Below are 144,179 nucleotides of genomic sequence, written 5' to 3'. Positions count from 1 at the left end.
CAGTCCGACCTAATATGGATTGTGAGTATGAGAAACCATACAATGTGTTTGTGAAATGTAATGATCAGAAAATATGTATGGAGGTGGATACAGGTGCCGCGTTGTCAGTCATATCAGAGAATATGTACCATGCCAAGTTCAAAAATGTAACATTACTTCCATGTATGACTAAGTTGAAAACGTACACAGATGAGCCATTGGAGCTAATGGGGAAGATAATGGTCACAGTTGAGAGTGGGGAACAGAAGTTGCAGTTACCCTTAGTGGTAGCCAGGGGGCGGGGTCCTGCACTCATGGGTCGTAATTGGATAAGACCATTAAACCTAGACTGGTCTAAGGTCAACAGGATAGGGGATCCGGTGGAGTCCCTGTGTCAGACATATATGCAGGTATTTGGCAATGGTTTGGGTAAAGTGACAGGGGTTAAGGCTAAAATGTATGTGTCCCCACATGCAAAACCTAGGTTTTGCAAAGCCAGGTCTGTTCCTTATGCTTTGAGGGAAGCTGTAAACAAACAGCTAGATGACTTGGAGAAGCAAGGGGTTATTTCTCCAGTGCCACACAGTGAGTGGGCAGCACCCATAGTGAATATTCCAAAGAGAGACAACACAGTTCGCATATGTGGGGACTACAAAGAAACAGTAAATCCATTTCTGGATGTAGATCAGTATCCTCTTCCCAGAACACAAGACCTATTTGCCAAGTTAGCAGGAGGGAAACATTTTACAAAGCTAGATTTGACACAGGCATATCAGCAGATGGAATTAGAAGAGGAGAGCAAGAAATACTTAACAATCAACACACCAAAAGGGTTGTACAGATACAATCGCTTGCCTTATGGGGTAGCCAGCGCTCCAGCCATATTTCAACGAACAATGGATCAAGTGCTGCAAGGGTTAGATGGGGTAGTCTGTTTTCTAGACGACATATTGGTGACAGGCAATGACACAGACAGTCATATGAAAAATCTAGAAAGGGTACTGCAGAGGTTGGATCAATATGGGCTGAGAGTAAACAAGGGAAAGTGTGCTTTCTTTCAGGACAGTGTGTGCTATTTGGGCCATCGCATAGATGCGCAGGGGTTACACCCCCTTCAGGAGAAAACGGAGGCCATTGAAAAGGCCCCGGTGCCCAAAAACACCACAGAGTTGAGGGCGTTTCTGTCTTTGTTAACCTACTATGGGAAATTCATGCCTTCTTTATCTACACAGATAAAACCTATGACAGAACTACTACAGAAAGGACAGGAATGGGTCTGGTCAAAGCAGCGTCAAGAGGCTTTTGAGAGAACCAAGAAGATGCTGACAGCAGCACCAGTGCTAGCGCATTTTGACCCCCAGTTACCAGTGATAATGGCCTGTGATGCTTCCCCATACGGGATAGGGGCGGTGATATCACACAAGCTACCAGATGGCAGTGAGCAGCCAATAGCATATGCCTCACGGACCCTGTCCAAGGCAGAGGTAAATTATGCGCAAATAGAGAAGGAGGCCCTCAGTATAATTTTTGGAGTAAAAAAGTTCCATGAATATTTGTATGGTCGAAAATGTACCCTCTGTACAGACCATCAGCCACTGGTCAAGATCTTAGGACCAAAGACAGGTGTTCCCACATTAGCAGCAGCAAGACTGCAGAGATGGGCCCTAATTCTAGCAGCCTACCAGTACGATATTCAGTATAAGGCCGCCCTGACACATGGGAATGCGGATGCATTATCTAGGTTACCGATGCAGGCAGAGGCACAAGAGTGTAGCCCGGACTTCAGAGTCTCGTTCTTAGATGAGATCCCTATCTCTGCTAGAGAGATTGCAGAGCACACCAAGAGTGATGCAGTAATGAGAACAGTGAAAGATTTCACACAGAAAGGGTGGCCTAAGCATGTCACGGAGGAGGAACTAAAACCATACTGGGTGAGATGTACAGAACTGTCTGTAGAGAGTGATTGTGTGATGTGGGGTTTTAGAGTGGTCATTCCTCCCGTACTGAGGTCACAAATGTTAAACGCGTTACATGACGATCACCTGGGTATAGTGAGAATGAAGACCAGAGCACGTAGCCATTTTTGGTGGCCAAACCTGGACAGAGACATTGAAAACCTGGTGGCCACATGTAACCCTTGTCAACTGACTAGGAACACACCACCGACGGCTCCGGTGCATGCATGGACTGGGGCAGTGAGACCGTGGCAGAGGGTCCACGTGGATTTTGCAGACAAAGGCAAACATAAGTTCATGGTGTTAACAGACAGTTAAGTGGCCGGAAGTGTCATTGATGATGACAACGACAGCGGAGAAAACAGTGGAGGTTCTGAGGGGGTTCTTCGCAAACTATGGACTGCCAGAGGAACTGGTGTCAGACAATGGCCCCCCATTTCAGTCACGGACATTTCAGGACTTTCTCAGGAACAATGGGGTGAAACACACACGGTCGCCGCCGTACCACCCTGCCTCTAATGGGGCTGCAGAGCGCCTGGTGCAGAATCTGAAAAAGGCGCTGGAAAAAGCAAAGAGTCAGAGTATCACAACGCAGCACTCTATTCAAGACCTTTTGTTTTGTTACAGGAGCACCCCCCATTGTGTGACGGGTAAAACACCGGCAGAACTGTTCTTGGGACGGAAACTGAGAACGAGACTGTCGCTGATACAGCCCAGCGGTGCAGAGACGGGACAACAGAGCACACAGCGGAGCCCGGAGGGACCGCAGAAGAGGGTCCGATCATTTCAACCTCACCAGCGGGTGTTGGTGAAAAACTATGGGGGAGGGGAAGGAGAAAAGTGGGTTCATGGGAGGATTGTGAGGCCATTAGGCCCGGTTACATACATGGTTGAGGTTCAGAACAAAGTATGTAAAAGACATGTGAATCAAATGGTGTCAACTAAGTTACCACAGCCTGAAACGGAAGAGCGAGTAATACTAGGGCCTGATGGTCCTCAGGTCAGGGGAAGTAGTAGACCAAAACGAAATGCAAAACCCCCAGACAGATTAGATCTGTAATCTCAGGAATCAGGGTAGGGGAGGAGTGTAGTGTAGTGTAGGACTACAACTCCCCTGATGTTAAGGTGTCACATGTCTTGCTTATCATTGGTTACTGTTACGTGAACCAGAGGCGCCTCGGAGCGCTCTGTGTCAGAATAAGGCAGCAGCCAGAGGGACTGGCTGCGGGTTTCACACTTTACCTGTATGAATACCAACTGTGAATAAAGCACAACTGAGCACTACCACGGTCTCTTCTATTAAGATACTACATCTACTACTATCACGCTTCTTGCGGCTGTTTGTGTTTTCGCGGATTTCACTTCCTGAAGGGGAGGGATTTCCACTCTCCATTGTGTCCAATAGACGAGCGTCCTTTTCGACCGCGTGACATTGTTCAGAAAGTTTGGTGCGCTTGACAAATTGCAATGTGAATGCAGACGAACCAAATGACGAATGCAACAATGTTTCAACTTCACCACCGCACAGAGTCCACCAAAACTATATGTGAAAGCGCCCTCAGATTCGGCTCAAACAAGGGACTAAACACGTTTCGCAATTATGCCACAACAATGTGGAACGTCCGTAAAATAATGTGAATCCCTACCCTCCTTCAAAACTGGTCTCAAAGAGCACCTACGGGTGGCTGCAATTAGAAACTGGCCGCAGTAAATGTCCAAACCTCCACCCACCCACCCACCCACCTACAATGTACAGTTTCTTCCCCGTCGAATGTATATATCTTTTTTTATGATCTCTTTCTCTTAAAACAGTACTGTATATTTGTATGTCTTGTATGTCATAAATGTCTTGATGAAACAGTACTGTATACAGATGCAGCACTGAAAATTCAAACCACTTTTGCTGCAGTTCTGCTGCTCCTCTGCCACTGTAGAACTAGCACTCAGGTGTTATATTTCGGGGGCTGGTGGCTGGCTCTCAAAGTGAACAAAGGGAGGGTACTTTACTTAAGTGCTACCCCAGGGGCTACCCCCAAGATCATTTTTATATGGGCAGTCTGACTTGGGGTACTGCCCATATATTAGTGTTACAATGCATGATAAGTAAACAGTGAAAAAAGCTAAGGAATCAGATGGAGCTGGAGCGTTTGGGACGAATAAACATTTAAGATGAAAAAGTCTCCCCAGTGGGAGGCAGTGGAGGTGTGAAATCTGGCCCGGTCCAGAACAATAGGAGTCACAAAATCAGTTTTGCCCGTGGAGTGGTGGAACAGCAGCAGAGGAGCAGCAGAGGTTCGATTTTTCAGTGCTGCATCTGTATCTGTATGTCATCGTCATGTATGTCATAAATGTCTTGATTAATTGAAAATGGGGGACTCTGATGTAAACAAGACGAAATACTTTTTCTGGTCTGCATCCTCTTAACATGAATGCCGACGACGTGTATTCTCGTCTTATCAGACCCCCCGTTGAGTGCCGACGACGTGTATTGTCGTTTGATTTTTTTATTAGCGATCTGAATTCATATTTCATCAACCGAGTCTCCCGTCGGTACAGCCAGGGGTGTAGCTCCAGATTCTGGGCCCCATGAAAGAATGTATTTGTAGGCCCCCAGTGAATGCGAGCGCGCGTAAGCGGAAATTTTTTTGGCCATTTTTTTATTGATGAAAACGCATAATATGGTTTTCACCTATACATTCGGATCAGCAGTTCAGCACCTGCACTGTTGGTGGGTGAGCCTAGTAAAGGATGTCGCATTGCGTTCATCTTCAATGAATGGACCAATGCAATAGTCTACCAAAGCCCCCCCTCTCTCTCTATATATCTCACACACACACACACACACACACACACACACACACTTCAGAAAGAAACATAGTATCAATGAGAGCATCAATAATACACCTGAGTGATGTCTAGTAGTCTAGTTTTTTTTTTTGGGCCCCCCCCCCCCCAGTGCTGGGCCCTTGGAATCATCCTAAGCTACCCCCCCCCCCCCCCCCAGCTACGCCCCTGGGTACAGCAGACCCTCTAGGAGCCCCCTATCGTCTATCCCTGTGTAACTGCAGGTCAGTCGATTACACTGCTGGATCTGTAGAGGTGGAGTACTACTGGCTCCATTGTGCTGGCGAGCCGTCTGATGAACAGGGATCTGATCGCGAGTTGGAAAGCAGCCTGGAATATATATTTACAGCAGCCAATAATCAATCAATAAACGCATATTTGGAATGGCGATCAGGAATTGGAATAATATTTTTGGAGAACATCTGATCTAAGGTAAGGAGTCTATGTTACCAGTCTTGGGATAATCTGAGCTGTATTCACTGAGATATCAGTATGTGCCGTGTGTGTGTATGTGTGTGTGTGTGTGATCTTGAGGAAATGGATAATAGATTTTTCAGCCCGCCTCTATAGCGTGCATAAGTACACATATACTATCGATAATCTAGCGTTTATTTGAAAACGATTCATAAATAGGCCGACAAATGATAATGTGTCTAGTGTATTCGAGAATATTCCAATAAATGCTGTTTATGGGGGAATCTTTACATTTTCAGAAAATTTCCGAGAGAACGATATCTTTTCGAAATGCTATAAAAAGGATATGAACCGATTAAAAAACAATCAGTTTCGACAATGTTGACTGCAAACAAGTCATTGATAAGCGACGGGCAGATTAGACACATAGCCATAACTTAAAACATAGATTATGCGTTTTTAACGCTAACATTGAAGTGGATGATGGCATTCAACGGGGTAAAAAGGTAAACAAGGCCGGCACTGATAGTGTTAACAGCCGTAGCCTACTGTATTGTACCCATACATTGGTTGCCATTTTGTCACAGGAAAGATTTGCCTCTAGGATGGAACCCAGGTAGGTAATTTCATCTTTCCTTGTGACAATATTGTCACCCACTGTAACAGAGACGCCGTTGGTCTTGAGTTGAGTTTGTTATTTGATCCAAAGAGAATGGACTCTGTTTTACCCAGGTGTAATGATAGTTTGTTATCAGCTTCACCTCAGCTAGCTCCTTCAGCCAAACTCACTGCTGCCCTCTGCTGGTCTCTGATCAGCTGCTTCACCTCGAGCTCCTCCTCTCAATGGAGCAGATCAACTCAGTAAAGATGTTCTCACTGGCCTCCACTGCTGCCTGGGCAGAGAGCTGGGAGGACACGCTAACACACTACAGGTACTGATGCTTGTACCTCACTAAGTCTGTTTACATACTAATATAGTGAGGGGGGGGGGGGGGGTGTATACATGCCTCAGTATTCTGGCTAATATTACCATCAGCTATTATAAGATAAGAGATAAGATATTCCTTTATTGATCCCCATGGGGAAATTAATTCATAGCAGCATGGAGGAGGGGAGAGGGGAGGTACAGGTGGTAAAAAAGCAGTGTAAACAATATAACAAATCAATATAATTAACTCTGGACATGTGCATATGGGCAACAAGGTGTGAGAATTATGTGTTATTCTTACCATGTCCCAGCTATAATATTCATGTTTTAACTCTATATACATGTATTAGTTTCCATGTTCAGGTCAGTGCTCACATTGAGAGTCTCTGGCCTGTTTGAGCTCCTTAAGTTCCTTCTCTCTCTCCTGGACTCCCTGTTGGACTTTCTCCTGTCACTCGCCCAGCTCCCTCTGTGGACACAGATCATGGTCAACTTGTTAAAATTGACAATATAAAAAAGTTATAATGAACATGTGGTAAGACACATATCCCTGGTACAGTATATGTATAGATGTATGTGTCTCTAAAGCAACTCCAGACATTGGGTGTGCGGTGTGCTTTGGCCTCCTAGGGGGAGCCATAGCACCTCATGCTTCCCTTTGGAGCAGGCACTGTTTCTCCTTATTAACACATTAACTGCCACGCTTCTATCCATCAATGTATGATCACTGCCACCAGTCTAAGCCTATGGAGATGTTCACCTTCTTTGTAGGGCTATAACTTTTTAAATTGTATTGCTAAATTGACATTACTATGGCCCATTCAACATTGATTATCTATCGTTCAGGATGTAGGAACGTTATACTTTTTCATTCATAGATTCATACGAAAATACCGTCTAGAATATAAATATGTTTTTATCGTTTTCTGCAGTAATTCCTAGAACGTGAGTTATAGGCATAAACGCATATATAGATTATCAACTGCCGTTTGTTGCCGATACACGTTATATTAAAAATTATTTGACGTGATCGCCTAGATCCATTTCCGGTTTGTATAATCATAATAAACGCCCAAATCATATCGATTGAGTTATGGCAGCGATCCATATACACGATGTGTGTCTAGAGTCCCGCAACAATATGTGAGTGCCGGACGCATTTGCCCGGTGCACCGAGATCACAAGAGATCCATTTCCGGTTGTAACTCGCCGATCATCCACCAGGCGGCAGTATTGAAGCATTGCAGAGTTGTGCAGGCTCCCACTGCATCAGACCAGGTTCCATGAGGGCATTCTGAATACCATGGCGAAAAAATTAAATATGATCTCAATAATGTTGTACGCCGTGGAATGGCAGAATTAGCATGACCTTGAAACACGTTGTACGACAGTTTTGGCGCAGGATGTGTTAACAGGTAGAACAAAGTGTGTCACCTTGTCTGCTGTTTATCTGCTGATATAATAATAATAATAATAATAATAATAATAATAATAATAATAATAATAATAATAATAATAATAATAATAATAATAATAATAATAATAATAATAATAATAATAATAATAATAATAATAATAATAATAATAATAATAATAATAATAATAATAATAATAATACATCTATTTTATATAGCGCTTTTCCAGATGCTCAAAGACGCTTTACATGGGTAGAAGAAACAAAACTATGGCAAAACAAAAACAGAACAAAAAAATATATATAATAATGACAAAATAAAATAAAACAGACAGAATTAGAGGTCAAAAGCAAGATTGAAAAGATGGGTTTTGAGGGCTGATTTAAAAGATGTCAGAGTGTTTGCATTACGGATATGGCTGAGGAGGGCATTCCAGAGGGAGGGGGCAGCAGCAGCGAAGGCCCTGTCGCCCCAGGTCCGGAGCCTGGTCGTGGGAGGTGTCAGGAGGTTGGCATCAACAGACCTAAGGCGACGGGTGGGCATGTGACGGTGGAGGAGGTCGGACAGGTATGGAGGGGCAAGGTTGTTGAGGGCTTTAAATGTGATGAGAAGTATTTTAAATTGTATCCTGTATTTGATCGGAAGCCAATGGAGGTCGTGGAGGACAGGGGTGGTGTCCCCAATGACAGTGATGACACCGGGGACGTTGAATATTTGTGCTGTGTTAATTACTAAAGCATTACATCACTCGCAGGAGTGGGTTGTGAGAATTAGACCATGCCTAGGGGTGGTCGTTAGACCCCCCTAGGCATGGTCTAATTCTCACAACCCACGACTGCACGTGGTGTAATGGCTTTTATACAACTGGCGCATTCATCCAACCTTATTGCTATACAATAAACACACATTAATTGAAGATTTATTGAAAAAACCATCCGCCAGAAAAAGTTGAGAAGTTGCCTCCATGTGGAAGCAGCTCGGAAGTGCATCCAACTGTTCTCAGTAAGACATCCAACAAACTAAGACATCCAACTGTCTCTCAACTAAGACATCCAACAAACTAAGACATCCAACTGTCTTTCAACTAGGCATCCAACAAACTAAGACATCCAACTGTCTTTCAACTAGACATCCAACAAACTAAGACATCCAACTGTCTTTCAACTAGACATCCAACAAACTAACACATCCAACTTTTCTTTTCTTTTTTAACCTACTTTCTATAGAACTTCATTCTTAGATGCTTCTATAGAAAGTAGGTAAAACAACAAAAAAAAGATTTTATTTGCCCTATAGGAAAAAAAAATCTCTTTTCCCTATAATTTATATAGGGAATTTATAATTTTATAATTTAACCAGTTGGAAACAAGGCGGACAGTAATAAAATTAGCTGTTTCCAACTGGTTAAGTTTAGGCACTCTTTCGAAGTCGCGTTGGTTAAGGTTAGAGTTTGGAATCAGGGCTGGTGGTCTATCGCCCTGCTCTAAAGACAAACCCTAACCTTAACCAAGTTTGAAAGAGAGCAACTTCGAAAGAGTGCCTAAACTTAACCAGTTGGAAACAAGGCGGACAGTAATAAAATTAGAAATCAATAAATCAATCAATTCAATAGTCCACGCCCACTTAAAACAGCGCACCTCCCAGCTGCTTCTATAGAAAGTAGGTTAAATTTTTTTTTAAATAATTTGCAATTAATCAATCAATCAATTCGCGCGTTTTTATTTTGTTCCACAATGACTCATGACCCATCAATTACATCATCCAACATTGTTTAAGAATTCGCCGTGACAGAATAGTTTTTCATTTAGTCTTTATGACCCTATCACCATATCCTTTCGTAATGTTACTGTCCGGCTTGTCCGCCATCTTGCTTTCACTTCTTAAAAACTCGCATGGCGGAGTGATAGTAATGCGGTTGTGGGAGGGTCCTGGGACCAAGAGCGTTGGGTTATGACAAATACCCACGTGTAAGTTGACTGTTTCAGCCAATCAGAATCGAGAAATTTGCATGCCGTTGTATAAAGCAAATCAAATGATAAGGTGGCAGTCCCTATAAGACAAGACATTGCTAATTTTCAGCTACATCATTTTATGGAGCTGTAATAAAAACAACACAACAATTGTTCTTACATTGTTATGTAATACTTCCTAGGCATGACGCCTCCTTATTTTCACAAAATCCACCCTAATATCCTTGAGAAATAGGCCGCAGGTTGTTATGATGTAAGCAGAGTTCACAACTGTGCACAACAGAGACACAGCTGATCGTATATATAAATGATGTATATGTATATGGAAAACAAAATGTACTAAATAAATACTTGGAGAGACAATATGACACTGTGTGCTATAGGTTATACAGTAGTTAAATGTAAATACAGAATAGTAAATATAGAATGTGACTTGCCGGTCAGTCACATGTTGCTACAGTAGGTCACTGTGCCATGGCCTTGCATGACCCACGCTACCCCATGTAACTCATTTACTTGTGTTGGGACTTGCGATGGAGTTTGAACTCAAATATGCAAGTAATTACTCCAGTGGACTAGACCTGCAGAGTAGTGATACTACCAGGACTGACATTACAGGTAAGGGAATTCTAAATGTGTTGTTATATATTCTCTAAGCAGTTACATATTGATGCAGGGAGGTTTATGATCATGGTTTTAAATTGTCCATATTAATAGAGAATTGTTTTTTAGTGTGTTGAAAATCATTCCAAGAAGCTGGGGCATCAAAACAAAAGGCTGACTTTCCAAGTTCAGACTGTGCTCAGGGAACCTTAAGCATAACCCAGTCATGTCCGTGAGTTATTCATCATTGCAATATAAGGTGGTAACTTCCCAGCCATAAAGATAAATAGATACCAATGTTTATTGCGCCTCACTTTATAATATAAGATGCAATGGTGAGTACCATATCTATCACCAGTAATAAATCTGAGGGCAGAATGATAAACTATGTTTAGAGGTTTAAGTGTAGAGGAAGCACAATTTCTATAACCCATATCCATAATCCAACAGATAGGAAAACTGCTTCAACAATCATTTTCCTACTAATCATAGAGAAAGGGATTTGACACATAAGAGTGTAATTGATAAGATATGAATCTATTTTACTCGACTATATCACATTTCTACACAGTTTGGCACACCCTTTAGTTGCCAACCAAAATGATATACATTAGCCTACATTCCTTTTATTCAATCTAAATGTACTGTGTATTCAATCTAAATGTACAGTGTACTGTATGTGTTTGCGTGAGTTTCCTCTGGGTACTTCCGTTTCCTCCCACACCAAAAGACTGTGTGTTAGGTTTCCTGCCATTGCCCTTGACCAAGGTACCGGCATTACCCCGGGCAGTGCAGTTTAGGAGCCCACTGCTCCTAAACAGTTAGGATGGGTAAAATGTAGGGATGTCCGATATTATCGGCCTACCGATATTATCGGCCGATATCGGCATTAAAATGTGATATCGGAAAATATCGGTATCGGTCTTCAAAAAAGAAAAAAATTATTTTCTTTTTTTACATTTCTATAACCTTTATTTACCCAGGCAAGCAAGTAAGAACAAATTCTGGTTTTATTTATTGTCAAAAGTATGCATAATGTTGTGTTAATTCCACAACAAGAGATATGTAATATTAATTACCTGAAATTATTACATTTTTGGGGGGGGGGGGGGGGGGAACCCTGCATATATCAGTATCGGAAATTAAGAGTTGGACAATATCGGTATAGGTAAAAAAGCCAATATCGAGCATCCCTAGTAAAATGCAGATTTCCCATTTTTAATAAAGGAAATTAACTTTCTTTTATATGAAGTTACTTATTGTTAGATTTGTATTGAAGGAAGATAATAGATACAAAAAGAATTCTCTCCCTCATTTTAGCAACCATGCCAACACGTAGCGCCTGGGGAACATGCTCATTCCTCAGTGTGAGTCTCATGTCCGTGCTGCTCGTACCGCCCTGTGACGGAGGGAAGGTCCTGCTGCTCCCTGTGGACGGCAGCCACTGGCTCAACATGAAGGTCCTGGTCGAAGAGCTCCACGCCAGGGGGCACAGTGTCACTGTGATAAGGGCCTCCACCAGCTCGTACATTAAAGAGGAGTCTCCGCTCTACACCTCCATCACCATCCAACAGGAAACTGGTTTTGACAGCTTTTTCGACGCCTACATACAGAAACACATAAAGGTATGACATGTCGTTAGAACTTGATTCACTGGAGAAGATACATCAATACATTTTTGGGTCAAATAATAAATGATTAGAGATTATTTATTCATCTCATGTCTATCGGTCCATGATATATTGCCTTTACTGTCCTGTTCTAAATGGTCATTCACTCACTACTCACTCGTTTATAAACAAATTAATGTATTAATTTATCCTCAGGCACAGAGAGAAGGGGCTTCGGCACTTACGTTCTTCAAACTCACCAGGGAGTTCCTTTCTATGATCTCCGAAGCCCATTTCCTGACCTGCGAGATGCTTGCTCAAATGCTCGATGATGAACATTTGATGAAGAGTCTCGCGGACTCCCAGTACGACCTGATGCTTACCGACCCGGCTGTGGGAGGTGGGGTCGTACTTGCCAAGTATCTAAACCTACCCATTGTGCTCAACGTCCGCTGGGTCACCAGTGGAGAGGGTCACTTTGTCATCGCCCCCTCGCCCCTCTCCTACATCCCTGTGCCAGGATCTGGGTTCACAGACGAGATGACCTTCATCCAAAGGGTCCAGAACGTGCTTTTCTACAGCATCATACTCTTCCAGCAGAGGTTCATGGTCGGTCCGAGTTACGATGCCATATGTGACAAGTATTTTGAGGGAGGATGTGACATCGTCTCCCTTCTCCAGGAAACAGACATTTGGCTGTTTAGGTCTGACTTTGTGTTCGACTTCCCCCGGCCCACCATGCCAAACGTGGTCTATATGGGAGGGTTCCAGTGCAAGCCGGCCCAGCCACTTCCACCTGAGCTGGAAGAGTTTGTCCGGAGTGCTGGGGAGCATGGAGTGGTCATCATGAGTCTGGGTACCTTGGTCACTGCTTTACCCAATGACATCACAGAGGATATCGCCAGTGTCTTTTCCAAGATGCCCCAGAAGGTAAGGATATTGAATGTTTTCATCAAATAAATGGTTTGATAACATGTCGATAAGGTTGACGTATGCAACTCTAGAAAATGGTAGCAAACTCTACATACAATTCAATATATTTCAATCTGTCATACTACCAAAGGAATGAACAAAGTAATTGATACTAGAATTTTCAATTGAACAATACTAAAATCGTATCTTGTTACTATACCTTCGTGATCAGGTGATCTGGAGGCACATCGGCCAACGTCCTGCTACGTTAGGCAACAACACCATGATCGTGGACTGGATGCCCCAGAAGGATCTCCTGGGTCACCCCCAGGTCAAAGCATTTGTAGCTCATGGAGGAACCAACGGTGTCCAGGAGGCCATTTACCACGGTGTCCCAGTGCTCGGTATACCCGTGTTCTTTGACCAGTTTGACAACCTTCTACGTCTGCAGGTGAGAGGTGCCGCGAAGATCATAGAGCTAGCCAATGTTAACAGGCACAGTTTTGAGCAGGGTCTACAAGAGGTGCTCCACCAAGACAGCTACCTGCAGAACATACAAAGACTTTCCCGTCTGTACAAGGACCAGCCAATGACGCCCATGGACAATGCCATATTCTGGTTGGAGTATGTGATGCGCCACCAAGGTGCAGCTCACCTGCGTACAGAAGCCTATAAGATGCCCTGGTTCTCCTACTACTGTCTGGATGTGTTGCTGGTTCTATTGGCTTCTGTGGCTCTCTTCCTTTTCTCTACTTTGGCCATATGCTGGCTCTTGTGCTGCAGAGGAAGGAGAAGAACAAAGACCAAAACACACTGATCTGTATGTATGTTATGGTTTAATGTGGGATTATTTCTGCCATTGTGTTTTTTAGCCACACATTAGTTTGTTTGGATTAACATTATATGCATGTGACAATGACACAGCACAGGTTTGTGGGCTAACATTGTTTCAGTATGTACAGAAATTGTAATTATGTACAATTGTGAAAGGGTAATGTTACAATTGTAACAGAAATTTTAATTTGTATCTACATTTCATTGAAGTCTAATTAACAAAACAGTTAAAGTAGTCAGTGTCCTCCAATGACATAACTGGAGAACGTACTCAAATGCAATAACTCGCAATAACTGTCAAATAACAAATTTAACGTGTGCAAAACAGTTTGAGAAGACCATGTGGGAGATTAGGTGCAAAATAAATCATTGTTTTTCGGTTAGATTCTTGAAGCTCAAATATTCAGAAGAAATGATTATAATAGGTATCTAAATGTATTATTTTGCCAACGTTCTCCAAATTCCTAAAACACAAGATTGGCTGAATAAAATACTGTACGTTTACAGATTTGCATAAAACTGGTCATATTTTGTAAGATTAACCCATATAATGAGCCACAATATCGATTTTGGTTTACAAGATACAATATTTGTCTAACATCCGTTAGAACTGAGTTCAAGAAAATTCATATTAGTCATTAAAAAGACCCAATAGTGATCCAAACATAAACACATAGGTGGCCCCACTGCCAACCATTTTAAATAGAAATGGAAACATTGACTGACTAACATTAAACCTTTGATACAAGGACGTTTTGCTGCATTAATGTTTATAAACACACAACAGATTTATATTTCAGGTTAAAATGGGTTCAGAAAGTTCCAAATATCTTATTTTCCAGTGACAGGTCAAACTAGTTATGAATGTGTGTGAATAAACCCCATATTGATACAAACGTGGATGGGGCTTTAAGTATTTAACAGGAACAATGAATTATTGTTCTACTGTAGTCTCTATTCTGGTTGAGGATTTGCTGACAGCATCAGTGATGTAGAGCAGGGGTTCCCAAACTTTTCAGGCCGCGACCCCCAAATAACTGTGTCAGAGAGCCGCGACCCCCACTATTATAGGAGGTAAAAAAAAATTATAAATGGAAATGTATGGTTGAAACATGCAAACGTTCAAACGCACACACACTAATAAGCATTGGAGGCTTTTAACCACGGCTGGACTGGGGAAATCATTCAGGCCAGGAAATATAGTGCAAAATATAGCCCCAGTCAGGCCACTTTTTAAGCAGGTGGTCTGGGGGTCCCCCACCAGGAAATGTTTTGTTACTAAGACTTCATTTCCTGCATTCTAGTGCAGGCATTTTTTTTATTTGTACCCTTTAAATGCCAGTGTTTGTGATGGCATCACAAATTATTGTTAAAAAACAGGCTAGCATATATGTATGATTAGCAACAACACAGATTTTTATGGATTTTCAGTTTTTTTGTAATTGATAAAAAATACAATCTTTTATTCAACTTCAGCCCTGATCATAACACCACATATTAATTTTATAATTCTAACCCTTTAAATGCCAGTGTGTGTGATGGCATATATTTGCAATATATCAAATGCAAAATAGATTTTTCTGGGGGGGATTATTACAGGCTAGCATGTGTCAATGATTAGCAGTTTTTTGTAAGGGTCCCGCCTCCACCAACCACATGCAGCTCCCTTTGTGTGTGTGTGAGAGCAAGAGAGAGAGAGAGAGAGAGAGATAGTTCTCCAACTTGTGTGAGTTGCAGTGATCTCCTGGTTGTTCCCCACATAGGTTATCTAACTATTGAGCTGGTGCAACTAGAAACACTGGCCTGGCCTGCTTCTAAATTCAGTGGCCTGACTGCATACAATTATTATTTTTTTTTATCATCTGGCGACCCCCCCCCCCCCCCCCCTGATGTAGATAGAGTAAGAGGTGGAACATATTCAACAGTTGGTGGTGAAGATAAAGCAAACAGCACCCATATACTGTATACTCACAGGGTAATGTTTATTTAGTTGAAAAGGCCCACTTTCCATGTAAATATAATAGAGTTCATTCTACTGACCTATTCAGTATTAATTTATTTTAACTTTGTTAAACTTTGAATAAAAGGAACGTTTTGGAGAATGTGCTTATTTGCCGTCTCATCTTTGTGTGTGCAGTAGAGAGAGAGAGAGAGACCCACAGCATGCTAGCTGGTTTACACAATGACTGGAAGTGGATATGGACCATTAGCCTACTGTCAAAAGTAACAAAATACACGTTCCAACAACTCTAAAACGTACATGTTGTGACTTGTGTATTTACTTGTATATTTATGTGTAGAGTGTAAAATGACAGACATCATTTTCAAAGCAGATATACATAGTCTGAACTTTTTTCTTGACAAACAACTACCGGCTGGGCACAGTGATTGCGAGCAGCACCTCTAAAGACCTGTTGTATCTTCTGTCAACAAAACCAATGTGACCTGCTAACCTACAGAAGAACGACCGCTAATCATGGATGACTTTGTAAGAGAGGATGGTGATGAATTCTGGACAAACCAAGATCCAGAACCTTATATGTTTGAACCAGAATTGACAGAGGAGGAACTACAGGTTCTGGACGCAGAGAGGGAAAGAAGGGAGGCTGAGGTGGTCGAATAGGCTGAGGTTGTTATTTCTACACGTTATAAATACACAACATGTAAATATGTTTTGGAGTTGTTGGAAAGTGTATTTTATTACTTTTGATGGTAGGCTAATGGTCTGTATCGACTTCCAGTCATTATGTAAACTAGCTAGCACGCTGCGGGTCTCTCTCTCTGCACTGCACACACAGAGATGAGAAGGGTACCTATCTTCTTGTCTGACTCATGGGGAAGATGGCAAATAATTTCCCAAAAAGTTGGCATGTTCCTTTAAAAGTGGGCAAACTATATTTTGTGGCTCTCTGGGTCCAATTCACAGAATACTCTACCTTTCATGCCTAGATTCCTCTGGAGACCTTGTACCCTCACTTAAAAAAAAAGAAAATAGCTCTTTGACAGTGGCTATGATATTGCCTACAAACTATAAACACCCCAGAATTCACCAGGCCAACTGAAAGGAACACGCCAACCTTTTGGGGAAATTAGCTTATTTGCTTATATAAAAACATTATAAAATTTGTTTTCCAAGCAGATATATACTCAGAATCTCTTTTTGCCAACCCACTGCTGCCTGGGTGCAGTGATTTCATCACCTCAAAAAAGCTCTGTTGCTTTTTGAAAAACATGGCTTTTGAGGTGATGAAATCACTACGCCCAGGCAGCAGTAGTTCGGCAAAAAAAATTCAGAGTATACCGGTATATCTGCTTAGAAAACGAAAATGTCAGAAAAAAAAAATTATTCTCCACGTGGTAAATACACAGGTCACAACATGTTTACAGGAACGTTTTGGAGTTGTATTTGGAGTGTATTTCGTGACTGTTGGGAACTACTGTAGGCTACACTGGCACACCTACTTCCAGTGAATGATGGGCTAGGCGAACGGTACGGCTGTTCCCTAAGCCTAATGCAATTTGCATGCACAGAGAAGAAAAGGGTATGTATCTGCTTGTCTAACTCCATGGGTAGATGGCAAATAAGCAAATTTCCCCAAAAGTTGGCATGTTCCTTTAACAGCATAATTGTTTTGAAAATCATATCCACATTTTCTAATGAGGCAATGAGATAAAAAAGGAAATCACAACAACAACAATTTTCCATCACTCACCCAGTAGATTTTGTAGATCCACTTCATGTCATTTGAAAAACCGAATTGTTTGTGGTGAAAAAATGAAGTAAAAAAAAAAGTCATGGAAAAATAATGTATGCTCTTTACATGCAAACAATGTTATTGTTTTTTGTCTACAAATACAGGATAATATTTTCGGCATGGGATTGTGTGTCTTAATGGAAAAAACAGAACATCCATAAATGGGGTTTATTTTCACTTATGTTCCCATCCTTGTGTATTTGATGCGCCGATGATCCACATGAATAGTATTATCCTGGATTCCAAGTAAAATAAGTAAAAAACTTGTGTCCAGACTCCCCTGGTCAACTCATTTAAAGTCTGGATCTCCTGTGCAGCATGATATCCCGAGGGAAGCCTCGGCTAATCCAGACACAAAAAACAGGTCTCTCTTAATTTGACACAACCAACAACTGTGACCCTAAGGCCCCGTTTAGACGGAAACGCTAGCAGGTGAATCCGCAAAAATATTTTTGCTGATGTGCCTTTCGTTTATACGGAAACTGCGTTTTTACGGGGTGAAACCGCAAAAAAGTGAGACTACCTTCCAGGGTGGAATTCCTAGAAACGCAAAAGCTTTGCGATCTCGTCTAAACTATCAAAACGTATAAATCTGTTAAAACGATGACGAAAGGGTTGTCACGGCTCTGGTCGCGCGTACTGCTTACGTCACAGGTAGCAGGTATGCGCCAGTAGCCGAGACGTAAACAAAGCAAGTATGTCTGACTTATATCAACGGAGATCACCTGAAGGCTACATTGGCAGTACTAGTTACCTTTCACTGCCACACGACAGAAGGTTACTCCTTTACTATCACACAACCGGCTGTCGTGTGGCAGTGAAAGGGTTAAATACACAATAATCTGTCCCGCGGCGTGAGACCCGTGAGTGGACCCACTGTCTGTGAGTGACTCTGCTTTGGTGCAATCACATTCCCCATCCACAGTCTGCGAATCAGAGGCAGAGTAGGGCGGGTCTTCACAGCACGTCATGTGGCATATGCGCCAATCGTGTGACAGCGGGTCTCCGTCGTTACAGCGTCGTCTGCACGGAGAATTCCACTCCAAAACGCTCGTCTAAACGTAAAATTAAAAGTGAAACCGCAAGATGACTTTTGCGGTTTCTGTTCACAAAACGCTCGTCTAAACGGGGCCTAAGTTTCCCTGTTTTCCCTCCCTTTGCATTCTCATAGCTGTCAGTTTTTTCTTAAAACGAAAAATGGGTAGATACAAAATAAGAATGCAGACACACTGTATTTTAATTATCTAGTTGATGCTTGTTAGAATATAATAAAAATACTTTAATACAAGGATTAACACTAAACAATAGTTGGTTGAAACTGTATTTGGTGTAGCCTCTTTTGTTTCAAATATTTGTATTGGAAGGATTTGTGCAAAACTCTTAACATTTTACACAGAACTGCTTACATTTTTACATTATTTCACAAAAATAGCATACATTAAAATAGAGAAAGGAAAAAGAAAAAGGGGATATACCCATCAAAATAAATAAATAAATGGTGACCATATTAAAATTATTTTGAAAATTTACATTTTTTAAAGGTTTCAGATTATCTTTCAAGATAAACCTAATTGTCTCTAAATGTCATGTGTTGGTTAGTTCTGTAGATAAACATAATTATCTCTAGATGTCATGTGTCGGTTAGTTCTGTAGATAAACATAATTCTCTCTAGATGTCATGTGTCGGTTAGTTCTGTAGATAAACATAATTCTCTCTAGATGTCATGTGTCGGTTTGTTCTGTAGATAAACATAATTCTCTCTAGATGTCATGTGTTGGTTAGTTCTGTAGATAAACATAATTCTCTCTAGATGTCATGTGTCGGTTTGTTCTGTAGATAAACATAATTCTCTCTAGATGTCATGTGTCGGTTTGTTCTGTAGATAAACATAATTCTCTCTAGATGTCATGTGTCGGTTTGTTCTGTGATCCAAAGCTTCACTGGAGGAACCAGTTTTTCCCCAAATTTGAATAATGTATTTTTTTGCTGCTATTAGCCCATATGAGACATGGTGTTGTTGATAAAGTGCTTCCCAATATATAATCAGTTTTGAATCCGACTCCAGTGGGATCTTCAGTATATTGGATAAGATGCTGAATATTTCTGTCTTTCTATTTTGGGGGAAAGTACAAGCTGTGGGTTAAAGTGGCTTCTTGGAACTGATGTTACAGAGAGGGGAAACATTGAGGGATATTTTATACAGTTTAGATTTTGAATATGGTTCCCAAACCTTTTCAGTCAGGCCCCCCTTGGGTAATTGGAAATATTTAGGTACCATTTCATGAGGGGTTAATTATTATTATATTATAAAAGTATTATATGATTCACCGATAGGCCAGGATTAAGATAAATAGGGATTTATCAGAATGATTTATCTTAAGGGGTACAAGACAGGCGTGCCTGGTTTCCCCCTTTTTATTTGCACTATTTATCAAACCATTGGGTCAGCTCATAAGGCAAAATTAAGAGATTAAAGGTATTAAGGTAGCAGGGGAGGAATATTTGCAGATGATGTCCTGGTATATCTGGAAGATCCAGTGGAATCCTTTATTGGTCTTATATTGTTGGCTGACTTCAGGAGACTCGGATCACAACTTTACATTTTCTAGGCACCAAGGAGTTTAACTCATTGACTCATCTTTACTCCCTGGCGCCAGTGTTATTGACCATTTTCACAATGTTTGCGGACCCATCGTATATTCTATATTATAGCTATGGAGACAATAGTATGGCTCATTTGACAGGCACTATTTATAGTCCAACATGGACAAACCAGTTAATTTCTACATACTTTCGTTTGTGTGCTATTCCACGCTAAACATCGCCCGTTTCAAAATAATCCAGTCTCGTTTTCTAGATAGTGAGATATGACGTGTTATATGCATATGCGCAAATTGTTGGGGTTGCTCGCCTGAAACCTATATTATTTCCAAATCAAAGGTATATACTGTATTAGATGTTTCTTCACAAAATCATCATGGGGGGGGGGGGGGGGGGGGTCGTTTTACAAAGCTGCGATCAATACCAAAAGCATGTTTTAGGTTCGGTAAAATACGACGCTATGATCAATACAAAAGCGTGTTTTAGGTTCGGTAAAATAGACCTAAAATAAACCATACCTTAGTCAGAAGGTACTCCAAAATGAATAATCCCGGTAGTTCCATCGCCATTACTGGTGTGCATTGGGCCTGGCCTATAATACGGGAAACAATAGGTTTCAGGCGAGAAAATCGATGACAGATAGCTGTGTGCTGATTCACTTTGAGGGGGAGGGGATTCCTGCAGCCGGAGGTACCGAGGCACTGAAAGACCCAGTTCAAAAGGTAGGCGATACTGCCACCTGTCGGGATTCGATCGTCATTGCAATTATAACGTAGGCAGCGGTGTCAGGGAGACACAGGCAGGTCCGCGCAAGTGTTTAGAATGGGATCATCGAGAAAAAGAAAAAGAAAAAGGATCTAAAAACGAGTTCTCTCGTTTTTGGCGCTCAGCGGTTGGATTTGAAACACGAGAATTCTTGTGTTTGGCGCAGAAAGAGTTAAGGGAACATTTATATTTACAATGGGAAGCTAAGACATAAAAAAATTATGGTATAACATTAACAAAAGATTCATCAAATTGATCAAAGTCAAATTATGATCCAGTCCTTAACACTTTGAGTGCCAACGACGAGAAATCTCGTTGTTTGTCGCCATGCGTTGAGTGCCAATGACGAGAAATCTTGTTATTTAATCGTTATTGCTTTTATTAGCGATATCCATAAATGTTTCATCAATCCAGCCTCACGTTATCATTGGGACTGTCTATGAGCTCGAACAGGGAAAATACCGCCCCCTATCGTCTCCCGGATGGTAATGCACCCATTGGATTGGACTCAATGGAAATGAAAAAAAAAAAAAAAATCCACATTTCACTTCTCAGGCATGTAACCCGAGACGATTGTGGACCCTCAGAGCAGCGTGGAATATGTGTTTCGAGTACATAACGTTGGATTAGGGCTGGGCGATATAACGATAAGGATAATTATCGCGATATATTTTAATAATCGATATAAAAAAGAATATCGGAAAAAAATATAGATTTTTTTGTATTTTTTTTTGTGACCTGCAACAGGGCAGTTTTAAAACCAGAGACAGTGGACAGACTTGTCTTTCTTGCCTGCAACTTAAAGTAATGGCTTTGCTTGTCCAAATGACAATACTGACCAAATTGAGATTTATTTTTCTCTTGTCCATTTATTTTGTTTGCTTTCTAATTTAAAATACAGTTTGAAACCGTCTGTACACAGTACCAAACAGCGCCAAAAGATAGAAAAGAAACTAGCAGAGCTAGAACTGTTCAACTCCCCTGGAGCCACAGCCAGCAGAGAAGCCGGTTTACTTTCGCTTTCAAAACAGCTGCAGCCTGAGAACTGGAGTGTGAGGGGATGTAACACTAAATATGGTGGCAACAACAAAGAATTGCTGCAAAATAAACATACATCTGTTGTTTAAAAAAAATAAAAATTGTTTTATACTTATATACTTATACTTATAACAATATCGATAATATCGAATATCGAGTGATGTGATAGTTATCGATATAGTTATCGCAATATAATTTTTGGCCATATCGCCCAGCCCTGCGTTGGATCAATAAACGGGATCGATATTTGGAATGGCGTTCAGGAATTGGAATCATCTTTTTGCAGATCTGATGTGAGGTAAGGAATCTATTTTACCAGTATTGGGGTAATCAGATGTATTTTTCACATATATCTCAACGTGTCCCCTATGTGTGTATGTGTGTGTAAGACGTTAGCGCTGACCAGGTCATAATCGATTTTTCAGCCCGCTTCTCTAGCGTGCATAAGTACACATATACTATCGATAATCTAGCGTTTTTTTTTTAAACGATTCATAAATCAGCCGGAAAACGACAATGTGTTGTGTGTATTCCAGTAAAGAGCTATTATCACGGAATCTTTTTTTCCCCTAGAAATTTCCAAAAACTTCAGTTTCAAAACGGTATAAAACGGAAATGTACTGATGAAAAAACAATCCGTTTCGTACATGTTGACTGCAAGCAAGTCATTGATAAGCGACAGGCGTATTAGACACATAGCCATAATATAGAAATAGCTCTGTGAAAATCATGAAATATCGGAAAATCTGTCTCAAAAGGCTGGCATTCAAGCGATAAATCGTGCGCCCCCTGCTGGCACTCAATGTGTTAAAACTAAAAGAAGACATGCACAGGTGGAATTTGGTAAATTATTTGGCCTTAACTCTTTGATGGACACAAGGCTTCCCCATCTGCACTGACTACTAGCACCAGCTTTTCTTTACCATTTTCACGATATTTCACGATCTTTGTGGAGCTATTGTATATTCTATATATGGCTCATTTGACAGACACTATTTCTAGTCCAACATGTAAAAAAGAGTTTGTTTCTACATACCCTCGTTCGTTCACAATCCCAAAATAAACATTGCCCCGTTTCAAAATAATCCAGGCTGGTTTTCTAGATTGTGAGATAAAGTGTGCAGCGTATGCGCAAATCTCACGGCTGCTCACTTGAAACCTATATTATTTCCAGGTCAAAGGTAAACAGATGACCTTGTTATATAGCATACTTGGCTATCGCGTCTCGCTCTGCCAATGAGATAACCTCTTATCTCCTTGCACATAATGTGCACACGAAACAAACAATGCACTCACTTGCACGTGACCAAGCCATGGTGACGCCGGAAATGGTCACGCTCCACCTTCCTCTTTTCGTTTCCAACACGGAACTAGTTGTTATGAAAACGTAGGGAGAAATTACACAATGTTGGGCGGTCAGGTGGCGTAGCGGAGATTGCGCTCGTCACCAACGCAGGAGACGCTGGGTTTGAGCCTAGCTCTCGGCGTTGCTACCAGCTTGGCTGGCCGTTCATACTAATACAATTGGCAGTATTAGGGGGTGGGAAAGCTGGCGGGTGGGAATCTGGCGTTGTGGACAGCGACGCCTACAGGTCAGGTCTCGGCGCTTGCTAAGCGGGGCAGGACTTGGTGGAGATAGCGTGCCCTCCCACGCGTTACACTCCACCAATGAGAGTCCTCGCTGCCAAGTGAAAAAAGCGTTTGAGGTTATTCAGCTTTTGACCTAGCCACAAGCTATAACCGCAGGGAGGGCTAGGATGCTGTCAACGGTTGTTCACAGGCATTTTTGGTTGGAGCAATCTCCCCTTGAGGGGTGGACCTGGGTCTGTCCACGGAGGCGCGGACGGTATTTGACCTGGGCTCCACGCTGCCCCACACCGCGCAGCCAGAGGTGAGAGCATGGCGAGGCCCGCGGCCAGCAGCCATGTTTCCCCCACCTGAGATACCCTGGACACAAAGAAGACAGGTGATCACAAGGCCGACAGCCTTGGCGGCCGAGGGATCGGCTACATTAGATGAGCACGCCCTAAAAAACGCCGCCGTCTAGCACGCTCTCCGGTCACTCCCCCCCCCCCCCCCCAACGCCAGCGGGACACGGCCTCTGATTTGTTCCCTTTGGCTGCAGGCCGCGTGTTTTCAGTGAAGCAGCCCCACGTTTCGCTTCTCATGGGGACAGGGGCTGACACCCAGTTGTTAGCTAGGCCTGGGTCTGCCTGTAAGAATGCTGTGCTGTCAAGCGGCTCCCACGCCACACGTTCTGCGTCTGTGTTTGGTGAGCCTGGTGTTGTGTCTGTCGACGGAAAAGGTTGTCAGCAGGGGAACTCGAGGCCCAGGAGGTCGCAGCGTGAGTTCCCCCAGCCCCGCCCTCGCCAGGCCGGGTATCACGTTAGTGATAGGGGGGGGGGGGGGGGTCAGACCCATACTGGACCTGTCCCATGGAAGGTTCAGAATGTTAACCGTCTCCCACCTGTTAGGCGCTGTCAGGTGGGGGCCTGGTTCTCCTCCATAGACCTGTAGGATGCGTATTCGCATCCCGATCTTCCATCCTAGGACATACCTACGCTTCCTTTGCAGGGCTTAGCGTACGGGTACCAGAGGCTGCCGTTCGGCTACTCTCTGGCTCCCCGCATCTTCACCAAGTGCGTGGAGACCGTGCTGGGGCCTCTGCGTCGTCGGGGGATACGAATTTTATTCTACCCTGGACGACGTTCTGGTCCTCGGCTGGTCAGGGAAGATCGCCAGGTCTCATACCAGGCAGGTGGTGGAATTCCTCACCAGCCTGGGTTTTGCTGTGGACTGGAAGTAGAGTACTCCTCTTCCCAGTCAACGGGTGGAGTACTTGAGCTTATTTCTAAGCTCAAGGTCTATATGGGCATCCCTCTCAGAGCGGCGGCGAGTGGGTGGTTCTCGGCGCGCTCGGGAGGTTCCGTCCTAGGACGGTTACGGCGCTGTCTGTGATGCGCCTGCTCGGCATGATGGCATCTGCTCACTCTGTGGTCCCTCTTGGCCTCCTCTTCATGAGGAGGATACAGAGGTGGTTTTTTCCAGTATGGAAATGGACCCGGTGAGAGACAAGTGGAAGCGGCTGAAGGTTCCCATGTCAGTACTGGGGGACCTCGTCCTCTGGGGAGGGCCTGGTATCTTCAAACCAGCTTTGAAGATATCAAATTGATAAAAGCTCTTTTGGCAGCAAGTAAAAAGTAAATGACTAAGAAGTGGTTAAAGCTGATACCACCCACATTAGAAGCAAGTGGAGTATATAACACCCATTACCCCCGATTTTAGTTTGATTTACCGTCTGTTGTATGTAGTTGTTGTGTATTTTATTTGTTTATTGTGTAGTTGTTGTGTATTTAAATGTTTAAAATAAACATTTTAAACAAAAAGAAAAATCAACTACTAGGCATTCCGGTTCTGCCCTGGTATGCAGTAGACATAGTGAGGGGCGGCTCACTCTTTTTATTTTCCCTTTAGATGGCACATTTAAACAAACATAACTAATTCATTTGGAGATGAAATATAACTCAATGTCTACTTAACACTTTCTGTGCCGCGCTGTTTGGTTAATTTACCTTTAGAATGCCGGCCTTTCTAGTCGTTTCCTTGGTCGTTGCACTATGTTTGCGAAGCTGTGTTTATGTTCTGTATTATAGCTATAGAGACACGGTGTGGCCCATTTCGACAAACATTACTTGTAGTCCAGCATGGGAATAATAGTTTGTTTCCACACTCTGTAGTTTGTAGTTCATTACACGCTAAACATCGCGCATTTCCAAGATAATACAGTCTTTTTTCATAGATTCCTAGATAAAACACGTTATGTGCAATAAGCCCAAACCGTTCTGGCTGATCCCCTGAATACTCCAATATCAAAGGTATATGACTTGTATATATGTATCATCACAAAACTAGGATCGCGTTTGCCAAGCATGTTTTTCGTCCGTTGAAACACATAACTGTGATCGTTAGAAAAACACGTTTCAGATTAGGTGACATAGAATGTAGTTCTGTATCGTTAGTGGCTTAGCTTGGCATCGCTACTGCACTATCTCGCGTACGTGCACGCGTACTGAATAAACCACAAATGTACCTCTAATACCAGTATTAGTCTGACCACACCCCTCATCAGCTTACCTTCATAAGCAGGTGTGTGGTCACCTGCTCTCCTCCTTCTCGCTTTCACCACAAGGAAGAGGTGCCTCGGTAGATCCCCACACTTGACACCATGATGGAAGAAATTGGATTAGGAACAGCTTGGGAAACAAGGATACGTTGACATCATATCTTTATTTTCTCTCTCACTATTTTCGAGAAAATACGGCGATATTGTCTTCGTACTGGAGTGTCTAGAAGATGATGATCATTCTAAAAACCCTCCACCGGTTTTCGTATTGGGAGCACGCCGCTGCATGCTTCTCAACTGCAGTTCCTTGCTGTGTTTGTTGGGGTGAAACCTGTCAGGCCACAGCTGAACTGTCGGACATGCCGCTGTTGTGAGGAGCGGTGCGTTCCAGGTTGGGTGAGTAGTGTTTGCTGGCGGGCTCCACTTGTCTGTTAGTGCTATGGGGGCTACTTGACAAAGTTTATGGAAACCGGCCCCAGGCTAGGGTCCTTTGTTTAGCCGCCTAGGCGACAGAAGGCCTTGGTCTGGCGACCATTATAGTTTTAACTAGTGGGCCGCGACCATTGACACTGGTGATCCCTGTGTGTTCTGGACGAGTGGATTCTCTCTGTCACCGTGTTAAGACCCCATCTTTCATATCCAAATGAGAGTATTCCTTCACGAGGGGATATGTGCATGTAATGTGCGATAGCGGCAGATTCATGTTCAAAGTCAGCTATACAGGCCAGTTGGTACTGTGCTGATTCCGCCGGACGTGGTAATGTCACCGTTGTGAAGCGGTGTTGACGTCTTGTTTTCTCTTTTCTCTTAAAAAGTGAGGAGGGTTCAGAACGGCGGCCTGTCTGGGTGAGTGTTATGTCATTGTTTACATGTTCATAGCTTACGGTTAGCCAGTCAGTGGCCTGGCGCGGGGTAGCTTAGCTTCTCGCGCGCCGCCGGGAGCTCGCTTCTGATCGCGTGCGTCGTTAGATCGGCGTCTCGCGAGCGGAAGCAATAGCACCCGAACGGTTGGAGCAGCCGTTAGCTTGATGCTATTCTGTTGAACGTGCTTTGATTTTAACATGTTTTACACTCTTGACCGCGACGTCATCCTTGACAGGGGATGTTCGTCGACCCTGCCTGAGCCTAGACGGGGATTGCGTCAACAAAGAGGACTGTAGCGACTGGTGGAGCGGCGACGCTGCCCGGATCGAACAACACAGGACGGCTGTGTTCTACGGTGTCTTGTGACTGCACTTCGCTGATCTGCGTTCCGGGTAGGTACGGGGTTGGCCAGACCTCATAACACGTCTTCTGGTTTTACTTTGCCAAATGTATTGTGAATAACGGTGTTTTTTCCCAAACCGTGTGTTGTTGCAATGCATTTGGGATACGTTGCGGGTTGTGTGTGAGCTGTTTTTGTCACTGGCAGTTAGCTTCTCCGTGCAGATCGTGATGTATTGATCTGGTTGTTGTGTGAGAAACATCATGGTGTTTATGTGTACCGTGTACTCACTACTAAGGCAACTAACCTATGAAGCTATGCTTGGTGACAAGTGAGTAAAAGAGTGTTCTTTCTCAGACTGTAATGACAATGAACAGTGAGTTCACACATTAACAGGTTTTCCTGTTTTAACTGGCCGTATTGAGGGTAAAATAGGAGGATTGTGTTTTTTCCCCCCCGGTTCCCTGGGGACTTTATCACCTCCTATCAGACATGTTGTGCATTAATTGTGTCTTTTGTGTGGTAGGGATACGATGTGACTCTTAGCTTGATTGCTGAGGTTGTGCTAAATCTGCTGGAGAAACTTATTTCCTAAAGGGAAATTGGTTTGGTTGCTGTCATGTGTGCTTAGCAAGGCCTGTGGTCGATACTAATCAAGAATGATGTATTCTCTCATTGTGAAAAAAACGGCGTTCCTCTGTTGAGTGTTTTTGCCATTTTTTGTAGGTGATGATGGGTTGTGTGTGTCGTGTGACCTACAACTGGGTTGTACTGGCCACAGAAGCACATGTGTATGTTGGACCGGGGTTCTTAGAGCCCTCTCTATTCTGTGTTTTTCCTTAGTAAAAATCAGATAGCAGGTTAGCTCATGCGCTGTGTGGAGCTGTGAAACGCTTCATAGAGCTGACTATGACTGTCATATTCTCTTTTTGTCGTTACGTCGTATCATGGGTGTGGGGTCGTAAAGGGGTGAACTGGTAACCTTTCCTCTCCCCATTGTTCTGTCGGTCAGGGGTACACCCCCTGTCCTTCAAGGTTCCCGTCACGTGGCGGTTCGGCACGTTACGGGGGGGGGGGGGGGGGGGGGAGGGAGTTCCTGGTCCCACGGCCTGGTATATTGGGCGTGTGCACCGCAGGAATTCCCCCGCCATAGAGTACGTCACCGTGCGCGTCTCTGTTGGTAGGACTTCCGTGTGCTGTTCAGGTCCATGTGATGGATCTGTTTTCAGGGGGGGTGGTCAGGGCTCCTCCTCACCAAGCGCCTACTCAGGCCTTCTGTGAGTTCGGACTCCTTCTTCCATGTGAGGAAGCCTCCATCAGAGTACAGAGCCTTCCTCCTCAGATTGTCAAAGTGAGTGGACCCTCTAGAAGGGTCCTTTTCTATTGTATGTATATTCGATTCAATTCGTTTATTGAGTGTGTATGGGTTCGGTGCCCTAAAACCAGTTTTTTACATGGCTCAAGGTGCAATATATTCTTTTCAATCTGTACAGCTCGCGTGGGAAGTCTCTCTGGGGATCCCCGTCTCTTTCCTATGGGAGGGTGGTGGGATGTAAAAATGTGAACATTTTTTACCCCGGCTGTGTAGACTGGGATACATACTGTTGATGCTTCCTTCTTTCTATTCCAGAAGTGTTGGAGTTAGGGAGTGTCACACCCCTCTTGTCGTTCCCCTGGGCGCCTTGGGGATTCAATGACAGGTCTAAATAGCCTGTTCATTGATGGGGGTGTGTCCCGACGCACGTATAGTGCTAGCTCGCTGTAAACAGGCGATTGACTGGCACGCCTTGGTTGCTTGTGGTTGAAACAGCGTTTTTATAAAGCAACTGAGATGGGGGTTTTTCCTCTTCCGGCGACCACATCCCATGACCTGGGTGGGTTGTCGACGGATTCTCGTTCATGTCTGGGGGATGATGACGGGATGGATCTGAACATATGTAGTGGGGTCTCACGCCCTTGGGGTGGGCCACCAGGCGCGGTTCGTCCGAACGTCTGGGTGGCGCCTTCTTTTCATGTTAAGATCAACACGCATATCTGCCCTTCTCCTGGAGTAGGCATGTCGGCGTGGTTAGGGCACGGGACTGGTTCTGGTCACGCTGGTCCAGATCAGTTGAACCCGTTGGGGATGCAGATCTGCTGTTCTGGTACCCTGAGGGACTTGGGCTTTTTTCAGGGGGAAAAATGCCAGGTCGGTCTGGGTGTCACAGGGTTAAGCGCTATGGAGACCCTGGTTGGGTATGTTTTTACTCAGCACTGTCGTCATGGCTTACAGCCATGCCATTCTGTACGCGCTCGATCTCGTCGGATCTCGGCCGCTACACAGGTTGGTCCTGGTTAGTACTTGGTTGGGAGACCGCCGGGGAATACCAGGTACGGTGTGCTTAGGGGCTGGTTCTCCATTATTTTTCGCTCCTCTCTCACGCATGGCGAAGAGGGGCCTGTGGGGGTGGGTTTTTTGACCTCCTCTGGTGACCCTGTGCTTCCCGTACCGCCAGGCCCGGTCCGAAGTGATGTTTGCGACCCGTAGGCCTGGGTTAACCCTTTTTGGAAACTGAAACACTTGTACTGCGGTATAGCCGGTGTATACCCGCAGGTGTGTTTTGGAGTTTTTTCTTGAGGGGTTATAGGAACAACCACCGCATTGGGTAACACCGAGGTGGTTGATTCCCTGGTGTGTTGGAGCAGTGTCAACTCCCGGGTTCACCGTTTGAGGGTGCCCCTGCACGTTCATGACGTCTGCCAATCGTGTCAGCCTTCTCTGCCTCGACCCCTCTGGGTGGGGGTTGTTAAATGGAGGCTTGGTCATGCAACACCGCCAGCTTAAGCTCCTTCCGCCGGGGCGGCTGTGTTCAGCTGTCCCCTCTGGCGCCTGTCTCGTCCGCAGTCTCCAGGCTAGGGTTAACAGCCTGTTGCCTGGTTTTTCCCCGGTGCGCTGCCTGCTTCCGTTGGTTAACCTTTTTTGTGTGCTTACGGCCATGCTGACTGCCTGTTCTGCAGGGTCAGTGTGCCAGGCGGTGTACTATTGGGGGGACGGGGCCCGCTCGGCTTACGGCCATACCGACCTGAACACGCCCGATCTCGTCCGATCTCGGAGGCTGGGCAGGTTCTGGCCTGGTTGGTTCCGCCTGGGAATACCAGGTGCAGTAACTGAGGGGCCTTTGTCCGAATACGCTGGCGATGTGGGGGGCGGGGCACTACGTGCCCACCTGGTGGGGTCTTGATGCTGGCATCATGGACTTCTCCGGGCCCCCATTCTAGGGAGTCCAGTCCTTTTGGTGGGTCTGGGTCTTCCTTCGTGCTCCGCTGCTACGGCCTTGCCACGGGGTTGGGTTTGCCCTTGACCCCGTGATTCTGGGGGCAGTAACGAGGTTGTTCCTCCGTTCGTTCCCGGGTGGCATGCGGGTTGTGCGTGTGTGTAGTCGTGGGGTCAAGCCACGGTCTGCTCACCCTGTGCGTTGAGTTGCTTGAGTGCCTCTTCGCACGGTCGGGTCCGTCGCCCTCCCGTGACGTCCCTAATAGGGGGGCTGCCCTCCATTAGGGGGGGTCGGGGGGGCTCGGCCCTCCCTGTTCTGATGGTTTTGGGGGGCTGTCAGCGGGGTGTATTTGTCAGCCAAGTGGCTCCGCTTGGCCTCCCTTGTGCAGTAGCGATGCCAAGCTAAGCCACTAACGATACAGAACGTTGGGTTATGACTATAACCAAGTTCTGTTAGTTAGGGGCGATGCTTGGCATCGGACGGCCGCTGCAGCCCTTGTCCTCACCTTGTGGTGAAAGCTTGGGAAGGAGGAGAGCAGGTGACCACACACCTGCTTATGAAGGTAAGCTGATGAGGGGTGTGGTCAGACTAATACTGGTATTAGAGGTACATTTGTGGTTTATTCAGTACGCGTGCACGTACGCGAGATAGTGCAGTAGCGATGCCAAGCATCGCCCCTAACTAACAGAACTTGGTTATAGTCATAACCCAACGTTTACATTACATTTACATTTAGTCATTTAGCTGACGCTTTTATCCAAAGCGACTTACAAGTTCTGTACGACAAGCCATCAGGAAGGGCACAACTCTATCAGCTGAGCAACAATGTTCATCAAAGTGTTGAGTGCTACAGTGTAGGTTAGTTTATTAGGACAAGTGCATGACAGTACGGTTAGTTAGGGTTAGATTTTTTTTTTTTTTTTTTTTTTTTGTTTTTTATTCAGATAATGGTTGAAGAAGTGCGTCTTTAGTCGACGGCGAAAGATTGGACGTGATTCGGCTGTCCTAACTGGGGTGGGTAGTTCATTCCACCATTGTGGGGCAAGGACTGAGAATAGGCGACTTCTCTTTGATGACCCTCCCGGAGCTTGGATAGGAGTAGGTCTGAGGCGGCCAGAAGATGCAGAGCGTAGGGGTCTTGAGGGTGTGTAGTTAGAGACCATTGACCGGAGGTAGGCGGGAGCGGTTCCCTTTGCCGCACGGTATGCTAGGTCGAGGGCCTTGAAGCGGATTCGTGCAGCAATGGGGAGCCAGTGCAGGTCCCTAAGAAGTGGGGTGACATGGGCCGACTTCGGTAGGTTTGAGATCAGGCGGGCCGCTGCGTTCTGAATGAGTTGAAGAGGCTTAGTGGCAGTGGCCGGGAGGCCAGCGAGCAGTGCATTGCAGTAGTCGAGGCGGGAGATGACTGTTGATTGGACGAGGAGTTGGGTGGCTTCTTTTGTCAGGAAGGGGCGTATCCTTCTGACGTTGCTCAGGAGGAATCGGCAGGTTCTGGTCGTCGCTGCGATGTGAGCAGAGAAGTTCAACTGGTCGTCGAGGACAACACCAAGGTTCTTGGCGGTCGGGGACGCAGTCACAGCTGTATTCTCGACTGTGATTGAAAGGTCGGTTAGGGGGGAGGATTTGGCCGGCAGGTGGAGCAATTCTGTTTTGCTTGGGTTCAGTTTGAGGTTTACCCTTCCCCTTCCCTCTTTCTCTCCTTCCCCCCTCTTTCCTCCACAACTTCTGCTCACTCTTATGTTACCTGATGTGTACCAAAAAATGTATCTAGTGGCCATTGCCCACTGGTAAAATAAAAAATTTCAAAAAAAGAATGTAGCTTACGTTAGCTTAGCCAGAAGGTATTCCAAAAGAATAATTCCAAGTGATCGCATCGCCATCGCGATTACCAGTGTATATGTCTATACGCGTTTCGATGGTCAAATACGCTCATGCAACGGAATCCAGAGGCGAGTGTTTGGCACTCAATGTGTTAACCTATAGCCCAGATACGGAGCTCTGGTGGTCAAAATGTAAAGATCCAGGGCAAAATGATGACCAAGCTAGCAAACCGTAAATCCTGTTTGTAGCTACGAACCAATATCTGAAAAGAAACCGTTCGATCATGCCAAAATTGTCCCGAGTTCGTAAGTGGAGTTAAGAAGACATTTTTTCATAACTTTCTCGTAAGTCCGTTGGACCAATGTATTTAAAAATCCACGGAAACAGAAGTTACAGCACCGGTTATGCTTCCATGATTTGACGTATCTTTTTTTGGGGGTTCGCCCTTGCTGAAATTTTTTACTAATGGAGTAGGTACATTTTAGCAAATAAAAAAAAATTCCCATAATTGCAGGTATTGTGATGCAGATATTTCCTCCTTTCATATTGCTATATCAAAACCAAGTCAAGAATTGGGCAATAATTCTATATTATAGTTTGTCATCTTCTGATCATATCGTGATGAAATAATGATATTGCGATACACAATTATGTTGTCTAAGTTAATGATAACAAGCACAAATTTCCCACAAAATGAGATCTGAAATATTTGATGAAATATCATTTGAACAGGTAAACTCTGCTCTCCACTCTTCCCTGTGTTGTCCTCTTAGTCCCGGACTATTTGCTCTATCCCTTGAACCCTTAGCACAGTACATAAGACAATCCAAGACCATAGCACCAATCTCAATTAAGGGCACACAGCATCACATCAGCTTATATGCAGATGATGTATTCTTGTTCATGCAGAACCCCGCCACCTCCCTACTTCATCTTCTCAAAGTAATAGATGATTTTGGCAATCTATAGGGATTTAAGATCAACTGGCCAAAATCGGCCTTCCTTCCACTCAATGTGACTGCGAAGGCTACCATCCTCCCAGCAAATATACCCATGGTAGAACACTTTAAATGTCTTGGAGTTGAAATATTCCCCACTATAAGCCAGACGGTGAAGTATAATTATTCCGGCTTGCGAGACAGGATCACAGATGACTTCAGCAGGTGGTCAAAATTAAAACTCATTACAGGCCCGAGCGTCAATAGTTAAGATGAATGTTTTGCCCAGAATTAACTTCATCAGCTCCATGTTGCCGTTACCCCCCCCCCCTGCTGGTTACTGGCAAAAACTGCACTCTGCTGCATATAAATTCATTTGGAACAACAAACGCCCACGATTAAAAAGATCCACTGCACAGAGAAATAAAACCGACGGGGTTTAGCCTTTCCAGACTTGCGAGCAAGAGCAAATGGTATTGTATTTATAATTTTTATGTCTTTGTCTATTTTCATTCTGATTTAATTACTGGACTGTTATTGTTATTATTATTTCTGTTATTGTCCTGTGATTTATTGTTGATTATTACTGTTACTGTATTGTTTGTCTTGTTTCATGTAAAAAAAGTAAAAATTCAAAAAAAAGTAAAAAAAAAAAAAAATATCATTTGAAAATTACAGATTGGTTTTATATCACACTTTTCATTACCAAGTGGTTCGATGTTATTAACATCAACTCCCGACCACTGTAAGATAATGCTTATGCATCGACCACACTACTGGCAAGTATTTCATACCACTTAACCATTTGGTTGCCGAAAACATAGAACTACGTTTCAGTCGCCCGATCGTTGAGTGCCGGAAACGTAGATCTACATTTTTCTCACGGTATTTCTTTTATTCGCTATTGCCATTCATAATTCAGCGGGGCACCTTGTGCATACTCTTCGGAGTGTGTCTGAGCTGGCAGACAGTCTTATACCGCCCTCTAATGCCTTCGGCCATTATTGCACCCCGTTAGAAACGGGTTAGTTTATTTTCTCTACTGAGCTGCGGCGTGGGGGCGAGTCCTAAACACTCTGGCAAAACACACGCTTGTAGGGATGGTTTGGACTACTGACCCGTTGAAGTGCAATGCCCAACAACGTCGGAGACAGGATCGCTGTGGATAACTGGAATGGTGATGAGATAATTGGATGTTTTTTTTTGCATTACATCAGAGAACAGGTAAGGACACTATATATGAAAGCTTGCGTTGATCTGATATTTATTTCTACCGTTTTATGTGTATGGCTGTTTGCCGTTGGGTTGCAGGAGGGGGGGTAGGGGGCGCGCCGGTCTAAACCACATTGCATGCATGCACAAGGAAGGATAATAATGATGGTCTAGCGTTGATTTCAGGAAGATCCGATAATCAGGCGAAAAATGACAACGTGTTTATTGAATTACACAAAAATGCTGTTTTAGCGTCTTTTCCCTGGAATTACTCAGAAGCAACCAAACTATATTCATATTCAAAACGGTATAAACGGAAATGTACGGATGAAAAAAGAATCGGTTTTTTGCACGTTGACCAGGAGCAACTCACTGAGACTCGACGGCGTTATTAGACCTATAGCTATAATATAAAATATAGGTTTAGCTCGACAAACTACAACTACGTTTACATGGGGTTAATGGACGGCAAGGAAGGGGTCACTTCCCGGACGGGGTGTGGCACTCAATGTGTTAATGTAAAGAAAATCTGAACTATTCCTTTAAAAGCCTAGGTTGTTTAGCTCTCTCTGGGCCTAAAGTTGAGCTGCTCTGCTGTTCTGTAAAGTAACCAAGAACCATATCCTAACTCAGGAGCCCGTTTCAACCAGATTATTGTATTGTAAATTAAGGCAATTTTTATTTGTATTTTACTGAACAATTTTATTGCACTGTAGTACTGCATCATTGTACCATCTACTCTATTTTATTAAAGGGGACATGTCTTGCTATTCCTTTCACTATTTGGGCAACTTTAGATAATTCCTGGGAGTCTATGGAACACATCTGTAATTTTTTATTTTTTTTTATTCATTGTTTTGTATTTCTAATCAAGTACTCTAAAGCAGCATTTTTCCACTTCAAGATTTCAAGCTGTTTTGGGCTGGGCTCCGCCCATAAGCGCTTTGAGTGACAGTCACCCAGTCTGCACTGGCAGACAGAGAGAGATATAGAGAGATTGAGGGGGATACTAATTAATTTCGCCACGGGGGGGGGGGCATAATCCCACGGGACAATGCATTGGTAACTTGTTTCAAATGACAATATATACCTCTGTGAATATTATTGCACGGATCGGAATACGGGCACGCGTGGGAGCGTGCGCATTGATATTTTGACAGTGATATGTGAGTGCTCCCAACTGCGAGGGAGAGGGAGATAGAGATGGAGAGAGAGAGAGATAGAGGGAGAGAGAGAGGGAGAGAGAGAGAGAGAGATAGATACGGACGGTTCCCTCTCCTTTGCACCACACATCAAATACACCACCCGGTCTGCCTTCTTATCTCCAGACTCCGCCCATCCCTGGTCCACTCATTTGTCACATCCCGGATCGATTACTGTAACGCTCTCCTCACCGGCCTTCCCACCAAACTCATCAACAGACTCCAAATCATCCAGAACTCTGCTGCTAGGATTATCACCCGCACAAACTCATCCCACCACATCACCCCCGTCCTCATTCAACTACACTGGCTCCCTGTGCACTACCGGATTGATTTCAAAAACCTCTTACTCACCTTCAAAGCGCTCCACAATCTAGCCCCCACCTACATCACTGACCTCCTCCAAGATTACACCCCTGCCCGCACCCTCCGCTCATCCTCTACTGGACTCTTATCCAGTGTGCGAACCATAGCATGGTCTTTGGGTGAGCCAAATAATATTTTTTTGCGCGCGCGCGGGGGGGGGGGGGGGGGGGGCGGGGGGGGGGGGGGGGGCGTGCGGCGCGGAGCAGTCGGACTGTTGGAGGATACTGTGATCGCACTCGCAGACGTTACTGTAGCCTGTAGCCTGTAGGCCTTATGTATGTATGTATGTGACAAATAAACCTCTTGAATCCTGTCATATATTCAATCAGTTTCAGTAACTACAGAACACATAATACTAGACAACTCACTTGTTGAGGTCCGGCCGTCTGGACGGTCTGGGCTTCCACAGCACATTCCATGATAAAAAAAAAGTATCCATTTAGTTAGATGATAGATCATCATCCAACACTGTCTACAGTATCCTATCCTGTGTTCTGATACGACCGCAGGGCAGGCGCCGGCACGGTCACCGGCGTTGTCAATAATAGTCCCCACCGGAGCAAAGTGGGTCAAGTTTGATTTGTGCCGTGCGTGCGTGCAGGCTGCAGCGCCGGCGCGCTCCGAATGGTAATTGCAAGAATAGCATGCATGTTGCCATATTACGTGTGAATTAGTGCGCAAATCATTAATCATACATCCAAAATAGCATACGTTTATTATTATACACGATGATGATACAGAAAATTACAGAAAAATGAGAAATGCATGGCAAAAGTAGCATTTATTTTCAGTAATTTAGAGACCCCCAGGGGAGCTTTAGAGACCCCCAGGGGAGCTGATGTCTGATCTAGGGGAGCTATAGCGGACCGAGCTCCCCCCGTGGATCGCACCCTGCTCTTATCCATCCCCAGCTCACGCCTCAGTACCATGGGTGCCCGAGCGTTCAGCTGCTCGGCTCCCAGACTCTGGAACTCCCTGCCCCCACACATCCGACAGTCAGACTCATTCTCATCATTCAGATCACAATTGAAAACCCATCTGTTCAAACTCGCATATTCACTATAACCTCCATCACTGCCCAATATCCCCTGCTGTTTGTTTGTCTGTTATTTTAACTTCACTGTTTTTTATACTTCTTGTCGTTTATCTTATTATTTTCTTAACCTTGTCTTTTAACTGCCTTGCTTACTGGGCATACTCACTATAACTGCACCCTGTGTGCCACTGTTTTATATTTCATACGTTTACATTATTTGTCTTGTTTTTAACTCCACTGACACTTTTGCCAAGATCATTGTTTTAATCTTGACTGTTCTGTTTTTATGCCCTGTAAGGTGACCTTGGGTGTTTTGAAAGGCGCCTCCAAATAAAATGTATTATTATTATTATTAGATAGAGGGACACGCATTTACACACACAACCTCCCGACCGCACGTGCGGGGCAGGAGCTTCTCTGTGTGTGTGAGAGAAGCTCCTGCCCCGCACGCGCGGTCGGGAGGTTGTGTGTAAATGCGTGTCCCTCCCTCCCTCCCTCCCTCCCTCCCTCTCTCTCTCTCTCTCTCTCTCCCTCCATCTCTCTCGCTCTCTCTCCCTCTCTGCTGTCTCTGACGGCACCCGCGCAACCCGTTTGAGGAAGTGTCAGTATTTCAGCTTGCTCTGTTGTTGAGCGAATGGTTGCACTACAACCATAGATAGTATAGTTATGCATAGTTAACCATAGTTAACCATAGTTATGCAGATCAGTGCCTTATTCACGTCACTTGTTCACTGGGGGAGGATATTGTCTCAACTGAATTGGAGCAATCCGTCAAAATGAGAATTAGAGACACAGACCCCATTGATACAAACCCCCATTGCTAGAAAATAATGCTAAACACTGGAAAAGGCCATTTATAAGACACGGGACCTTTAACAATTTTTACTGCACTTTTTTACTCTGTCTATTCTATTTTTATATTACTGCCTATTTTGAAACAGGATCAAACTGTAAACAGAGAGGCCCATTGGGATGTTAGATCCTAATATGAAAAACTGTGATTTGCCTTACCTTGCTGCTATCTTTTTATGCTTGTTTTATGTTTTTTATGTCATTTTAAAACCGTGATTTGCCTTACCTTGCTGCTATGTTTTTTATGCTTGTTTTATATGTAATTTTATGTCATAGAATCAAACCATAAACAAAGTGGCCTATTGGGATGCTAGATCTTAATGTGAGAAATTGTGATTTTATATGTCTATCTTGACATTTGATTCATAGCTACCCGGGTAGCTTTTGAGACCTGCAGCTCCAAAAAAAATTACATACCTAGTTCCCTCGAGGACAACAGCAGCTCACGCTGTTAAAAATGGAGAGTAAAGGCTATGCTTATTCCAAGGTGGATAGCAACAGAATCTGTCGTATATTTCCTGTGCCAGAGAATTCGGCACCTCCACCCAAAGGAAGAGAGGCACTGGCCTTGTCTCTTTCTAGACTACGGCAGAGACACGTACCCTTCTCCATGGTACGACCCTTACCAAATACTGGCAGGACGACATCATTCCGAGGGGCCTGCGCATCACCAAGGAACCCACGCTAGGAAGAGAATCACCAGAGTTTTGTGATAAATGGTGTTCGATCCTAGACAAGTGCTCCATGGATCTAATGCTTTTAATTATTGACAACGAAGGCTCCAAATTAGCCAAGGTCAGAGCTGAACTTTCCTCGTTAGAGGATGAAATCAAAACTATTTTATCGCCTGACCAACTGACCGAATTGCTCGAGTAAGTGCACCAGAAACTACAAACTGGACATCGAGCTGCACAAGAGAGCTAAAAGGAGAAGAGACGAGCAAGACTACGCAGAGCAAATGGTGTACCCATGGCTCCATCATCCCCACTCCAGGAACCGTAGGCAGAATTGGCAGCCTAGAGATAAACAACGGCATTCTGATTCTTCCTCCACAGCGGCGAGCTCAGACGAGGCGCCCTCCCAGGGCAGATACCCCCCCCGAAGCCAGTCTAATTTTCGCGGAGAGCAGGACGCTCCTCTCCCTCCCAGACCGGCGAGGGAACCCGCAGGAAGACGAGGAGGAGCCAGAGGAAGAAACCCACGGTTCCGGTGATAAACATTGATTCTAATATAGTAAACATTTCTGACGCACGATTGAGCGACCCACATCACAATATCCTTTCCAAAGGTTTATCGTTTGTCCCGGCTAGGAAGGTGGACTCCTTTACTACTAAGGTAGAGCTATGTAAGTTTTTTAGAAACATTAAGTTAAAAGCATTTTATGCCAGAGGGTTTGATAAGAGAACTCAGTATGTTGCTAATGAAAATGTGATGATGTTGACGAAAGGCCTGAAACAGAGCCAGATACCCTTTTTTCTAAAAGAAAAGTTTAAACTACGCAGCGTGTTTACCCCTCATCTCAACCCACCCTCAGTGGAGACATTTTGCAGATTGGTACAAAATTATGTCCTTAAATTATGTGAAACCAGTCACAAAGCCCATCTTTACCCTAATTTACTTGAATCAGAGTCTGTAGCACTTAAGGAACTCATGAAGAATAATGATTTAATTTTTTGAAAAGCCGATAAAGGTTCTGGAATCGTGCTCCAAAATAAGAGTTTGTATGTATCCGAGATCAATAGACAATTGAACGATATTGAGGTATATACCCTTTTAAATTCAGACCCAGTGTTTAAATTTTCTGCGGAAATTACAACAATCCTCAAAAGCCTTAGATTGGCAGAGGTAATTACAGAAAATGAATTTAAGTTTATGTTTGTAGAGTACCCGGTTACGCCTATTATTTACACTTTACCTAAGATCCATAAGGATCTGGTTAACCCTCCTGGTCGACCGATCGTCTCTGGTATAGGTTCTGCTACAGAAAAAATCTCGCAATTTGTTGACGCGCATATTAAGGATTTGGCCTCTTCTCAACGTGGTTATTTAAAAGACACTACTACTTTTTTGAGCAAACTATCGACCTGCAGCATTAGTCCTTCGGACTTATTAGTTACCATAGATGTAGTCAGTCTTTACCCAAGCATTCCACATGCTGACGCGCTTGACGCACTGAGTTTTTATTTAAACTCGAGAGAGGAATTACTCCCCTCCACAGAAGCGCTAGTTAATCTAGCCAACCTAGTTCTAACTCGGAATTATTTTAAATTCCAAGATAAATACTACTTGCAAAACAGAGGCCTCAGCATGGGCTCCCCAGCCGCTGTGAACCTAGCCAACCTGTACATGTCCAAGTATGAGTCTGATCACATTTTTAATAATAACCCGTTTGAGAAATTTGTCAAATCCTATATGCGATATATTGATGATATGTTTTTTATTTGGTCTGGTTCATCGTCTGATCTTGATGCCTTCCTTGAGTACCTGAACACTTGTAGAGAAACGATAAAGTTTACATTAAAGTTTGATATGCATATTCTACCTTTCCTAGATGTTTTGATCAAGAAAGCCCCTGATGGTATCTCATTACATACAGAGGTCTTCAAAAAGTAACTCGTTCTTACATTATTCCAGTTACCACACACCCCAGCCTTGAAGAATAGTCTACCTTTCAGCCAAATCCTCCGTTACAGGAGAATTTGTGACACGGAAGATAGATTTATTGCACAAGCAGAAGTTCTACGTGGCAGTTTCCATGATAGAGGCTATAGTGTCGATTTGACACGTAAAGCCCTGAACAAAACCAATCTGATCGATAGGGCCACGTTGTTTACCCCCAAAAAAAAAGAAAACACAGACAAAGTATCTTTCGTGTCCACTTTTAGCCCCATTACGAGAGGCATACGGAGCATCGTCAATAAATATTGGCATATTCTACAGTCTGATCCAATAATAGGGACAGCGTTTCAACATTCGCCTAATTACTTTTATAAGAGACAAGCGAATTTATCAAACCTTTTAGTCAAAACCGACTTGCCCGTAAGGAAACCTACACATTTTTTGTCGAATATCCCTGATGGAAATTTTCCTCGTCAAGCCTGTGTACAGTGTCAAGGCATGATCAAAGAGAAATTTTACACGCACCTGAAAACGGGCAAAAGTATACCTGTTAAAGGGCGTATCACGTGTAATTCATCAAATCTGGTGTATCTGCTAAAATGCCCCTATAATTTTTCTTATGTGGGGAAAACAACCAGAGCCTTTAAAACAAGAATCAGTGAACACAAGTGTTCTGTGAGAAATTCAGATAAAAAGTCGTCAGTAGCTAGACATTTTTCCAGGTGTAAACATACCGTTAACGAACTCAGATACATGGAACTTGAGTTAGTCCACAGGCCCGCGAGAGGGGGAGACAGACATAAGTTACTATTGCAACGCGAATGTTATTATATCCACCTGTTTAATTGCATAGAACCTAGAGGAATGAATGAAGAGAACGTGTTAACCTGTTTCCTTTAAGTACCTTTTACCCATTATATTATTATTTTGGTTTAATTCATGTGGTTGTTTTCACGCATGAGGTATGTTTATCCTATGATTCTCAATAGAGAATTTATTTAAATAAGTAAAGGGGCTCAATTAGCCCTATAAACTACGGGCATGTTACATATCAAGTTTCTGGTAATGTAATGTATTTTTGCTTTTGCTTTTGTTTTTTATGTTTTTTATGTTGTATATTTGTACAATCTGTATTTTCTAACAGACTCTATTCTGATAGGTCTTTCCTTTGGTCATTGAGGACCAATAGACTCAGGCACACCTGCGCCGTGATGCCATTTCCTGCCAAGTCATTAACCACCTGTGTATATAACCACCATCTTGACTGCAATTGCATTGCTAGCTATAACACTGACGAAGGAATACGAATTCCGAAACATGTTTGTTTCAGGCTGCCATTAAATACTTGAACCTGAGAGTGCTGGTCCAGCTTCCCTGCTTCTTTTTTATATGTCTGCACTTTACCTGCCTTTTTTCTATTGGAAAGCACTTTGAGCTGCAATTCTCGGATGAAAGGTGCTATACAAATAAAGTTATTATTATAGATCCTGGTGTCCCTGTGGTTGTGTGCTGGTGGTGACCCGGGGTAGAGGAGGGTGTCTGTCCAGCCAGGCCTGGAGTCGAGGGAGGTGGCTATCCATCCAGCGGATGTTCTCCTCGATGCTCTGGTAGGTCTGCTGAATGCAGCGCAGCTCTGAGCCTGTCTCCTCGGTCAGAGAGTCGAAGAAGCCTCGCACCTGGCCACACACACATATGGTGGACTTGAACATGTGTCCTGCACACTTTACATGAGACGGAACGATGTCTGTTCATCTACTAGACCGGCTTGAAACAGCCTTTTTATTTTTTGTATCCAATTTTAAAAAGAATTCTCCCATCCCAATTTCGTATTTCCAATTCTTCCCTCCCCTCTGTCTTGAACGTTGCTAGACTATGCCTCCCACTGGTCGGCTGTAGTGAGGATAGAAGCCTTGCATCACGTGTCCCCTCCGGTACACGAGGAGGCAGCCTGTCGCATCTTTTCACCGCAGCAGCTCGAACTCTCAGTGGCGAGGAGTAACGCGTGGGAGGCTCACGCTGCCCCCGATACTTCCTGTTTCCACCGCACCGGCGTCACCCAACCGACCTGTAGGAGTCGCTGTCCACAACGTCCAATCCCAACCCACCGGCTTTCCCACCCTCTAACAATGCCAATTGTGTTAGTATGACGGCCGGCCAAGCCGGTAGCAACGCAGAGAGCTGGGCTCGATACCAGCATATCCTGCGTTAGTGGCGAGCGCCTTGCCATCTGTGCCACTCAGCCGCCCTTGAAACAGCCTTTTTAATGTATTCTATTCACTGCACACATTTACATGGGATATTAATATTCATAATTGATTCATATAAATAATTGGTACAAGCCTACAAAGGTGTTATATTTTTTTGTTAGAGCACTCAAACACTTTATCCCGTTTACAATAGCTGGAATAAGGTCTTATCATAACTGAATTTATTTTACATAATACTGTAGCAGTGTTTTTCCACTGACTATCATTTGTAAATTCATTCGATAATGTTGCATAGTCACACCCGTGAGCCGGAGGTATGGCTAAGCTAGATAAGACTAAACATAACTTCACATCTTAGTTCTGTTAAAGGACCATGCCAGCCTGATTTTGACTGATTGTCCATCTTTAACAAATTTTGTGTTTGTAGGTGTATATGTTATATTATCATACTGGCCAATCGCGTCTCGCTCTTCGCCATAATGAGATATCTCTTATCTCCAGCACCTACTGTGCTCATGAACAAAACAATTGCACTCTCATGCACGTGACCAGGCCACGCCCCCACGTCCTACTATATGACGCCGGACATGGTCACACTCCCCCTTCCTCTTTTTTTGTTTCCAACATGGAAGCTGCAGTGCACTCCATGAACTAGTTGTTATGAAATGCAGAGAGAAATTACACAATGTTGGGTTTTCGCCGGAGATTCGCCAGCCCCTGGAATCTTCTCGGCACATCCTAACAGCGCATCGGGCCTGGCCTGGGGTTTCCTCGTCTCGTGACAGCGGATCGAGGGATGTCGCACGGCGGCTAGCAGTCGGGCTAGGTCGCACACAGGTAGGGCCTGCGCTACCAGGCATCAATGCTAGCATTTGTGATACTGCTCGTTGTCCCATGAGACAACCGAGTTGTGTATTGGCGCAAGGGGCAGGATGTCTGGGTAAACGTTGTCGTCATGACTCTGAGTTGGATGTTTTCCCAGCTATCCTGGAGCGTGCGGCTAATGCTAAGATGCTGGGTCACTGTTCCTTTGTTCCCCGCCGTGGGCTGTCACCACTTTTCCCTCCACTTTTAACCGGTTCATTGATGAAGGTCAGTCGGTAGCTAATGTGGGGGGTTTTGCTGAGGCTTATTTACCCTTTTTATGGGTGAATGGGCTGACAACAGGGCGCAAGGCAGGTGTGCCCTGGCTTGAGAACCAGGTAGCATCGATCCTTTGCCCTGGCATGGTTGAACGGTGTCCCACCCGGAAGCCGACGCCTGAGGGCAGGTGGCAGTATGGGCTGATGAAGTTTATACCGCCACAGGATGGAATTTAGCAGCGACCAGTGTCATTGCTCAGTTGACTGTTTTTCAACTGTAGTGGGGCTGTAGGGCCAGCCGACGCCGAAAACATCGCGCATGTTTTTGGGGTTATAGAACTTTAGAACTCAGTCGCAGGCTATAACCGCAGGGAGGATCAGGATGCTATCAACTCTTATTCACAGGCATCTCTGGTTGGAGCAGTCTTCCCTTGAGGAGGAGAAAAGGTTTCTCCTCCTTAGGGCTCCCCTTTCCGCAGAGGGATTCTTTGGCGGTATTTGACCTGGGCCCCACACCGCCTCGCACCACGCAGCCAGAGGTGAGAGTGCAGCCTCGTCAACGACTGTGGCGAGGCCCTCAACCAGCGGCCATGTTTCCCCCGCCTGAGGTACCCTGGACACAACGAAAACAGGTGATGGCAAGGCCGACAGCCTTGGCGGCCGAGGGATCGGCTACATTAGATGAGCACGCCCTAAAAAACCGTCGCCATCTAGCTGTGTCTAGCTCGCTCTCCGGTCACTCCCCCCCCCGCCAACACCAGCGGGATAAGGGCTCTGATTTGTTTCCTTTGGTTGCGGGCTGCATGCTTTCAATGAAGCGCAAACGGCCCCACGTTTCGCTTCCCATGGGGACAGGGGCTGACACCCAGTTGATGGCTAGGCCTGGGTCTGTCCGTGAGAATGTTGTGCTGTCAAGCGGCTCCCACGCCACGCATTCTGCGTCTGTGGTTGGTGAGCTTGGTGTTACGTCTGTCAACAACAAAGGTTGTCAGTGGGGGGGCTCGAGGCCTCTTGGGGCACAGCGCGGGTTCCCCCAACCTCGCCTTTGCCAGGCCGGGTATCACGTTAGTGCCTCCCACAGCCGGATGACCGGCAGTGGTCAGGCAGGCGCGCGTGATTTGGGTGGTAGTAATATCACTGCAGGGCTACAGTGTGTAGGAACCCACCCTATCGGGCAGTGTGGGGACCTCACACCTTGCATGTCCAGCTGTAGAACAGTTCCTCAGCAATCCATGCTGGCGAGGTGTTCAGTGGGGGAGCTTTTGTCACCCAGTGTGATGTCAGTTTCCCCTGTATCAAACCGGCCCTTTCTGTCAGGGTCCCCCCCCCTTGGGTGCGATTGCATCATTGGTAGTGTCAGGGTCCGATATCCTGACTCCACGAGACACCCTGCTCGCGCGGTTGGCGGGTCCAGGGTTGGCAACGCACAGCGGGTGGGACCGGGCCGCCTATCTACAGTTCCTAGCGGACCAGCGCCAAGTGGCGGCGGGTGCGCTTTGGGATTATCATCACATATGGCTACAGCAGTGCCGTATGACGAGGTGGATGGAGAGAACGCTGAGGCGGGGGCTTGTGTTGCAGTTTGCGCTACCCCACCCTCCGTTTTCAGGTTTGGTGCAGACCTTGTTGTCAGGGTCAGCAGCAGTGACAGCTCTGGCCGACGAGATCCAATCTCTGTTAGCGAAGCAAGCCATAGTCGTGGTCCCAAGGGAGGACGCGATGTGTGGCGTTTACTCCCGGTATTTTCTGGTGCCCAAGAAATCGGGAGGTGTCAGACCTATTCTGGATCCGTCTGCGTTCAATCGGCTGATTGTGACATGGCGGTTCAGGATGTTGATTGTCAAACACCTGATAAGCTCCGTCAGAGTGGGAGACTGGTTCACCTCCATAGACCTGAAGGATGCGTATTTTCACATCCCGATCTTCCCTCCTCACAGGAAATTCCTTCGCTTCCTCTTTCAGGGTGTGGCGTACGAATACCAGAGGCTGCCGTTCGGCTACTCTCTGGCCCCCCGCACATTCACCAAGTGCGTAGAGACCGCGCTGGAGCCTCTATGTCGTCAGGGGATACGAGTTATTTTCTATCTCTACGACATTCTGCTCCTCAGCTGGTCGGAGGAGGTCGCCAGGTCTCATACCAGGCTGGTGGTGGAATTCCTCACCAGTCTGGGTTTTGCTGTGAACTGGGAGAAGAGTACTCCTCTTCCCAGTCAACAGGTGGAGTACTTGGGCTTGGCTCTAAGCTCAAGGCCCATGAGGGCAACCCTCTCGGAGCGGCGGCGAGTGGCTATTCTCGACGCGCTCAGGAGGCTCCGTCCTGGCAGGACGGTTACGGCGCTGTCCGTGATGCGCCTACTCGGTATGATGGCATCTGCTCACTCTGTGGTCCCTCTTGGCCTCCTCTTCATGAGGAGGATACAGAGGTGGTTTTCCAGTATGGGAATAGACCTGGTGAGAGGCAAGTGGAAATGACTGAAGGTTCCCATGTCAATACTGGGGGATCTCGACCACTGGGGGAGGACTGGTACCCTCACCAGCCGGATCTCCATGGGCAGCAGGCTATCACACGTCACGGTCTTCACCGATGCCTCCCTCACGGGATGGGGGGGGAAATGTCGGACCAACGCAGTAGGGGGCAGCTGGACGTGCCATGCTACCCGGTCTGCACTGCATATCAATGTGTTGGAATTGAAGGCGGTCCTTCTGGTCCTCAAGCGGCTCGGCCACTTGGTGGTGGGCGAGCACGTGTTGGTCAGGACGACACGACGACAGCGTGTATATCAACAGACAGGGTGGAGTACGCTCCATCCGTCTGCACCGGGCGGCGGTCAAGCTCTGGCTATGGGCGTCTCTCAATCTGCGCAGCCTGAGGGCGCTCCACATCCCTGGCAAGCAGAATGTGGGCGCGGATGCGATGCGGGGCGGTTTACGTTCCGACGAATGGGGACTACGTCCAGACATAGTCAGACAAGTCTGGGACCGGTTCAGGGAAGCCACGGTGGATCTGTTTGCGAGCAGACAGTCTCACCAGTGCCCCTTATGGTTCTCCCTTGGGGGTGGATGCCTTCTCGATGTATCCATGGCCGCCCGGGATTCTGTACGCGTTCCCCCCCATACATCTGATAGCTCAGCTGTTGGAGCGGATACGTCGGGAGCACAGGACCTTGATCGCGCCGGACCGGGGCACAGCTGTGTGGTTCCTGGTCCTGATCCAGCTCTTGGTAGCCCCGCCGTGGCCTGTTCCTTGGTCATCACGGGCCCTCTCTCAGGCGCACGGGTCTCTGTGGCTGTTCCCTGTTCTGGGACAGCCACTGATGGTTTGGCTGTTGAGGGGGTGAGTCTGGAGGGGATGGGTCTTGACCCTTCTGTGGTCGACACGATCCGAAACGCGCGTGCTCCCTCCACTATTGCGGTTTACGTGGGTAAGTGGCATACTTTTCAAGAGTGGTGTAAGGTGGGGGGCTGGGACCCGGTGTCCTGCCCCCTGGACGCTGTCCTTTCCTTCCTTCAGTCTATTTTGGGTAGACTGTCGGCCTCGACGGTGAGGGTATATGCCGCAGCTATATCCTCTTGTCATGTGGGTTTTGAGGGCATTACGTTGTTCAGCCACCCTCTTGTGAAATGTTTCCTGCTTGGCGCTCGGCGTCTCAAGCCGGTGTAACGTTCTCTGTCTCCGAGTTGGGACCTCCAACTGGTCCTCGGCCGGTTGTCTGAGGCCCCGTTTGAGCCTCTTGAGCAGGCGTCGTTGGAGTAGCTGTCTTTCAAGACTGCGTTCCTACTGGCCATCACCTCCGCTAAGCGCGTGGGTGAACGGTGTGCTCTCTCGGTGCGGCCTGAGTGCTTGTCTATTCGTGCCAATATCGGTGCGACTCTGAGGCCTAATCCAGTCTTCGTGCCAAAGAATATCCGGAGCTCTTTTCACTCCAGGGATATTGTGATTCAGGCGTTTCATCCACCTCCTCACGCTAGTGGGTTAGAGGCGAGCCTTCATCTGTTGTGTCCTGTCCGTGCTTTGGGGGTTTACCTCAGTCGGACTCAGGATCTCAGGGCTACCGATCAGCTTTTTGTTTGTTAGGGGGGGCCTCGTGGAGGACATCTGTGCTGCGGCCTCCTGGTCCTCCCCGGGTCCCTTCGTTAAGTTTTACCTCATGGACATGACTGGGGGTTCTGTCTCCCAGGCGGTTCTGAGGTCTGGGACCTCCCCTGCGTCCCGCCTCTCGGTGGGTTAGCAGGGGTGTGTGCCACGGGGTGATGTGTCACACGTGGTCCCGCCTGTACTGTGCATTTTTAGGGGTATCTGGTTCCTTCTTTTTCGCACTTTGGTGGAGTTGACTGCCTCCCCCCCTTCGTTAGGACGGGCGGGTGGACGGGACTCCCCTCCCCCCTGGTAGTAGGGCTTGCAGGTCCTCAGGGGGTACACTTGTCGGGCCACGCGTCTGCTCTGCCCCATATCTCATTATGGCGAAGAGCGAGACGCAATTGGCCAGTATGATAATATAACGAAAGGTTATCCTATAACCTAGTTATATGAATACTGGCTGAGCGTCTCACTCTTAGCGCCCTGAGGTCCATTGGTTGGGTTTTCAGTGTTGGAAACTTTTCTGAGGAAGGGGGAGTGTGACCATGTCCGGCGTCATATAGTAGGACGCGGGGGCGTGGCCTGGTCACGTGCATGAGAGTGCAATTGTTTTGTTCATGAGCACAGTAGGTGCTGGAGATAAGAGATATCTCATTATGGCGAAGAGCGAGACGCTCAGCCAGTATTCATATAACTAGGTTATAGGATAACCTTTCGGTATGTGTTCTTCGATCTCAGCTTACCATACTAAACAAAAGGGGTGGAAAATACTCCATGAGACTTGAAAGTTGGTCATTTACCCTTGTAAAAATCACAGCATCGTTTTACTTTTCCTAAACACTCTACTACAAGCGAGGTGAGTGAGCTTGTTATGAACCCCCAGTAGATGCGCGGATGTGAATAGCATGTTGAAGTAATACAGTAACGTTAACTAGGTAAAGGCGTAGATGTTTTTGCAATCGTGAATTGCTTATGTCTAGCGACTTTCAAGTTTCAGCATGGAGTATATTACCACCCATTCTCAACATAAATGGCAGTGTGAACAGTAGATTTACCAAAACATACACTATGCACACAAAATCTGCACTAAAGAACAATACCAATTTATTTTGCACATAATCTCACACATAAAAAAACTGTAAACGGTTTTGCACAATTTAGGTTAACAGTTATTGAAAGTAGATTAATATGGCCACCAGCAATGTCATCGGGACAGTGAATCCTTGTGTTAATTACAGCTCAATGAAAGCTAAGGTAGCAGTCCCTATAAGACAAGATATTGCTATTTTTTCATCATTCATTCATTTTAATTGCATGGTGCTGTAATTAACACATGTCCCTGATGACATAACTGGTGGCCATATTCAAACTCATTTAATGTGTGAAATTTGTATTGTACATATTTTTTGCAAAATAAAGCAAGTTTAACATGTCAGGATAAACCTACCGGTAATTGTACTAAAACATTTGGTCCAGATTACTTTTCCAAATTTGCTAATAATTTAATGCAACTCCTCATATATTGTAACCTATTATTGTTCAGTGAAATCACTTAATCTGTAGGTGTTGTTACACCCTTATAAGTACATTACATATTGTAGAGATTTTCATCTAGAATAAGAGTAGGAAGAATATTGAGATGAGAAGAAATGCATTTAGGTTTTGGTCTTTTCGTATGCTAGCTTGATAAGAGAAAAAAACTGGCTTTATCCTTTAATGAAATTTCGTGGGAACTTGAAGCTCTCACCTCATCCAGCATCTCCCTGGTGGAATATTGGTCGGTCACCCCGGTCACCATGCGTGATATGGAATGGGAGCCCAGGTCAAACCTACAGGAAAAGGTCAGAGGCTCAAAATCACAAAACACTGTATCCAGAGATGATACACTGGTTAATAGGGGTGTGGAAAGATATCGATATAGCAATAGCAATATATCGCAATATTTTGTGTGCCGATATGGAATGGCCAGTAATGTAGACTAATGTTAGTTGGATATGTGTATAAGGACCAGTGTTGTAGACTATGGCTAGCTGGATATGTGTATAAAGACCAGTGGTGTAGACTATGGCTAGCTGGATATGTGTATAAAGACCAGTGGTGTAGACTATGGATAGCTGGATATGTGTATAAAGACCAGTGGTGTAGACTATGGATAGCTGGATATGTGTATAAAGACCAGTGTTGTAGACTATGGATAGCTGGATATGTGTATAAAGACCAGTGGTGTAGACTATGGATAGCTGGATATGTGTATAAAGACCAGTGTTGTAGACTATGGATAGCTGGATATGTGTATAAAGACCAGTGGTGTAGACTATGGATAGTTGGATATGTGTATAAAGACCAGTGGTGTAGACTATGTATAGCTGGATATGTGTATAAAGACCAGTGTTGTAGACTATGGATAGCTGGATATGTGTATAAAGACCAGTGTTGTAGACTATGGATAGCTGGATATGTGTATAAAGACCAGTGGTGTAGACTATGGCTAGCTGGATATGTGTATAACATGTTGTGTCAGACACAGATACAGCGTACAAGTAATGGCTTTTCAAAGTTGTACATTTTACATTGTACATTGTAAGCGCTACCATTTGGCCAATCTGTGTGAGGCAGTGGCACACCAATAGCTCTTCTGGGGGCAAATTGCATGTCTCTAGCATACAATTTCTGCAAATAGCACCACCATGTGGCCGAATGACACAACACGTTGCACCTCTTCCCCATCATAGAGGAAAGTCAAAGCGTTCATGAGCAACCAAATATGGTTTGTCGAAGCAACTTTCAGAGTCTTACAGTGAAAGACATTTGTCTGTAGATGCCACATAGCAGGTTTCATGGGAAAATTTTTATTTAATTTATTTCTTAAATAAATGGTGGGAAATCTAATATGGAGGACATGGGTGGTCCTTTTGGCACTTGTGTAGACCATGGGTAGCTGTATATGTGTATAGAATATTGTGTGAATCAGACTTACAGTGGACAAGATATGGCTTATAGAATATTGTGTGAATCAGACTTATCATTGTGACAGATTATATCAAATAATACCTTTGGGACGGACCGACAGACTAACTTATACTAGCTGCTTAGTCACAGCTAAAAAAAAAAAAAATTATAAACTAATGAGGGAAGTCTGCACAAAATGTGAAAGCCAAATGTGAGAAGAGCCCAGAGTGGAAACTGACTTCTTGATCAGAATGAGCCAGTTGGCACGGAGGAAGTCCCAGGCCAGCTTGTAGCCATGAGGGTTCTTGCTGATGGAGATCACTACGTAAGGAAGGTCTTGAGTCTTCATCACCTCACCATGCAGACTCTGTTCCATCAGCCTGAGAGAGAGACAGAGAGAGACCGAGAGAGACAGTGAGAGACAGAGAGAGACAGAGAGAGACCGAGAGAGACAGAAAGCAACATTGAGAGACAGTGAGAGACAGAGAGAGACAGAGAGAGACAGAGAGAGACAGTGAGAGACAGTGAGAGACAGAGAGAGACAGAGAGAGACAGTGAGAGACCGAGAGAGACAGTGAGAGACAGAGAGCGACAGTGAGAGACCGAGAGAGACAGTGAGAGACAGTGAGAGACAGAGAGAGACAGAGAGAGACCGAGAGAGACAGTGAGAGACAGTGAGAGACAGTGAGAGACAGTGAGAGACAGAGAGAGACAGTGAGAGACAGAGAGAGACAGTGAGAGACAGTGAGAGACAGAGAGAGACAGAGAGAGACAGAGAGAGACCGAGAGAGACAGAAAGCAACATTGAGAGACAGTGAGAGACAGTGAGAGACAGAGAGAGACAGAGAGAGACAGTGAGAGACCGAGAGAGACAGTGAGAGACAGTGAGAGACAGAGAGAGACAGAGAGAGACAGAGAGAGACAGAGAGAGACAGAGAGAGACAGTGAGAGACAGTGAGAGACAGAGAGAGACAGTGAGAGACCGAGAGAGACAGTGAGAGACAGTGAGAGACATTGAGAGACAGTGAGAGACAGTGAGAGACAGAGAGAGACAGAGAGAGACCGAGAGAGACAGTGAGAGACAGAGAGAGACAGAGAGAGACAGTGAGAGACAGTGAGAGACAGAGAGAGACAGAGAGAGACCGAGAGAGACAGAAAGCAACATTGAGAGACAGTGAGAGACAGTGAGAGACAGAGAGAGACAGTGAGAGACAGAGAGAGACAGTGAGAGACAGTGAGAGACAGTGAGAGACAGAGAGAGACAGTGAGAGACAGAGAGAGACAGTGAGAGACAGAGAGAGACAGTGAGAGACAGAGAGAGACAGTGAGAGACAGTGAGAGACAGAGAGAGACAGTGAGAGACAGAGAGAGACAGTGAGAGACAGAGAGAGACAGAGAGAGACAGAGAGAGACAGTGAGAGACAGTGAGAGACAGTGAGAGACAGAGAGAGACAGAGAGAGACAGTGAGAGACAGAGAGAGACAGTGAGAGACAGTGAGAGACAGAGAGAGACAGTGAGAGACAGAGAGAGACAGTGAGAGACAGAGAGAGACAGTGAGAGACAGAGAGAGACAGTGAGAGACAGTGAGAGACAGTGAGAGACAGAGAGAGACAGAGAGAGACAGTGAGAGACAGTGAGAGACAGAGAGAGACAGTGAGAGACAGTGAGAGACAGTGAGAGACAGAGAGAGACAGTGAGAGACAGTGAGAGACAGAGAGAGACAGTGAGAGACAGTGAGAGACAGAGAGAGACAGAGAGAGACAGTGAGAGACAGAGAGAGACAGTGAGAGACAGTGAGAGACAGAGAGAGACAGTGAGAGACAGTGAGAGACAGAGAGAGACAGAGAGAGACAGAGAGAGACAGTGAGAGACAGAGAGAGACAGAGAGAGACAGAGAGAGACAGAGAGAGACAGTGAGAGACAGAGAGAGACAGTGAGAGACAGAGAGAGACAGAGAGAGACAGTGAGAGACAGTGAGAGACAGTGAGAGACAGAGAGAGACAGAGAGAGACAGTGAGAGACAGAGAGAGACAGAGAGAGACAGTGAGAGACAGTGAGAGACAGTGAGAGACAGAGAGAGACAGTGAGAGACAGTGAGAGACAGAGAGAGACAGTGAGAGACAGTGAGAGACAGAAAGCAACATTGAGAGACAGTGAGAGACAGTGAGAGACAGTGAGAGACAGTGAGAGACAGTGAGAGACAGAGAGAGACCGAGAGAGACAGAAAGCAACATTGAGAGACAGTGAGAGACAGAGACTGCGACAGAGAGAGACAGAGAGAGACAGAGAGAGACAGTGAGAGACAGTGAGAGACAGTGAGAGACAGAGAGAGACAGAGAGAGACAGAGAGAGACAGAGAGAGACAGAGAGAGACAGTGAGAGACAGAGAGAGACAGTGAGAGACAGTGAGAGACAGTGAGAGACAGAGAGCAATAGAGCGACAGTGAGACAGAGAGCGAACAAGAGAGCGAGGCAGAGCGAGACAGGGAGCGATAGTGAGACAGAAAGCGACAGTGAGAGACAGACAGCGAGAGTGAGAAAAATAGACAGAGCGAGCAAGAGAGAGAGACAGAGAGCGATAGAGCGACAGTGAGAGACAGAGAGCGAGCAAGAGAGAGAGGCAGAGAGAGACGGAGAGGGAGGGGACAGAAGGAGAGATGGTAAGAGGCAGAAAGAAACAGCAAGAGACAAATAGACAGAGGGTGAGAGAGAGAAGGGAGAAAGAAAGGAAAGGAAAAACAAAGCTACATTCACTAAAATAACATTTTGAATCATATACTTCTACTTTTACTAGTATTCAGTATAATGTTCTGCTGTATCTACAACACAGTGTACCAACCACTTGAGCTTATGCTGCAGTGGGCTGACGGACAGGGCAACCTTGATACGGCTCTTGACGGAGTTGTGCAGTGAATGGCGGTACTTCTCAAATAGGAAGGCCCACCCCTCAGGTGTGCGGGCCCCGATGGTAAACACAGCCAGGGTGACATCACTGGGGAGACTGAGAAAGAAGGAAGGGCTTGAGTTCAGTGGCTATGATCCAATATTTTTTAGTGATGCACGATATATCAGCTTTTATATAGATATATCAGATGTTTTAATCAATGCGCAAAACTGGGCACATATACATCAGATGATAATGACTTTTTATTTATTTACTGGCATCGGCCTGATGGTCCTACCTGGGCAGTTTACAACCAGTGATTATTTATCTGTCTAGCTGCAGGTTTTTGTGTTTTTTTTTGCCTACTTACACGTGCACAACAGTATTGAAATAGACTGAAGAAACCATAATAAAGCAAAGGACATAATGCTTTCCTTCGGTCATGACATGCTTTATTAGGGTGTGTGTCTTGGATGGGAATGTGGTGGGGATTGATGTGTGGGGTGTTTGGGGGGGTTCACATGCTTTCGAGCAACACTGTACTTATTGTACTTAATGTATGCCGATTCTTATGTCTGCACCTTCTACATTGCACTACTTTTATTGTCTTGTATACCTATTCTTATGTCTACACTTTATGCATTGCACTACTTTTATTGTCTTGTATACCTATTCTTATGTCTACACTTTATGCATTGCTTTTATTCTGTCAACTGTATGCAAATTGTATGCCTATGTTCATTTTATGCTATTTGCTGTGAAGCACTTTGAGCTGCAATCCATGTATGAAAGGTGCTATATAAATAAAGTTATTATTATTATTCATTTTAGTTGGTCAAATGTACAAAGTGATCAGCCTGATGGTGGTGCTAGAGGAAAGGTCATGGGGTCACCAAAATCAATAGAGTTCATTGTATAGGTGTACTGAATGTGCAGTGCAAATTTTAAAAGATTTGATTGAAAGCTAATCGAGTTATGGTGGTGCTACACCAGGGGTGGCCAACCAGTCAGAGACTAAGAGCCACAAAAATGACTTTGGTACCACAAAGAGCCACATATATACCAGCGTTTCTCAACCTTTTTTTTCAGTCACGGCACCCTTCATGTGTTTATTGGTCTCACCCTCTGGCCTCTGAAGTTGCTAATGTCTTTTATTTGGGCCTCACAGGGTTAAAAGTACCCTGTGAGACCCACGGTTGCAAAATTACAAAATCACTTTTGGCCATTAAAAAAAAAAAAAATCTGTAAATGTTTATTTAAAAAATGTTAAGCACATGTATAGTCAATTGGTCCTGTTGTTCAGCCTCACAATGCTATTTGATAGTAAATGTGTTTATATGTCCCACCCTCTGGCCTCTGAAATTGCTAATGTCTTTTTAATTTGGGCCTCACAGGGTTAGCCAGAGATATACAGTAAGTGTATATTTTCAGCATTATGTTTGTTTGCCAATGATTTTAACTGTTATTAGTGAAATATAAGATTATAGAAATCTCAGGGCATTGAGTCGGAAACCGGCGCATATTGACAGGAGGAAGTGGAGTGTAGTCTTTTGAAGGAAGAGATTCAGGGCTTTCGAAATTTCGAAAAACTACCCTACCCAGCTCACGCCAGCCCCTGTCAATCATCTGACTTCTGGATTAACTTTTTAATTTCTCTTATTTTTTGGGATGATCTCCCACAAACAAACCTGAATGTTATTGCCATAAAACAGAACACAATTAGTTTCTCTACCTTTCTGTGAACGTCTAGTAAAAAACGGTGTTGCAATATGATGAAAAATGGTGGAGAAATTTACATTATAAAAAAGATGGCAGAATTCAGTACTGTATCTACAAAACCTTCTGTTTAATCATCTTCCCTTTATTCATTTGCTTAGATTTTTCAGGTCTGGTAAATTTGAGCATGGTGTTATTCACAGTCAAATATCCTTTTTTTTTTTTTTAATAGAATTGATATTCTTCTTTGGTTCATTACAATTCACTCAAGCCTAGTAACAGACACACTATTTCTGACACTGGGAATACATTCCCTGAGATCCATAGATGTCCCTAGATTCAGATACCAAGAACATGCCATTTAAAAAAAAATCTGTAATTTTTTATTCTACGTCCTTATGGAATGAGTGACATACAAAAACATTTTTAATTTAAAAAAAAATTATCTTAAAAAGATATTATTATTATAATTTTTTTTATGGATGGAAGAGCCACACATTGACGGGCAAAGAGCCACATGCGGCTCATGAGCCGCGGGTTGGCCACCCCTGTGCTAGAGGAAAGGTTGTGGGGTCACCATGAATAGGCTTCTTCCTCTAGTCTAGGGGTCCTGAATTTACATTTAAATTCCATGCGGACAACCTTGCCTCCAAGTTGCAATAGTAAACAGCTGCCCTGAATGAATGAATGAATGAAATCTTTATTTAACAGATTGCAGAATGGGTACAATACAGTACGGCTCAATACACACAATTGTTAAGGGGATGCAGACCTGAGAAAGACGTTTGTCTTGTTTACATCAGGGTCCCCCTCAGATTAATCACTAATGATAGATACGACATTCATCACTGTGTCCTTTATGAGATGGTTGGTTGGTCCTCTCTGACGGAGAGGCGCAAGAAGTGTGTTTCACCTACCATTGCCTTGGCGGGGCGGCCCGCTCCGCCGACGGGACGCCCAGCCCCTCCAGAAAAAATTATAATAATAAAAAAAATTATTATATAAAAAAAAAAAAAATGTGTAACTTTTTTTTATTAAAGTTTGCTTTAATCACAGTAACGTTGGCGAGCTAGCTAAATTATACATAAATCGGTTTTCAGAGAAAAAAGCTACCAAATCCATTCCGAGACAACTCCGAGACTGACTAGTGTCGCGCGTAACAAGTCTCAGTCTCTCTCTCTCTCTCCTTCAAGTAGCCAAACATTACACTATAAAAACGAACTGGATAGTTGATATAAGTTGATATATGAACTGGATAGTTCATATAAGCCATTCTCCCTTTCTGTGTGTGTGTGTGTGTGCAGGGCCGCCTGGGAGAAATGCGAGGCCCTGTGCGAGATTTAAACGCGAGCCCCCCCCCCCCCCCCCCCCCCAAAGGTAAAAAAAAAGAAAAAAAATTTATATATATAATTATTTTTTATTTTTTTTTTTATTTTTTTTTCATACAGTCAACATATTCGTAAATAATAGCGCTGCCCGAGGCTGGGCATGATACAGTCAACATATAGCAAGAGAGAGAGCGAGAGAGAGCTCCCGTTCTACAGTCAATATACAGTGTACAGAGAGAGACACATTGGAAAGAAATTGAAATGCTATTTGGCCCTAAACAGAGAGTACACAGTGGCAGAATACCTGAGCACTGTGACTGAAGATCCTTGACTAGGTACAGACTCAGCGAGCACAGCCTAGCCGTCGAGAAAGGCCGCCATAGGCAGACTGTGTGTGTTAGAAAGAGAGAGAGAGAGAGCATGTGTGTTAGAGAGAGAGCATGTATGAGAGAGATAAGCAAAGATGACCCCCTAAAGGATATTCAACTTTAATGAAAGAACAAAACAGAAGGAAAAGATAACTTCACAAAGGCAACATGAATATACATAGATCCAAAAGGACAAAGATCAACACTTAAATCCAAAGAGAAGAGGGTCTATACCAAGAGAAAACAAAGCAGCAAGGAGCCAATGGCCGACAGCTAAAGGCTAGCCAGGTAGGCTACTGACACCAGGCCACACACAGCTTTGGCCAACGGCCCAACGCTACCCAAGCTACACAAACGAACAAATGAATTCACACACAGCACATGTCGTATCTCCAAATGTTGTGAAGTAACATATGTTTTGCCTGGAAAAAAACATCGTTATTAACAAAACATTCGGGAGGGGAAGGAAGGAAGAGTGGGGTAATGTCATGACATTTTCATTAATCTTACCTGCACCAAGGAACGCAGGGCGAAAGGCCGCAACACAGGTCTCCACGTTGACGAAAAGCCTCTCGCTGTCGGGACAAAAATAAGCTATGGCCAGAGCCTTGTCATGGTGCAGGCCCGACTACATCTTCTGTCAAAGATGATGTCGTAGTCAGAGTGCCAGAACCCCCTGCTATTCTCACGGCTAATGTCAATGGTCGTAGCACAAGCTAACAGCTAACTCAAGGCTAACTGATAGCATCAAACGAACGTTCCCAGCCGAGCGCAACGTCGAAGCTAAACAGCTAACTGGCTAACAGTTAGCTCAACCAGGCTATCGCTAACCATTAGCTAACGCAGAAGCAAGCTATGCGGCTACATGACACCAGGCCATACACCGTTAGCTACTAAGCTACTAGTAGTACTACAACAGCTAGTCGGCCAGTTTAGCTCCAGAGAGAGAGAGAGAGAGAGAGAGAGCGATGTCCACGGCGGGAATAGAATAGAGTTAATAGAATAGGTTAAAAACTCACCAAACGTCCAAGAGGATGGAGACAACCGCGTGGAGTTGACGAAGTTCATCTGCCAAACGACCATCCTCTTCATCTTGGCTGCATGTCTCTAGGTTAGCTAACGCTAGTTAGCCTTTAGCTGAGCTAGCTACTAGCCAACATCATCATGGCTATATCCCGACTGCATCATGACAAGGCTCCGGCCATTTGTCCCGCCTTTCGTCAACGTTCCTTGGTGACCGACCGACTGATAAGGACCGACCTCTTCGAGTTGGCTGGCATAACTAAGCATAATAGTCAAAAGCTGCACGCATGAAATAGTCAAACGCAGCTGACTCACGCTGGCGTACTACACATGATGGAAGTAACCACTCCGCTCCCTTCGTTGAAACCAATAGTATGTCTGCTGCAGAGCCCCATAGCTCCCTTCGTTGAAACCAATAGTATGTCTGCTGCAGAGCCCCATAGCTCCCTTCGTTGAAACCAATAGTATGTCACTGCAGACCCAGGAACAAGTCAGACACATTCTACAAACGTGTCTAATGTGAAATATATAAGCATATAAGCAAAACTAGATTTTAGGTCTGTGATGAAAAAGGGCCTCGCGGGAAGGGGGGCCTCGCAAAAAAAAAAAAAAATAATAATAATAAATAATAAATATTTTTTTTTATTTTTTTATTTTGCGAGGCCCCCCTTCCCGCGAGGCCCTGTGCGACCGCACTGCTCGCACACCCCCTGAGGCGGCCCTGTGTGTGTGTGTGTGTGTGTGTGTGTGTGTGTGTGTGTGTGTGTGTGTGTGTGTGTGTGTGTGTGTGCGTGCGTGCGTGCGTGCGTGCGTGCGTGCGTGCGTGCGTGCGTGCGTGCGTGCGTGCGTGCGTGCGTGCGTGCGTGCGTGCGTGCGTGCGTGCGTGCGTGTGTGTGTGTGTGTGTGTGTGCGTGCGTGCGTGCGTGCGTGCGTGCGTGTGTGCCCATCCCAACTCTGGTCTTTGGCAAGTTTGATAGTATTTACTATTTACTGAGGATGGCCAGATAATGTTGATATTTAAACTTAAAAAATAATTATACAGAGAGAAGCTTCAGCAAGTAGAAAACGCTGCTGACCGACAAAAGAGAATCCCTCACTGAGGAAAACACAAAGGCCTGAACCATCATGTATCACAACGGTGATGTCAGCCAGAGATGGGGAGAAGCATGAACCTTTAAAGGACATCTCTTTGAAATAAATTACATTTTACAGTTTTTTTCAGATTTCTTTTAAACAAATTATTATTTTGTATTATTTAACTATTTAATTATTATTTAGTTATTGCACTGCACTGGCAGTTGAACTGCATTGAACTGAACTGAATTGGAAAAAAGAAACCTCATAACCTAACTGGCACTGAACATTGAACTACACTGGCACTGTTTGCAGATGTACTGTTATTAAAGTTAGTTAAAAACATAATTTTGTATAGTTTTTTTTGGTTAAATCCAAAGGAATAAAATATAAAATCAGAGAAAGCCGAAAACGGGCACAATTCAAAACCGAGAAATCCGAAAACAGGAAAATTCATATCCGAAAACAGGAAAAGATAAAAACGGATTTCATAGGGCCCTAGTTAAGGTGAGTTAATAAATTCACTCTGAAAATCTGCTCCGCTCTGATAAACTGACTCTTGGTCAGAGCGTCCAGTGTGCACTCTGAGCCCTCAGAATTTCTGAACAACTTGAGTGCGCTCGCTCTGACACTGGTTGTAAATAGTTATGAGTGTTGTATGTGCCTCCCTGTATTGTAAATAGTTCATATGTGTGTTGTCACTACTGTATGTATAATTGTAAATAAATTAATTTATGTGTACCTAATTTATGTGTACCTAATTTATGTGCAATCGTTTCATTTCAGCTCAGTGTAGAGAAATGCACCGATACTAACAACCGCCTTACTGCACACGTCTATAACGACACTGTTGACACCATGTATCCGTGACATGCGCGCCCCGCGACAACACTAGTAGTTTTGGGGGCCTACCACCCCCCCTGAAAAAAATCCTAGGGGAAACACTGAAGTCCGTTTCCTTTTTTTAGATTTTAATATTCTATTCAGTGTCACAGACCTCTATTTTACCGTTAAACTTTTTCATTCACATATTCATACTAAAATATGATCTAAAGTATAAGTATGTTTTCATCTCTTTCTGTAGCTTTCTCCAGAACGTGATTTATAGCCCCAAATGCATTATATTGATGATCAAATACAGTTTGATAGCAATCGGCGCGATATAAAAAAATCCAACTGGACGGACTTCTGGAAGTTACTACACGTCATCTGATGTTGACCGGATGGGCGAGGGGGCGTTTATAATTCCGTGGGCAGCGTTATACCATTCATCTAATGTGGGTCAAATGTTCATCATAGCAGTTAGTGTCGAACACGGTAATATTACACGCTAAAACTCACCCCAGTCTCCGCGGGCCGTTGGGCGATCAGCGTGGGGTAGACAGTTTTCCATTATGGGATGTCGAAATACCCGGTCCATTTCCAGGTTGTATAATACTATATACGTCCAAATCATGTTGTTTATCGAGTTATTTGCAACCGATCGATGTCCAGTGTATCAAGATGGAGTCCCGGGACCTATAGCGAGTGCCCGGAAGTAATATGGGTGATCAGCACTTCATCCACATAACTTCCTGTTTGGCGCTTCTGCCGATCGGCCACCAGATGGCGCTCTTGAACCGCTAGAGGATAGAGAGGAGCTCAGAACTGTATGTGAAGGCTGCGGATGGAAAATATGACTCCGATCACAGATTTTTGAAATATTGATATTAAAGACGAGTTACGGCGTCCTCGGCAACTTGAGCATGGCGGGGAAGGACGCCTAAACACGTTTTCGGCACTTAAAGTGTTAAAAGGCATACTGGGACCCCAAGAGTGCAGTACCGGCCAGATCCTGCTAGGTGGCAGTATCTCCCACCCTTTGAAACCTTGTTCCAGACTGTGTCACATCTAAACCCCTCCGGGCGGAGAATTTTGGTCCAGGCAAGTCTAGCGGTTCACCCGATCACATTGGAACGCGTCCATGGCCCCTCGATGCATGTGTTGTGCCGGATTATGTCGAGGACCCGATGGACACCAATACTGGAAATCGCCATCAGACAATTGGAATATTCTTTTTGGAATACCCCCGATCAAAGGTAAGGACTATCTGACGTCAATTCTCATATTAGCAAAGTGACGAAAACATCGTTCTTCCATCTCAGAAATATAGCAAAAGTACGACCATTTATTAATCAGAACGATGCTGAGAAGCTAATTCATGCATTCATATCTAGCCGGTTACTGTAATGCACTTTTCACAGGTCTCCCTAAGAAAACCACAGAGAGGCTTCAGCTAATCCAAAACTCTGCAGCCCGACTGCTAACTAGAACCAAAAGGAGAGAGCACATTAGTCCAGTCTTAGCTGCTTTACACTGGCTTCCTGTAACATTTAGAATTGACTTTAAGGTCCTTCTCCTTACATACAAAGCTCTAAATGGACAGGGACCTAGCTACATCGCCAACACTCTAATAAATTACACACCAGCAAGAACACTGCAATCATCAGCTGCTGGACTACTAGAGGCTCCCAGAAACAGTCAAAAGAGGATCGGTAATGCAGCCTTTATCAACTATGCCCCAAAACTGTGGAACAAACTACCCCAAAACATCAGAGAAGCCAACTCGCTAGACATCTTTAAAAGACAGCTTAAAACCTTGCTATGCTCGCTCATGCCTGTATTTTTTACTGTTGTGAAGCACTTTGAACTGCAACCTCTGTATGAAAAGTGCTATACAAATAAAGTTATTATTATTATTATTAATTCCACCTTGATCCTACAATGATTTCATATCGATCCAGTCGATCAGCGTATGTAGTATTCAAAACGAATGCCATTGATGACGATCAGAGCATCAAAAAACTACCCCCCCCCCCTTGCATTCATGATGAAACATAATACCTACTTTGGAAACAGTAGCATGTCCACTCTGAAACTATACAATATTCACGACGGGATAACACGTGAACATATACATGAAAAAATTTATTCTTTTTCACATGTTGAAGTGTCTGTTGTTACTGTAAAATGAGCCATAGTATTGTCTCCATAGCTATAATATAGAATATAGAATAATGAAAATGCCTATATAAAGCGTGGCACATTTACTACAGGATGAGAATAATAGCTGGCAGAGAAAGCCTCGACTTTGCTCGAAACAGGGTAAATCAGCATTTTGCTATGATGGCCCTCTAGCTCATGGAATAAACTCCAACAGTCCTTAAAGCTTGAGATTCTCCCCTCTGTTGCAGAGTTTAAAACCTTGTTCTCTCCAACCTTTGTTGATCAAGTTGTTTTAATTGATTTGTTATCCTTACTTTTGTCTCTCTTATTGTTATGATTTTATAACAATAATTGTTTTGCTTATTTCTGTATGTACATTCGACGTGACTGTAAATGAGGGAAACCTCAGTTGCCTTTCAAGTTTAAATAAAGGTTTGAAATTAAATGTATTAAAAGTTTGGCCTGATGGTGGCGCTAGAGAAAAGGGCATGGGGTCATCCAAATCAATAGGCTTCTTCCTCTAGGGGTCATGAATATGCACAGCATATTAGAAAAGATCCTAACAAAAGGTATTGACGATAGACTCATTTGAAAATGTAAGGTTTGGCCCGATTGTGGCACTAGACAAAACACCATGGAATCACCTAAATTAATAGTTCATTAATCATAATTCATCCTCTAGAGGTAATAAATGCACACAGCAAATTTGAAAAGATTGGAATTAATGAGTTATCACGTTATAATTATAGGTCCGAAGAGCCCTGACCTCATGTTGCCATCGGAGTCCGTCCACTTGCTGAAGAGCTGGGTGGCCCTGGCCACGCATGGAGGGTCGTTCCTGACGCAGGCGAACAGCAGCAGGTAGCTCCTCAGGACCCTCTGAGACACAGAGCCGGACTCACTCCACTCCTGGCGGTCGATTAACCCACGGAACAGCTCCACAATGTATCCCTGGGACGGGGAGCAGATTTATAGAGCAATGCCTTGTCTCCATTAGCTATATTCAGTCTGGCTGGGGCTGTAAACTCTGCGGTTGCTAAAATTGACAGGGTCAATTTTCAGAAAATCATAACCCTGAAGGCATTTCGTGTTTATTTTTGTTACACAACATTTCTAGAGGTATTAAGGGGTGCTGAATCCAAATCTGCTGTATACCAAGCTCAAAAATGTCAAACAAGGCCTCAAAATTGAGAAATCCAACATGGCCGCCAGCACCAGGCCCTCTCTCCACAAAAACAGGTGCTAAACCCACATTTCTTATTCTACTGACATGAAACTTTGCACAGAACATCTATGGAGGAAGAAAGTAGGAATATAGCTGTGGTGCAACGATGAGAGTAACAGGGTGTTTTTGACTGTCTAACTGTAATCTTTGTATAGGCGAGGATACAAAAATGACATTTCTTCAGTGTTTGCAGGAATACTGCAGCAATTTGGTAATAACTATACAGTGTGGGACACCAACATTGGAATCCCCCAAGTCTTGGCTTTCTCCAGGTACCAAGTTTATGCAAGTTGCTCTTATAAATCTGGATATATAAGCATTTTAATGTAAGCATGCTGTTTTAGGCGAATTTTCAAAAAATAAATGGTGGGGCTTAATGCGTTAAGTGTGACTACACAAGGTACAAACCTGAATTAAATGTGCTTTTGTAAGTTTTCTTACATGGGGGATCCGATGCCATATTCAGATTTATATCTCTGCTGTATACCAGGCTCAAGAATTTCAAATAAGGCCTCAAAATTGAGAAATCCAACATGGCCGCCAGCGCCAGTCTGAACTCTATTTAAGTGCATATCTTTTTGACTAAACAAGGTAAGAACATGAATGAAATGTGTTTTTATATGTTTGCATACATGAGGAATTTTAAATCATATCCTGATTTTAGATCAGTTGTGATTTTTTTTTGCTTGAAACTAATTTATAGCAGAAACGGTGGTCGTTATTGATGCATAACTCATCAACCAAATAAGAAAGAAAAGCAGGATGATCCCAGGCCATGGATTTATTCATCAAACTCTTTTCTCTTGAATTATTTTAATCAACATGCCATTTATGCAAATGATATAGTCCTTAATATGCGTACAGTAGCTTATGTACAGTAATTTATTGTCAGTCATCAATCGTATTCAGGCAGGTGTCGCAGGTGTCTTGCAGTTGCATGATTCATCCAATGCCACTTTTCCTGAATAGAATAGAATAAAATAAAAAGATTATTTTACCATATCAATATAAGTGAATGTACGTTTGAATACTTGTTACAGTAATCCTTACAGTGACAGCTTATTCGCACTCTTCCTCAGTGTTCCGGCAGGTGTTGACTTTTTTACAGTTGCATGCTTCGATACATGCCATGTGACTCTTCCTGAATAGAATAGAGTAGAAGAGAATTGAAAGATTATAGCCAGCTCTCGTACAAGTATATTCGAACACATGATACAATTGTCCTTACAGTGATTTATTCTGTTCCTTCATTCCTTTTTTCTCTCTGTTATAGGCATATGTTCACAATTCTGTTAACAACAAACAGTCTAGAGTATACAGTCTTGCAGGTGGATATGCTCTACCACATCATAGTTTTACAATCTAATAACATTGATCACTATCAGCTAATCCTTCATACATACCTGCAGCTGCAGCGTTGGCTGAGGCACTCCTTGGTACACCCACATGAAGTGAACTCCCTGCAGGCTTTAGGCATGAGAGAGTAGCTGTGGCACTAGCTGTCCTTCCTTGTGTATCCACCCCATTTCATCAACAGGAGGAAGATCAGGGTGTGGCAGGTGAGCTTGGTTCCAGATGCTTGCTTGATAGTGTGAGCGCATGATGTGGAACTTCACTGCATCCGAGGTTGGTGGCAGAGTCTCTTGTGGACGGCCTTTGCAGAATAACTTGACTCTTGCTTTGTTGCACGTATCCACCTCAGGCACACCATAGATCTTGCAGATGAATCTCTCTGTTGATGTCACAAGATATTCTGTGAAAGGGCCCTTCCCAAGGCCAGCAAGATCAGTGTGATGGTGCGCGAACACCTGCCAGGCTGTTTTCTTTCCATGACCACTGAACTGGGACACACTGTCACATCCGGTGAGGGCATGGAAGGCAAGGATTGTGTCCAGTTGATCATCAGATAGTAGCTTTCTAATGTCATGTACTGGAAAATATTTTGGATCCTTTGATGTCCCAGCTTTCATGTAGAGATGCGTACATCGGATCCTGTCATAGTGAGCCAAGAGTAGAAGCAGCACATCTGTGTCACGCGCTGACACGACGATTGTTTCTATTGGAGCCTGGATGCAGTGTAAAATCAGTCGTGTATCAGCTTCCTCATGGTCAGCACTCGGAGAGGAGACTTCAAGATCTGGATCTGTTGACTTGACAGTTGTCGCTTCAGCAAACCCCCCTGATACTACAACTACAGGTTCATCATCCGGGCTGTGTTCTATCAGGTGGTTTGAGAGTAGTTGAGCGAGATCTGATTTGTTGTCTTCAAGGGCCATGAAGCTTGACCAATCGGCAGGAAGTGGAACAGACTTGTTTTTGATTTCACGACGTACTGGTCTGTGGCGCTGTTTGCGTTTCACCCTTGTGCCTGTTTTGATGGATTGGTCATGGTATCTGTCAAAGACGACATCTACCCTCTGGAAGTTCATGGAAATGTGAAGGCCTCCGAGGCAAGGGATAAGCACATCCTTGTATTCTTCTACTGACCACTTCAGTTCCAATAACTTCGGATTAAGTGCCTCGTCCACTGTGAGAATGACATGTTGTTGTTCCATTGATTTGGCGACATGGAGCACTCGCTTGACAACTGTGTTCAGTGTATCGAGTTCCGATGCAGAAGCCTGGATGATAGGTAGGTACCCTACTGTAGTTTTCTCTGGGTTGACTGTGCTTGCCTTTTCATTGAACAATGTCCAGGAAGGCATTGGTTTCTGAGATGTCCTGGACATGTGGAAAGCCATATCAGTAGCTTGTGCTTTCTGTGCTGCGGGACATTGCTCAGATGACTGTGTTGCTATTACACCACTGAATGGGCGCTCTGTGATTCCTCTCTTTGGTGCAGGTATGATATCAGTCATTGCCTGGGGGATGTTGAGGGTTTCTGACTTGGAATGAAGATAAATCCCTTCCAGGAGATCACCTACAGGAGGACCACGTTGCCAGGCAGCCACTTGAGTGGCATGGAATGTCCCTTTTCCATCCAGAGTGTACTCGTTGATGTCGACATTGTCTGTTGAGAAATGAACAAAGCGCCCCCTTACTAGATTTAGTGGAACAACAGCACCGTCATTATCCATGGTCTCCAAGGTCTTCTTAGCCAATGCAGTATCAAGTTTGAGTACCTCACGGTAACTCATAACATGACCTGCCTGGTGAAACATGTTTACCAACTCCTTCGAACGTGTGGCTTGATGAAGGGTACTGGCTAGTCCTATGTGCTTCGGAGTGAGGAACTTGTCTCCACTGGCTGTGTACATAAGATCTGTGCAATGCTGCAGACTCTAAGCTGTCGTTTGGCTGTGTTCTTATCATCATCAATATTGTCATCCTCCAGAAGGCGCTGACCACCTAGTAACAAGTTGAGGAACATGTAAAGGCTGTTGGGTAGCGTGAATATTAAAGGCAACCTACTTGTGTTCAGCTTTTCGTTCAGCGTTTCCCTGATTGGCCACACGGCCACGTGACCGCCCTAGCACACGCCCTTATCCGCGCCGCGCCGCTCTGTGTGTTGTTACGCGGCAGAGAGGACGCGGCAGAGAGTGACCGTGGCCGTGCATGCGCATGAGGCTCCCCCAGGTGCTCATTGGTTAATGCCTCAATGCCTCGTTGTGCCTCGTTGTTGGTTAATGTTGTTGGTTAATGCCGCATCGCCGCATCACTTAACGCCGCCATATAACTAACTAATATACTAATACTAATACTAATATACTAATATAACTAACTAATTCGCGATGGACCCTGCCGCCAACGTGCAAGCTTTTGTGCCAACGTGCAAGCCAGATATTTGAACATCGTCCCCAAAATGAATGGAAGCGAAATAAAGAGAGCTTATTATTAATCTGTCAGCAGCCTCCAACGGGCGAAATAACGTCACAGCAGTATAGTTTGTTTATACTTCAGAAGTATGATATTTGAACATCGTCCCCAAAATCAATGGAAGCGAAATAAAGAGAGCTTATTATTAATCAGTCAGCAGCCTCCAACGGGCGAAATAACATATAACGTTACAATTGTACAGTTTCGAGTTAATCAGTCAGCAGCCTCCACTGATGTTATGACGTTACAAACGGGCGAAATAACATTATACATTATGCTCCGCGAAATAACATTATACACTCTGCTGCCGCACGAAATAACATTATACACTCTGCTGCCGCGTTCGCTGCGCGCTTCATTCATTTACTTTGGGACCTTGCAGGGACCTCTGCTGCCGCGTTCGCTACCGCGTTCGCGGCAAAAGGGGGCGGGGGGTCGTGGCCAATCAGAGAAAAGCTGAACACAAGTAGGTTGCCTTTAATATTCACGCTGTTGGGTATGCTGTCTATTGCTCTGTTTTCACTGATGTCTATCCCTTCTTGTTTGGGATGAGAGAGCATGTCCCTTCGGATCTGCAATGCTACATGCACCATGTTCAGGAACATATCTTGATCCTCATGTTGGAATGTAGGAATGACTCTCTCAATGTCTGCAGAGTCGTTTTTCACCATTGCTGATACTGGAATATGCCGGTATTTGGATGGAACCAAGACAGTACGAGGTTCATTTTGGGGCTGATCATGCAGTACAACAAAGTCGTATATGCCCTCAAGACGATCAGCTATTTGTTCCTTGAATGTGTTCCTTCTGCTCAGAAATCTAGATGGTATATCCAGTTGAGCCTCATTAGCGAGTGTATAGTACCGGTCCCACACATGTACAAGATCCAGAATATCCTCTTGCTTTGCTGATTGTTCAAGTTCTTGGCAAAGCCACTCCAATGGCATGTCTGTGCTCGTTAGTGACATTTCTTCCAGGCGTTTGGTCCTACGTTCGAACTTGGTCTTGCAAGTCTGGTGATAGCTCCCTTCTGCAGCAGTAAGATCATTTACACAAGCTAGTCGCACTATTAAGAATGAGTCATACTTTGCTGCTTGTAGTATTCTGCTACTGACTCTCAAATCTTGTATGTCATGTAGTGCTTCTTTACGAACTTCTTGGCAAAAGATACATTGCTTCCAATCCATTGGAGGGATTTTGCTGCGTAGCCTAACATTTTGCATAGTTGCTGTGGATGCACATGACATTTCTTTGGCAATTTTCTTCGATCCAGCCTTCAACCTTTCAATTTTACCTTTATCCATGTATGGTGCTCGGCAATCCCTATGCCATAAGAAATGGTGAGGCAAGTCTCCTTGAAATATCTCTGTAAGTCGACTAGTTGCATCTCGAAAATTGTCATTATGTAATTTTGACCGGAGTTCTCTGATAGTGTTTGTTGACTGGAGGCCATCCTTACTAACTTCCATGAGCTTTTGCTTTTTGTGTTTCTGACAGATGATGCACAATTTCAGCTCCATTGACACTACACTTTCTGTCGCTTCAGCCATGGTTTCAGTCACCAATTGACTAATTCAAACCTATAAGAAGATTTGAACAATCTTAGGATAAGAATGCAAACTGTAAGACATATGTATTGATTTAGCTTGCTCATTAAGCCAGAAACGTTAGCCTGTCGTAGTCTGGCCTCTAAGGCTGAGCCCGAATGTTCGAACGTCCGAACATATTAAAAAAATTAAAATAAAAAATGTTACTTATTTTTTTTATTTTTTTTTATTATTAAAAGCGAAGGTTCAAACATTTGTTCGAAAAACCCTGACGAAGTTCAAATCCCAAAAACAGGGTTCGGGGACAGCCTTACTGGCCTTGTGAGATCACAGTAACATTAGCTAGTGACTAGCTAATCCCAGCTAAAAACGTGCTAACTAATGTTAGCTAACGTTAGTCAGGCTTCTTTTTGTGATAAGAAATGATAAGATATACAGACAAAACTAATTTAAACAGCATACATGTAAAACATGTCACATTATTACAATTTACACTGGGCATGACTTTACCTGTTAGCAGCTAACAGGTAAAGCCAGCCAGCCTCAGCCTCTTCTGTGAGGAGTGTAAGGCTAGGCTTCTTTCTGAGATCTAAATATGATCAAAAGCTACAATTATTTACACATCAGACACTACAATCACTTAACAACATAAAATGTCAAATTATCACATCAAAACAATAGCCATGACTTTACCTAGGTAACAGCTGTTATCTGTCCCATAGCAGAGCAGCCATTCTTTGAGAGGTGAAGGTGAAGTGCATGTTGGGAGGGACATGTGGATGGAGAAGGGGGCAGGGGTTGATAGTGGGGATGCAAAGGTTCCATCACAGCACATTTGAAATTTTTTTTTTGAAATAATAACAATAGCTGAGAAATTATTCATAGTTACAATTATTTTTTCACTATCTATATCATAATGAGATATAAATCTGAATATGGCATCGGATCCCCCATGTAAGAAAACTTACAAAAGCACATTTAATTCAGGTTTGTACCTTGTGTAGTCACACTTAACGCATTAAGCCCCACCATTTATTTTTTGAAAATTCGCCTAAAACAGCATGCTTACATTAAAATGCTTATATATCCAGATGTATAAGAGCTACTTGCATAAACGTGGTACCTTAAGAAAGCTAAGACTTGGGGGATTCCAATGCTGGTGTCCCACACTGTATAGTTATTACCAAATTGCTGCAGTATTCCTGCAAACACTGAAGAAATGTCATTTTTGTATCCTCACCTATACAAAGATTACAGTTAGACAGTCAAAAACACCCTGTTACTCTGATGGTTGCACCACAGCTATATTCCTACTTTCTTCCTCCATAGGTGCAGATGTTCTGTGCAAAGTTTCATGTCAGTAGAATAAGAAATGTGGGTTTAGCACCTGTTTTTGTGTAGAGAGGGCCTGGTGCTGGCGGCCATGTTGGATTTCTCAATTTTGAGGCCTTGTTTGACATTTTTTAGCTTGGTATACAGCATATTTGGATTCAGCATCCCTTAATACCCCTAGAAATGTTGTGTACCTAAAATAAACACGAAATGCCTTCAGCACTTTATACAAGCACATTTTCTGAAATTCTGCCTAGTCTATAGGCAACCTTTCAAAATTCACACCAACAACTGTGGTACACAAGCTAAACCATGATGATAGGTCTGGCCAGGTTGTGAAAGGTGGCTGTCTCAACCAGGGTTCAGCCAGGTCTGGCCAGGTTGTGAAAGGTGTCAGGTATCTCAGGTATACATGTTTTTTTTTTTTATAGAATTCCAGGAAATTACAAACTCTAAGAATACCTACAAAACAACCTTTTTGTCATTGTTGGGACAGATATTGGCGTATCAGTGACTATCAGTGCAAAATATATGTGATAAAAGAACATTTGATTTCATGGGGCCTACCTGTTAAGCTGTAGCCCTATTTTCAGAAATTTCGCCTAAAGGTACATGCCCAAGTAAATGGAAGATTGCTCCACTTCTACAAGGTCAATTTGCATGTTCTTGGTATCTAGGAACATCTAGGGACCTGGGGGTATGTATTCCCAGTGTCAGGAATATTGTGTCTGTTACTAGGCTTGAGTAAATTGTGATGAAACAAAGGAGAATATAAATTATGATTTTTGTTTGCATCTTTGCCGGTGAATAACACCATGTTACAATTGTGCAACCACCAAGCTCGCTCACTGAGCTCATTCACCACCTTCTTGAGATCAAGTGTAGAATAAATCTAAGCAAATGAATAAAGGGAAGATGATTAAACAGAACGATTTGTAGATTCGATTTTTTTAGTACATTAACAAAAAATAGACAAATATGTCATCCGTTTTCGTCGACTAAATCTAGACTAAAACAAAAAAGACAAAATTGAGACAAAAACTGACTAAGACTAAAATGTTCAGACATTTAGTTGACTAAAACTGACTAAACGAAAAATAAATGAAGATGACTAAATATGATGAAAACGAAAAAGGAGCACTTGACACATGACTAAGACTAAAACTAAAATGAAAATAGCTGCCAAAATTAACACTGGTGACCAGCCACCTCTGCTACCAGGTCTCGTTAGCCTGGCCCAAGGACAGGTGTGGCTGTTTCATTCGAGCCGTCCTCACCTGGTGACAACGCCGCTCTCCACTAACCTTCATCTGGTTCTCCAGTGACATCATGTCTCTCTTCTCCAGCAGCTTGTAGAGCAGGACCAGCTCTCCCAGGCCCTGCGTGACGGGCATGATCTCCGTCTCTCTGGACAGGTAGAGCGACAGCTCTAAAGCGGTGCCCAGACTCACCTTCCCTACACTGGTGCACACAAGCATGGATACAGGGGTGGGGGGTAATGGACCAGAAACGTTTGTAAATCTTGCTGTGTTTCATTGTTAAATACTTAGAATGATGTACTTTTTCCCCCCCTCTTATTTCTTTGACTATTTGTTGTAATCTCTGCACAATTGGAAATTAATCAGAAGAGCATTCTGGACTGACTGAATGTGTGGAATGATTTAGGAACTCGCATTCATCAAAATGCTTTATGCTGAAAATGGAACAGGCAGAATTTGGGGTAACGTACAGACACTGTCTGAACTCATGTTTAATATGTGACATGTTTAGTATGTGACAGCTAAACATTTGTTTTGCGTGACCTTTGAGGCTGTAAAACATTAATCTACTTTAGTCATGCAAAACATGGGAGAAAAAAAAGTGTATTATAAGTTATGCTGATTTATGAAGGTTGGGAGAAAATAATTCCAAGTACAAGTCAAACTCTTCCAGACTCTATGGTTGTATAAACCCTGGGGCTTTAACAGACCTGACCAGCTGGAAGACGTTGTTGATGAGGCTGGCGCGGTCGTTGCTGCTGAGGGCTGTGTGGTTGTGCTCCAGCAGTCTGATCAGAGACTTCCAGCCTTGGCCCGCGTAGTGCACCATGTAGTAACCACTCATGTCCACGTTGAACTTCACCCAGTCTACCTCCTCTGGCAGGTACAGCACATCTAACAGGTAGGGATGGAGAGAGCAGGAGAGGTCATGTTCGGGATGCCCCATCCAAAAGAATTGCCGTGATTTAAAAAAATTAAAGTGCTCGAGACAAAGCTCTTTTATTTAGAAAAAAGTAACCACCTGAGACCAGAAGTCTTATTTATTATTTCAGCCGGCGTGACACTGGTTGAACTGAAGTTAACCAGCATTTCCACTATATTCATTTGTACAATGTTAAAAAGGATGAAAAGGATAAAAATGGTACAAAGCAGCCTAAAAACATTCAGAACAACCTTCTCACCAGCCTTGGTCTTGAGCAGGAAGCGATGTACTTCGCTAGAGGCACTGGTCCTATAGGTCAATGGAATTTGCCAAAGGAATCTGCAGAGACACATGGGGGGGGGGAAAACTCCCATTTGTATTTTTTCTTGTCTAGCGAGACAGTAGTGAAGCTGTGAGGGAAGTGGGATTTGACCCCAGGGCAGCGGTGTACATGTGGGGTCTTTACCACTAATACACCATCACTGGGTCTTAACCACTAATACACCATCACTGGGTCTTAACCACTAATACACCATGACTGGGTCTTAACCACTAATACACCATCACTGGGTCTTAACCACTAATACACCATCACTGGGTCTTAACCAATAATACACAATCACTGGGTCTTAACCACTAATACACCATCACTGGGTCTTAACCACTAATACACCATCACTGGGTCTTAACCACTAATACACCATCACTGGGTCTTAACCACTAATACACAATCACTGGGTCTTAACCACTAATACACCATCACTGGGTCTTAACCACTAATACACCATCATTGGGTCTTAACCACTAATACAGCATCATTGGTCTTACTCTTAACCACTAATACACCATCACTGGGTCTTAACGTTAATACACCATCACTGGGTCTTAACCACTAATACACCATCACTGGGTCTTAACCACTAATACACCATCACTGGGTCTCTTAACCACTAATACACCATCACTGGGTCTTAACCACTAATACACAATCACTGGGTTTAACCACTAATACACAATCACTGGGTGTAACCACTAATACACCATCACTGGGTCTTTCTTAACCACTAATACACAATCACTGGGTTTAACCACTAATACACAATCACTGGGTTTAACCACTAATACACAATCACTGGGTTTAACCACTAATACACAATCACTGGGTTTAACCACTAATACACAATCACTGGGTTTAACCACTAATACACAATCACTGGGTTTAACCACTAATACACAATCACTGGGTCTTAACCACTAATACACAATCGCTGGGTCTTAACTGCTAAATACACCATCACTGGGTCTTAACTGCTAATACACCATCACAGGGCACAATGAGCCACGTCTTACCCTTCAATGAGGGAGGGGTCATTGGTCTTGAGGTAGCGTTCCTGGCTGAGCTTGACCTCACGACCTCTGACCTCCACGGTGACCAACGGGAAGCCCTCCTGCAGCGTCCACGTGTCCATGATGGTCCTGATGTCTAGCTCGTCACCCGAGTACCACTTCTACACACAGCAAGCACGCAGACATTCACATGCAGAAGGACCCATCATCGTTTAGCAAACACATTTGCCTGCCTGTCACAAGCAGTGATATATTACAAAGTAGCGGTCGTGGGGCGGTCAGGTGGCGTAACGGAGATTGCGTTCGTCACCAAACCCCGGAGCGGCTAGATTCGCCTGTTCGAATCCAGCTCACAGCTCCGGGGTTGTCACCAGCTTGGCTGGCCGTTCGCACTATTACAATTGGCAGTATTAGAGGGTGGGAGAAGCTGGCGGGGTGGGTCCGGGTCGTTGTAAACAGCGACTCCTACAGTTCGGTCGGGGCACCTGCTAAGCGCGGATAGGACTTGAGTGGGATAGTGTGATCCTTCCACATGCTACGCCCTCTCAATGAGAATCCGCGCTGCCAGGTGAAAAGAAGCGGTTGATTGGCTGGACGTGTGTCGGAGGAAGCACGTGATAGCCTCCACTCTCCCAGACCGACTGTGGGGGGTAAGTGCGCAGCGACCAGGAAGGGGATTGGGAATTGGCATAACGACTAACATTGGGATGGGAGAAAATCGGAGGAAAATGGAGGGGGAAAAAGACCAATAAAAAAAAAAAAGTAGCGGTCGTCATGATCATAACGGAGAAATGGCCACTGAATGGATTGATAATGACCACAGATTTACAATAATTGTATATAAACAATCTCAAAACAATCACATTTGAAAAAATTTATATTCAATATAGTGTATCAGAATTTAAAACAATCATTCTCCTCTCATTCTCTCTTCTAGGTCTAATACGTTTTTTCAGTTTAACTGGTGCTATGGTCTGGCTACTGCTGTTGGCATTATGTTTGAGGCTCAGTTTAACTGGTGCTATGGTCTGGCTACTGCTGTTGGCATTATGTTTAAGGCTCAATTTCATTGTTTTTTTGAAATAAAATGTGTATTTTTTTAGAAAGCCCAAGCAGTGTATATGTATATAATCTATAATTAGAGCTCTGTAGTACACTTACAACACATAAAGAACCGAAGTGTGACCTTTCATCACACCCCTATGAACAACATTTACATTATATTTACATTTAGTCATTTAGCTGACGCTTTTATCCAAAGCGACTTACAAGTTCTGTACGACAAGTCAACAGGAAGGGTAATTTATGAGCATTTATGCAGGTGAACACCAGGTGAACACCAGGTGAACACCAGAAAAGCTGCTGGCCCAGATGGAATAACAGGACGCATACTTAAGTCCTGTGCTAACCAGCTAGCCCCTGTGTTCACCGCCATATTTAATCGATCCCTGGCGGAGTCAGTGGTCCCTGCCTGCTTCAAGATGTCTACCATCATCCCTGTACCAAAGAAACCCTCCCCAACATGTCTCAATGACTACAGACCGGTGGCACTCACTTCTGTGGCCATGAAATGTTTCGAGAGGCTGGTCAAGGATCACATTTGTGCCTCCCTCCCCAGTGATATGGACCCTATGCAATTTGCATACAGGCCAAACAGGTCCACTGATGATGCGGTCTCCCAAGTACTGCACAGCACCCTCTCTCACCTTGACCGCCAGAAGGGGGGCTATGTGAGACTGTTGTTCATTGACTACAGCTCAGCGTTCAACACCATAGTCCCCACCAGACTGGTGGACAAGCTGATCGAGCAGGGTCTGAGCTCCGCTCTGAGCACCTGGATACTGGACTTTCTGAGCGAAAGGCCCCAGGCGGTCAGGGTGGGGGGTCAGACCTCCAACACCATCACCCTGAGCATTGGGTCCCCCCAGGGCTGTGTTCTGAGCCCCCTGCTGTACTCACTGTACACACACGACTGTGTGGCCAAGTTCAGCTCCAACTCCATAGTGAAGTTTGCGGACGACACAGTGGTGGTGGGGCTGATCTCGGACAACAACGAGAAGGCCTACCGGGAGGAGGTTGAGGTACTGGAACGCTGGTGCCAGGACAACAGCCTGCTCCTGAACATTGGTAAAACCAAGGAGCTGATCGTGGATTTTAGGAGGAGACAGCAGGAGACACACACACCACTGAGGATAAACGGGGCTACCGTGGACAGGGTGAGCAGCTTCAAGTACCTGGGGGTCCACATCTCAGAGGACCTGACATGGACAACACACATAGACTCAGTCGTAAAAAAGGCGAAGCAGCGCCTCTACCACCTGAGACAGTTAAGGAAGTTCAGAGTATCTGGGAAGATACTCCAGTCCTTCTACTCCAGAGCTGTAGAGAGCATCTTGACTGGAAACATCACCGCCTGGTATAGCAACAGCACGGCACAGGACAAGAAGGCCCTACAGAGAGTGGTGCGCTCAGCCGAGCGTACCACGGGTATTGCACTACCAACCCTGCAGGTCCTATACAACAAGAGGTGCAAATCCAGAGCCTGCAGAATAATGAAAGACCCTCACCACCCCAACAACAGCCTGTTCATGCTGCTGCGGTCAGGCAAACGCCTGCGAACACCAGTAACGAGGACAGAGAGACTTCGGCTCAGCTTCTTCCCCCAGGCCATCAGAGCCTTGAACACTGAACTCTCTACGCACAAGCACACATGAGCACACACACACAACACACACACTGTACACGCTCACACACTAGCAGCCACTTTAACATGAGCACACACACACACTCATGCTGCACATGCTCACACTTATAGACACTTTACAGAAGGAAAGGTCACTTTAAGAATAGTATAGTAGAGCTTGAGATTGTATAATATAGCATTGTATAGCAGTGTACATAAAGACCCAGTGCCTCATCCGTAGCTAACAGTGTACTGCGCTACCACAGGACCTAGCATGTCCTACCATGCTCTGTAAATAACTCATGTACAGATACCGATATGCCCTACTTTGTTTACTTGTTTATTGCACAATGTCGCTCTTGGTTGGATTCTTATTATATATTATTACTATTGTATTATGCACATCGTTGCGGGCAAGACCCCCCGCATTTCACTGTATACCTGTATGCCGTGACAAATAAAAACTCTTGTACTGTATCTCTCTTGTAAGGGTACAACTCTTTCAGCTGAGTAACAATGTCCATCAAACAGTGCTGAAACTTGGGTGCTGCAGTGTTGAGTGCATAGTTGTAAAGACATATTAGTATAGTAGGAAGAGTACATGATAGAGGACAGTAAGAAGGTTAGGGATTACAATTACAGCGATTACTTACAGAGGCTCCAGACTGGAGTTTGGCCTGAGAACAAAACAGATGTTCTTTTATTCTGCCTTCATCCAGATTATCTGACTGACAGATCTGTTGGGGACACAAAATGCATTACTTCTTTTTTTATTCAACCTTTATTTTACCAGGTAGTCACTTCAGATCAATGATCTCTTTTTCAAGCAAGACCTGGTCAACATGGCAGCATTTTAAAAGCAAACATACAAGACCTTCTCAACATGGCAGCATTTTAAAAGCAAACATACAAGACCTGCTCTGCTCAACATGGCAGCATTTAAAAAGCAAACATACAAGACCTTATCAACATGGCAGCATTTAAAAAGCAAATATACAAGACCTGGTCAGCATGACAGCATTTAAAAAACAAACATACAAGACAGACAAGAACAAAAGGCAAAGCAGTGAAATTCGATAGATTTGAGAGTGAGCGGCCACACACAAGAAGACCACTCGCATTGGTCAGGCTCTCCCACAGGCCACTGTTGAAATATGACATGTATAATCATAAGTTTATAGCAGAGACATTCTACATGTATAATCATGTAGAATTATAACAGAAGACATTCTCCCATTAGTACACTATGCAAAGCCTAGTCGGTTCCCTTAGACTCTCTCTCTCTGGCCCATGCAGCCAGACCACTAACAGATCCTTATCAGTGATCTACTGGCCCTTGGTGCAGGCCATACACACACTTACACATAGGACAAGCACACACACACGCACACATCTCCCACACACACACACACACACATACATACACCCTTGCTCTCAACGCGCACACAGCACCCACCAGATTAGCCGGATCACATAATTCAACAAAATGCCACAAGCCAACTAATATACGACCAGGTCATCCAGTGGTCACATATTCCAGTCTCCATTAATCACAGATCGTTATCATAGAGACACACACGCACAAACTTGCACGTAAATGTGCGTTCCACGCACTCATGCACGCAGGCATTCAGGCTGACCAAATAGACACAGACACTCAACGTGCACTCAGGAGAGACACCACGTACACACACTGGACTAGGGGGCCAATAAAAACACCCTGACAGAGAAACCACAGGACTTCACTTCTTTTACTTCTCTGCTTTGACTAGACTGGACGGACCCACAAAGGACTTGACTGTTTTTTCCTTTCTTTTATATACTCGACCGGCCGGTTGTAACAATCTAGATTTCAAAATAAATACTTTGCTTATTCACTTTTATATTACATTGCTTGTTAAACTTTTTATAATAAATACCTTCAAAAGTGTTTCATCTCTAAGTATCTGCTTACCTTTTAGAAAGGTAAGCAGAAAAACCTGTTACGTTAAGTCGAAATCTGCATAGTTAAAACAGCCGTTATGAGTGGATGCATTCTCATTATTGTCTTGTGAATAAGTTGCTAAAAATATAAGTAAACCCATTGAATTGTGCTGTTGAAATTAATATTTGCAAGGTGCAATCTATACTAGAACTTTTTTTATTTAATTTTTTTTCCCACTCACACCTTTCTCTTTCTCTCTCTGTCTTTTTTCTACACCAAGTTAGAGTGACCCATTTATATAAGTTAGGGTCATTTATTTAAGTTTACATTTACATGTACATTTAGTCATTTAGCTGACGCTTTTATCCAAAGCGACTTACAAGTTCTCTATGACAAGCCATCAGGAAGGGCACAACTCAGCTGAGCAACAATGTTCATCAAAGTGTTGAGTGCTACAGTGTAGGTTAGTTTATTAGGACAAGTGCATGACGGTACGGTTAGTTAGGGTTAGATTTTTTAATAATTTTTTTAATTCAGATCTTTAGTCGACGGTGAAGGATTGGACGTGATTCGGCTATCCTAACTGGGGTGGGTAGTTCATTCCACCATTGTGGGGCAAGGACTGAGAATAGGCGACTTCTCTTTGATGACCCTCCCGGAGCTTGGATAGGAGTAGGTCTGAGGCGGCCAGAAGATGCGGAGCGTAGGGGTCTTGAGGGTGTGTAGTTAGAGACCATTGAGAGCCACAGGTAGAAATACCACTATTTAAGTGATAGGGTATAACCCTAGGACCTCGGGGAGGCCTGGCTGTAATGTACAGGGACTTAGGCCCTAGCCAGAGTTATTAAAGTAGACAAACCATAGGATTGTAGGTCTGAAGTGCGTGAGAATTACGAACGGGTTACGGTTAAGGTTGATCAGCCTTAATTAGTCCTGATTTAGTCTCTTAATTGCGTCAGCCAACTGCAATCCTAGTCTGCGAAATAAGCTTAGTCGATTGAAAAGGTTATGAGTTACGTTATAATACCCATATTGGATATGGTTAGGTTATGAGTTACGATATACCCATGTTGGATGTGGTTAGGTGGTGAGTCACGTTATTTCAGTGTTGTGTATTGTATTGTACAGGCTTCTTAAATTCTAAGTGTTGTTATATGTCCAAATGTGTGGAATATTTATTATGTCTTGAAGGCTATATCCATAGGTCGTTAGCTGTTTCCTTGCCATGGTGTATATTTGTCAGATATTGTATGATGCGGGCTCCAGGCCTTGCCGTCGGAGAACGGTGTGTGTAGAGTGCTATAGTAATGAATGGTATATTATATATACATTGCTATAACTGTTCTTGGTAAGGTGACCATTATCGTTATATCAAAATGAATATACTGGAGGTAGGGGGGCCAACCTATTGTTGTTAAAGCATATATCGTTCATATTCCATGGTTGTGCTGCTCTGCGAGGAGGGGTCTGGGCTTCACGGACTTTTGAATCCCTCGTTGCGGCCGCACGAGGGAGGGGAGGTCTGTGGAACCGGAATCTATTGAACCCTCTTGCATTGCAGTTCCTGACTATGCGTTGACAATTAGATGGATGTATCTAGTTCATTAAAGATAGGCGGGTATTATATTATATTATTATGTTATGCTATATAAGCAGTTGTGGGAGCGGGTAATATATTATTATGATATGCTATATAGGGAGTGGGTACCTGACTTCTCGTTGCGACCACTCTGATCACCGCCGTGCGCACTGCCGACCCACCAGCCACTACGGACGCGCGACTCATGGGCTGGAAGCAATCGTTTTCGTTTTGGTTGGATATAATAATAGAGGCGTGCACCACGCGCATATTCACAGAAATATTATACACTCAATATCTGCATTGTTACCACACATATAGATGCTGTTCAACCAGCAATCTTTATCTTACCCAATGCGAATTAACCATATTACGGAGTACAGTCACACTGCTCATCATTCTATAATGAATTCTGATATTCTAATTAAATATATAATAGCTGGTTATACAAGCAAAATGGACAATACCACACTGGAACTGGAAATCTTTAAAGACACATATGGACTATGCATTTACAGCTTATGTAAATGTGCCTTCCTCCCTGCGCTTTCAATGCAAGCCCGCGAGTGTCTGAGTGCGGCCCGTCATGGCTTCACGGCAATACGTGCGTTTTCTGCTTCCCGCCGCTGCGTCCTATATCAGGTTTTTCGTGTATTACACATGCATGAATAAACATTGTTATCGATAGACGCAAGGCAATGAGACCATAATATATAGTATGCCTAATGGGGCGATACGGCCGGGTATCGTTTTCATCGTTCATTCGTTTGGATCTGACAAACATAACCTTCCCGTGTGATAGAATAAAATATATACCAAAGACTGTCCTTTTCCGTTATATAAAAATGGCTTTGATTCCGGATTCAAGGTCCAGTTCGTTGTGTGCCGATTAAAGAGGTCCTGCATTATATATTATTATTATTATAGTTACACGCACAGTGTGCGGACTCCGAACCATGCTCCAGGGGAGCGTTTTTATTTCTTATTTCTTTGGTCGGTCTGCGGTGCGCAGACTATTATTGTGCCGCTTGCTGTAGATGTGTAACGTTGCGGGACCACACATAATTCACACAGGACTGCATTGATGAAGACGCACGTATTGGAATAGTTCAGATTGGCCCGTCTGGTCCAATACTGGGACACGCCGTCTCTTTTATTGGAGCGACGTGCGCTCGATCGAAACATGTTCCTGCCGGCGCCGAGGGGCAACAGAGGGCCACCGCGGGCTGTTATGTTTTCAATCATTATTTTCTTTTGAACGATGTGGGCCCCTTGCGTTCGGTTCAACTTATCATGTTACCCAGCCCGAATAGGAACGCGTCTGGTATTATATGCGTCGGGCGCGTTGTCAGGATGGGGGGTGTGACAAGCGGTCACCACACCAATCATAGATAGAACATTATATTAATGAAATGGAAATGATACTGCAGTTACTATAATTAGGAGAAGCGGGTCTTGGGATAGGACCAGGTGTTTTGTTTTTTCTTTTGATAAATGGGTGAAGTTTGATTTGTGCTTGCAGCACCGCCACGCTCCGATGCGAGACAAGCATGCATTTCGCTATCTATAACAGCGAATTAGTGAGCGACCATGAATCATAATTTTAGTAATTTGACCCATTATTTGATTTTATTTTGTTTTATTACGGATCCCCATTGGCTGGTGCCATTGCAACCAGCTAGTCTTCCTGGGGTCCACCAGGAACAGTAATTATTATTGCGATTCTTTGTTTTTTAGAGACAGTACCAGACACATATTGCATGATGGTAATAACGGGTTGAATGAAATTACGTGCGTGCACAGTGGCGGAAGAACAAAAGTGGACAGGTGAATGAATGAGTGAATGAAAACTTTATTTGACGGATTGCAGAATGGGTACAATACAGTACGGCTCAATACATACAATTGTTGGGGGGATGCAGACCTGAGAAAGGCGTTTGTCTTGTTTCCATCAGGGTCTCCCACATATTTTGTATGCTTTTTAATAACAGTATAGCCTGTGTTCTTTGTGTGGTTCTGCTAAAAGAGACACAATGTAATCCTTTCTTTGTTCACTTACAGTGAAACCATAAAGCAGTCCCCAGAAGACCGATACGATTTGATAAGGGACTTAAATATGTCCATAAGTAACCATATATATAGTGATGTGCATCAGGCCTATAAAAGACAGCATTGAAGCACGACCTTGTGGTTTGTAAACGTCGACGATGCGGACTGTAAAGTTATCTTTATGAAGTCGCCTAGAGATACTGTAAGAGCTACTAGGGAGAACGACTGGGAACTGAAGGGGAAGAGCCTTGTGAAGTATAGACTCCGAATGGTCAGTTCAATCTGTCATATCAGCTTGTGTTATTGGTATTGACTGGAGTGAGGCTGGCCAGAGGCCCGAGCTGTGGGTGGAGGAGAGGAGATCAGATTATCTGAGTCATCATTCCATAGCTCGGGAGGATATATGTTAAGCCTCCAAACAGAACTATAGCTTAAATATGAACTCATATTGTGTGTGCGTGAAGAGAGAAAGAGAGAGAGACTTATAGAGAGAGAAATATCAGAGGCATATTTGTGTGTAAATACAACAGCAATTGAGAATGGTTTTTACAAGGCTCGCTATAATAGGACCAACTAATTTCTCAGACGACAAAAACAAACAGCGCCTGTAATATTCGTTTTACATCATAACCATAAGATCTGTTTTGTGTCATCACCCGGCTGTCTCTAAAAGTGAGAAGACGGGGTCCGGGCTAGAACGCTAATACATTCCACGTTTGCGTCCTATAGAAGTAAATAGAAGACATGACTGGATATCTGAGCGATTGATATGGATGTTTACAATCATAGTGAATATCGTCCTTACATTGCTCCCAAATCATGGACATAGTATAATCATGGACATAGTATATAGGCCTATATAGCCTCTGCTGTCACATTGATTGGTTAGCGCGTTTTATTGTTGGAAGTACATCTAACGCAATGAACCCATATTTCCCACGGAAACAGTACAGGTGTTATTGACCAAATGTGCTGTTATTCTTGACGAAAATTGTAATTTAGATTTGGCTATTATCCCTGTGATGAAAACTCAACATGTATATACACTCATAAAATCGAATGGTTGTTAGTCAACATCCAGCAAACGTTGCTGTTTTGGTAGAACTTATTTTTAGTGATTCTTAGTGTCTCAGTATATATTTTCTTTGCAACTTTGATTCGCTGATAAAATGATTTAATCACGACATCACGACAGGACGCGAGCATGCGTTTATGGGGTTCAAGAATGTTGATATTTGTTCCACTTGCACGTATTCTAAGTGGCTCTATGCAGTCAGATGTCTGGATTCTAAATGCAACTGTTGCCTTATGATGCCTCGTGAGGTGGAAAGACAGGAAGGGTTTGCCGTATAGGATAAGTATATGAAAGTTGTATTTTAGTCATAAGTCTTCTGAAGACGGAAATAATTACAGCAGTATGGTTTCTTTGTTGACAGATGTGAAGCTCGTCTGACTACTGTCACTGTGGCGAGCATCGCTCAGTGTTTGAAGTGAGTCCCCATATAATGTAGACAGTGTGGAATGTCAGCGATGATGGTAAAAACACGTGCACTCAATGCCATAGATGTTGATCAAGTTGTAAAAGGTCCTATAGTCATATGCGCGCGCGTGTGTGTTTAACATTTGAATAATTAGGCATAATTCTAATGAGAATTAATCCTTGTCTATTACTTATTCATTAATTAATTTATATTAATGAATGTATTAAATGTTCAGTCTGTAGCTGATGCTGAAGGCAGGTCTGTCTTCTAAAGGCGGTTTTGATCTCCATAATATAGGACTGGATATATTTATAGCATCTTTAAAAACCACAGAACAGAGTTAAACAACTTTTAAAAAAGCATAGAAGATAATAGAAACACATATTAGGCCTGTATACATTATACAACCATACATATTATATACGATTAGGGATTATTTTTGAAGTGAATCTGCTGTACAGCTGAGGTTTGGTGGCAGGTTAATCCAAGGAGTTACTGCTCTACAAATAACATATATCCAGAGCGCTCTGGTGTACTGCTCATGCACAGTATTACAAATAACTATCTGTTTATGTATGGTTACAGGAGTTTTTACTGCTCATGACCAACTTGGACAGCATGAGTGTATTATAAGACAATCTATCTTCAACGTTAGGCCAAGAGAGGCGCCCGGCGGGCATGCATATACGGCTCACATTAGACCTTGGTCAGCAGCCCATGTAGTACTGACCGTGCTGCCCAGTTCGGGGCAACCTGGAGCTTACGGAGGTCACCGCTGGCAGTGCCACATCGCAGAGTGATGGTCGAGATGACGTGTAATTAAACGTTGCACTATCTGACATGAATACGTCTCCTGGAAGTACCGATTGCTCTTCCAATTTTTAAAAACAATATAATTAATATGCTGAGATCAAGACAGAGTGCTATCCAGCTTCACTCCAAGAAGATTAGTACTTTCGACTTGTTGAACTGCCGAATTACACAAGTTTAGATGAATCTTTGGATTTGTAGATTACCTGCCTTGCACAGTGCATTTGGTTTTGGGGATTTTGGGGCAGGTCTGCTGCATGCTGCCCAGTCATGCGCATCATTACACCGCTCACGGCTTTAGGCTACGTTTAGACGGAGAGAGACTGAACAGAAACCGCAAAAGTCGTCTTGCGGTCTCACTTGTAATTTTGCGTTTAGACTAGTGTTTTGGGGTGGAATTCTCCATGCAGACGAGGCTGTAACAACTCGAGACAACGGAGCCCCGCTGTCACACGATTGGCGCATATGTCACATGACGTGCTGTGAAGACCCGCCCTACTCTGCCTCTGATTCGCAGAGTGTGGGTGGGGAATGTGATTGGACCAAAGCAGAGTCACTCACAGACAGTGGGTCCAGTCATAATAGTTGTGATAGCCGCGGGACAGATTCTTGTGTATTTAAAAGTACTGCCAATGTAGCCTTCAGGTGATCGCCGTGGATGGAATCAGACATGCTTTGTTTACGGTCTCGGATCATTTCAAGAGCTCAAACAAATCTATAATGTCCCTGGTACATCCTTCTTTTTTTATTTACAGTTACGCACTGCAATGCGCACTTATGGTGTCCCATGGAATCAGCCTTTACCAGGTCGCCCTTTAATGGATATAGTGTATGGCATAAATGTTAAAAATGGTTTTGTTTCTGGGTTATATAATAAAATACAAGGAAAACTAAACAGAATAGATTTAAAGAATTACAACGCCTGCATAAATTGGCAGAATGTGGATAATATTCCACTGACCTCTCGTAATTATAATAACCAATTAACTCATTACAAAATGATAAAGATTTTATCTGTCACCCAGGAAACTCTGTCAAATAAAAATATTACAAAGTCCTCTATGTGCTTTATGTCCGCAAAAAGTTATAGGAACATACATACATATGATGTGGGAATGTCCAGGAGTACTCGCTTTTTGGGCCAAGGTTGCATTATTTCTCACTAATATAACGGAGATAAACATACCTTGTTTGCCACACATTTTATTATTAAATGATGATTCATCTCTAAAATTAACGCCTCACAAAAAGAGTGTTTCTGGCCGGTTTAACGGCAGCAAAGAAAATGCTCGTAATGAGATGGAAACCACCCCATAGTCTCAATATTTACCGTTGGAAACTGTCCTTCTACGAAGTATTGAGATTAGAGGCATCCAGTGCTAGAGCACAGGGAGCAAGGACAGAATCGATCCAAATATTACTTACTGCGGCCCAGAAGGTAAAATCAGTACTCCACTAGGTTGAACACTTGTACCTTGACACCAGAGAATGAACAAAGATCATGTTGCTGTTGTTTCCATTTATCTTTTCCTTTTATCTTTTCCTTTTCTGTTTACTGCTATAATTTGTTGTGGTTGTTTCTAGGTTGTATTGTATTTTTCCCTATTTTTATTATTTATTATCTAACAAACATAATTATGATTTATTTTCTAATTAAGAGTATCCTATACATGTATGCATCAAGGTTTCCCCCTCTCCTAAAATGTCTATGCAAACCCGGGGGGCTGGGAGTGGGGTTAAGAAGCGACCTGGGCTGTCTCTCAGCCACAGGACCGCCAGAACGGAGGAAAAGACTGTCACAACTGCAACAGGCAGGCTACACAGTATATGAATATACTGACGGACAATCTATACTGAAAAGACACTTTTTATGCCACTGTGTGACTTAATATGAAATGCTGATGTGAATGTCTTTCCTCTGAACTTGTTTAAAAGAAAAGACAAAATAAGAAGTTGGTCACAAAAAATAAAAATTAAAAATGGAAACGCCCTCATCCAATGTCACTTTGCCTATGCTTGCACTTCATGGTGCAGCAACATATCAAAACAAATGAAGACAAAGCTCCAGACCTCCCAAAACAAACTAGTGGCACAACCTTCACTTTAGGACTCACCTGACGCCAGCCCACTTTAGCAGTCTGGGATGGCTTAGGGTTGAGGAAAGGGTACACCAGCTTAAAATGCTACTGGTTTTTAAAGTACTGGAAGAAACGGTCCCCAAGTACCTAGTAAATTATTTTAATAAAGTAGGAGATGTCCACAAACACGCCACAAGAGGAAGCCCCACGGACCTGGTCCCGCCGAGAGTCAGGACATGCATGGGGAAAGATGCATTTTTTACTCGGCTGCGGTAATGTGGAATGCCCTGCCAACATTCATAAAACTCCTGAACTCCCCTCTCGGATTTAAATCCGCCCTAAAAACATGGCTCAGCAGCAACTCAAATTGGTCTTAAAATGTTTTTTATCTCTTTTAACTTGGCTTTTATTTCTTTTATCATGAGTTGCTTTTAAGGGTTTGCGGATTTTCTTTTAACATTAGTTAACTGTATGAGTTGTCAGGTTAGGTATTTTTATACAAATTTTTTAGGATGTATCCTGTCTAGTGTACATGTCCATTTGTATTTCTGTGCCTTTTTATGTTCCATGTATGGACCACAATGGAAACAAGCCTTGGCTTTATTGTGTTTTATCCATTTTTGACCAGCGTTGTGGACACTGTTATTGTCTTGTCTTTTAGAATGTTTTTTTGTCCTACGATTTCAATCAATCTACAAGCTCTGACGCACACGCTGATAATCTCGCTAGCACACGCCCTTACACTGGCGCGCACGATCACGACACACACACACACACATACACACACACACACACGTTGTCTGCACACACACACAACCTAATACGAACACAGGCACACATACACACACACACTCTGACACGCACACGTACACTGACACATGAACACACACACTCTGATACACACACGCGCTGACTGTGCGCACGTCACACACGACACTCCGCTTCACTCTCTCTCCCTATTTGGTCCTTATTTTACATTATTTAAATTTTTTGGGTGTAGATTTTGTATTTTTTCTTTTTACTCTTTTTGGGTTTTGAGTCTGGTTCATTTTAAATTTGCCGTTTTATTGTAATCTCTGTCTGGATGTCATTTTAATGTGTTGGATTGATTGGTAATGTTGGTGGGGAGGGCCGCTGTTCTATTCTTCTCTCTCTCTCTCTCTCTCTCTGTGACTCTGGGGGGCGGGCAGCGGACTTGATCCCACACGGACCCGATACTCAGCCATGGATATCCTCTGTCAAGGGGGGACGGGCCAAGGGGGGACGGGCCATGGTGACAGCTGGACCACACTGACAGTAACAGGTCCGGAAGCTCATGGAGGAGAGGAGGTGGAGTATGAGACATTGGAACACTAAGTAGTGACGATACATCGCCCGACGGCTCTGTGGTCGAGGTCCTGCTGGGCCTGGCGACCTGGGGTCATGGAGCAGTGGTACAGAGGACCCCCCGCTGTGAAGCCATGGAGTGGGTTGGACGAATACGGGTCTGTCTTTGTCGGATATGTTTGTGTCGCTGATGCTAGTGCTCTTATCATCCTGAAGGGTGGTTGCTGCTGCACTTACCGAGGACAAGGACTCCTCCTTCTTTCCAATGTTGAAGGGAGCGGCCGTTGGGATGGACGCTCACTGAGGTTGACAGAGGACGTGCGCCGCTGCTACATCTCTCTGTATCCTCCTGGAAAGATGTCTGTATCCTCCTAAAAAGCCATCTCTCAGTATTCTACCAAGAGCCATGACAGTCCCCACCACGGTGCTATCTCTCCTCCCCTCTTCTACTCCTCCTCCCCCGTTTATCCCCCACTGACTATGCAGGAAGTGGAGCTGTCCGTGACTGTGCAGGAAGTGGAGCTGTCCATTGCCACGTATTACCAGGTCGTGATATCCAGATGTGGGAGGAAGATATGCTGTGGGAGGAAGCTATGCCTAGTCTCTCCTCACCGGATGACATGGACTCTCCTGTGCCTGTACCGGGAGAAGAAGCCTCATATTATAGGACTCTGTCTCCTACTCTCTCATCTCTCTGTCCCTCTCATTGACCGCACCAAATTCTCTCTCTCCTCTGGGCCCCCAAATTTATGTGGTCACACTCCACAAGCCCAACTAGATTAGTGTTGGTCATCCCATACGTTGAACATTGTGATTGGAAATGTGTCCAGAGATGTGCTGAGATCCATCGCGGACGTCGGATGGCGGTGTCCTGTGCCAAGGACGTTTTTTCCTGAACTTCGATATTAGGTATTTTTTGGCCTTTTAACAGGTTCATGCTTAGTGAGGTTGAGGTCTGTGGTATGTGTTTATGATTCATCCGCAGCCTTGTTCTTGCTAGGTGTTGGTAGGAACATTAGAGTGGTCTCCATTCCTGTGTCCTTTAGCAGTAGATATTGTGTAGATCATTTGTTTCCTGGTTTGACGTGTCATTTTGTTTTCATGCAGTTGTTTTGACAGGGGCGGACCAAGTTCTCATTTACTCTGGTGAGGGGGTTGTGGCCACGACCCCCCCGCCGGGCTGTGTGGGGCTGGTTCTCCTCTTCCACTAGATTGTGGTCCGGGCTGATATACGGAGCCACGGATTGCTGTTGTTTGATTTGGGTTGTTTTTATTGTACACTGTTATGTTCTGTTTAACGACTCACAGTGAGTCTGATGTACTGTGAGCTGCGCCGAGGGCCGTCACCATATGTCGGGACATGGGACGATGTGAGCCTTTTATCCTCCAATTATATCATAGTTTTAAGCAAGTTATTATTCAAGTGTGTTCTTTAATAGGCCGTACTTTCTAGGCCGTAGATTGTCTCGGGAGTTTTTTTTGGCCACATGCAGTGTTTGATGTGACCAGTGGAGAAGTTGATGATTGTGCCATTTCTCGATTGACTCTTGTGCTTGATGTGTTGGGTCGGCCGGTTGGGTGTGTTTTTTTATTTTTTGTTGATGATTTGGCTTAAGGTCCCCCTTCTATTTCATTTTTCCCTACCTGAAGGTAGGGAAGGGGGGACTGTTGAAATATGACATGTATAATCATAAGTTTATAGCAGAGACATTCTACATGTATAATCATGTAGAATTATAACAGAAGACATTCTCCCATTAGTACACTATGCAAAGCCTAGTCGGTTCCCTTAGACTCTCTCTCTCTGGCCCATGCAGCCAGACCACTAACAGATCCTTATCAGTGATCTACTGGCCCTTGGTGCAGGCCATACACACACTTACACATAGGACAAGCACACACACACACACACAAACCTACACACACGCACACATCTCCCACACACACACACACACACATACATACACCCTTGCTCTCAACGCGCACACAGCACCCACCAGATTAGCCGGATCACATAATTCAACAAAATGCCACAAGCCAACTAATATACAACCAGGTCATCCAGTGGTCACATATTCCAGTCTCCATTAATCACAGATCGTTATCATAGAGACACACACGCACAAACTTGCACGTAAATGTGCGTTCCACGCACTCATGCACGGCAGACATACAGGCTGACCAAATAGACACAGACACTCAACGTGCACTCAGGAGAGACACCACGTACACACACTGGACTAGGGGGCCAATAAAAACACCCTGACAGAGAAACCACAGGACTTCACTTCTTTTACTTCTCTGCTTTGACTAGACTGGACGGACCCACAAAGGACTTGACTGTTTTTTCCTTTCTTTTATATACTCGACCGGCCGGTTGTAACAATCTAGATTTCAAATTGTACCTTGCTATATTCACCTTGTATAAATACTTTGCTTATTCACTTTTATATTACATTGCTTGTTAAACTTTTTATAATAAATACCTTCAAAAGTGTTTCATCTCTAAGTATCTTTTACAACTTTCACGTTTGAGTCTAAAACGTGACACCACACACACAAGAAGACCACTCACGTTAGGCTTGGGCGGTATCCTTATTTTCAAACCGGCAAACCTTTATGTTATAATACCCCGGTGCACGGTATTTGACGGTATGACTTTCATTTTCATCAGCGGGGGGGGGGGTTACGTGTTACCAAGTAAACAAATCATCGTCAGCTCTCAGAATGGTAGTCCCGCACCGGTAGAAGCCTGCACCGTTTTAGCGTTAGCATCTAGCCTATAGCCATGGCAGACTATTTGATTCCTTAAGGGCTAGAAATTGCCTGGGTTTTGGTCATATGCTCCCGAAATGCTCCCGTTGTTTGGCTACTTCTATGTGCAGTGAAAACTACTCGAATGCTTTATAACCTAGTCATTGATTTAGTTCAGGGTAATCTAAGATTAGCCGCAGAGCTAACGCTACTTAACGTGAGCTAACGCTAGTTATTCAAGCTTAGTAGCTCACAGAGAGAGATAAACAGCTGACAGCGGATAGTACAGGACGGTACAAATACAATAAAAAGGCGGGTGGGGGCTGTTGTGTAAACCTTGTACTCTTTAGTTCACATATAATAAGAGACGGATTGCTCCACAACAACACTGCTCTCGTCACAACGCTTTACGGTATTTTCACAGCACTGTCGCAACATTACCGTAAAACGTGAACACCGTTGTGACCCACTCGCTCCACTAGAGCGGTCTCGCCCTCTGCTGGCGCATGTGTGCACTACACTCAGTGTGCGCACTACACTCAAAACTCCATTTCACTGTTATAGAAACTGAAGCGCATCTGTGATTTTGACGGTAGGTATTTCTAAATACCCTGGTATACCTTAATACCGTCATACCGCCCAAGCCTAACTCACGTTGGTCAGGCTCTCCCACAGGCCACACACACAAGAAGAAGACCACTTACGTTGGTCAGGCTCTCCCACAGGCCACACACACAAGAAGAACACCACTTACGTTGGTCAGGCTCTCCCACAGGTGGCTGTTGACAGTGTTCTGGTAGCTGTAGCGCCTCAGGTAGCGCACAATGCCGACCTTAAAGGCATCTGGGGTCAGAAAGTCTCGCAGCATATTCAGAATACAGGCCCCCTGGACGTAAACAAACAACATAATTTTAAGTCACATTTGGGGTTTTAAAAAAGAAACCTCAATGACTACGTTCACATGCACAGACCCAGGCTACTTACCTAACTTGGTTTTGGGTAACTCGTGTAAATGTCATAATCCGGTTATGAAAAACCCATTAACCCAGTATTATTGGTTTTTGCTATCTTCTTTTTTTGCACTGTGTCATAGTTCAACAGTAATGTGTAATTGTGTTGTCACCAAAAGAAAACATGCAAGCCATGTAAATCACATTTCTGGGGATGAATATATTTTCTATGTAATATAAGTAACCTGCTATTGCTAAGTCAAAGAGGGAGATGGTAATAATAATAATTTGTGAGTGGACTCAGCCATTCTATCTGTGGGCGGGACACCACAGGTCAAGACAGCCTCTTTGAACTGCTACGGTCCGGCAAGCGCTACCGGAGTCTCATGGCCGGTACAGAGAGACTCAGAAGGAGCTTCTATCCCCAGGTCATCAGGATGCTCAATGACTCCATGTAACAACCCATCATCTACACTCATTGCACACATCCATATGCACACACTCACTTTTAAACAAACACTCACCGTAACACTCAATTTAGACACTTTAACACTACATTATATTTATCTATTATTAAAGAGATTTGCACTGCATTCATACCTCATTTGCAATTGCACCTTACCTCAAAGTTTTGTACCTCATTTTCTGCATTGTACCTCACTGTTTACTCATTTTTACTCACTGTACTTAGACTGTACCTAGGTTGTACTTTAGACTGTATATTGTAATGTATATGTATATTCCTCTTTACTTACTTAAAAAAACTTTTTTTACTGTATGAAGCACTCGGGGCTCATACAGAACCAAGCATTTCACCATATAGTATGTGTATTTTATTGTGATCATTAATAAACAAACTTGAAACTTGACTGCTAATTGGATTACTCATGGCAACAGGGACACTAAAACACAGGGTATCGACCGCGCATATAGACACCTTGCCCCACATAAGACTCTTTGGACGCCACGGACTTGAGCATCGTTTGTTCCTACCACGCCAACGCTATAAGAGATAGGAATAAGTGGCAGTGTTTGCAGGGCTATATCTATATTCTATATTATAGCTATGGATACAATACTATGGCCGATTTGACATCAACTATCTATCGTTCAATATGTGAAAAAAAAAATATACCGTGGTATTATACCGTGTTATACCGTGGTGAATATAAGTATAGTTTTAGAGTGATGCTGTCTAATCCCAGAAAATGACGATATGCAGCAATACGTGAATTTCACTAAAAGCGTTGGCGTTTCTCGCCTGGACACGCTACTATTTCCAAATCAAATGTATATAATAGGTATTATGTTTCATTATGAATGCATGAAAGGGGGGAGGTTTGATGCTTTGATCGTCACCAACGGCATACGTTGTGGAGTAACGTTACACACACACGTTGCGATCGAGGTGAAATCATGGTTGGATCAAAGCAGGATTGATGTCATATAGTCCTTACCTTCACTAGGAGGTACCCCAAAAAGAATATTCCAATTGTCTGATCGCGAGTCCCAGTATTGGTGTCCATCGTGTCGCCAACATAATCCACCACAACAGATGCATCGGGGGCATTTGACGCTTCTCAATGCGATCGGGATAACCGCTCGACTCACCTGACAAAAAAAACTGCGCCCGGAGACATTTGAACATAACACAGGCCAAGATATAAGGTTTCAATTTCAAAGGGTGCTTGATACTGGCACCTGGTAGGATGAGGCCGGTATTGCACTTTGGCGATCTCAGGATGATTCCCCATGTTAACACTTTCTGTGCCAAAAAGGTAAAAAGTCATTATTGGGCGCCAATGGTTGAGTGCCAAAAACGTAAAAAGTAGTTTTTGGATCGTTTGATCTTTTTGCTTTGATCCCCGCTCTACAGACTTGCCCAGAGCGAACTGCATCATCTTTGACCATCCCCACACATTAGAACTGCAATGCTGATCGACTATCACCAGGTGGCGGTATCGTCCGTGTCTGAACTGCGATGGCTTGGGTTGAATCACACTCTAACTTTCATTTCTGCTTGGCCAGTGGCCACTCCTCCTGCTGGGACATAGATTCACATTGATCGCCTAGAAATTCTGTTGCCTAAGCGTATTTGACCATCAAAACGTGTATAGACATATACACTGGTAATCGCGATGGCGATGCGATCACTTGGAATTATTCTTCTTTGAATACTTTCTGGCTAAGTTAACACTTTGGTTGCCTTGGGTTAAATTCATGATATACCATAGATTGCCAGCTCTATTTGTCTATGGAGAAGTACCCCTTCTTTGCAGGGCTATAACTTTTTAAATTCTATTGCTACATTGCCATTATTAGGGCCCATTCAAAGTCCTATATGTATTGTTCATTGTGTAGCAACGTTAAACTTTTTCATTCACATATTCATAGTAAAGTATGGTCTAATGTATAAGTATGTTTTCATCTCTTTCTGCAGCTTTCTCCAGAACGTGATCTATAGCCCCAAATGCATTATATTGATGATGCAATACAGTTTTATGGCAATCAGCGCGATATAAAAAATTCCAACTAGACGTACTTCTAGAAGTTACTACACGTCATCTGATGTTGACCGGATGGGCTAGGGGGCGTTTATAATTCCGTGGGCAGCGTTATACCAATCATCTAATGTGGGTCAAATGTTGATAATAGCAGTTAGTATCGAAGACGGTAACGTTACACGCTGAAACTCACCCCAGTCTCCGCGCGCCGTTGGGCGATCATCGTAGAGTTGAAATCTTATCATTATGGGATGTAAATTTACCCGGTCCATCTCCAGCTTGTATAATGGTATATACGTCCAAATCATGTTGTTTATCAAGTTATTGGCAATCGATCACTGTGTAGCGTGACGAGCCAGAGTCCCGGGACCTATAGCGAGCGCCCGGAAGTACTACGGACGTCTAGCACAACCTCTATGCCACTTCCTGTTAAAGCGATTGCGCCGATCGGCCACCAGATGGCGCTCCTGAACCGCCAGAGAGCTCAGTGGGTCCTGCTGGTGGATCTCAGGCCAGCGGAGGGGACATATGAATCCGATCGCAGATTTTTGAAATATTGTACAGCGTCCTCCGGCAACTTGAGCATGGCCCGCAATGACGTCAAAACACGTTTCATGGCAGTCAAAGTGTTAAGGTACATTCTATGTCTATTTTACCGAATCTGAAACGTGTTTTTCTAATGATCACAGTTCTGTGTTTCACCGGACGAAAAACATGCTCGGCAAACGCAATCATAGTTTTGAGTTAAAACGACCCCCCCCCCCCCCCCCCCTTGATGATTTTGTGATGGTATATATATATGTCATATAACTTTGATTTGGGAGTATTCAGGGTTTCAGGGGATCAGCCAGAACGGTTTGGGCTTATTGCACATAACACGTTTTATCTCGCAATCTATGAAAAAAGACTGTATTATCTTGGAAATGTGCGATGTTTAGCATGTAATAAACTACAAACTACAGCGTGTGGAAACAAACTATTATTCCCATGCTGGACTACAAGTAATGTTTGTCAAAATGAGCCACACTGTGTCTCTACAGCTATAATACAGAACACAAACACCAGTTCGCAAACATACAGTAGTGCAACGACCACGGAAACTACTAGAAGGCTGTCATTCTAAGGGTAATGATAACCGAATAGCGTGGCAGTCAAAGTGTTAAACCCGATGTCCGTGTGCCTGTAATGAATCGAAATATCGAATAAAAGAAATAACGATGAAAACCCGACTATCCTCGGGTCTGGCGCTGATTGAGTTAATGTGTAAATGCAGTGTTTTATTCAATTCAATTCAATCTTTATTCAATCTCAAAAACCACTGCCCTTTGTATATAATTTTGTTCGATGGACAAGAACTGATGGAAAAAAACTAGTAACTAGTAAGTACGACTTTGAAGGTTAATAGAGCTGCATTGACCATAATTCACACAGCGGGCATTTTGCTCTTTGTATGAATATGGTCAAAGGACTCCAAGCAAGTAGTATGTAGGATTCATCCATGGTACGGGGATAAGGTATGACACCTTGTCATACGAGACATCGTCAAACATCTCCTGGATCTGGGTGGGGCTCTCCACGGGCATAGACACTGGGTGGGAGGAGCTGAGGGAATCCACCTCCATGGCTTTAAAACACTTCCCCAGGAAGAAGTCATCCTGGGGGGGAGAGGGAGGAAGAAATGAGAGAGAGATACCCAAAGCGAGTACCACACACCTCAGGAGGTTAATTTAGCTTTTATTCCATTCCTTCGAAGTCCACACTATAGGAGTGTGTATAAGAATGCCTATTCTGAACGTACTGTATGTGTCACTCTACCCACCTACAGCATAGACAACGATGGAATTCAGGGACTAAATCATATCAATCAACAAAAAGCCTTCTCAGATGGGGGTCCTTGGGACAGTCAATATCAAAAGATATCAACTCAAACACACTAGACTGCTTACTGTATGTACACAGCATTTCATTGGTTTCCTTGTTGTACTTTAGTCATGGAACTGCAAGCAAAAAGGAAAGAAAAACTTGGAATGTTTAACTGGCTGTCCCTGTATCCTCCTCACTCGCCAGGGCTGATCCCAGATCTGATTACAGGAAATCACTGGCTGTCCCTGTATCCTCCTCACTCGCCTGGGCTGATTCCAGATCTAATTACAGGAAATCACTGGCTGTCCCTGTATCCTCCTCACTCGCCTGGGCTGGTTCCAGATCCCTTAAACTTTTGTCTTCCTGTGCACAGAATCAGTGCCCTGCCCCTAGAAGCTCTGCTGTCTTCCTGTGCACAGAATCAGTGCCCTGCCCCTAGAAGCTCTGCTGTCTTCCTGTGCACAGAATCAGTGCCCTGCCCCTAGAAGCTCTGCTGTCTTCCTGTGCACAGAATCAGTGCCCTGCCCCTAGAAGCTCTGCTGTCTTCCTGTGCACAGAATCAGTGCCCTGCCCCTAGAAGCTCTGCTGTCTTCCTGTGCACAGAATCAGTGCCCTGCCCCTAGAAGCTCTGCTGTCTTCCTGTGCACAGAATCAGTGCCCTGCCCCTAGAAGCTCTGCTGTCTTCCTGTGCACAGAATCAGTGCCCTGCCCCTAGAAGCTCTGCTGTCTTCCTGTGCACAGAATCAGTGCCCTGCCCCTAGAAGCTCTGCTGTCTTCCTGTGCACAGAATCAGTACCCTGCCCCCAGAAGCTCTTGCGAAAGATGCAATTTCCAGGGAGAGCTTCTGTGTCTCTGACCCATGCTGGGTTCTCACCACTTCCAGCTCTGGGTTGGTGATGTTGACAGAGACGAACTCCATGAACTTGGCGAAGCCCTCGTTGAGCCACAGGTCGTTCCACCATTCCATGGTCACCAGGTTCCCAAACCACTGGACAGCCAGGATAGGGAAGACAGAAAGAAGACAGCATAGCTAGGCAACGTGTTTTAAATATATAATATAACTCTGCATCATCTTGTTTGAAAATCCTGGGAAAATCTGTGGGAACTGTACAAAATATACAACTATTGACAAGCAAACTGTCGTACAGATACATAAAGGTTGGCACTGTGTGATATTGACATGTATGAATACTGTGATGTGGATACAGCAAAGTGTTTATAATTTCGTTTTTTAGTACTTCAACAAATGTCAAGAAGTTTTTTTTTAAGTTGAAGGTGGTGGTGGGATGGGGGCTCAGTTATAATATAATAAGTGTTGTGAAGGGCCAGATTAAACCGAATATATATATTTATTTATATATATATATTTAATTGTATTTGTATATTCTCTAATATTCCCTGATATCCCTTGTATATTCCTTGTACAATATGCATTGAATATCCATTCTAGCCTACTGAACATCCCATAATAGTCTCCATTCTACTATTGGTCGAGACCTTGGTGCCAGGCTGCCATACCCCTCAGACCCAGTTCAAACGTACCGCTCGACATGTACGAACAAGTCCTAGTTCCGCGTAGGAATTTGGCTACCGCACCACTAATGGGACTATTTGTTCATAGTGCGTATATATACTGCGCTACTAAAGTAGGACTTTCTTTTCAGTCCAGTTTCTTACCCTCCAATAGAGTCACAGACGTAAAGCCTCCCCGCGACGCCACGTGTGGGAGTAAGGCCAAGTTCGCCTACCATCAGTATTGAGACATCGTGTATATTAATATTTGAATAGTCATATTTGGCACTATATCGTCGAGTTGGACGTAGTCTATTAAGCTAATAATAGTCTGTTAATATATAGTGCTTCGTGCGGTGAGAATACTACCGTAGTCAGTACCCCATCGTTTCGGGCAGAGAACTGGCTGCTTACCCAGGGTGGTTGACCCTATGTGAAGCTGCACCCGAGGAGCCCCAGAGCCGACGAGCGAGTGGACCTGTATACCGGATTATTCTACCGACGACAGCCCGCCTTCCCAGGCACGGATTATGCTTTGGATGCTTTGATTATTCCATGGATAAAGACCCCCGACACTGCCGTGTGTTGGAACCCCCCCCCCTGGAGAGGACGCAAGGTGAGGAGACGCTCTGCAAGACGAGGTCGCTTCACGTCTCTCCCCCGTGGACCGGAGAGAGCCGGCCCACAAAGAGTCCACCTGCTTTCATCTGTGGTCCAAGGATCGCCGGCGCATTGAACGGCACTACAGTGGGTTCACCTGGGATACCCTTGGCCGGACGAGGCAGCTGGATTCTACCCCCCCCCCCCTCCTACTCCTGTCGGCTTACAAGCGACCGGATTAACCCCCTCTAGTGTATCCAGCCTATAATCATTAAAGTATCATTGCTGTTATTCCTTGACTATTCCAGGTCGTATATTTACCACCTGCGCCTTCAGAGATTGGACATTCTCTATTGATATACCGACGAATACTCCTTGCCATAAAAGTGCATACTATTTCAATTCATAAATGTAATTAAGTGATTAAGTGTTTATTCTACACACCATCGCTGTGTAGGAAATAAAGACCTGTTTCTAATTCGTACATTTGTGTTGGATCCGTTTCATCTACGTGAGAGTGTTCATGATAATATATTTATGCCGTGTACTGGGTGGCCGAATATTAAGTACAAAGGTAGTGGTAGTAAGTATCATATCTAGTAATACAGTCAGGGAATTGTACCCCTCAGTTACAATTGGTCCTTCGAGCCGGATGGTAATCAGTGTAATATTAATATAGTGTTATTAATATTGAAATGGCCTATGATGAACACTCCACGAAACGATCCTCCTAACCAACGCCCGCAGCGCGAACGACGGCTCCCTCAGTACTTAGAGGCTTACGCTGTCAGTCAACAACCTAGTCTTCTACTAACAGTAAACGCGGTAAAACTAGAAAGTAAAAGTATGTCTAACCCCAACGCCCAGACTACCCCGACCATAGAGGCCCCTACGGGCTCTAATGTAACTGACCAAGTTCACGGTGGGGACCAGTGGGAACCAGACATGACTTCACACCCCGCCAGTACTGAAGAAGTAGTCCCCGATGAGTCCCGGGAGGAATACAACGCTACCGAGAGAGAACTCGGCACGGAAGAAGACGGGGAGAGCACCGTGGAGATAGAGCTCCAAGGCTCCGCAAGGAGTACCCCGAGGGAAGGCTCCCCTATACAACCGCCTTCTCCCAGCGAGGCAGAGAGGACCCTACAGCAGGCATTCCTCGTCAGCCTGAAAGCCTCTACTGAACGCGATAGACTCCAGGGTGAACGCGATCGATTGCAGCTACAGCAACGGAGCGAAGAAGAGCACATACGCCTGGAAATAAGACGCATTCAGATGGAAGAGAATGTGGCCCGAGACCGAGCAGACAGCCAGCGAGCAGCTGCTGGTGCTCTACGGGACGCAGAGCGCGACAGACAGCAAGCGCAACTAATAGAACAGCTGATCAGACGGACAACACCCTCTCCCTCCGCCAGAGGCTCCAGGAACTCGTCTAGACACACCTCCAGGGCGGCATCCCCTAGCCGAGTAAACAACCCTGAACTTGACCAACAGACGAGGTCTATACCCCCCACAGACCACCTCCCCCCACCGGTCCAAGCGAGACCTAGCAACCGGGAAGGAGCAGCATATCCTGTGGAGAGGCTAAACCAGAGACTACAAGCACTGGATGACCTAACTGAAGACGAAGAGGAAGAGGAGGAGAACCACGCCCGAAGACAGCACAGTACTCTACCGGACCAGGAGGTCCGGTACAGCCCAGGCTATACTCCCGCGGAGCTGCGCTACAGACCCCCGACTCTATACACGGGTGAGCACGACGCACGACCCGCACCGAGGAACAGCACCTGGACAAGCGGGCCATGGTACACTGCCGGTACCAGCCCATACCAAGGAGCGGGAGGAGACTCGCCTAGGAGGCCTCTCCCCCAACGCTCGCCGATGTATCCACAGTCAGCGTCATACATTGGCACGCCTATGGTACCCGACTTCACCCAAGAGAACCGGGCCCAGTATACAGAACTCCGCATGTGTCTGGAGACCATGTTGGTGGATGTATTGGATGAACGCCACAAATACGCCATCCTACTGCAGCACTTAAAGGTGCCCCGCGCACATAATATAGCGCTCGCCTACGCGACTTCCACCACCCCATACACAGCAGCGCTGGTAGCATTGGACCAGAGGTATGGGCGCATATGGGATTACGTGATCCAGGAGATCCGACACATCGACCGCTTACCCCTAGCAATAGACAATCGAGCACTGGACGACCTGTCCATCAGAGTGCAGTCCCTGGTAGGGATGTTGGGAGCGCAAAGAGAGAAGGGGAAGTATGAACTTTACGCCAACTCAAATGTGGAAAGGATTCTGGAGAAGCTGCCGCCCGCTCGTCAGGAGTGCTTTAGGCGGCAGAGGGACCACAGAGACCCGAATGGCCCCGAACCGAACCTCCTCGATCTAGCAGACTTCCTGGCGAGAGAAGTCAGCAGCCTACGGCTAGATACATTCGGACGGAACACCCCTGGCTCCAGAGAAGGAACCAGACGACTAAATGATGGAAGAAGATCGGTGACTGTGATGCACCAATCGGAGTCAGTACCGAGCAGCAGGAGCCACAGTACCCCCTCCAGAACGGAGAAGTGGAAGATAGTGTGCCCCTACTGTGAGAAAGAACACTGGCTAGCGCAATGTGACTCCTTCCCCAAGCTGAACGCGGAGGAAGCAGGTCAATGGATAAAGTCCAACAAGCGCTGTTTTCGCTGTGCGCGCTCACACATGGCAGTCGAATGCCACTTAAAGAAAAGGTGCACCAAGTGCGATGGAGCCCATCTGGACATACTTCACGACAGTAACAGACGGCGCCCTTCACCCGCACCATCCAGCAGCAAAGCGAGCGTCATGTACATCGATCCCGCCAGCAGCAGTGGAGCCCGAGTACTCCTAAAAGTAGTGCGTGTGACACTAAGCTACCAGAATAAAGTCCTGGACACTTACGCCGTCCTCGATGACGGGTCAGAGAAGACCCTGCTGCTCGCCTCCGCTGCGGCCCAGCTAGGGCTGCGGGGAAGCGAAACCCAAATGACAATTCGGACAATAAGACGAGATTTGAAGACGATAAAGGGCGAGAATGTCTCATTCTCTATCGCAGCAAGCGGCCAGCCTGAGCGACGGTACCAGATTGCAGACGCTTTCACCAGCCAAGAAATAGGACTGTCGCGGTACACATACCCCGTCGCCAAGCTGATGGAGAAATATGCACATCTGCGCAAGTTACCGATCCCGCTCATAGACAATGCTATGCCGACCCTGTTGATAGGCTCCGACCATGCAGACCTCATTGTCCCGATAGACCGGGTTCATACCGGACCCCGAGGCTGCCCTGCAGCAGTCGAGACCCGTTTGGGATGGACTCTCCAAGGCCCGCTCGCCAAATCTCTCAACCGAAGTACAGCCACTAGATGTCTCCACTCCCGAGTCACAGAGGGAGAAACCGCACTCCTGCAACACGTAGAGCGGCTATGGACCCTGGAACAAATACCCTTTAAGAACGGAAAGAAAGACATTCGCTCTAAAGATGACATTTACGCCATTCACCTCCTCGAGACAGGGACCAAGAGAGTCCCGGTCAACGGCGTGTTGAGATACGCCACACCACTCCTGCGGCGAGAAGGAATGCCTACTTTCCACGCCAAGACAGACGCCACAGAACGGTACCTGCTGAACACGGAGCGGCGCTTAGCCAAGAACCCCGCCCAAGAGAGGGTATACCGCGCTGAGATTGAGAAGCTCATCACAGCGGGACACGTCACAAAGATGGACATTAAAGAGGCTGACCAGACCACTGAATCGTGGTACGTGCCCCACCACAAGGTCCATCACAACGGTAAAGACCGCATAGTATTTAACTGCAGCTACCAGATCGGATCCCAAAATCTGAATAAAGAGTTACTGCCCGGTCCCACACTCGGCCCCTCCCTACTCGGCGTTCTACTCCGCTTCCGCCAGGAAAAGGTGGCCATCAGCGGGGACATTAAAGGAATGTTCCTGCAGGTGAGATTAGTAGAGGCGGACAAGCCCCTGTTACGGTTCCTATGGAGAGAGAAGCCAGGAGATGAGCACCCAGCCATCTACCAATGGGAAGTCCTCCCCTTCGGAACGACGTGCAGCCCCTGCTGTGCGACATTTGCACTACAGAAACATGTAGCAGAGGACCCAGCAGCGGACGAAGAGGTCCGACACAGCGTAAAGAACAGCTTCTACGTAGACAACTGTCTACAAAGCCTTTCAACCCAGGAAGAAGCCGAGGCTCTCCTGATTAAACTCCGCGCCTCATTGATCAAAGGCGGCTTTGATCTCAGGCAGTGGGCCAGCAGCGATCCGCAAGTACTGCGCAGCCTCTCCTCCGAGGACAAGGCAGCCAGCAGCGAGACCTGGATGGCTACAATCCCGGGAGAAGCCCAGGAGATGACCCTGGGATTGGTGTGGCGATTCAAAACAGATTCGCTTCACTACAGACACAAGCCCCTGACTACGGAGCAGGGAAGGCCGGCGGCGGCGCCGACCACCAGACGGAGTGTGTACACAACACTTGCCCGACAATATGACCCGCTAGGATGTATTCTACCGTACACCACCAGGGCAAAAATGATTGTACGAGCATTGTGGGACAAGGACCAGGGCTGGGACGACCCCATTCCCGCACACCTTGCATCCACCTGGAGAGAGTGGGAGATGGAGCTCCACTCACTCCCAGGCGTTAATATGCGCCGAAGCTACTTCCCACCCACGGTGAGGCCAGAGACATGTAAAATGGACTTACACGTCTTCAGTGACGCCTCAGAGGTCGCATACGGATCAGTAGCCTACTTGCGGGCCCAAGACCAGGGGGGAGAGATATACACAGCATTTGTCCTCGCCCGCTCGAGAATAGCCCCACGCAAGCAACAATCTATCCCACGTCTAGAGCTCTGCGCAGCCCTAGCCGGAGCGCACCTAGCCACGCTCATCCAACGTGAGCTCACCATACCGGTGTCTAGAACAATCCTGTGGTCAGATTCCACGACGGTACTCGCCTGGATCAAATCGGACTCATGCAAGTACAAAGTCTTCGTGGGAGTCAGAGTCACCGAGATTCAAGACCTAACCGAAGAGTTAACCGGAGAAACAGAGTGGCGCTACGTTGATACAAAACAGAACCCAGCTGACGTCATCACCCGGGGGATGCCCCTGGATGACCTCACCCGTCGCAATGTCTACAGTGACGGCCCCGCATTCCTAAGACTCCCGGAAGGACAGTGGCCCATGCCTATCCCGAGGGAAGCAAGTCCAGAGGAGGTGGAAATTAAGAAGTCTGTGTTCTGTGGATTGAGCACCGTAGCCTCCACCGACCCTAACATAAACGATTGCACGTCCATAGAGAGTGCACAACAAAGAACATTCCTGCGGTACCACCCGGAGTGCAAGTCCCCCGCTGATATGTCAGCAGCTAACTACGAGGAAGCAGAATTGCTTCTACTGCAGCGAGCCCAGAGAGACTCGTTCCCCGATGAATTGGCCTGTCTACAGGGAGGAAAGCCCGTCCCATCCGACAGCAGATTAATTCACCTGGCCCCCGAGAGCGACGCTCATACCCTCATCAGAGTGGGTGGTCGCCTACGCAGAGCCCCCAATCTACCGGATGACATTAAATACCCGATCGTATTGAACAGCCGACACAAGGTCACAGAGCTGATTATAAAGAAATACGATGAGGATGTACATCACGCAGGAGCAGAAAGAGTCTTCGCGGAAATCAGACGTCGTTACTGGATCCTACAAGGAAGAGAGGCGGTACGACGCTTCCAACGAACATGTCTAGACTGCCGCAAGTGGCGCGCGCAGCCCAGCATACCAAGGATGGCTGACCTTCCTCCATGTCGCCTCCGAATCGGTGACAAGCCATTCCACTCAACGGGTATGGACTGCTTTGGCCCGCTGCACATAAAGAAAGGAAGAGGAACCGAGAAGCGGTGGGGTATTGTATTCAAATGCATGACCACCAGAGCGATACACATCGAGCTTCTCCCGACCATGAGCACAGACTCATTCCTTATGGCCTTCCGTAGATTCACATCACGGAAGGGAAGACCGTCTACCCTATTGTCCGATCATGGGACAAACTTCAAAGGCGGCGAAAGAGAGCTGAGAGAGAGCTTCCAAGCTATGGGCCCAGAACTTAAGACCCACCTCGCTCCAGCACAGGTTGATTTCCAATTCAACCCCCCAAACGCACCCCACTTCGGTGGCACTTGGGAACGAGAAGTGCGCTCCATAAAGACAGCCCTGTACGCAGTACTTGGGGCCCAGACTGTGGCGGAAGAAGTCCTAATGACAGTCCTCACGGAGATTGAGGGAGTACTTAACTCGAAGCCCCTCGGATATGTCTCCAGTGATGTGGCGGATATCGACCCAGTTACCCCCAACACACTCCTGATGGGGCGGCTAGATCCTGCATTACCACAGACAATGTACCGGCCTGAAGAAGCGAACGGCCGACGAATGTGGAGGTACAGCCAAGTATTAGCCGACAAGTTTTGGAACAGTTTCCTACTGCACTACCTACCGTCTCTACAGACCCGCCAGAAGTGGGTAAAGGAGAGAGACAATTTGACAGAAGGAACAGTCGTCATGATTATTGATCAATCACTGCCCAGAGATATGTGGCCGGCCGGCCGCGTAAGCAAAGTGATCACCGGTGCCGACGGCAAGGTCCGAGCAGCTGAAGTGCTCGTCCAGGGTCGCACTTACACCCGTCCCGTGGCAAGGCTCATAGAACTGCCTCGACTCCCAGACACAATCGATGATGACCATGACCCTACAACCCTATGACTTTGTGAAGTTGACTGACCCCTACAGCAAACCCTTATGTGTAAATAGACAACGCGATTAATCTGTCTCTGTTTAACTGATTAGGTCTGGGACCTATTCAGGGGGTGGCTGTTGTGAAGGGCCAGATTAAACCGAATATATATATTTATTTATATATATATATTTAATTGTATTTGTATATTCTCTAATATTCCCTGATATCCCTTGTATATTCCTTGTACAATATGCATTGAATATCCATTCTAGCCTACTGAACATCCCATAATAGTCTCCATTCTACTATTGGTCGAGACCTTGGTGCCAGGCTGCCATACCCCTCAGACCCAGTTCAAACGTACCGCTCGACATGTACGAACAAGTCCTAGTTCCGCGTAGGAATTTGGCTACCGCACCACTAATGGGACTATTTGTTCATAGTGCGTATATATACTGCGCTACTAAAGTAGGACTTTCTTTTCAGTCCAGTTTCTTACCCTCCAATAGAGTCACAGACGTAAAGCCTCCCCGCGACGCCACGTGTGGGAGTAAGGCCAAGTTCGCCTACCATCAGTATTGAGACATTGTGTATATTAATATTTGAATAGTCATATTTGGCACTATATCGTCGAGTTGGACGTAGTCTATTAAGCTAATAATAGTCTGTTAATATATAGTGCTTCGTGCGGTGAGAATACTACCGTAGTCAGTACCCCATCGTTTCGGGCAGAGAACTGGCTGCTTACCCAGGGTGGTTGACCCTATGTGAAGCTGCACCCGAGGAGCCCCAGAGCCGACGAGCGAGTGGACCTGTATACCGGATTATTCTACCGACGACAGCCCGCCTTCCCAGGCACGGATTATGCTTTGGATGCTTTGATTATTCCATGGATAAAGACCCCCGACACTGCCGTGTGTTGGAACCCCCCCCCCTGGAGAGGACGCAAGGTGAGGAGACGCTCTGCAAGACGAGGTCGCTTCACGTCTCTCCCCCGTGGACCGGAGAGAGCCGGCCCACAAAGAGTCCACCTGCTTTCATCTGTGGTCCAAGGATCGCCGGCGCATTGAACGGCACTACAGTGGGTTCACCTGGGATACCCTTGGCCGGACGAGGCAGCTGGATTCTACCCCCCCCCCCCTCCTACTCCTGTCGGCTTACAAGCGACCGGATTAACCCCCTCTAGTGTATCCAGCCTATAATCATTAAAGTATCATTGCTGTTATTCCTTGACTATTCCAGGTCGTATATTTACCACCTGCGCCTTCAGAGATTGGACATTCTCTATTGATATACCGACGAATACTCCTTGCCATAAAAGTGCATACTATTTCAATTCATAAATGTAATTAAGTGATTAAGTGTTTATTCTACACACCATCGCTGTGTAGGAAATAAAGACCTGTTTCTAATTCGTACATTTGTGTTGGATCCGTTTCATCTACGTGAGAGTGTTCATGATAATATATTTATGCCGTGTACTGGGTGGCCGAATATTAAGTACAAAGGTAGTGGTAGTAAGTATCATATCTAGTAATACAGTCAGGGAATTGTACCCCTCAGTTACAATAAGGGATTTATTTTCTCCATCATTAATGCTTGATTTGTTGCCCAGGGCTTCTATGAAGTACCACTGACACCTTGTTTAGGGAGCTCTTTGAAAACGCAAAATTGCAGAACTCATAATTACAATACTCAATACAATACAAAAAATCAATACTATTTCTGTAATCTATTTAGATTAACTATGCAGCCCTATTACATGTTTTAATACATGTGTCATGTTTAATCAGGAAACACCTCAAGACGGTAAGACCATGACAGTGGCAGCATCACTACAATCTCAGCTACAGTACCTGGTGTGCCAACTCGTGGGCGATGACCATGGTGATGCCCAGTTTGTCGGAGGCTGACGACTTGTTGGGGTCAAAGAGAAGACCTGCCTCTCGGTAGGTAGTCAGACCCCAGTTCTCCATGGCTCCTGACTGGAAGTCAGGGATAGCTGCCAGATCTGTAGACAGAGGTCAATACCCAGTGAATACCTCAGGTAGCACCACACACTGTTCAGGTGTGTAGAGGACAATACCCAGTGAATACCTCAGGTAGCACCACACTGTTCAGGTGTGTAGAGGACAATACCCAGTGAATACCTCAGGTAGCACCACACTGTTCAGGTGTGTAGAGGACAATACCCAGTGAATACCTCAGGTAGCACCACACACTGTTCAGGTGTGTAGAGGACAATACCCAGTGAATACCTCAGGTAGCACCACACTGTTCAGGTGTGTAGAGGACAATACCCAGTGAATACCTCAGGTAGTACACACTGTTCAGGTGTGTAGAGGACAATACCCAGTGAATACCTCAGGTAGCACCACACTGTTCAGGTGTGTAGAGGACAATACCCAGTGAATACCTCAGGTAGCACCACACTGTTCAGGTGTGTAGAGGACAATACCCAGTGAATACCTCAGGTAGCACCACACTGTTCAGATCTTTGTTCAGTTCCATTTCTGTTCAGTTCTCTCTTAGGCCCATTTAGAATGTTTATGAAGTTTAAACCTTTGTTTCCTGGTAACAATAATGTACCGGTATATGCTTATGCTAAAGCCTGCCACCTTATTATCCGACCCAAATGCTTTTTTTTCAATAGCAAATGTCCCTAACTGACTGACTGATTGATTGACTTGCCATTGTTGAAACACACATGCATTAATTTCTAGCCAGGAACATCTTAACTAGGCTTGATATTCTTGTTTATAAGTTATATAAATTACCATGTAGCTGCGCTCACAGTGTAATCGCAGCGTCCGGGGACCTACAGTATGCTGCATGTCCTCCCCATGTCTTCTTCCAACTTTCCTCTCTGCCTGTCCTGTCCGAAATAAAGCTGTAAAATGCGGAAAAAACTAATCTTAAAAAGAAATTCAATAAACTGATGTGTTTTTTTAATATAATTTTCTGTGTTCTTTTGCTTCTGTATATAATATCTCTTATATATTTTAGGGATGGATTAGTAATGTTTTCCCAGATCGAGTACTCACGTGAATGACTTTAGTGCTTGAGTAATTATTTAGGGAAATCTATTTTTAGAATGCATGTTAACTCATTGACTGCCACGCTGGGGAACGGGATATGGCTATGTGCTGCCACGCATTAAACCTATGGAGTGGCTCACCTTGTTTGCAGGGCTATAACTATATATTATAGCTATGGATGCAATACTATGGCCCATTTGACATCGAGTATCTATCGTTCAAGATGTGAAAAAGGAATAATATTTCCATCCATACATTCTCGTTTTGTATGGATGGAAAAATTACATTCCCGTTTTGTAACGTTACCCTAAAGTTTAAACGTTAGAGCGGTTTAGGGTAATTCCTGGGAGGCTAGTAATAGGCTGTGACGCATATTATACTTAATCCATTCGCATTTCGTCCCTATACACGCTACAATAAAAAGATTCAAATGCATATGATCGGTATTATGTTCCATCATGAATGCATGAAAGGGGGGGGTCGTTTCTGATTCATTGATTGTCAATAACGGCATTCGTTAGTACAACAACATACGCTGATCAGGGCGATGGCTATGAAAACAAGGCACAATCAAGCTGAAATTGACGTTAAATTGCTCTTACCTGTGGCCGGTGAGATTCCAAAAAGAATATTCCAATTATTTGATTGCCATCTGGTAGATCGTATGTCCATTTGGGCCACGACATAACCCACCACAGCATAATGAATCGGGGGTCCCGAAAACTATTCAATGCGATCGGGTAAAGCCCTCGGTCCAGGCTACTAGAAAAGTCAGCCCGGAGGAATTTCATTGACACACAGCCACATACAGAGTCTCAAAGAGAGTGCAACATCGGCCGCATACCACCAGGCGGCGGTATTGGACTTTTGCGATCTCAGACTCATTCCCTATTGTAACTGAGGGGTACAATTCCCTGACTGTATTGAATAAGTATGGTATCATTAAACCACTACTGAGTTATGTACATTACTACTGGCCATACAGTACACAGGTATATGTGATGAACACCCCCACAATAACACGGCTTAACAAGGAAAGTACTGTTTGTAATATTTATTAGAAGAGCATCAATATTATCTTACATTATTGAGAATTAGAGTTGCGCTTGTAAGGCGAAGAATGTGCATGAATAGGTCAAGAGCGTAAGTCCATGAGCATATTACGAAGGGGATAATTAATACCACCTGTAGCATAAGAATTATATAAGGTACACTCGTAGGTCAGCTGGAGATACTAAGGGGGTTCCCTCCGGTTGTAAGCCAGCAGGGGAGAGGAATGTTCGAATGCAAAAGTCTGGATCAACGAGGAATCAATAAGCTCCAGCTACGGGAGGCGGTACATATACTCCCCTCGATCGGCAGACAAAAGCAGCAGCTATAATCCAAGTATGCGCGACAGCATAGGTGAAAGCCAGCCAGCCTCTTCCTAGAGACGGGCTCGAGTGATGCTCCTCACGGGTTGATCCCACACAGCAGCGGGGTAGACGGTTCTCTGCTCCAGCCGCCACAGTACCAAAGCAATAATCCAGCCGGAAAAGGCTCTGCATTCACCGGTGTAGATTCTCCTGTGCACGGTACTTCACATTAACTAGGTCGAACTTGACGTTATTTCACTAAGCTCTGACACTTTTACTATCCTATTTGCACGCGGTTCTAAGTGCTCTATTTAGATGCAAGGTTGCTCACTTCACTTGGTCGTTGACTCGTGATGAAGGCTTTACTAGTAAGGAACGAACGATACGTTGAACGAACGTTTTAGGATAAGACAAGACTACTGCTGTATCCACCTGCGACGTATTTATACGTAAGGTGAATAATCTAGTGCCAACCTCAGTTCTGTCTCGTATTACTGCGCAAACCTGGGCATGTTGAGACATGTCTTAGCGGTGACTTTGAACTAGACATTGGGGGTATGGCCGTGGCGCCTAAGGGGTCGCTGTCCAATAGGAGAACGAATATTATGGTCTGGCCTGTACCTAGGTAAAGGGATATTCCGTGTATATGTACAAAGAATATACAAGGGATATCAGACGATATACAAATATTATACATGGGATCTCAAGCAATAAATATATATATTCGGTTTAATCTGACCCTTTGTAACACCTATGGTTACACAGGCTCCCTGGATGGATAACGATTGGAAATAGCGAATAAAATAAATAACGATCAAATAACGAGTATACTCGTTGTTGGCGTCCAACGATTGGCGGCCAATAACGAGTATACTCGTCGTTGGCGGGGAATGAGTTAAAGCGCATAGCAGCAGCAATAATGAGTCACACACAAGATACCGATTTCTTTGTCTAGCTCCACAATGCACAGCAATATACCCGATGCTTAATGCGTATTGTCAGTCAAAACAGTCAGTTACCATTTGTAATAATTACATTACCTCCAGTGTCTGCAGTAGGTCTCTCTGCTAATTCAACAGCATGTCCATATCAATAGTATATGAACACGCGGCTGGGTGGCGCAGTGGAGATTGCGCTCGGTGTCAGCATTGCCTCCGGCTTGGGCCAGTCGTCATACTATCTCAATTGGCGGGTGGAAGTCGATGGGTGGGGATTGGACGTTGTGGACAGCGACTCCTACAGGTCGGTTGGGGGACGCCTGCACAGCAGAGACAGGAAGTAGCGGGGGTAGTGTGAGCCTCCCATGCGTTACACCTCGCCACTGAGAGTCCGCGCTGTCTGGTGAAAAGATGCGACAGGCTGCCTCGTGTACCGGAGGGGACACGTGATGCAAGGCTTCTATCCTCCCTACGACCGACCAGTGGGAGGCATAGTCGAGCAACGTTCAAGACAGGGGAGGGGATAATTGGAAATACGAAATTGGGATTCGAGAAAAATTGAAAATAAGGAGAAAAGGTGGATACAAAAAAATATTTGTATATGAACACTATGCAAAGTGGGCGACGTATTGTTTGAACAATTTGGAAATGCGCAAACATGAACCGCTGTAATTATTTTATAGATAACGCTAAACTAACAAACCTTTTGCGGTAACGTTAAGTGTACTATCCATTCTCCACAGTCTCCAACTTCCAACTTTCTACAACAACTCACACCTCAGGAGATTTCAGAGCAAGTTTTCTGTTTCATTGACTCAAACAAGCACTGTTGGTGCACGTATTTGGGATTTCTTTTATTTAAATCAAGCACCCTCAAAAACCACTCGAGTTCAGTTGAAACGGCAAGTACTCGAGTAATCGATTACTCACGTCCATCCCTAATATATATGCCTTTGAGTAAAGTATGTATATAATAAGTAAAAAATACACTGCAAAGTATATAAATTATTTTATTATTATTATTTATAAAAAATAAATGTATTATTCTAGTATTTCTGGGTGTGAGTGAAGCAGATCTGCAAAACTAAATTTCACCTTTTCACTGTACATTTCTTAGATGTATTTTCAGTATTATTTAACAATGCCCATATATTGCAGTCTTCCTGATATGCGATATTATATATTCATATTGCGATATTATCAACGTGAATTTGTTGAGAGTGTTCAGCTGTAACCTCTGCTGACCTTGCTTGGGCAGAGGGTAAGGGATGTCAAAGTAGTCGTCATAGAAGTCCAGCAGCTTGACGGCAGCATCCAGAGCGAAGGCCGTCTGGTCAATCTTCTCTGGCACAGCATACACAGAGATCTGATGGGATAAACAAACACATCACGTCCCACACACCTACGTAGTTGGACGACGTTCCACTGTCAAACTTCTCTGCCCAAACATATTGAATAAATACAATTATATTATTGTTCCCCCCATATGTTTTTGTGTCTTTTATAAATAAGAACCAAAAATGTGTTGAAAAAAGTTCAATCATTTAACTTCACGGCATCTGTAGCCACTGTGTCCATGGAAAAACGATGATGAACGCAGCCATAAGGGTATGACTTCCTTGCACAGAAAATATATTTAGTGTACTTTTTTTTTTATGCACTTTTTCTCCTCCTGTTTTTCTGTGTTTTTCTCCCATCCCAATTTAGTCGTTATGCCAATTCCCCCCTCCCCTTCCTGGTCGTTGCTCGCATGTGCCCCCCACTGGTCGGTCTAGGGAGCCCTGAAGTCTATCAGATGCTTCCTCCGAGACATAGGAGACAGCCAGCAGCATCTTTTCACCTGCCAGCGCGGACTCTCATTGGTGAGGTGTAACGTGTGAGAGGTCACACTACCCTCACCATCTCCCTCCCTCGCTGTGCAGGCGCCCTGACCGACCTGTAGGAGTCGCTGTTTACAACGACCAGAATATCACCCACCGGCTTCCCTCCCGCTGACTCTGCCAATTGAGCCAGTATGACGGCCGGCCAAGCCGGAGGCAACGCTGACAGCCGGATTCGATACCAGTGTCTCTCGCGTTGGTGACGAGCGCTTAGTCCGCTGTGCCAGCCAGCCGCCCTTATTTAGTGTACTTCTGATAACTACATCACTGCATAACTCATACATGTTCAGACAAGCTTCATCTTTGGTTAATATGACACTTGGGGTGGAATCCACAGAGAATGGTTTGCTCTGCGTCTGCGAGGTATCCACAAAAGCTCTAAACTCAATTCCGTTGGACCAACAATGACAATAAAGATTCTATTCTTTTGCACTCCTCTATACATTACGAAGTAAACGAAATACAATACAAAATGAACGAAATACTAAAGAAAATAGATCTTATGATTTATGAACCGTATCTAACTTGTTCGAGAAATATAAAGCCGAGTGCCAATAGCCTTCGCAACGCGTGATTTAGAAATAAGGCTAGCTGACATTTCAAATGATTGGTTCTGAGACGATGATCAATACAGTAAACATTTATTTCTGATATAGGTGTTGATCAGCAGTAATGCAATGTCATTATTCTGAAGTTATTATTATTATTATTAAATTAATTAATAATTAACACTTTGGTCGCCAGGCTTATATTCACAATAAACCATCCCACGCCAGCTCTATTTGTCTATGGAGAAGTTCCCCTTCTTTGCAGGACTATAACTTTTTAAATTGTATTGCTAAATTGACATTACTATGGCCCATTCAACGTCAAGTATCTATTGTTCAGGGTGTAGCAACGTTATACTTTTTCATTCACATATTCATACTAAAATACGGTCTAAAGTATAAGTATGTTTTTATCGTTTTCTGCAGCTTTCTCCAGAACGTGATTTATAGCCCCAAATGCATTATATTGATGATCAAATACAGTTTGATAGCAATCTGCGCGAGATAAAAATTTTCAAATGGACGTGCTTCTAGAAGTTACTACTGATCATCTGATGTTGACCGGATGGGGGGGGGTTGTTTATAATTCCGTGGCCAACGTTAGATGATTCATCTAGTGTGGGTGATATGATCATCAGAGCAGTTTATATCGAACACGTTAAAAAATAACGCTGAATCTTACCGTAGCTTCCTCATGCCGTTGGGCGATGAGCGTGGAGCAGAAATATTCCTATGGGATGGGATGTAGAAATATGCGATCCATCTCCAGGTTGTATAATAGTATATACGTCCAAATCATGTTGTTTATCGAGTTATTGGTAACGGATTGCTATCCATTGCGTCTAGCTCGAGTCCTGGGACTATTAGCGAGTGATCGGACCGAATTGGAATGAGCACCAGCTTCCATTTCCTGTCTGGGCGATCCGCCGATCGGCCACCAGATGGCGCTCTTGAACTGTTGGAGAGTTGAGAGGGGATCAACAGTAGATCTCAAGTCTCCGGGGGAGAAATATGATTGCGATCACAGATTTTTGAAATATTGATATCAAAGACGTGGTACGGCGTCTTTGGCAGAATGAGCATGGCGAGGAATGACGTGGTAAGGCGTTTTTGGCGACCATAGTGTTAATTAATAAGACCTCCTCTCCTTCACTATAATCTAATTATGAAATCAGATATAGGCCAGGGCTTTACAACTTAAGAATAAATAGGATAGAAACTAAATTAAATGTATACCATATACAATGCAATAATATATTGTGCTATATTCTGTTTATATCCGCACTGGCCTATATTTGATTTCATAATTAGATTATATTCTAGTGAAGGTTATTATTAATTAATTATAAATTTTATAATAATAATAACTTCGTTTTATATAGCATCTTTCATAAAACCTAAGGTCGCTTATTCAGATTCAGAATTTTTATTTGCCACATGGAAGCAATACAATCATTTTTTTTTTTTTTTTTTTTTTTTAACACACATAAACAAACATGACAACACACGATAAGATACACAAGCATTAATATACAGTGTATATCCAACGAAATTACCATTAATACCAATGTCTTATACAGGATATACCCCTAATACCTGTTATCTAAAAACCTACACACATATGCTCCAGCTCGAACCCCCCCCTCCCGGACCCCTCTTTGGATAGTACCTCCATTATCCCTCGCTCCTAACCAGACACTACCATTATAAGCTAGCTTTTATTCTCTCCACCACTTCTAACCACATTGACATTTTGGATTCATTGAGACCCAGAATTCTTGCTGTAGATATTTCTTGATAAATCACATCGAGATATGTAAGAAACCAAACTTTCCGGAAAATGTTTTCCGGTTGAAACCAGCGTGATGCGATCAGCTTTTTAGCTACTGTGATACCCGATAAAACCAATCTCTTTAGCTGTGGATTTACTGCAAACTCAAAAACATCATTCAATAGTAATACAGAGGGGTGTACAGGTATATTCCAAGATACGAGTTTTGATAATTGTTGGGTCACATCTTTCCAGAATGTCTTTTTTTTTTTTAAACTTTGGCCATTTCCCTGGCTCTTTTATACGTTTATCGCATTTATACTTGGTCAAGTTCGACCGACAGAAGCAGGCTGAAAGGGTTCAGATGGGGGGGAAGACACTCTGGGAAAGGCACGGCTGCAGTCCGGGATTCGAACTCGCTCAGCCCCAGATCCGTGCGAGCACGGTTGTCCACGGCGCCGAAATAGCACTCGCGGTACGTGGTGAGCTACTGGAGCTCCCCTTTCCAGAATGTCTTAACTGGTGGGCAGTCCCAATACATGTGCATAAATGTACCTTCGTCCCCATTTGTACATTGCGAGCATTTGGAGTCTTGTTTAAGACCCATTCTGTTCAGTCTTATAGGAGTCAAGTATGTCCTGTGAATATAGTTAAGATTGATTTGTTGATGGTCCGGGTTCCTTGATGTAAGTCGGAAATTTGCCCAGGCTCCTTGCCAATCAAAGTCACTTTCCAGGTCTGGTATATCCCTCCTCCAGACAGAGTCTAGTTGGAGGGTTTCATACGAGGACGTTAGTAATTGATGATAAAAATCTGAAACAAAACCTCTCGTTGTCTCTCTTTCATAGAAGAATTTGTGGTATCTGTGGTGTTCAATTGGTATGTCTAATGGAACACCGTGAGACTTCAAACATAGCCGTAACTGTATGTAAAAAAGCCATGTGGACATGGTGAGATTACATTTTTTGCATATTTCTCCATAACTACAAAAACCCTGTTTGTTAAAAACATCCCCTAAGGAGTGTATGCCTTGCTCTTCCCATATAGGGAATCTTATAGACCGTTTTTCAATTAAGAGTGCATTGTTATTGAATAAGGGAGTATGATTGTGCCATTTTTGTGGGTTAGGATATTTTTTTTGTGTTTCACGCCATATCCGGATCGCATGGGTAATTATGGGGCCAAATTTCCGTTCACAGTGCTTGATTGGTAGTTTAGTGTATGCTATGTCCTTCAGTCTATGTGGGGCTACTATGTTTTCTTCTAATTTTCTCCAGGATACTAATGCTTGGGGGTCAAACCATGTTGTCAATGGTCTTAATGTGTACGCCTTAAAATAGTGGAAAAAATCTGGAAATGCCATGCCACCGTCTGCTTTATTTCTCTGTGCGGTGGATCTTTTTATACGTGGTGGTTTGTTATTCCAAATAAATTTGTATGTGGAGGAGTGTAATCTTTTCCAGTAACCCTCTGGAGGGGGTAACGGTAGCATTGAACTGAAGAAGTTGATTCTAGGTAGTACATCCATCTTAACTATTGATATCCGTGCCTGTACTGAGTTTTTAAGTTTTGCCCACCTGAACTGAACTGAACTGATTAAGAACTCTGGTGACCGATGCATCGAGCTCCTTGTGAAACTGGTAAACAACATCTATAACTCAGGAAATATTCCAAATGATTTCCTAAAATCAATGTTCATTCCGATCCCAAAGACCGGAAGAGCCACAGAATGCAACAATTACAGGACTATCAGTTTGATATCTCATGCATCAAAAGTACTCCTGAAAATCATCAAGAACAGAATAGAACCCATAATTGAACATCAGCTCTCGGATAGCCAAATGGGTTTTCGCAAAGGAAAAGGAACAAGAGATGCAATCTGCCAACTCAGAATCATTGGTGAAAAATCGATAGACCAACAGAAGAAGCTGTATATTTGCTTCATCGATTTCACGAAGGCCTTCGACAGAGTTGAACATACAACATTGATGAGAACAATGGAAGAATTCAAAATACCAGTTTCTGACCGAAGAATAATTGCCAACTTATACTGGAGGCAGAAGGCTAATGTTAGAATAGGAAAGGAGAAATCAAGAGACTTCCCGGTGGAGAAGGGTGTAAGACAAGGATGCATCTTGTCCCCTGTACTCTTTAATATGTACAGTGAATCACTGATGAAAAAAGGTCTGAGAGGAGGGAAAGGAGTAAAACTTGGCGAAGAGAACATCACCAATATAAGATACGCGGATGACACTGCTATAGTCTGTAACTGTCAAGAAGATCTACAGGACATGATGAATAAGCTGAATGTCGAATGCAAAAACTATGGAATGTCACTAAACACAAAGAAAACTAAAGTAATGATCATTGAAAAAACACCAGGAACTGTTTGTAAAATACAGGTGGATGGAGAAAAACTTGAACAAGTGAAGGAGTACATGTACCTTGGAAGCTGGATCAGTGAAGGTGGAATAGCTAACATGGACATTAAGAGAAGAACCGGAATTGCAAAGGGCGCATTCTGGAACCATAAAGAATTATTGAGAAGAAACATAAGTTGAAAAACGAAGACCAGGATTTTGGAAACGTATGTTATGTCAGTCTTTTCATACGGAGCAGAAGCATGGACGCTGAATGAAGAGGCAAAGAGGATGATAGACTCTTTTGAAATGTGGACACTGAGGAAGATGCTGAAGATAACATGGAAGGATAAGATCAAGAATGAGGAGGTACTGAGAAGAGCGGATATGCAAGGAGGACAGCTGCTGGAGAGGTTGAAAAAGAGAAAGATGGAGTTGTGCGGGCATGTTCTGAGAGGATCCAGCGGGGAGATGTTCAAGAAGGTGGTGATGGGGAAGGTGGATGGAAAGAGAGGAAGTGGAAGACCAAGAAGAGGCTGGGTAGACGATGTCTGTGATTGGAGTGGAGTGAGAGGCGGAGTCACGGAGTTGGAGAGAAGAAGTGGGGACAGAATGGGTTGGAGAGTGATAGGCAACCTTCGGAACGAAGAAGCCACCTAATGATGATGATCAAGGTCGTCTTTGATTTTGTTTTGGATTTTTGTGTAATTGTGCTTCACCGTTTGTCTTATGGTGGGGAATATCTCCACTCCCAAGCATCTAAAATGTTTTACCATAGGTATCTCTCCTGGGAGGGTTATATCTTTTTTTGCAGGGGTGTTAAGTGGAAGGAAAGCCGACTTCGGCCAATTTATCTTAAATCCCGATAAATCACCAAAGTTCTCAATCAACTTGAGCAGATGAGGCAGTGTGGTGTTGGGGTTTTGCATGAACAATATTACGTCGTCCGCATATAAACTAATTTTATGTTGTGTGCCCTTGATTACGATTGGTTCTATAGATTGGGATTGTCTTATATATTGTGCTAAAGGCTCTAATGATAAATCGAATAATCCAGGACTAAGAGGGCAACCCTGTCTGGCTGAGCGTGATACCGGAAAGATTTTGGAGACGATTGTGCCTGTTGTAATCATGGCCGATGGGTCTTTGTATATAATCATATCAATGAATCCTTTTCCTAACCCCATCCTTTCTAATACTGCCCATAGATACGACCATTCCAGCCTGTCAAAGGCTTTCATAGCATCCAGGGACAGCATCGCTTTAGGTATGGTGTCGTCCTTGTCGGCATCTAGTACGTGCAGTATTCGTCTTATGTTATCAGTGATCAGGCGGCCTCTTATGAAGCCAGTTTGGTCCGGATGAACTAAAGACGTCATATGCTTTTGTAATCTGATGGCTAATACCTTAGAGTACAGTTTGATATCGGTTCCGAGGAGGCTTAAGGGTCTGTAACTACCGCACTCGGTGGGGTCTTTGTCTTTTTTGAGAAGGACTGTTATGTAAGGAGTGCAATATCGTTTTTATGGAAGTTCCCCTCCTTGACTGAGTATAAGATCATATTTAGTAATAAGGGTCCAATTATGTCCCAACAAGAAAGGTACATTTCTGGTGGGATACCGTCTCTTCCAGGAGCCCTACCACTTTTCATTTCGGATATGGCCTTCTTGAGTTCCTCTAGTGTGATCGGTGTTTCTAACTGTTTAGCGTCATCCTCTGAAAGTTTAGGGAGAATAATTTGATTAAGATATGTGTCCATTTTGTTTTGATCGAAGGTCGTTTCTGATTTATATAAGTCGGAGTAGAATTCTTTGAATGTATCGTTTATTTTTTTCAGGGACTGTTTCAAGTACTTGTTGTGCTCTAATGGTAGTTATATCTGCAAATTTTGCATTAATTCTTAATCGCATGGCTAATAGGTGACTAGGTTTAGAACCTTGGGAGTACTGCTGTTGTCTTGTGCTGCGTATTTGTATTTCCGATTGTTGTCTGTATATGGCATTGATCTCTATTTTTAGTACATTAACTTGATTTTCTAGTCGAGTTGAGTTGTTGTATTTTAGAGAATTAAATAACGTTGAGTAAAGCGTTTCCAGTTCAGACAGTTTTTTGCATTGATTCTTACGCATTTTGTAGGAAAAGCTATCAGTGAAATCCTTGATCATTCCCTTTACTGACATCCATATTATTCTGGGGTCTTGCACCGAGTTTGCATTCTCCCGTAGGAATACTATAAGAGCTTCTTTGAGTTGTGTAATGAATTCCTTGTTATTAAGCAGCATCGATTTAAATCGCCATCTTGGGGCTCGGGAAGATAGTATGCCAAATGTTCCTTTTAGGAGTAAATAACAGTGATCTGATAGTGCATTGGGTATCATTTCCACTTCATATTTATCAAATAGTCTCGGGGATGCAAAGACATAATCTATTCTGGATAATGTGTTATGTCTCGCAGATCGACAAGAGTACTTTCGGGTCGTGGGATTAAGTGATCGCCATAAGTCATTTACACCTGTGATCTTCGACCAATCCTTTAATGCTTTAGATGAATTATTTTGTTCGCTGGAAAAGGCGAGGTAAGATTTGTCAATCCTTGGATTCCAAATGGCATTAAAATCTGCACCTATTATAAATGAGTAATCGGGAAGGTCTAACATTGCATTGGTTAGTGTAGAGAAGAAACCCTCTTCGTACAAATTTGGGGCATATACCGCTGCCAACGCTATTTTCCTGTTATTGTGTACAATCCTAGCTATAGTTATACGCCCTTCTGCATCCGGCCATACTCCCTTTAATTCAATATTTAACTTACGTCTAACGACTATGGCTACACCTCGAGTTCTCGTACCAAAAGAAGAGTGACTAATATTATGATATGTGTAGTCCGCTAACGTATCTATGTCTTCCTCTAAAATGTGCGTTTCGCTTAGTAGAGCCACGTCCACATGTTCCTTTTTCATCAGTGTGAGCACGCGTTTGCGTTTGTGTTGTTTATTTATCCCACCAGTGTTCCATCCAATCCAATCCAATCCAACTTTATTTATAAAGCACTTTAACAGCCACAGGGGCACAAAGTATATCAATCACATATTATCAATATATTCAAACTAGCCATAATCTATACATGTTGTAGTGTAGTTTTTGGTAATGCTTCTGGAGTGCGATGCTACAATAGATGTACATCCAATTATTGAGGTCCCGTTGAGAGCCGAGCTTAAAAACATATATACAAATAAAAATCCCCTTTTTCCCCCTCTCCCAGAGAGTCGTACAGGCCTGTGTTCCATTGACACATCCTCCGCGTATGACTCCCTCCCTTAGGCCACCGGATTGCCCAACCTGAGCTTTGTAATCCTACTCGTCCTATGCTAATTGCCATAGGATCTAACATTTTCATTCTAATTCAATAGAATGTCGCTTTTGGTCTTGCGCCTTCCCTTAATGTAGTAAAATATTATGAAAAAAAAAAAAAAATACATTCATTGATATATTCATTTGAACCTTCTACTAACTTATGTAGGAAACATCAGAAAAAGGAAAAGATTGTAGACAAACACTAACACCTTAAAATGAAGAAAAATAGAAAAGAACAATGTAAGATAAAAAAAGGGAGTGAGAGCTAAAATAAAACTCAACGTGGAGAAACCACTAGAATAAAATTGAATACATAGATAAAAGAGAAAAACAGAGACTTTTAGAGCTACATTGTGCCAATCAGCGTTTCCGTTAGCCGGTAATTACCGGTATTTGTCCGGCAAAATCTCTTGAAGTCCGACATATTTAATTTCTCCGGTCTTAATGTCCGGTCTTAATAATTCCCTGAGTCTAAGCACAATTTGATTATTTGAATTGTATTAAAATAGGCTAAAATTAAATAGCCTATGCGATGAACGAAACGATCATTACATTTGTTTCCTCGTTGCTTCTAATAATGACAACGACGTTGTCAGCGAGAGCTTTAAAAACGTAGGTCTCGGTTCGCTTCATCGGACCAAACGCGAACCAAATATAGGAAGTGATTATTATTACCACTGCTCGCAGCACTCACTGCAAAACAAGCACACTGCATCTAATCTCTCTATCTATCTATCTATCTATCTCTCTATCTATCTATCTATCTATCTATCTATGTCTGTGCATCTTGGGAAGAAGGAAGAAAAAACGCGGCTTATTATTATTACCGAGGCGCGCGGCTTATTATATTATTAAAACGGCTACTTGTGGGCACTCATAAAAACACCGTGGTCTACAAGTTGTTTAGCGAGAGGATGGTGGTAATAATGTGCTTCAATAGAACAATGGATCAATGCCATGTCAAAACTCGGCTCCGCTGATCTGGGCTCCGCAGTACACACACAGACACACACACACGCGCGCGCGCACACACAGGATCGCAGCCACACACACATTTCCACTGTCCAATAGACAAGCGCCCTTTTCGACCGCGTGACATTGAGGTGGAGAGAGTAGTCACGCAAACCACGATAATGTTGCCGTGTCTCTGCTTTCTCAGTTCTTCGCTTGATATAATTAATACAAATGTCCAATATAACGGAATTCGTTAGCTCATAAAAATGTGATTATAACAGACTGCTGTTTATTGTCGGGCCGACTGCCCACAGACGCGGTCTATTTTATTTCAAGTCAGCAGCAGCACGGAGACGGAGTATCGAGGGACTTATTTTATTTGGAATATATTAATGACTGTATACGCAAAAGTAGCCTAGTTTTAAGTAATAATATTATAAATCTACATGCCTTGAGGATGACATTCTTTATATAGCCTGCCTATCTCAATTGTTTTAAAGCTCAATAAACTATGACCGGAATTAATCTCATTTGTCCGGTAGTTGAAATCTTGCAGGTCACGGAGACCGGCAACAATTTTTTCTAACGGAAACCCTGGTGCCAATCTCTAAATCAGTGGAGTGATTATTTAAATTATTAGAATAACCTTGTTGTGCTCATACATTTAGATGTGGCTGATTTTTTTTAAAGCCTTATCAAGGCCTGAATAAACTTCAGTCAATTGATCATGCTTATACACACCGGATGTTAATGTTAAAGTTGCAGGCCTTCGTTGTAATGGTGCATTATATTCTAGAAGGTTGTAGAATACCCTAGTATATACAAACAGACTGCTGTTATGTTCCAGAATGATCTTCCTACCCAGGGTTCTTGACTACTTGTATTTTCGGGATATTCCTTAGTGTCCCAGAGCAGTCGAGCGATGAGCCCAGAATATTCCAGATTGTTCACAGTGTCATTGATATATTCTTGTCTCCACGGAGACCAGAAGTCTGTAAATATAATGCATTACGAACCATATTATAAGCCTTGTGCCTTGGTGTTGCCGGCATGCATATCATCTGCTACTTTTGTTGAGTCGTGGTAAAGTCATTCTAATACTGAAATACAAAGAGAAAGAGAGAGATGAGTGGGCTTATCTGGTGCGAGACAGTGTTGCGTTCTGCCCTGGGGGACCTGCTCCATGTAGATTCAAGTATTCCTCGGCGTCTTTAGGCGTGCGTAATCCTTCCCTCCGGCCGTCTTTTCCCACGATCGATAATAGTGCCGGGTATATTAGCCTTGGTCTGTGGCCACACTTGAACAATTGCTGCATCACCTCCTTGTAGGGGAAACGCTGAGCGATGGCCTCTTTGCATAGATCTTCGTAGATGAATATTGAATTTTCATCATATTTCAGTTTACCCCTTTGGTTGCGTGCAACTCTGATGATGTCATCTCTTATTGCCGTCTTGCGCAGAGTAACAATGATGACTCTTGGAACGTTGCCTCTTTGTTCACGAGTACCGATTCTGTAACATTGGTCCACTATCGGCTCTGTGGTTAGAATGTTGTTACCCAAAATCTCTGCTAACACTGTTGGGAACTTGTCGTCTGTGCAATTGACTGATTCATCAAGTCCCACAATGCGGATATTATTTCGCCTGTAGTAACGTTGGGTCTCGAGCAGCCTCTCCATCGCTTCATCTCTGACTTCTTGTATTTTTATCCGACATGCTTCTTCCACCTTTTTTATCTCCTTCGTTAACTCTGTCAATCCCTCGTTGACGTTCTTCTCGTTCTCTTTGACTACCCGTGTAATTTCTGTCACCGTATTCTCCACTGTCGTGATTTGCACGGACTGTACAGCGACCGCTTTCATAACTTCTTCTAATTTAGCATCGATGTGTTCGAATTTAGTATCGATGTGTGCGACGTGTAATTTGAAAGCGACCATCTGTTCTTTCATCAGGATAGTCAGAGAGTTGAAGTCGGGTTGAGTAATTGCACTGCCTGTGTCAGTTGATATTGTAGGTGCAGTGATGGGAGCGATGGATTTGTTGGCTATTATCTTCTCAAAATCCTCTGCTTTGTCCCTCACGGTACTTTTTCCTGTCGTTCCCGTTATGTTGTCCTCTATTGTCTCCCTCTCGGAGCCAGTCGTCGATGGTCCCGGTATATTCTCTTCGGAGGTTGTCAACAACGGATCTGCCGCCGCTTCGCCTGTTGTTTTTCTTGAACGCGTCTCAATCGTCGCCGTTGGATTTGCTGCTTCGTGTTTCTTTCCAACCTTTTTCTTATCCTTACCATCCATGTTGAGTCTTTATGTCTTTTGATATAGTTAGTAGAAGTTCCTATTAATACATACGATGTGGTTTAATCTCATTGGTATTTGTTAAAATAATGTTTTTGAACGAAATTAACGTTGACGGGAGCGGAGCTGTTACCAAACGCGTGCGCTACATATTGTAGCTAAACCGGAAGTCGGAAGCAATACAATCATACAGTTTTCATACAAAATCATAAATAGAGTTCTACCATGGGCAAAAGGAGCAGGAAGAAGAATAAATCTTATGGTTACCTGCCCCCTATTTTTAAACTAAACAAGTATCAGTATCAGTTTAATTTTTTTTCATTTCAAACCATACAACCTATACAATACAAGACAACCACAAAACAACACTACAACCACCACAAAACAATAGACAACAGCAACAACAGACACCACCCATGGTCCGAAAAGTGGGATGGAAGAAGCCAATCCTGTGAACTTCCATTCCCCACACCCCGGCCATCACCCTCTACATACAACATGTAACACAGCTCCGCTTCCCACATCCCCCGACATCTCAACAAGACACACATGAGTCTGACCAGTCAATACATATTTTATATACATACTCCTTTTAATGCCAAACATCATGTTCACCCTCCTCCTTATACCTAAGGTCGCTTATAGGGGAAGAGATAACAAACAGACTGTAGCTAAGGGGCTACACAACCCTGACTGTATTTAAATAATGAGCTTGTCAAATACTAAATGATATATTAACCAATATTAAATGTACAAAACATGGCGGACACTCTTATTAACCCTTTCTCTGCCACGCTTATATCCATCCTTGTAGCCAGTCTGCCAGCTCTATTTGTCTATGGAGATGTTCACCTACTTTGCAGGGCTATAACTTTTTAAATTGTATTGCTAAATTGACATTACTATGGCCCATTCAACATCGATTAGCTATCGTTCAGGATGTAGGAACGTTTTACTTTTTCATTCACACATTCATACAAAAATACGGTCTAGAGTATAAATATGTTTTTATCGTTTTGATCTATGCGATCCATTTCCAGGTTGTATAATACTATATACGTCCAAATAATGTTGTTTATTGAGTTATGGAAACGGATCGCTATCCAGTGTGTCAAGATGGAGTCCCGCGAGCGATAGCGAGTGGCGGACGGAATAGGGGGGACACCAAGCACTTCCGGCCTGGCAACTCGCCAATCGGCCACCAGGTGGCGGTATTGAAGCGTTGGAGAGTTGAGCGGAGTCCTACAGCACCAGTCAAGGATCCGTGGGTGAAATATGAATACCATGACAGAAATTTGAAATATTGATCTCAAAGACGCTGTAAAACGTCATTGGCAGATTACGCATGGCGAGGAATGACGTCTTAACACGTCATCGGCGGAGAAAGAGTTAACTGGAGGGGACAGGGGTACCAAGTTGAATTATTACATTTAATTTATAACATAAAAACACACATGTAACATATCACATAATATCCTGTGGTCACATTAATATCCTGGGGCTAATCAAATTTACATGCAACCAGTCGGGTAGTGGCTGGATAGAGGGGGTCTCGTACGGACCGGGTTCCTATAGAGGGGGTCTCGTACGGACCGGGTTCCTATAGTCCAAAACGCTGCTCTTCGGTGTTGGAGTCAGGGTTTCCGTTAGAATTTTTTTTTGCAGGTCTGAGTGTCCGGTAGATTTCAATCTACCGGACAAATGGGATAAATTCCGGTCAGAGTTTATTGAGCTTAAAAACAATTGATAGACATATATAAAGAATGACATCATCAAGGCATTTATAATATTTTAACTTAAAACTAGGCTACTTTTGCGTATCAGTCATTAATATATTCCAAATAAAATAAGTCCCTCGAGACTTCGTGCTGCTGCTGCCGACTTGAGGTGTCGGTGGGCAGTCTGCCCGACCTTAATAAACAGCAGTCTGTTATAATCACATTTTTATGAGCTAACTAATTCCGTTATATTGGACATTTGTATTAATTATATCAAGCGAAGAACTGAGAAATTTGGCACCGCTGTGTCAGCGCGAGCTGGCTGCTGATATATTTACGTGAAGCATGGAGCACTTGGAGCAGGCAGAGCAGAGCAGTGGTGTCAGCAGCGCCCCCACCCAACAGCTGAATTGCCAATGGCTGAATTGGAGTACTGCACCCTGCCAAGCCATGCTTCACGTAAATATATCAGCAGCCAGCTCGCGCTGACAGCAGGATGTCATTATTAGACCGGCTGCTTGGTGAGATTGTTTCGTTCATCGCATAGGCTATATAATTTTAGCCTATTTTAATACAATTCAAATAATCTAATTGTGTTTAGAGGGAATTATTTTCACCAGACATTATGACCGGAGAGATTAAATATGTCGGACTTCAACAGATTTTGCCAGTCAAATACCGGTAATTACCGGCTAACGGAAACGCTGGTTGGAGTATGTCACTCCATTTCTCCTGGCTTTGGCGATATTACGATACCGCTTTTAACTGGTAATTCACTTCACCAATGTTACCATACAGCGTTGTAGCAAAAAACAACTCTCTCCTCTCTCTCTCACTTTTTCTTCCCCAACTAACGGTATCTTTCTCTCCGTTCCAATACGTAACGTGCAGGTGAGTGGCTGGCAAACTAACGGTAACTCTTCTCCGTCCCAATACGTGCAGGTGCGCGCTGTATACAGCCACTATAGCGATATATCTCTGCATGTGGCTTTATATTTGTCGCTCAAATTAGATTATGTTTATACGAGCATTAAGCCAAAGCCCACAACGTTATATAACGATATTTAAATAAGTACGATGCTCAATATCTTGATTTGATATTGTCGTTCGAGATATTCTATATTCTTTCACAGTCTGCTACAATTACTGCTGCCATGATCACCTGTTTAGAGGCTCATTTACATAGAAAGGGGAGATTTTCCGCCCATATTACCTCATTTAAATATACGCCAATTGCACGGACGCAAAGCCATATGTTACGCATGAGCAACCTAATTTCATTCATTTGAGAGCGAGATGTGCCGGCTTTGCTTCGGAAAAAACGTGCAAAGCCTCTGTGGATTCCGGCCTTGGTGTTTTGGTTATGATACCCCACCATGACGCTGCGTTCGTTCCTCTCACCTTGACGCCGTGTTGGGTGGTCTTGCTGACAGACAGCAAATCTGATACGATGTAGGCCACCAGGTAAGTGCTCATCCTCACACTGGTGTCAAAGTGGTCCTCCAGCAACCCAGCGGGTAACTCCACGGTTTTCAGCTGCCAGCAAGGCGGAGGAAGGGAATGGTAAGGGTGGAGGAAAAAGAGGTGGTAAAGGCGTAATACAATAAAACAATATAATACATACAGTATGTCCTCATTAGAGATGTTCCGATACCATTTTTTCCTTTCCGATCCGATTCCGATACCTAAGATTTGGGTATCGGCCGATACCGATACTTATCCGATACCAGTGCACACATTAAAAAAATAAAAAAATTATATAAATTATAATTTTTTATTTATTTTTTAATACAGCTACTGTTTTATATATACTGTTTTTTAGTAATAACTATAAAGTAATGGTATTTATTCAACAAGGTATAGTATAGATTAGTATTAGTATCAGTAATTGAAAACTATCTCAATGAGTTCACCCACGGAAAGGTTGTTGGCACATTAGTTCCACACGGACATTATTCGTTGCTGCACTTGCTTCCACAAGAAGGCTCCGTTTAGTAGCAGAGGCTCTGTTGTTGTGATTTTTGCACAATAAATATTCAACATTCTCTTTTGAGACTCCGCCTCAGACTCTTATCATTTGGCACTAAAAGCTAAACATTGTCGCCGATATGGCTGTCCGCAACATGTCATTAATTGTGTACGCGACGTGCAATTGTGCAATGACGACGTTACCGTGAGCTACCGGTATATGGAAAGACTGTAACGTTACTGGTGACATTGTGATTTAACTTGGAATACTCCTTTGCCAACTTGCTGTACTTATTGCTGGATTATGAATAGCCCCAACTTTAGCCAAGGTAACGTTATGGCTAAACCTTTAACGTTAGTTAATGTTAGCTTTCGGTTAGCTGTTCAGCTAATGCTAATAACATCAGAGCTCTCCGTCAACAGCGCTCTGCCGGGACGATGGCATTTTAAGAAAGTATCTGCTCTGCTGTTAAAATGACAAATGGCAATTGACACTTTAATTCACGGTCGATTAAGCACACGTTTGTTTTATAATGCTCACTCAGCGAGTAGGGTATATCTACAGAGCCCAACGTCCGCAGTGTTGTTGATAAATTACGTCATATGGTATCGGAGCGCAACATTAGAGGGTACTCGCCGATACCGATACCAGCATTTTAGGCAGTATCGGCGGCATTTCCGATACTGGTATCGGTATCGGAACAACTCTAGTCCTCATGCTATAGTGGGTCATAAATAGTTTCCCCCAATGAAGGAAGGACGTATGGCATGTACACATATGTTTTATGTTGTCTCTTGTGGCCTTTGAAGAATATGGGTAGGTGTGTATGTAGACATGTGCAGGTATATATGTTTTTATTACATGGCGTTTTAACATTCGCCAAAATGCTTGATTGTGATTGGTCAATAGCGCTCGGTTGCCCCTAACAGCGGTAAATTATTTCTCGATAATTCACTGCTGCTATGGGCAACGCACAATAATGACCGCTGTTAGGGGCAACAGAGCGCTATTGACCAATCACAATCAAGCATTTTGATCGCAGTCACGAAAGCTAAGCTTTACCATTATGCACAGCTGCACTACATCAGGTGCAATCAAGTCCACACCTGCCGGCGATGACAGAGGAGCAACAGAACAACTGCGTCTGCATTTGATCTCGTCTTGTCGATGGTGTAAAATGAATTACGTATATTGTCAGTAAGTTAGCCCTGTAATAAGCGGGATAATGTATAGCTATACTCGGTCATTGTCGCAAAATAATTGACCTTCACTGCGTTTAGAACACCTCGGCTGCGCCTAGGTGTTCCAGAACGCAGTGTCGGTCAATTATTTTGCGACAATGACCTCGTAGCTATACATTATCCCTTACATAGTGTATAGTAATGCATGTATGTAAATGTAAAAAAAGAAAAAGAAAAAACAACAAAATAAACGTAAGTCTTCAGGGGTAGGGCCCAACAAGCCTAGTGCTTCTCCCTAGCTATTTTCGGACAATTGGACAATGCTACAATAGCAGCTGGTAAAACTTTGGCGATTTATGGAATGACCATTATGTGTCCAATATCCGATTTTTATTTTTTTACTGAACTGAAGCTAGAGTCCCTCATTGGAACTGATCACTTTAAAGAAAGAATGGACACCTTCTTGCCATGGAGTGCTCATGTTTTTAATATTGTTTGTTTGTCTCTTTTATAAATAAGAACCAAAAATATGTTGACGGCATCTGTAGCTTTGTTTATTCACTGTGTCCATGGAAAAACTATGATGAATGCAGCTATAAAGGTATGGTTTCCTTACGCAGAAAATATAGAAATGTGAAGATATGTTCTCTATGATTTAGTACAGTATTTGTGTGCTCTCACCATCTTGTTTTTATATATATAATTTATATATATTTCTTTTTCAGAATATTAGTCTAAAAATACATACCTAAGTAAATGGAATATTGCTCCACTTCTACACGGTCCATTTGCATGTTCTTGGTATCTAGGGACATCTATGAATCTCAGGGAATGTATTCCCAGTGTCAGAAATAGTGTGTCTGTTACTAGGCTTGAGTAAATTGTAATGAACCAATTATTTTCTTTTCATCTTTGACGTTGAATAACACCATGCTAACATTGACCAAACGTGAAAAATTGCCACTGAGCTCATTCAGCACCTTCTTGAGATCAAGTGTACAAAACATCTAAGCAAATGAATAAAGGGCAGATGATTTACAGGGGGTTTTGTAGATACAGTACTGAATTTTGCCATCCGGAATTCCGGACACATGCAATTTGAAATATGAATATAAGGCCTATAAATGACCTCAATCTGGATTTAGTACCACCAGGCTCCGTTACAGGGCAGGAAAGAGAGCGTCGAGCACAACCCCTCTGAGCCAATGGAACTTGACCGGTCTCACCTCCATCCCAACGAACGCCTCCACAGGCTCAAAACGGGGGCATGTATTTACTGCGGTCAGCTCGGCCACTTCCTCGTTTCATGCCCGCTTCGCCCAAACGGCGGGGCTCGACAGTAATGCTGGGCGCATGTTCGAGCCTAAATTATGTACCCAGCTCCGGTCCCAATATGCAATTCAGTGCCACGCTGTGTTGGAATGGCCAGTCGCTTCTCCTGTCCGCGCTGGTTGATTCAGGCGCTGACGAGAACCTCATCAACGCTGGCGTTGTGTCCCGCTTCCGTATTGCTACCGACACTTTGCCTATCCCCCGCGACGCCCACGGTCTAAATGGGAGGCTACTCTCACGGATAACTCGCCACACCAAGCCACTCCGCCTGCTGCTCTCAGGGAATCACAACAAGGTTATTAGTTTTCACGTCACTAATTCCCCCCATAACCCTATTGTACTCGGCATGCCTTGGTTGAAGTTACACAACCCAGTGATAAACTGGCCAGCTGGTTCGGTCGTGAGCTGGAGTGCTCACTGCCACGCTACCTGCCTATGGTCTGCTTGGCCGCCACTGGAGGTCGCTGGTTCTCACGTTCCCAACAAACCCATTGCCTTTCCGCTATCCCTCCAATTTATCATGATCTAGAGGCTGTTTTTAGTAAACAGCATGCTCTCTCCTTGCCACCCCATCGCCTGTACGACTGTGCCATTGACCTGCTCCCCGCTAGTCGCCTGTTCAATCTCTCGCGCCCGGAGAGGGAGTCCATGGAGAAATACGTCCACGAGTCCCTGGCCTCGGGCATTATCACCCCCTCCTCCTCTCCTGTCGGCGCTGGTTTCTTTTTCATTTTCCAAGAAGGATGGCTCCCTTCGCCCCTGTATTGACTACCGTGGCCTCAACAACATCATGATCAAGAACAAGTACCCCCTGCCGTTAATTAACTCTGCTTTTGAACCCCTGCAAGGTGCCACCATTTTTACGAAGCGGAACCTCAGGAATGCCCATCACCTCGTCCGTGTCCGGGAATGGAAGACAGCCTTTAAGACCCCGCTCGGTCACTTCGAGTACAAGGTAATGCCCTTTGGGCTGACCAACGCCCCTGCTGTCTTCCAGGCCGTTGTCAATGACGTTCTCCGTGATGTCCTTAACCACTCTGTTTTTGTTTATTTGGATGACATTCTGATTTTTTCCCGCTCTATGGAAGAGCACATCCAGCATGTCCGCCGGGTCCTCCAACGCCTGCTGGAGAACAAGTTGTTCGTCAAGGCGGAGAAGTGCGAGTTCCACGTCTCCTCCATCGGGTTCCTCGGCTACATAATAGAGGGCGGCCAGATCCGGGCGGACCCCGAGAAAATCAAGGCAGTGTCAGACTGGCCCAAACCCACCAACGTCAAGCAGCTCCAACGCTTCCTGGGATTTGCTAACTTCTATCGGCGAACGGGGCGGCTAAGTGGCGCAGTGAGCAAGGCGCTCGCCACTAATGCAGGAGATGCTGGGTTCGAGCCCAGCTCTCTGCATTGCTACCAGCTTGGCTGGACGTTCATACTAACGCAATTGGCAGTGTTAGGGGTGGGAAGCTGGTGGGTGGGGATCGGACGTTGTGGACAGCAACTCCTACAGGTCGGTTGGTGCGCCTGCGCAGCAGAATCAGGAAGCAACGGGGGCGGCGTGTCCCTCCCACGCAGACCCTTGCCGCTGAGAGATCGCGCTGTGCAGGTGAAAAGATGCGACAGCTGCCTCCTCGTGTACCGGAGGGGACACGTGATGCAAGGCTTCGTCCACATTGCAGCCGGCCTGTGGGAGGCATGGCCTAACAGCGTTCGAGACAGGGGAGGGTAGAATTGGACAATACGAAATGGGATGGGAGAAAAATAGAAAATGGGAGAAAAAGTAGATAAAAATAAAAACTTCTATCGCCGTTTCATCAGGGACTACAGCCGGGTCGGCTTCACCTCCGCGTCCATCCTCGTCCAGCCGGACACGTCCCGCCAGTTCGTGGTGGAGGTGGATACCTCAAGTACCGGGGTGGGGGCGGTCCTCTCCCAGCGCTCCGCTCTCGACCAGAGACTACACCCCTGCGCCTTCTTCTCTCGCCGCCTGACCCCGGCGGAGGTCAACCTGGAGCTCCTGGCAGTCAAGCTGGCCTTGGAGGAATGGAGGCACTGGCTGGAGGGCTCAGAGATCCCCTTCCTGGTCTGGACGAACCATAAGAACCTCGTCTACGTCCAGACGGCCAAGCGCCTGAACTCCCGCCAGGCCCGCTGGGCGCTGTTCTTCGGCCGGTTCAATTTCACCCTGACCTACAGGCCAGGCTCCAAGAACATTAAGCCGGACGCCCTCTCCCGGCAGTTTGTCCCCGAAGGGGGCCCCTCACACCCTGACACCATCCTCCCCTCCTCCTGCTTGGTGGTTTCCCGCTACCTGAGAGATCCAGTCAGTCGTCCGAGAGGCCCAGCATGCCCAGCCTGATCCAGGTAAAGGCCCACCTAACCAGCTTTTTGTCCCCGACCTTGTCTGCTCCCAGGTGGTCCAGTGGATCCACGCCTCCCGGTTCGCCTGTCATCCTGGGGTCGACCGTACCCTGTCCCTACTGAAGCGGCACTTCTGGTGGGTCTCCATGAGGGAAGACACCCGCGCCTTCGTCCTTGCCTGCACCGTCTGTGCTTGTGGGAAGGCTTCCCACTGACCACCTGCCGGGCTCCTCCGTCCGCTGCCTGTTCCTGGCCGGCCCTGGTCACACGTCGCCCTGGACTTCGTCACCGGTCTGCCTCCCTCACACGGTAACAGTCATTCTCACCATTGTCGATCGGTTCTCGAAGGCCGTTCACTTTGTCGCTCTCCCCAAACGTCCCTCTGCTTCAGAGACTGCAGACCTGATGGTGCTCCACGTCTTCCGCCTCCACGGGATCCCGGTGGACATCGTCTCCGACAGAGGGCCTCAGTTCATCTCCCAGGTCTGGAAGGCCTTCTGTCGGGCCCTGGGGGCCACGGTCAGCCTCTCCTCCGGATACTAGCCGCAGACCAATGGCCAGTCGGAGCGGGCCAACCAGGACCTGGGGTCCGCCCTCCGCTGCGTCATGACCCGGGACCCCTCTGGCTGGAGCGCCTTCCTGCCATGGATCGAGTACGCCCACAACTCCTTGTCCTCCGCTGCCACAGGTCAGTCCCCCTTCGAGTCTTCTCTGGGCTACCAGCCTCCACTGTTCCCTACCCAGGAGGAGATCTCAGTTCCCTCGGTGCAGGCGCTCCGCTGACCAGAATCGCCGTTTTGCCGACCGCCACCGGACCCCGACTATCAACCAGGTCAGATGGTTTGGCTCTCGTCTCGGGACCTGCCTCTAAAATCAGTTTCCCGGAAACTCACCCCCTGTTTTGTTGGCCCTTACAAAATTCTGTCTGTCATTAACCCCTCTGTCGTCAGACTCCAGTTTCCCTCCCATATGCGCATTCACTCCTCATTCCATGTCTCCCAGCTGAAGCCGGTGGTCTCCAGTCCTCTGTCTCCCCCAGCTCCGGAACCCCCTCCGCTGATCATAGATGACCATCCTGCCAACACCGTCCGGCAGTTACTGGACATGCGTCGTCGCGGTCGTGGCTTCCAGTACCTGGTGGAATGGGAGGGCTACGGCCCGGAGGAGCGCAGCTGGGTCTCCTGCCAGATGGTCCTGTGTCCTGACCTCATCCGGGACTTCCATCGGGCCAACCCTGGCAAGCCTGGAGGGTCGCCAGGAGGCGCCCGTAGAGGGGGGGGGTCCTGTCATAATCACGGCGAGAGCCTTCCTCACCCCTCCTCCTTCCACACCATCACGGCGAAAGCCTTCCTCACCCCTCATCCTTCCACACCCTTATATGGGCAGCATCCGACCCCAGCATTCCCACGCTGCCAGAGGGACATCAATCAGCACGGCTGTGAGGGATTCCCTCATCAACAAACCCCTACATCAGCCCATGGATCCTGCTCTCCCTCGTCGCAGTGTTAACCTAACAACCTAGGTACGACGACGCACACTAGCCTTGCTACTCTATCCTTGTTGCCTGCTTTGTCCTAATATTTGTTCTCCCTGTGCCCAGGACCACCGCTCCCGAGACACCACCCGCCTGGACGCTCCTGTGCTGCACGAGGAGTGCACCTGCTCGCGTCTATTTGTACATTCCTGTACTGTCAAACCTGTCTGCTTGGTGCCTACAATTAAAACCAACCTAAAACGCTCCATTCTCTCTCCTCCTGTGTTCTGCTATTGGGCTCCGCCACTGCTGCCCTAACAATTCCAACATTAAACAACAAAAAAGAAGATACAAAATGTATGTTTCAAATTGAATAATTAAGTCTAGGTAAGTAATTAATTAAACTAATCAATGATAGCATAAAGAATCTGGAAATATATTTTTTTCTTTAAAATATATCCCAGGGACATGAAAATGCCCAAAATCAAATATTCACCCAGCTACGAATGAATCTCCAAAAATAAACCGTTCAATCATACCAAAATCGGCCGGAGAAGTTTGTAAGTCGAGTTACAAAGAAATTTGTTCGTAACTTTCTCGTAAGTCCGTTCGAGCAATAGGTCCATTGACAATACATTTTGCAATGGTAACAATAACAATAACATTTTCTTAACACATTCGGAGATATCCCGGGTTAACTCGCCATGCGTTGCGCGCCAGCCCCCGAGATATCTCGGGTTTTGGTCGTTTTTTCTTTTATTCGATATTTTTATTCATTATTCATCCACTGACCTCAGTGTTGCTATAGGAAAGGATTCTGACTGGTCGCCAAAGTGCAATACCGGCCACATCCTGCTAGGGGGCAGTGTCGCCCACCCTTTGAAACCTTATATCTCACCCTGTGTTACACTTAAATCCCTCCGGGCGCTAAATTTAGATGGAGCCGAGTAAATCGCTTCATCCGACCACTTCGAAACGCATCTGGCACACTATCCATAAATACAATTGGAATATTCTTCTTGGAATAACCCTGATCAAAGGTAAGGACTATCTGACATCAATTTCAGCTTGATCCAACAACGGTTTCATATCGATCCAGCTGATCAGCGTGTGTAGTGTTCAACATGAATGCCGTTACTGGCCATCAAAGCATAAAAAAACGACCACCCCCCCTTTCATGCATTCATGATGAAACATAATACTCATTATATACATTTGATTTGGAAATAGTAGCATGTCCAGGAAAGAAACGGCAACGCGTATAGTAGAATACACGTAGCGCCCTATAACTCAGCTTTTCCGGAATTATCCCGGATCACTCCTAGACTATACTTATATTCACCACGGGATAACGCGTGAACGTATGCATGAAAAAATTATCTCTTTTTTGCATGTTCGATGGAAGAAAGTCACTGTCAATGTCAAATGACCATAATATTGTCTCCATAGCTATAATATAGAATATAGATATAGCTCTCCAAACATAGTGACGCACAGTGAAAATATGCTATGGAAACCTGGCACGTTAGCCACAAGGACCAGGCTAATGGCTGGCGCCCAATGTGTTAATTAAACATATAAATAATTACATTGTGTCTGTATCCCCCTAAATAAAACCAGACATGAGAAAGTGAAAGAAACCCCAGGAAATCCACCTGCCTCACAAGGCACATATACATATTGCCATGTCTGAAAGTAAAGTACAGTGTGATATTACAGGTTTAATACCTTGGGCATGTTAGATATGGCCATGTGTCGCGCCTCCCGGATGATCTGGATGGTGAAGTTGGCTTTGAAGGCAGGTTCATCAAAACAGGGGAAGGCCGCACGAGCACTGGTGGCTTCAAACTGGGTGGAGGCCAGAACCCTAACAGAGTAGAGGATGTTTCGGATCATGCGTAGAATGCGTGCTTAAGAGAAAGTATCATGGAAAGGCATGAGTGTTTGAAATGTTGTCACCAAAACCTGCACGGACTATAGACCTGTTCGCTGTTTACAAACATACCGTGTTCGAGCCAATCAGCAATACAAATAAATACGACGGGGCTGACCTTTGAAGCTTTTTTTGGCAATCGAAGCTTCGGGGCCGAGCTTCGATTTTAATTAATAAATAATAATAATATTAATTATAATATATATATATTTTTTTTTAATCTTATGTTGTGGGACTTGTACAGCACTTTGGTAAACTTTGTTGTTTTAAAACGTGCTCTATAAATAAAGTGGATTGGATTAATTAATTAAGTAGCCCCTTTCGTGACTGTGACGCAGCCAACAAGGTTTCACTCGGCTGCGCTGCCCGGGTGCAGTGGGGCTGCTCTCACAACCAACGACATGACATTACATAATTATGTTGCAACCTTCGTCTATCAAGCAAACAATTATATTATATTTAATTTATAATTGATCATTTATAATTATATCAGACAATGCACCTACAAAAGCAGATGATTACAATTAAATTAGCCAACTTGGTAACACATTAGTCATAGCAGCATAGGCATAGCCTTATTAATGTTTTGTGTGGCGTCGCCGTCGTGTACAACGATACTTACGTTTTTTAGGTGATTTGACAAAGTTGTTGTAGAGTTGTGATATGCCATTTTCTTCTGGCATATCTGGCACTCGGCTTTTTGGGCATTGTCTTTGCATATTTTTTTTATCCACTTTTTCTCCCATCCCAATTTTCATATCGTCCAATTCAACCCTCCCCTGTCTTCGAACGTTGTTTCTTGCCTCCCACAAGCCGGCTGCAATGTGGACTAAGTCATACATAGCACGAGTCCCCTCCGATACTCGAGGTAACAGGAGGGGAGGCATCCTGTTCGAGCCTAGTCTCCAGCATTCGTTGCGAGCGCCTTGCCCACTGCGCCACGTAGCCGCCCCTGTCTTTGCATATTTTAAAGTGTAACCACACGTCTGATGACTTCTTCGTCGACATGTTTGCTGCACATGTCGTTGTTGTTTTCAACACAGATAATATCCACGTGCTTGTTGTAGAGGTGGAGTCGAGGCGCCGCTTACTTTAGTTTCATTGGAATGGAGGCGCAAGATTTTGGAGACAAAAAAAAATATTTATACATTTTTTTTTTACTTTTTTTATGTTCGAAGCTTGTGCCATCGAACGAAGCTTCGAAGCTTCGAAGTATTTAAGACAGCCCTACGGGCTCTATGGAGAAACCATGACACTCCCCTGACTAAAAGTTGCTAAACAGCTGGATGTAATTTTGCCAAATCAGCATGGCTGTGAGTGTGAGTCTTTCACCTTTTAAATATCTAGCTTTGGCATGGATTGATTGTTTAGATAGCTAGCATGGCTAACAAATGCAAATATATTGTAGTCTGCCCCGTTGTTCTGACCAGGATTACGTTCCCTTTGCCACATTGATGTGCACTCAGAGTCTGACGTATACAGCAAACAGGTCTATAACGTATATCAAGCCAGTTAGGGTACAGACCCTCACCTGCACCTTGTGTATAACGGTTTACTTTTACTCATAGTATATATTCAGATAAAAAATATTTATTGCCTATATTTATTGTAAGTAACGTATATTATAACCGATAGGACATACCTCAACGGCACCTGTGTTTACAATGTTTATTTTTTTCATATTTTTTTATTCAGACTTAATTTGACTATTTAGTATTTACACTCTTATTTTTCTCATATTTTTTTATTCAGATTTTATTATATTGCCTATGTCTTTCTTTCTTCTATTACCCTGTCCATACCAAGGTATAAAAAAAAATATTGCTTGTTTCCTGTTGGTTGTCAGTTTGGCCATGGGTAGGTAGGGAATTTATTTAATATTTAATTTTATTTTTTTATTCTTTCCCACGGCAACTGGATATGGAATTTTTTTATTTAATTAAAATGTTCACAACAACATGGATGCATGTACTCTGCCAGCATGTTTAATATCCATAATACTAAAGGTTTGACTAAGATTTATATGAAACTTTATTCAAAAAAAATTAAAAATAAAAAGTAAAAAGTTTTTTTTTTATAATTTTTTTTTTAAACTCACAAAATATATTGGGTCGCACCTAAATCGGCAGGGTCGGTCGGCAACCGGAAACAAACCATTATTTTTTTTAGGCCCAAGGAGATCAATAAAGGAATAATATTATATCTTATCTTATAAAAACGTATTCTTGAAGATTTCCTCCCATGTCATTTTGGCAGACTTCCAGAGGATGCTTATATGTCAAGACTTACATGCCAACTAATGTCATGGTGGCCAGATTGTCACAAGTTGTGTTGGTTGATGGCTTCTTCATACTTGGAACACTGTCATGAGGAGGCCACCAACCAACACTGCTCACGACAATGAATCTGGCCACCATGACATTCAGCAGCCAGCAAGTTGATCACCTACAGTAAGCGTCCGGTGGAAGTACGACAAAGCCCGGGTCATACACCTGAAGAAGGCTGCGGACAGCAACCCCAAACAGTCACAAATATATCCCTTTCCATAATGACTGTAAATGAAATGCAAACAAGTTACTCATGAGTCATGACCTTACCTGACCTCCCCACTGCTGGTACGGTATGTGCTTTTATAGAAACCATGGAAGCTGTCAGACAAGTTGGCAGCGAACTCCAGTTGAACTTCATACCTCCTACCTTTCAACAGCACTACGTCTGACAGTAGGGCAAGCTGGTGAAACGGAGGATACTCCAAAAGCTGGAGAGGTCTTGCACCTTCAGGTGCATTGAGCAAGGCGTTGAATATTTGCATCTGTTTGCTGTGGAGAACGACGCTGCTTGTGTCTTCGTGGACTTCAAGCTGAATGCGTGCAACACCGGTGAAGTCGAGATTGGTCAAGTTGGGGTGAATAGTGAGGTCATAGTGAAGAGGAGAAACTGTTTTGGGAAGCCTCATTCGGTCCCATGGGAACGGCTGGCCGTTGGTGGCCAGGGGCGGTGCATTGGCCTCGCCATGCCCTGGTAGTTTCGCCCCTAGTGAGGGAGCACAGGGCAGCAACAGCAGCACAATGACATGGACGGCCAACATGGTTGCAGGGGGACGACTGGGACTTCACACACCTGTCACAAGATCACTAATTAAGAATGATACAATTGTTGCAAGTAGTTACAGTTGCATAGTACACCGCTAGATTATTTAGTATGAATGAATGAATGAATGAATGAATGAATGAATGAATGAATGAATGAATGAAAACTTTATTTAACAGATTGAAGAATGGGTACAATTAGTCTAGATGGAAACATAGGTCCACCTGCATAGTCTGGATTTTTTTCGCCACCTGTTTTTTCTTAATCCTTGAAGTGTCTATTTTAAGATTTTAACAGGTAACAGGTTGAAATAATGTCCCATGGGGTTTATTTTTAAAGGGCAGCAAATTAGACCCAGGCAACTACCGCCCTGTTTCTATTTTTACCTCCATCTCGAAAGTCATGGAAAAAATAGTCTACGAACAGGTCGAAAAGTACCTAGCGGGAAAAAAATCTAATCTACGAATTCCAATCTGGCTTCAGAACATCCCACTCCACTGACACATGCCTTCTCTATTTGAACGACCACATCAAACAAGAGGTGGACGCGGGCAAATACTCCGGCATGGTCATGCTGGACCTACAAAAGGCCATAAGGAAGCATACTAGGACCGCTACTGTTCCTAATTTATGCAATGACATGTCGTCAGCTTGTGACTGCAACTTGTTCTTGTTCGCGGATGACTCAGCCCTGCTGGTCTCTGACAAGAACAAGTTACAGGTTGAAAAAACCCTCAGCTCAGAACTCGGCAGAATCTGCACCTGGCTCGCTGATGACAAACTATCATTACACCTGGGTAAAACAGAGTCCATTCTCTTAATCGGATCAAATAACAAACACAGACGGCTTCTCAGTTACAGTGGGTGACAATATTGTCACAAGGAAAGATGAAATTACATACCTGTGTTCCATCCTAGAGGAAAATCTTTCCTGTGACAAAATGGCATCCAATGTAATCAAAAAAGTCAACCAACGAACTAGATTCTTGTATTGATTGATTGATTGAAAACGTTATCAGATTGCAGAATGGGTACAGTACAGTACAGCTCAATACATACAATTGTTAAGGGGATGCAGACCAGAGAAAGACTTTCGTCTTGTTTACATCAGGGTCCCCCATTTTCAATTCATCATAACATATATGAGATACACGACATACAGATAGACAGTACTGCTACATCTATACATTTATGACATACCAGATTTGCAAATACAGTAGTTTGTGATACAAAAAGAGTATAGAAAAGAGAGTATATACATTCGACATAGAAACTGTACATTGGAGGAGGTTGGGTAGGTGGGGTGTGGGGGGGTGGGTGGGTGGGGCACTGGGGGACTGTACATTGGAGGTGGTTGGGTGGGTGGGGTGGGGGGGTTGGGTAGGTTGGGTAGGAGGGGTGGGTGGGGGACACTGTACAAGCAAAACTGTACATTGGAATATTGACAAAACCATACTTGGTCATTTACTGTACATTGGAGGGGGTTGGGTTTGTACCGGATCTCCTCTCTGGTAAATAAGAATACCCTGAAGACTCTGGCAGGAGCACTCATTCAAGGGTACTACGACTATGCTTGCACCTCATGGTACCAAAGCACCTCAAAGGCGCTAAAAACAAGATTACAAACATCACAAAACAAACTGGTCAGACTACTGCTTGACCTTACTCCTAGAACCCACCTCACCCCTGCTCACTTTGACTATCTACGATATAGTCCATGCCATGGGCCAGACCAGATATCGGTGGCGAAAATCGTGTAAAATGTGTGTTGTTGACTCAGGGGCGTAACTCACGCGGGGGACATTGGAAAGTGTCCCCCGCATGGTTTCAGAATGCAGTTATGTACCCCCCCCGTTTTACCGTCCAAAGAGCTGAGTCTGACTACCTGTCCTATTATTATGCAAAGAGCAGTAGATGGGGGTCGCATTCTTGCCCTGCACGGGCCAAGTACCCACTCGCTAAAGTACTCGTCTTTGCATAATAATAGCTTGGGTCTTCAGCCGAGGTGTGTGTTAAAATACGTCATCACATACGGTATAAAGAGAGATAAGATAAGACATTCAGTGCTATGTCCGTCCTCCTACCTGCGTGATTGCAACAACGAGATGGCACCGTCGCCCAAGAGGAGAAAGCTACTTCTTCAAAGCAAACTAAGTTTTGCTACGCTGTCGCCTAGAGCTAAACCAGCAGCAGTGACGACACCACCACGAAACAGGAGGGCAACGGCAAGACTGGCAAGTAACAGCATTTTAGCAGATTTTCTTTTTTTAATATAGGCCTAATGTATTTGTCCAGATTGACTAAGCTATAGCTATTTGCCTGTTTGTTTCTCTTGAAAATAATCGTGGTTCATAAGTCCATGATTGATTGATTGATTGAAAAGTTTATTAACAGATTGCAGAATGGGTACAGTACAGTACAGCTCAATACATACAATTGTTAAGAGGATGCAGACCTGAGAAAGACTTTCGTCTTGTTTCCATCAGGGTCCCCCATTTTGTACCTGTAATTAACTTTGATTAAAAGTGATTGGTGATAGATACATTAAGAGCTAAAATTGTATATTGTATAGTAGTGTTTCTCAGGAACTTAACATGTATTTTTTTTTATCATGCATATCTTGTATTACTGTGTTCATAATTGCTAATTGAAGCACCATATAATAAATGTTCTTTCACCATAAACCTTTCAAATTTGTTTATTATTTGTCACAACAGAATACTTGTTTTTTGTATGAGCTCAGTGTGTCGTTTACATGGAGAAATGGCGCCACCGCCTGGGAAAATGCGGTATTGCACCCCTGGTATTTATAAAAAAAAAAAAAAAAAAAAAAAAATCTAGGTAGAGAAGGGGGGGGGGGGGCCCTAACCGCCCCCAGCGACGTCACTCGCCACGCCCCCGAATATGTCCCCCCCACATCTACAGAGAGAGTTACGCCACTGTGTTGACTGTTCAAAGAGCTCCAGTGACCTCTATATTGGTCAGAAAGATTCACATCTTAGCTTGAATGAAAGATGACATAGTCCCCTTCAAGGTTATATCATTACAATATTGTGAAACATTGACAGATGTCCTCTACGTGAGTCTAAACAGGATATGCGCCAGCATCTGAAATGCAATTTCCTGAGGGGGTGGGTATATTTCATGACTTGATAATTATGATAAAGCTACCACTCTGGAAGGGCTATCATACAAAAATATCATCTACAGACATAGATATTTGAAAAAATGATATGTACGTTTATTCACCGAGTGGCACCGACAAGTGCATTTTTGGCCTCTGGCCCAATAGCTTAGAGTAGACGACAGCGACACAGCAACTTGCAATGGGCCTGGTCTACAAGATACACTACACCACACAGGTATCCATGTACATGTCGAAATACTTCCCAAAGGTCAGTGAATACCATGTCCACAACACCAGAGGGAGTTCCACAAATCATGTGCAACCTAGATTCGGCACAAACAAGGGACTAAACACATTTCGCAATTATGCCACAACAATGTGGAACGCCCTACCCACAGCCGTAAAAAGATGTGAATCCCTACCCACATTCAAAACCGCTCTCAAAGAGCACCTACGGGAGGCTGCAATTCGAAACTGGCCACCGTAAAGGTCCACCCCCCAAATAGACAGTCTCCTCCCCATCACATGTATATAATCTCTGTTAGGATCTATGGGTAACAGTACTGTATATATTATTTACATGTCGTATATGTTGATTGATTGAAAAGTTTATTAACAGATTGCAGAATGGGTACAGTACAGTACAGCTCAATACATACAATTGTTAAGGGGATGCAGACCAGAGAAAGACTTTCGTCTTGTTTACATCAGGGTCCCCCATTTTCAATTCATCATAACATATATGACATACATGACATACAGATAGACAGTACTGCTACATCTATACATTTATGACATACAGTATCAGATTTGCAAATACAGTACTGTTTGTGATACAAAAGTGTCCAGAAAAGGAGTGTATATACATTTGGAATACTGACAAAGCCTTACTTGGTCATTTACTGTACAACTAGGTTAGGACATTTGTAGGGGCCAGTTTCGAATTGCAGTCTCACGTAGGTGTTTTTTGAGAGTGTTTTTGAAAGTGGGTAGTGATTCACATTCCTTTACAGCTTTAGGTAGGGCGTTCCACATTGATGTGGCATAATTGCGAAACGTGTTTAGTCCCTTGTTTGAGCCGAATCTGGGTTTTACATGATTTGTGGAGCTCCCTCTGGTGTTGTGATCGTGGTATTCACTGACCTTTGGGAAGTATTTTGACATGTACATGGGTACCTTGGTCGCGTAGTGTATCTTGTAGACCAGGCCCATTGCAAGTTGCTGTACTCTGTCGTCTACTCTAAGCCATCCTAGGTTGTCAAAGTGGGCAGGGGTGAGGTGGGTTCTGGGAGTCAGGTCAAGTAGTAGTCTGACTAGCTTGTTTTGAGATGTTTGTAATTTGTTTTTTAGTGCCTTTGGTACCATGAGGTGCAAGCATAGTCGTAGTACCCTTGAATGAGTGCTCCTGCTAGAGTCTTCAGAGTATTCTTGTTTACCAGAGAGGAGATCCGGTACAAGAATCGCGTTCGTTGGTTGACTTTTTTTATTACATTGGATGCCATTTTGTCACAGGAAAGATTAGCCTCTAGGATGGAACCCAGGTAGGTAATTTCATCTTTCCTTGTGATAATATTGTCACCCACTGTAACCGAGAAGCCGTCGGTCTTGCTGAGTTTGTTATTTGAACCGAAGAGAATGGACTCTGTTTGCCCATGTGTAATGATAGTTTGTTGTCGGCGAGCCATATGCAGATTTTGCCTAGTTCCGAGCTGAGGGCTTTTTCAACCTGTAACTTGTTCTTGTCAGAGACCAGCAGGGCTGAGTCGTCCGCAAACAGGAACAAGTTGCAGTCACAAATGTAACAGTTATATACCTGTATGTCATGTATGTCCCTATGCCATAAATAAATGTCATGATGTCATGTATGTTGTGTATGTCATAAATGTCACTATGAATTGAAAATGGGGGACCCTGATGTAAACAAGACAAAGGTATTTCTCTGGTCTGCATCCCCTTCAATTGTGTGTATTGAGCCGTACTGTATTGTACCCATTCTGCAATCTTTTTATTTTAATTTTTTTTAGTTTTCATTCATTCATTAATTCAAGACGATAAGCTAATTTCCCAAAATGTCATTAGTTACATACATGGTTATTATTATGCATACTAAATAATCTAGCGGCTAAACCCCAATGGGAACGACTGGACCAATTATTTATTGTAAAGTGTATCATTTTGCTATTTGCAACAGTTTCACTCCATGTGTTATATTCAACCAATGGCCACTCTGCAATTACACACGTCTTTTATGGTATTATTTTTATATTTACCACGAGTTTACGGCGTTACGGTGGTGTGTGTTTATATTTCCACTTACTGTGTTCTCTCAGGCTTGTAATGTTATCCACCAAATTTTAAATCGAGAGAGAGTGCAAGTGAAAACTAACCAAGAGGAATGCATGCCGGGAGAAACCGAATAATAACATTACCGGTAGGTTATCTACTCCTCTAGATGCGTCAGCATTTGAAGACTGACAAATAACGTTACGTATATATATACGAAAGATAGCTAGGAATTGAGATGGTAAAAACACGAGTTTAATTTCGGGAGAGCATTACAATTTCCTGTCGCTTGTGCTCACCCATATACAGGAAGTCTCATTGTTTATTATGACCCACAACCACAATGCTTACAGTTTACCACTAGAGTGCGCCATTCGATCTGTCATAGCCTGAATTTAGCATGATGTGTTCTACAGGGCTACAAAACTCCCACGCCAATCCATTTGGAGGAGATTGATTGATTGATTGATTGATTGATTGATTGATTGATTGATTGATTGATTGATTGATTGATTGATTGATTGAACATTTTATTAACAGATTGCAGAATGGGTACAATACAGTACGGCTCAATACACACAATTGTTAAGGGGATGCAGACCAGAGAAAGACTTTCGTCTTGTTTACATCAGGGACCCCCATTTTCAATGCATCATAACATTTATGACATACACAACATACAGATATACAGTGGTACTGTTACATCCAGACATTTTAACAGATTGCAGAATGGGTACAATACAGTACGGCTCAATACACACAATTGTTAAGGGGATGCAGAACAGAGAAAGACTTTCGTCTTGTTTACATCAGGGACCCCCATTTTCAATGCATCATAACATTTATGACATACACAACATACAGATATACATTGGTACTGTTACATCCAGACATTTATGAGATACAAGATATACAAATATACAGACAGTACTGTT

At 44.3% G+C, this 144,179-nt stretch overlaps 2 protein-coding genes across 2 annotated transcripts in view; one reads left to right on the top strand and one right to left on the bottom strand.

The window, feature by feature from the left end:
* Positions 1-13,447, top strand: part of LOC311248904 (UDP-glucuronosyltransferase 1A5-like) — a gene marked incomplete at both ends in the record, with an annotated part of 13,997 nt that extends 550 nt beyond the window's left edge. Inside the window, 3 exons of the mRNA XM_084338133.1 lie at positions 11,475-11,733; positions 11,935-12,648; positions 12,863-13,447. Of these exons, the coding sequence (XP_084194259.1) occupies positions 11,475-11,733; positions 11,935-12,648; positions 12,863-13,447 (1,558 nt within the window). The remainder of the gene's footprint in view (positions 1-11,474; positions 11,734-11,934; positions 12,649-12,862) is intronic.
* Positions 13,448-37,307: 23,860 nt separating this feature from the next.
* On the bottom strand, positions 37,308-143,521 carry erap1b (endoplasmic reticulum aminopeptidase 1b). The gene is made up of 19 exons (XM_084308973.1): positions 143,279-143,521; positions 137,342-137,864; positions 134,540-134,678; positions 125,902-126,036; positions 110,868-110,988; positions 106,148-106,302; positions 96,270-96,383; positions 95,056-95,187; positions 90,833-90,964; positions 76,731-76,814; positions 73,398-73,555; positions 72,307-72,386; positions 71,836-72,019; positions 71,171-71,327; positions 62,713-62,897; positions 53,408-53,569; positions 50,807-50,947; positions 49,366-49,447; positions 37,308-41,927 (listed from the first exon to the last, which is right to left on the bottom strand). Exons 2-19 carry the CDS (start codon positions 137,830-137,832, stop codon positions 41,730-41,732), a joined length of 2,850 nt encoding a protein of 949 aa, XP_084165099.1. The 5' UTR covers positions 137,833-137,864; positions 143,279-143,521; the 3' UTR covers positions 37,308-41,729.
* Positions 143,522-144,179: the final 658 nt, after the last annotated feature.

The sequence above is a fragment of the Notolepis coatsorum genome (genome assembly GCF_963971535.1).
Source record: "Notolepis coatsorum genome assembly, chromosome: 2".
NCBI lineage: Eukaryota > Metazoa > Chordata > Actinopteri > Aulopiformes > Paralepididae > Notolepis > Notolepis coatsorum.
The sequence above is the reverse complement of the archived record's forward strand: the minus strand, read 5'-3'. Positions and strand labels throughout refer to the sequence as shown.

Bases quoted from the DNA above. Each gene is read 5' to 3' on its own strand.
- erap1b (XM_084308973.1), bottom strand. From the start codon at position 137,832: ATGTTGGCCGTCCATGTCATTGTGCTGCTGTTGCTGCCCTGTGCTCCC. The intron at 126,037-134,539 runs GTATTAAACCTG...CCTTGCTGGCAG, and splicing joins CCATATCTAACATGCCCAAG to CTGAAAACCGTGGAGTTACC. The intron at 95,188-96,269 runs GTGAGAACCCAG...TCTCCCCCCCAG, and splicing joins CCAACCCAGAGCTGGAAGTG to GATGACTTCTTCCTGGGGAA.